Below are 144,179 nucleotides of genomic sequence, written 5' to 3'. Positions count from 1 at the left end.
AATAACCATCCTTTTCGGTTTTTTTTTCCCTTGTCAGGCAGCGTGGCGATTACTAAAACAGGCGTGAACTCGGTGGCGCGGGGCAAGGGGGAAAAAGAAAAACTATGTAACAAACAGCGGGACTTAATATCTCTATATTCTTAGCAATGGAGAACTATCAATTGCCTCCTTGGCAATAGGACTGCTTTTCTTTTTTTGGGGGAAACCCCAACAACGGTAGTGAGTTGTATGTTGAAACATGGAATGTAATCGAAATAAGGCATAAACGAAGTGAAACATATCATGTGCAAGGGTTGGGACTGGGGAGGTGGGAGGGGGCGGCAGGTATACTGGGGGGGTTGGTGATGGAAGATGGGCACTGGTGAAGTGAAGGGTATTTGAGAACTGTATAACCGACATAATCCTGAGAACTATGTAACCCTCCACATGGTGATTCAATAAAATTAAAAAAAAAAAAAAAAAAAAAAAAAAAAGAAAAGGAGAGAAAAGGTGGTTGTGTTCCTCTTGTTGAAATATTTTTTTCTTTGCAAAATAATTTTTCTTTGTGGGGAAGGTAGCGTGGCTCACACTTGGCAGTGCTCAGGAATTACGCAGCCTGGCTCTTTGTAATAATCACTTGTTGTATTGCTCAAGGGACCAGGTGATGGTAGGGAGCAAATTCAAACCTTTCTCATGCAAAGCATGTGCTCAATCTTTTGAACTATTGGCCTAGGTTTGAAAAATAATTTTTAAGATAGTTTAAATCAAACCCATCAAGAAAACCTCAAACGCCCAAAATTGGGTCTTAACAAGACTAGCTCAGGAGCCTGAGACATAGTTATTCAGGCTGGAGCATGGACTGTGCGTGAGGGAGACCTGGGTTTGATACCTGCCATTGCATGGCCTCCGGAGCACTGCCAGGAGCAACCTCAAACACCTCCAGGTGTAGCCCCCAAACAAACAAAAACCGTCTACCTTACTATGAAACGTGAGAAAACATTTAGTACTAATGCCATAGAATTCAGAAAACTAACACCCATCCCTAAATGAGGACTCTCTTGGAACCAACTCCATTCAAAGCTCTCTATTCAACTAGACCCTGGGAGGAAGCCCCTTCTCATGGAATGTATATTCTAGAAGTCTGAGATAATGAGAACTGAAATCCATGAGAAGAAGGACTGTGAAGAAAGTTAAATGGGTGCTAGTCACAATATTGCAAAAGAGTCTTGTTACATTCAGACGTTAAGGTCTTCAGTGGTCTCTCCAGGAGTGCTAGAAAGGCAGGCAGCCTTCTAGAAAGGGGCTTGCTAGTTTTTCTCTATAAATTAATGTTGAGCTCCATGCAAGAAAGGGGGATTTGCCCCAGGCCGGTGTAAAGGAGTGTATATGACTGTTCATTCAGTTTAAGGTCGGTCTCCCAGAATAAACTGTTTATGGCCCCAGAGCCCTCCTTCAGAAAATTTTGGGTCAGTAGTTCTATGCTATCCCCTCTCTAGGAGAGTGATAAATAATCAGAGATACTTAGACTTTATTTTTTTTCTTTTCTTTTTTTTTTAAGTCACAGTCAAATACTAATTAAACCCCCATCCCTTCTCCAGTGAACATGTTCCACCACCAAGAACCCCAATACACCCCCTCCCACCCCACCCCCACCTAACTAGCTAATGTTATTCCCTTTATTCTCTATATACTTTGAGTACATTCTATATTTCCATACATAACTCACTATTATTGTTTGGAAAATTTCCCCTACAATCAGGCCTGCAGAATAGGCATCATCTAATAATTTCTCTTCATTGCTGAAAGTGAAGACTCTGAGTCTTCACTCAAAACCGCACAGCTAACGCGGCCATGTAGTTTTGGGTTTCTAATATTTTAGCTCAGTTCACAGTCAAAATGCATGGCTGCAAGAATCCGCTCTGGTGCCAAAATGGGTTAGGAGACCTCAGGATCACAGTCTTTAGGCTCGGAGGGTCTGCTTCTCGTGCCGAGGCTCCAGATCATCTCTGGACTGAAGGCGTGCCGGTAATCCCCCCCCCCCCAGGACCACCTACAGGCTACGTCACTAAAAAAAGTCCTACCTCCAGGTTGAGGGGTCTTAGAGGGTGGCTCTCACCACGTGGGTGCTGCCGCTGCCACCATTTTCGCTCAGAAAAACAGGGCGGAGAGGGAAAATCCCTCCCCGGGCTGCATGAGGTTGTAGCTCAGTTCACAGTCAAAATGCATGGCTGCAAGAATCCGCTCTTCACAGCGGGTAAGGTGTTTGCCTTGCATTCGCCCGACCCGGGTTCGATCCCCGGCATCCCATATGGTCCCCCAAGCACCGCCAGGAGTAATTCCTGAGTGCAAAGCCAGGAGTAACCCCTGAGCATCGCTGGGTGTGACCCAAAAAGCGGAAAAAAAAAAAGAATCCGCTCTGGTGCCAAAATGGGTTAGGAAACCTCAGGATCACAGTCTTTAGGTGCGGAGGGTCTCAATACTTAGAGTTTAAAGGAAATGAGAACATTTGGGAACCCCCATCCACCCGAAGTAGTGCTCCTTTTGCAGGTCAGCTAGCTTTCTTGGAAAAGAAATGGCCTGGGGAGGAAGAATGTGTCTTGGATTTCAGTAGTGAGGAGGACACACCAAGACTGCCACAACTGGACTAGTACTGTTGAATTCGCCAGCGTGCCCACCCGGGGACACACTGTTCCTTCCCCTCCCCACCCCCCCATGTGGCTTGGCCCAGAGTAGTTGGCAGTCCCAGTCCTGTTTCCTGGCAGGGGTGCGGAGGGGAGGCTGGGAGTGGGCAGAGGGTGTGGGAAGAGGACCTGATTCTTATCCTGTATGAACGACTTTATGTGTTGTATATTTTAATGTGGCGACCAATGTGGCTGCTGGGAGCTCCAATCCTGAAGCAGATTCTGCACCCCGTCCCGCTGATCCCCGACCCCTCCATTTCCAAGCCCTGGATTTCACCTTCCAGTGCTCCTGCACCTGAATCACCTCATGCCCTTCAACCTCAGGCCAAGTCCATGTTTTTGGATCAACGGTTCACCTAGACTGTTCGCCGATATTGTTACCGCCGCAGAAGTTTTACAGTTTCATTAACATCCTGGATGAAGATTCAGGTAAATGGTTGCCCTCTGCGTCCCATTGATTTGTCCTTCTATACCAGGGTTTGAATGACAAACCGGAAACACATCAGAGGCTCCCATTTGATCCAGTGATATGATGGACTCAGGATCAGAGTCCACTTCTAGCTTTGTCTCCTAGAGGGACAAGTACAAGTCCATCTGTAGGTGATCTAGATCAACCTGAAGATCAGACATCTGAAATGCCTTCTCCAAAACTACTAAACTTCATTATTTCTGCTGAAAACCGGAGGGAGGGTCTAGTTGGCCGTCACCATGCTGCTAAAATTATTAGAACTCTCAGAAAATCTAAGAGACCTCATCGTCTGCCACAGAAGATGCAGGATGATGACTTAGATTCCAGTATGGATATGTCTTATTCCAACGGGAGTGAATCTTTGGATGTAGTGGGAGGTTCAGAGCAACATCCATATAAAGATGAGGGAAGGTTAAGGGTTAAAAATTACTAACTCACTTCTGCTAGCTGCTGAATTTGCCTTTGTAACTGCTTGGCTGCTTTGAAAGGTGTTTTCGCGCCCTACCGCTGGGCAGGAAATGGTCACCAAATGGGCCAACAAACTGCTCTAGGAACTGTAAGCAAACATTTGCACGGAAACAGTTAACAAATGTTGAGATTAGCAAATTAAGTGACCTATGTGTGAATTCCCTTTGTTCCGATATGTGTGATCCCCTTTGTTCCAATATGTGTGATTCCCTTTTTTTTCCAAAATGGTACAAAAACTGCCTGCTTTTTGATTTCGGGGCTCCCAGCCTCTACCTCCTTCTGGGTATGCTGTTGAGCCCCAGTATGTTGGCTTGAATAAACCCCGTGTGTTTGCAGAAAGAGTTGTCTTGGTCTCGTTCCTCCGAGCCTCCCCTGGGTAGTGGTCTGCTCGACCCTAACATTTGGAGGTCCCACCGAGATCTGACTCTGCCTGAGGGACGCCGGACAGGACAGTCCCGAGCTTCTCTTTGGGGTAAGTTCTGGCACCTATTTTTCTTTCGGTACCGTTACTTTATGTGCACAATTCTGTCTGTGGTATACCTTTCCTGGGATATCTGAAGTAGCTTTGTGTCTGACAGACGTGTCCAGGTGACACTGGCTGCAGCCCTCGGGGATGCCCCAAGGGTTGATGAGGAGGCCTAGGGACGCCTGGCTGCCTCCTATCTGGTAGATCCGGAGGATCTACGTCTGGTCTATCCCAGGAACTCTGGACATCGGCCACTTACATCGGCCGCTTTGCTATCTCTCTCTCCTTCTGAAGTCCCCTAGGTGACAAGTGCTTACGTTTGGTTTTGTTTTAGGTTGGATCACCTTCGGACTCCTTCTCCACAGAGATCTCCTGAGGATGGGACAGTCATCCTCCACCCTGCTGTCTCTGACTCTCTCTCACTGGCTGAAGTCCGCTCAAGGGCTCAGAATCTCTCTCTCATAGTTAAGAGAAGTAAATGGCAAACTCTTTGTTCTGCCGAATGGCCTTCTTTTAAGGTTAACTGGCCCCCTGAGGGGTCTTTTCACCTCCCCCTTATTTTGCAGGTGAAAGGAGTCATTTATAAACCTCGCCCAGAGGGGCATCCAGACCAGGAACCCTATATCCTGGTCTGGCAGGATCTCTGTGAAAACCCTCCTTCTTGGATTAAACCGTTCTTACCCCCCTCTGGCATATTGACTCCCATACCTGCTTCTGCTTCTACCCCGATTCTGACATTGACCGCTCCACAGCCTCCAGAGCAACCTCTGTATCCTCAACTAAAACCCCCTCTGCCGGAGTCTCAGGACCTCCTCCTCTTTGAGGAGCAGCCTCCATATCCTCCGGTACCTGGACCTCAATCTCTGCCCCCGCTGATTCCCATTCCAACAGACCCCCCTTTCTCTGCCTCTGCACCGCCTCCCAATTCTTCTGTTTCCCCATCAGGACCAACTTACGGGACCCGTGGGCGGGCCGCCCGACCCCCTGACAATCGAAATGAGGCAGAGGTTGTTCTTCTCCCCTTACGCCCTTTTGGCCCAGACATCCCCGATGGGGCAGGCGGGTGGATGCCAACTCTTCGATATTGGCCTTTTTCCTCCTCCAATCTTTATCCTTCATTCTCGGAGGATCTTTCCCGCCTTACTGATCTTATTACTCTTTCTCTCTCCTTCTGAAGTCCCCTAAGGGACAAGCGCTTGCGTCCTGCTTTCTTCTAGGTTTGGTGATCGCAAGTACCTTCCTGTACTTCAAGATGGGACAGAACACATCAACTCCCCTGTCCCTGACCCTAGCCCATTGGTCTGAGGTTCGGGCTAGGGGTCATAATCTCTCTCTCCCTATAAAGGAAGGCAGTCTATCCCCATGGTTGATAAGAAGAGACTAGCTCCCTGCCTCAAAAGTAGTCTTGACCTTAAAATTGTAACATCTGACAACCTTAGGTTTCAACAACTTTGTCATAATTTGTTTTGCCAGCGTGTATCAACAAAAATGCTTTCTTGACCTGTTTTTAACAAGCAGGAAACTGGCTGGTCAGGCAGAGAAACAGGGAGCAATGTTCCCAATCGGTCGACAGGGCTCACTTTGCCCTGGGGACTGTTCCTTCCTTTCTCCGTCTATCAGTTTTATCCCTGCCATTCTTGAAGGGTCAGATAGATCAATCAAGTATATATTTGTGCACATATATGTGTGATGTTTATTGTCTGTCTGTCTGTCTGTGGAACACTTGAGTGTTAGAGCTAGTTTGAAGTCAGTAATTCTTAGACCTGGGCAAACAAAATCAAGGGAGGTCAGAGTGATATGTAGCCCAGCAATTTAAAACATCTATGTATCTTTGGAACTTTTTAGATCAGGTTCAAACAAATATTTCTAATCAGCATGTGGCGCCTACAAAGAAATTGAAATTCTCAATCTAGGTTTCTTATTGGAAGAACATTAATGGTTATTAACAGTTGTAACTCTTCTGAAATTCATAATCTGTACTATCTAGGAAGAGCTTCGGAAGTAGTGCCTAAAACTAAAGTGAAATAACAGTTCAGAGGATGCAAGGCTTTATCTTCCAAGCCTCAGCCAATTTTAATGAGGAATTTAGCTGTTTTTAAAGCAGCAGAGGTACAGGAACCATCAAAATAAACAAAGTTTTTTTATGTCTCCACAAACATCCAAGTGTTTTTTTTCCTATGCTAATATCAAAGGTTGGTTAAAAAAGGGGGGCGGGGAGGCTCTTTCTGTATTTGAAAGCATGTCTGTATGGTGGAATTGTTTAAAGTTAGAAAACTCATGATTTGAACTAAGGTACGAGAACTACTGAACTTAAGCCAAAGAAGATTTTACCGTGTTTCACAAAAACTGGTGGTCCAAAGGTCTTATGCTATTATACCAATGTATATATTTGTATCTGCACTGGATTAGAATTATTTGACCTAGAGAATCTTGTGAGTTGAAACAATTGTGATCTATGAAAACAGGTTCAAAGAGTAATGCTTCAGTTTAAAATATTATTTTCTAGAGTTGCAAAATTGGTTGAAAAACTTACTGTACCCGTGTTTTATTTGATCTCCGAGACTTCTGGTAACAAAAATTTTTAAAGCTACTTAGCTCAGGGCTATAAGGAGTTAATCTCAGATGTCAGCTTGAGAGTTTTTAAAGAGTTTCCCTGGATCTACCCATCCTCCTGCATTCCCAGCTCAGCAAGCTCTGCCTCAGTCAGACTGGATATGCAGACCCTCCCTAACCTCAACCGTGTATTCTAATCACACTTTTGCCCAGCAGATAAGACCTGCTAATCTAGTTTCTTAACTCTTCCAGGTATCTGGTTCCTGCAACTTTGTAAATGAGAAAGGGCTTGGGAAACAATTGATTCTTATATTTGCATTAAAATCTGACAAACGCACAAAAAAGAAACAGTGTGAAACCTCCTTGTAGGAGGAAAAGTCTATGCTTATATTTTAACAGATAACACCTACTAATGTACTCTGGGTCCTGCTATGGCTCTCTGGAGTAAACTTCATCCTCCTGATACAGACCCCAAACCACCTGAGACTCCACAACCCTCCGAACATCAACCTCAAACAGATCTCAGCTGGAAGTCACAAGGAAATCTGAGGGAGAGTCAGTAACACAGGACTCCTATGGGGAAGGACAGGCTGAATTGGCTTGAGGACTTAGTTTGGGATTTACGGTACCAACCTTATCCTGAACCTCAGAGAACTTTGTACACAAGTGTAGTGTTTTAATCCTTATAAAGTGTTTTCGTAGAAATCAGAATTCTAAAGATGTCTCCAGGTTAATATATGTTGTAAGCACTTTACTTGTGAGCACCTTTAAAGCTTTTTGAATACCTATAGAACTGACCTAATGCTTTTGAAATGGCACTGCAAGTAGTTTTGTCATGTTAAATGAGATGATTGGAAATTTGTGTCCAAACTTGGAAGATTATGTTGTACTAAGTTCAGTAAAATAAGAGTTTAAACTTGTGGGATGACTATAAGGAATATAGATGTATGTCTTAAGTCAGAAAGATAATGGATGCAGATATCATCAGTCAGAAAAAGGAAGGGAATCCTGTTAAAGTGAAGTTGATTTTGAAATGGGTTGAAGGAAAGTTACAGGACAGAATGAATATAAAGGAATGTGTAGAAGGTTTGAAGTTGTGTTTGAAGGAAAGAATGTTGTTTTTAAGGAACTCTTTAAATCACATGCCGAATTGTTCTAGTACTTTTTTTTTTTTTTTTTTTTGCTTTTTGGGTCACACCTGGCGATGCACAGGGGTTACTCCTGGCTCTGCACTCAGGAATTACCCCTGGCCATGCTCAGGGGACCATATGGGATGCTGGGATTTGAACCCGGGTCGGCCGCATGCAAGGCAAACGCCCTACCCACTGTGCTATCTCTCCAGCCCCATCTAGTACGTTTTTTTGGTAGGATCTATGGAAAAGATATTGGATGGATTGTCTGGACTCCTGTTACAGTGCTCTTAGATAATGGAATTCTTCAAAAGTTGTGGAAAATCAAGGGTTTTTCTATTGGGATTAAATGAATTAGACATGTTTAACTGTACACTGGACTCCCAGTACAGTGCTCTCAATGGGAAGTCAAGGTTCTCAACATGGGATTGAATGGGTTAAATATGATGTTAAATTGTACACTTTTCCTCTACAGATATTAGCTTCTCTGACTAGGACCCACAACAAATGGGTGTGTTGCATCTCACTGTGAGTAAAGTGAAATGTTTGCTTTTCTCTTCTTTTGTACCTTTAGTATGTTTTTGATGCTTCATGGTTGTTGGTTTGTGTTGGTTTGCATAAATCCAGATAAAAGTCTTTCCTCTCTGTAATAGGGTCTACCTCTCATGCAGACAGGAAAATCAGTTATGGGACCCCAAAACCCTCTTCCAGGGAAACAGTGAAGGGATTGGTCTAAATGACAGGAGCATGTATTTAACAGGTACTGTTTCAAGTACCTAAAAACCTCAGGGAGACCCTAGAGGCAGGCCTGCTTAAGGAAAGAATGGAAATCATCACTGCTATGGAGAATGAGGAATCCGGAAATCTATGTGACTGACACAGCCTGGCCTACTCTTAGCATCAAGAAAAACCCTGGAAACCAGGATCTCTCCCAGCCCTGAAGAAGGGAGGGGATGGCCTCCTTTCTGCCAGGATGGCTCTATGGAAAATGAGGCCCAAGGCCACCTCCAGTTCAACCTGAAGGCTTGAGGCCATCCAGTTCATCGTGGGACACTTTTGGCCAGGCCTGGGTAACTCTGACGTGCCACATAAGATTAATGCCATTATCGGTATGCCTCCTGTCTTTAGCCAACCCCCAGGACTTCTCAGTAAACAATGGGGTATCCCAAATGGAGAGTTCTCCAATCTTGCTGTGTTTATGCAAAAGAACAAGTCAGATTTGTTAAGCCATCGGGCAAATTTTAAAATGAAGGTGGAGAGAAAACCATACTTCTGTAATTTGCCTCTTTTGTGAGAATCAGATTCTAGTTATACAAAGGTGATTAAATAATTGGGTAATTTAGTAAGTAAGCTGTCTAGTCTATGAAGATACTCAATGTTGTGCATGCTGTCACCAGCCTGGCCAGAAAAGCAGGGGCCAGGGCTTTACCAAAGTGGGGGAACTTCAGCTTAAAGTATCATTTGCTTCCCCCAACCTGTAAATTGATTAAAGAACTGAGGGTGGAGATCTAAACCGGTTCTAAGTATTCATTCTTAGTTAGTACATAACAGCTCTCAATTCTTGTTTTATCATGGGATTAATAGCCCATTACAGAATAGCTCCTCTAAGCCAGAACACCCTGCAGAAGAGGAAGAATAGGTATTGGAGTGAGGTTTCCAAAGGGACGCTGAAAATTACAGACCCCTAGACTAAGAAAGTAAAATATTGAAGGGATGAACAGGGCAGTAAGAAGTAAGTAACTCAGAACTGTGCCTCTGCTACGCCCACAGCTGTGACACCTGTGTAGCTGTAGCAAAATGCTGCTACGCTGGAGGTCTGCAGATGAGAGGTTGAGGTGGGAGCTCCCCGGAGCGGGGCCTCAGGCAGTTCCCCTACAATCTGTGGTCATCACGTGACCTGATGACACCAGAAACTGCTGGAGCTCAAGACAACCTTGGTTTTGCCTTAGCTTAACTATCTGTGCCTTTCTTCTGTGCATTTCTTATCTGTGCATTCGTATTGGAACAGTATGAGCGTTTCCTGGTCAGGATGTTGCCAACACCACAGGCCGGCCAGAATTAGATGACTTAATATCTAAAGCCCCCCTTTTTCCTTTTGTTCAAGCACCTGTCTCAGAAGCATAGTAGAATGCTGGAGACGCCTCATTGGGTTTTTTCTAAACAAGGTTGAGGATAAAAAGAGCTGTTCTTGGAAATTAAAGCAACAGACGAAATGAAAGTAAAAACAAAGTTGTTGTAGAAATCACAGCATAGTGAGACAAAAACATTTCCAGAAAGAAGAGTTGGCTAAGATTCACAACAATATTTTGTGGGAGAGCAATGGCGGACTTTGCCGCCACGTTGCTCCCCCCTGCAGTAAAAGATTACCTAGATCCACCCCCCTTTTTTACAGGAACTAACGACAACATTGGGAATAGATGGGTAAACTATGAAGGGAAACGACGGTTGTTTTCAGAGCTCCCATTTATGGCTAGATTAGCTAGATGAAGAAAACCCTGGTGTTTATTATTTAAACCTTTTGCAATATATTATAACAAATTTCTGACGGGAGAAAGGGCTTTAAACACTCAATGCTAAACTAACACGGATGTGATCATTGGCGAGAAACAGACATTTCAAAGAATCTTAGCTTTACCCTAGCTTTACAGGAAAATCACAAGAGGTCACAAAAGCGATATGCGGAATTAGCTCATACTGTATTGTACTTCGTTAATAATTTTTCTGCTGAATTATAATCATCAAAGTAGTGTTCTAATGGTGTATTGTAATCATCAAAGCAGTGGTCTAATGGTGTAACCTGATGTTGTAATCCCCTGCTTATTGCTATTTCCTTGGAGAAACAATATATAAGCACAGCTTTGCAGAATAAAGTTGCAGCAGTTCACCAGCTTATAGTGTGGCTGTCTGTCATTTCCCTGCCGATTCCTGACTTCTCCTGATTCCTTCAACCCTGGTTCCCAGTGGTCGGTGGTCTCCACTAGGTGGTCCGCGGCATGCCTTCTATGCCATTGATAATTGGTTCTTGTACTTAAACATTTGTCATTTGTTCTTCTGCCTCCAAGGTTTGGTCATATCAAAGTAGCATTCCTTAGCCTAACTGATGTGATTTTTCAAATTCATTGCCTGGGGTTCACTAAAAACTAAGGTAGTCTGAGATTTCACCCCTTGTGCAGGCAGGGTCAGCGTCCCTGTGTCAGCAGGAAGCAGCTCCAGAAGACGGAACTTCGACCATTTTCTCTTTAAGGATTAAAGGTAGTGGAATCTCTAGGGGAATACGAAGTAGGTAGCTAGATTAAGGAAGCCCCTCCCACCTTGAAAATCCCAACTGCCCTGATGTGAGTGTGAACCCCATTAATGGAGGAACTCTCTTCCCTTTTAAATTTTTTTGGGGGGGTCAACTGCCACTGTTCCACCTTAGTCTTGAAAAGGAAGTGTAGGCCAGAATGTATGATCTCTCTCTTTTCCAGTTATTACTAGCCTTTACAGGTATCAAGGCCCAGCTCCATGGGGGCTTGGAGCATACTGCCAGAGTGAACTCCTCATCCGTATGCATTGAGACATCTGGTTTGAATCAGGTGATAAAAACTGCCACCCGAGAACCTCAGTGGAGAGGTCTTCACACTGTGGTCCTGAACACACCAACTGCTGTGAAGGAGGATGAAATAAAAAAGCTGCCTCCCCTCTTAGAATCAGAATGACATCGACTAGTGGCATGTCCAGACAATGGGAGACGACCCCCTTCACAATCTCTAAGATTAGAGATATTCACAACAAGAAGTGGGGATTGAAGAGGAGGGCAGGTTAAGGGTTAAAAACTCGCTTCTGCTAAAGCTGAATTCGGCTTTGTAACTGCTTCACTGCTTTGAAAGAGACCTACCCTTTGTCACCAAATGGGCCAACAAACTGCTCTAGGAACTGTAAGCAAACATTTGAGTGGAAACAGTTAACAGTTAACAAATGTTGAGATTAGCAAATTAAGTGACATATGTGTGATTCCCTTTGATCCAATAGGTGTGATCCCCCCCCCTTTTTTTTCCAAATCGGTACAGAAACTTTCTGCTTTTTGAGTTCAGGACCCTCAGCCCTGCTGGCTCTCAGCACGCTGAAGGGTCCCAACATGTTGGCTTAAATAAACCCCGTGTGTTTGCAGAAAGAGTTGTCTCGGTCTCGTTCTTCCACGCCTCCCCGGGTAGAGGTCTGCTCGACCTAACAACATAAGCTAGGTTGCACCTCTAGGACTACTGAGGAACCTGACCAATCAATGGCTGCATTCCCCTGCTGAAGTTCTCCTGCCAGGAGTTGTGATGCTCCTGTTCCAGTGCTCCCCAACTGATTCCTGAAATTTATCAGATTCCTAATAGCTGCTCCCCTGAGACTCGTTGCTACAACCACTACTGATGCTGTTACAGGAAAAACTCTTCAATTTTGATCCAGACACTTCATTTCTTCAAAATGGGATTACATGACTTATCATTGGTGACTCTTATCACCCCTGGACAGTGCAGGACAATTGGACGCTTTACTACAAGCACTGCTCTGGGCACAGGGTTGAACTGAAATCTTAGTACAACTAATAAGACTGTATTGTGATTTGGAATTATGTTGTGATTTGGAATTGTTCCTTATTCAAATTTTTGTGTTTTTGTAAAAGAAAAAGGGGGATATGTAGGATAACATAGCCTCAGGTAGTTTAGGTTTTTTGGGTTACTCCCGTCACAGTGCTCCCATTCCTCTGTGTTTATTTGTAACTTCTTTCTTTGTGTTCTGTTGACTTGTAAATATTGTTTTTCTCTTCTTGAGTCCTTTGCATAATTTATTCAGAGCCATGTCCTTTTGTATGGACCCAGGAAGACTTAGCAAATGCTGTGCTTTTGTAACCTGGGAGTCATTTGACTCTACATGATATTTTCCTCCTGGGCATCTGTTCTCTCAACCTAAGCCTCAGCTGCCCTTACTTCCTAGCACCCCCAAAAGCAGGGTCGCTACGAGAGACAGGACGGATCCAGGGCAAGTGGTGAGTTGTGTGCTACCCTGGCATCAGGATGGGCCTGGCCAAAGTGCCTAATGCTTAACTATAAGTGAAGAGCTTGGTCATGGACAAATGCTGTCATGATCCAAACAGTGATAACTAGATTTGGACCCTGCTAGGGTTAGGAGTGATTAATCTGGCCTGAGTGCTGTAGTCTGAGTCTGTGGCAAAATGTTGCCAGGAGAGCTGCCTTGCAAGCCTCAATGTGTCTCTTGCTATGTCCATACAAAAATAACTAGTATTAAGACTGAATAAGTTCTTGGAGGAAGGAAAGGAGAAAAACACCTTAAGAGGTATTTTGCCTGCTGACAGTGGGGAAGGGCTTTGGAATGCCCTTAGGTAGTATTGGCTTTGAACCTGAGAGCCCTCAGGAAGGGCTTTCCTATGTTGACTTTGCTGCCTGGATGTGTGTAGCCTAGGGGCAAGGGGGGGAGAGAAAAAGAGGAGATGAGAGGCTGCAGTAGATCCAGAGAGAGGACAGAGCTAGGAGTGCAGGAGATGAGAAAGATGGAAGATTGAATAAACGGTAACGAATCAGCAACCAGCTTGGTCCTCCTTCTTCCTTCGCCTGTCCTTGGCCAACAGCCGTCCCGATCCAGCCCAAACACAGCGATTCCAGAGGACTGAATGCGGGCGGTGAGACAGAGCCGCCCTGAGAGCCCATGAGTGCACACGCACTTCAGCTTGTTTAGTTTTTTACACTTGAAAAAAGGATAATATAATCAGGGGTTAGAGCAATAGTACAGCAGGGAGAGTATTTATTTGCCATGCATGCAGCTGATCAGGTTCAATCCCTAGGCATCCCATATGGTCCCCTGAGGACAACCAGGAGTAATTCCTGAGTGCAGAGCAAGGAGAAACCCCTGAGCATTGTCAGGTTTGGCCCCTCCCAAAAAACATAAAGGGTAATATAACCAATGTTCTTCTTTTCTAAGACAAAAACTGATTGCATTAGTCAAGTGTGACTTCTCTACAATGCTAATAATTGTTTTATAAAGAAGAATTTTAAAAATAATTTATTCCCTTCAGTCTTAAAGTTGCTTTACAAATGGAAAATCTTTAATCATGGTCTTCATTTTATTCTTGTTTTTTTTCTGTTCTGGAAACCTACACGTCTGGAAACTACCACATCATCATTTCTCATTTTATATCTGCTGTAGTTAAAACTCAAAAGTAGGAACATGAGTGATTCAAGGCACACCCCAGTTTTATCAGGACTGATGGCTGCTACATGTAGGAAATGCCTCCATCTGTCCCTTTTCTGCAAATTGCCCTGTATTATCCTTAATCAGGTTTTATTCCATATTGGCACCTCTTAAAAAAATGAAATCCACAGTGGTAGGGTGCTTGCCTTGCATGTGACTGGCCTGGTTCATTCCCCGGCATCCCATATGGTCTGCTGAGCACTGGCAGGAGTGATTCCTGAGTGCACAGTCAAGAGCAACCCCTGAACATCGCCGGGTGTGGTGCAAAAACAAAAAAAAAATTAGATCCTGGGTAAGATACATAGGACAGAGGGTAAAGTGCTTGCCTCACATGTGACCAACCCAACTCTGATCGTGGAATAGTATGTAAAATACAAAGGAACATGTTGGGAGCCCCCAACCCTCATCTTTTTAGAAAGGATTATCCCTAATCATTAATGTTCCTGTTTTTGGCTGATGACTAGGAGTGTATCCCCAGCACTCCAAGGGGTCACTCCTGAGCAAGACATTCAGGAATAGCCCCAGACACTTGGGTGTGGTGCCAAATAGCCCTGCCCCAAACAAAACAGAGATATAGATTCCATCCAGCACTTTTTTGCTTTCTTTTGCTTTTTTTGTGTCACACCTGGTGATGCACAAGAATTACTCCTGGCTCATGCACTCAGGAATTAGTCCTGGCGGCACTCAGTGGACCATATGGGATGCTGGGAATCAAACCTTGGTCGGCCCCATGAAAGGCAAACACCCTATTTGCTGTGCTATTGCTCCAGCCCTGTCTAGGACTTTGTAAAGATGATCTGAATTCTAGTTCATTCTTCCAGAGCAGGCTGAAATCTTTGGCATTCAGACACACTTCCTCCACCCACGACTATTTTCCATGCCTCAATCAAAACCAGATCATTAAGCTGCACCCAAGCTTTCTCTCTCCATAAAAAACGATTGGCTTTGGTTATGTTACCTGGAGCCTGATATTGTTTTAAACCAGTAATTACAGAGTTCACTGCCCCTCCCAATACCCTGTGAAACTGTTCACACAGGTCTCCACTTCACGATGAACATTCGTGCGTGGACAAGTTTTATCTTCCTTTTAGTACCCTGAGCGATCCGATTGCCCTTGACACTCAAATTCGATCAGGAAAATGTGAACGCTTTCTTCGTACAAGGAATACTTTAATGAACCCCCAAATATAGACATTTCATTGGGGTCGCCTTGGTTTTATGAATGACAGTCAGGAGCTAGGGGCCCGGACTTGCATGGGAATGAGGAGACAGCCCTTGGAAACCCTGTAGTCCTTGGGCTCTGGCTCCATTTGGCTTGTGAAGGGGAAGGGAAAAAAGTGACAGAGAATGAAAGCAAAGGACAGAAGAAATGGAGAATCCCCAAGTGAGGAGCGAGAGTAGTTCTGGAAAACTCCACAGCAGGCCGGCTTCCCCCGCCTCATTCCAGGGGACACTCTGTCACCCAGGAAGAGAGTGGTCGGCCCTCACAGCACAGCTTCCACATCAGCCTGTAGAGACAAAACACTGGTTCTGGCTACATCCATCCTGACCCAGTGCTCTGTGAGCCCCCGTGGCCACTCCTTGGGTCTCCTTTGTGGATCTCTGCTCCGGCCTCTTGTGGCCCTTCTGATGGTTCCTGTCAATTGCCCTCATCTGTGGCCTTTGCTCTACCCCCATTAGGGGGCTTCCACATTTTAAACAGTTTTCTCCCATGACAGGAATGGGCCCTGTTTGCTTGGGCTGAGAGTTACTAAAGAAAAATGTTGCCCCCACCCTTGCCCCACAGACTCTCTCTCTCGAAAGAGTCAGTCATAAGTACCCCTGAGGTACCTGAGTTTGCCCAACACCGCACAGTCACCCGGAGAGGAAGCGGTTCTACAATTAATTTATCTGTTCACCGTGAAGGGCAGTGAAGTTCAGTAACCATGGGAACACCCGCCATGGCTGAGCTGACTGTTTGAGGGTATCTACCTCTCTGGGGAATGGGACATTTCTTTTTCCACTGAAAATGTTGCGGCTAGCTGCGACCTAGACACGATTGCTTGATGTAAATGCTCCCATGGCTCCAATGATGGAACCAAGAGTTGATCCAGCGGACTTTGCTTGACCAAAGCCATCCTCATGGCTGCTTAAGACTTTAGTGGTGGATTAATGTAGTCCCATTTGTTGATCTCTGTTTTTACTAGATTGCTTAGTTCTGTTTCACCTTTGAAGATACCTTTATCTTCAATATCGTGGAGGGTTTTGCTGACCTTGTCTTCATTGTACCTTATGGTTTGTGGTCAAATGTTGAGGTCTTTAATCCATTTTGATCTGACTTTTGTGCATGGTGTCAGGTCATGGTCTAAGCCCATTTTTTTGCATGTGTTTGTCCAGTTGTTCCAGCACCATTTGTTGAAGAGACTTTCCTTGTTCCACTTCACATCTCTTGCTCCCTTATCAAAGATTAGATGATCATACATTTGGGGTTGTGTGTAGGGATATTCCACCCTGTTCCATTGGTCTACGGCTCTGCCTTTGTTCCAGTACCATGCTGTTTTAATTGTTACTGCTTTGTAGTAGAGTTTGAGGTTGGGGAGGGTGATGCCTCCCATCATCTTTTTCCCAAGAATTGTTTTAGCTATCCGTGGGCGTTTGTTGTTCCATATAAATTTTAGGATTGCTTGATCCATTTCTTTGAAGAATGTCATGGGTATACTTATAGGGATCGCGTTGAATCTGTATAATGCTTTGGGGAGTATTGTCATTTTGACAATATTGATTCTCCCTATCCATGAGCAAGGTATATGTTTCCATTTTCTCATGTCTTCTTTTATTTCATGGAGTAGCGTTTTATAGTTTTCTTTGTAGAGGTCTTTTACATCCTTGGTTAAGCTGATTCCGAGGTACTTGATTTTCTGGGGCACGATTGTGAATGGGATTGCTTTTTTCGTGTCCCTTTCCTCTGCCTCATGGTTTGTATATAGGAAAGCCATGGATTTTTGCGTATTGATTTTGTAGCCTGCAACTTTACTGTATAAGTCTATTGTTTCTAAGAGTTTCTTAGTAGAGGCTTTGGGCTCCTCTAGATATAGTATCATATCATCTGCAAATAGTGAGAGTTTGATTTCTTCCTTTCCTATCTGGATGCCCTTGATCTCTTTTTCTTGTCTAACAGCTATCGCAAGTACTTCCAGTACTATATTGAAGAGAAGTGGTGAGAGTGGGCATCCTTGTCTTGTGCCTGATCTTAGAGGAAAGGCCCTTAGTTTTTCTCCATTGTGAATAATGCTTGCCGTAGGCTTGTGGTAGATGGCTTCGACTATCTTGAGGAAAGTTCCTCCAAAACCCATTTTGGTGAGAGTTTTCATCATGAACGGATGTTGAATCTTGTCGAATGCTTTCTCTGCATCTATGATATGATCATATGGTTTTTATCTTTACTTTTGTTGATATGATGGATTATGTTGATTGATTTCCGGATGTTAAACCATCCCTGCATCCCTGGGATGAATCACACTTGGTCATGGTGTAAAAGCTTCTGCACCACAAAAGATACAGTGACCAGAATCCAAAGACTATCCACAGAATGGGAAAGGATATTTACACAATACCCATCAGATAAGGGGTTGATATCAATGGTATATAAAGCATTGGTTGAACTCTGCAAGAAGAAAACATCCAACCCCATCAAAAAGTGGGGCAAAGAAATGAACAGAAACTTTACCAAGGAAGAAATACGAATGGCCAAAAGGCACATGAAAAAGTGCTCTACATCACTAATCATCAGAGAGATGCAGATCAAAACAACCACGAGATACCACCTCACACCACAGAGACTAGCACACATCCAAAAGAACAAAAGCAACCGCTGTTGGAGAGGATGTGGGGAGAAAGGGACCCTTCTACACTGCTGGTGGGAATGCCGACTGGTTCGGCCCTTCTGGAAAACAATATGGACGACTCTCAAAAAATTAGAGGTTGAGCTCCCATTTGACCCAGCAATACCACTGCTGGGAATATATCCCAGAGAGGCAAAAAAGTATAATCGAAACAACATCTGCACATGTATGTTCATCGCAGCACTATTTACAATAGCCAGAATCTGGAAAAAACCCGAATGCCCTAGAACGGATGACTGGTTGAGGAAACTTTGGTACATCTATACAATGGAATACTATGCAGCTGTCCCAAAAAAGGAGGTCATGAATTTTGTATTTAACTGGATGGGCATGAAAAGTTTCATGCTGAGTGAAATGAGTCAGAAAGAGAGAGACAGACATACAAAGATTGCACTCATCTAGGGTATATAGAATAACAGAGTGGGAGACTAACACCCAAGAATTGTAGAAATAAGTACTAGGAGGTTGACTCCATGGCTTGGAGGCTGGCCTCACATTCTGGGGAAAGGGCAACTCAGAGAAGGGATCACCAACTATAATGTAGTCGAAGGCCATGTGGGGGAAGGGAGTTGCGGGCTGAATGAGGGCTAGAGACTGAGCACAGTGGCCACTCAACACCTTTATTGCAAACCACAACAGCTAATTAGAGAGAGAGAACAGAAGGGAATGCCCTGCCACAGTGGCAGGGCGGGGTGGGGGGAGATGGGATCGGGGAGGGTGGGAGGGATGCTGGGTTTACTGGTGGTGGAGAATGGGCACTGGTGAAGGGATGGGTTCCCGAACTTTGTATGAGGGAAGCATAAGCACAAAAGTGTATAAATCTGTAAATGTGCCCTCATGGTGATTCACGAATTAAAAATAAATTAATTAATTAAAAAAAAAAGACTTTAGTGGTGGAACTTGAGGGGCCCATCAGGAGTGGATAAAGCTGGAGTGCAGGGGGCGCTGTGGAGCCAGGTTACCAGCAAAGCAGAGGCAACCTGACTCGGGTTTTTGGTCCCACCTGGCTGGCTCTGCACTCAGGAATTACTCCTGCCATCCTCAGGGGACCTTAAAGGATGCTAGGGGATCAAACCCGGGTCAGCTGCATGCTAAGGAAACTCCTTACACACGGTGGCTCTGGCCCCTCCTGCAAACACTTTGCAAGTTTGCAGATTTACTTCCAGTTATTTCCCTAGGTTCCCCTGAGCCCCTTGGCTGGGCTCTGCAAGACTGCTCATTTTCGGGGTCGGATAGATAGTACAACGGGTAGGGCATTTGCCTTGCATGTGACCGACCCAGGTTTGATCCTGAGCATCCGATACATTCCCCAGAGCACTGCCGGGAGTAATTCCTGAGTGCAGAGCCAGTAGTAACCCCTGAGCACTGCTGGGTGTGACGTACAAAAAAAATAAATGAATAAATTAAATACAATTTGGGTTTTTTTTTTTTTTTTTTTTTTTGCTTTTTGGGTCTCACCCGGCGATGCACAGGGGTTACTCCTGGCTTTGCGCTCAGGAGTTACTCCTGGCAATGCTTGGGGGACCATATGGGATGCTGGGGATCGAACCCGGGTCGGCCGCGTGCAAGGCAAACGCCCTACCGGCTGTGCTATCGCTCCAGCCCCAATTAAATACAATTTGTAAAAAAAGGCTCCTCGTGCTCTCCCTGCTCTAGCTTAAGTGAGTCTCTTACTGCAACCAACCCAGGGTTGCTCCACACTGTTTCCAAGAAAGAACCAGAAAATCCCAGGCCCTGTGGGTCAAAGCTCCCTAGGCACTGCCAGTTCCTGCCCACTGCTCCTTCCTCTGTCGCCACATCCTCAGATGCTGCCCATCTCCCCGAGTCCTAGTTCATCTTCCCTCCTCACCATTTCCTCATCCCTCCTGCTCTGGACAGACTCTTTTGGCACAGTTGACGGATGCTAGAAGATTGGCACGAGCAGGTCTGAAAGGAGAGAGAGAGAGAGAGAGAGAGAGAGAGAGAGAGAGAGAGAGAGAGAGAGAGAAGCTTATACACAGCAGTTCTGTGTGTGGGCACAGGAAAGGCCCCCAGGACTGAGACAGACACTCGCTAGTTCCACTCCAGCACCCGGGATCTGAGTGACTCTGCCAGGCCGGCCTCCCTCCCGCATACAGTCCGTCCAATGGTTGGGATCCTTTGGTAGCTCTGTGCGGGTCAGGCGGTTGGAGTGATGGCACACTGGGCCTGTTGATTACCACCTTCCTGAACAGAGCAAATGGAAGTTCCCCCAGACTCCAAATTTGGGGGTGTCTATCAGTAAAGGAAAAAGCCAATGCAAGTTACTGAGAATGCGGCTCCAAAACAAAATACAAACAACATAAAGAGACATGGAATCCACAATAACTGTGAGTATCTTTCTGAGGAACTCTGCACCCTTTCACATCCCTGTCAGCAGTGCACAGGGGCCGTTTTCCACACCTGCTTGTGTTCCTGTGGCTCAGCTGACACTGTGTCCCCAGGCCCACCAGTGACCAGTGGGAAACTCTATGCCACTAGGTCACTGTGATGGTGATGGTTGCGTCTGTACTGAGCTTGTATTTTTTCTTCCCAGCCACATGTGGATATGCTCAGGAGTTACTCAAAGATGTGGGGTGGTGGGGATCAAACCTGGTCGGGTGCTGAAAGGCAAACACCCACCCGCTATGCTATCGCTTGGCCCAACTGCTTATGTCTTGGGCTGTGTTTTTACTTTCCTGTTGGCACCTTAAGAACTGACAAAGTTTTTGTTTCGAGGATGTCCACTAGAACTAGCCTGTTTTTGGTCTCTATGCTCTTGTCCTAAGATACTGCTAAACTGCTTCTGGTCTTCTTTATGAACTTATAAAGCTTAATTTATTATGGTTCTAAGCCACAGTCAGTGGTGTTCAGGGCTTACTCCTGGCTATGAGCTCAGGGATCACTCCTGGTGGGATGCAGGGCATCATCTGTGGTGTTGGGGATTGAACCTGGGTCAGTTGGATACAAGGCAAGTGCCGTACCCACTATACCATTGCTCCAGTCCTGTCCACTCAGAGCTTAATCGTGCCACTTCACACCCTGAACACACTTGTGCGTGTGTTCTGAGGAAGGGGTCTGCCTCTGATCTTTGGCATGGGGGCCTCTAGTGCACCCAACATTGTTTGTTCAATGGGTCGTGGACATTTAGGCCCTGCATGTGGATGTGAGCTGCGGATGGCCAGACCCGGCCCCTTCCCTGCCATGACTGTCTCTCCTGTCACCAGTGACTCACTGGCTGGGGCACTGAGCTCGGGAGAATGGACTCCAGCCCCTTTTCTGGTTTCTTTTCTCACTTTTCCAAGCCCTCCCTGCCTTCTGGTGCCTGGCATGGGAGGGCAGAGGCCAGGAAGCTGGCTGGGCACCCGCAGTGGCTGACCAGGGAGGAAATGAGTCATGTGAGGGCTGGGCCCAGCACACACACCTCCCCCTGCTGCCGCAGTTTCCCACATGCCCATCAGGACTGCCACCTGCTGCTGCAGCCCAGCAGGGGCGCAGCTCCCGGGGGGCTCAGCTCCCTGGGCCCAGAGAGATGGGACCTGAGCCAGGCACTAGGGAGCCTCAGCACTAAGGCTCCTGGGCTTCCACCCTCAGACCCACTTGTGCTTCCTCGCTGGTGATGGGGACAGCATGTCACTGGGGCCCATTCACAGCACAGCCTTTGAACAAACCTGCCAGAGTCATTGGCACAACTCCCCGAGGAAAATGGGTGGGGGCATGGAGGGAGTGGCTCTAGGACCTTTCCCAACAGAGCCTGTGCTGGGCTTCCCCCATCCCAGTGCCTCCAGCTAGCTTCTGGACTGGCTACCGGCGGCACCCTCTCTCCAGCCCCATCTTCTTTTTGGTAAAGAAGCAAAGCCAGTGGCTCTCAGGTTTTAGACTTGGCCGGGTAGGGCTCAGTGGTGGAGCATAGGGCTGGCATGTGCGAGGCCGGGGTTCCATGGCCAACTTGTGTGCTCTCCCATGCACAGTCAGGAGGAGTTTCTATCTTTTCAAAAATCAGTAATGAGACTGAACCTTCTCCAGTGCCACAAGAGGCCCTGGATCAGCCTCCTGAACCATCTGAGCATTTCTGCATTCACAAAAAATGTTCCATCTCCAAGTCAGAATGAAGCTCTAAGCTTAAATTTGCCCTATGTCACTGCTGAACCTATGGGTTTGACTAGTACTGTAACTACAGAGGTCAGTAATTGTAGGATATCATTAGTTTGTCCTTTTTCCCTTGCCACAAAGAGTTTAGGTTTATCTGGCAATAATCTCTAAAAATTTTAAGACAACATTGGTATGTCCTGTTCCCCTTGCCACAAGGAGCTTAGGTTCATCGGGTCGCACCCATCAAAGTGCTCCTGAGTCACTCCCATTCCTTTGTCTATCTGTAACCACTCCTTTATGTTCCCTTCCCTAACCAGTTAATCAGCTTTCCCCCCCAACCAACTCTGTTAATTTGTAAGGTCAGATCTTTCTAGGACACTGAACTTGTATTGTAAGTGTTAGGACAGGACTGCCCTGGGTGGGGCCAAAGACAATAAAAACCGTGTATTTTCCACTCAGGCCTCTGCTATATGCTTGCTCCAAGAAGAATGCGGGCTCCTGAGCTATGATCATATAAGGGTATAATCCAGACAGATAGCCTCCTGGGCCAGGCTCAGCCCTCGGACCAATGCAGGCGCCTACGCAATTGTGACCTGTAAATCTATAGGCTGGACAAGCAGATGGGCCTAATGGGATTGGGGGGAGAGGCATGTTGAATTATGAACTTATTGGCTAGGGAATGCGTGGGCTTTCACGCTTTCGCCGAAACGGCCCACATGGGCCTATATAAGTAACTTCTGCACACTGGGTCGGGGACTTTTGCCAAACCTGCTGCACCTGCGTGTCCGCATAGGCGGCTGGAACCTGGCTAGCCAGTCTTACAATAAACCCTGCTTGCTGTTTGCAGTCTCTGGAGTCTCTTTGTTGTTATAGGGAGATCTCGATTCGCGCCCTAACATTAAGTTAATATTGCCTTTCTCCACTTCTTGTGTCTTTTGAATAGTTTACTTTAAAGCAATGTCCTTTTTGTATGGACAAAGAAAGACAGTTGTTAATATGCTTTTATAACTTGGAATTTAATTGTCTTTGAATATTATTTATTCCTGGGCATCTGCTTTCACGACTTAAGCCTCAGTTGCCCTTAGTTCCTAGCACCCCAAAGGCAGGGTCCTGACGAGGAACGGAACAAACCCGGGGCAAGCGGTGAGCCATGTGCTACCCTGACATTCAAATGGGCCAGACCAAAGTGCCTGATGCTTAACTATAAGTTAAGAGCTTGGTCATGGACAAATGCTGTCATGATCCAAAAGTAATGACGAGACTAGGACCCTGCTAAGGATAGGAAAGACTAATCTGGCCTGAGCACTGTAGTCTGAAATGGAGATGACCCCAGGAGAACAATTCTATAAGCTTAATGCATCTCTTCCTGTGTCCATACAAAATGATTGATATTATGAATGCTTATGTTAGTTGGACAAGGAGAGGAGAAACACACCCATGGGATTCCGCTCTTGGGAGGGTATCCTGCTGAAAGAGAATCTGTCCTAGAAGCAGCATCCCTTGAGGGAAAAAACTTTACCCCTATTGATTGTGACCACACCTATGTGTAAGCCCAAACCCCTCATGCTTGGGGATTTAACTAGGCTGTAAGAGTGGGCTGGGGGTCCCAGTTCCAGATCTGGAGATGCCAGATCCAGATCCAGATCCAGATCCAGAGAAGGAGAATGAAGTAGCATGGGGGAGGAAGAAGCAGGAGGAGAATGGAGATGGAATGGCATAAACTGAAACTGAGACCAACCAGCCTGGCCCTCGTTCCAGACATACTCAAACTCAGCTTTCACAAGGAACCTGCTGAGGAAACGGAAATTTCTTAGCTATGCAGGAGACCCTCACCCAGCTCTCGCAGCTACCAACTGATACTTTTTGCCTCAGGCTCCCAAGCAGTTGGAAGGAACAGTTTCACCGTCAACTCAGCATCCATCATCAGTCCGGGTCACGACTATCATGGCGGAACCAATAGAAGACCAAAGGTTCTATGACCCTGAAGAAGACTACCACTCCTACAGAGCACACTGTGACAAAGCCTGTCAGGGCATGTGCAGAATCATTCAATCTCCACGAAAGCTTCAGCTCTACCCAGTCTGGGGGTTCAAATCAATATTTGACTGTAACTGCAGAACACACCAGGAAGACTAAACCCTCAACAACCCTGACATGTACCAGTGCTACCGAAACTCAAATGAGACACCTATCACACCGTCTCTGAGTCCTCATTCAAACCTGAGTAAAGTCACATATCCACCTATCAACAAGGACATTACTGTCACTGAAGGCAGTTCAGTTACATCTCCTTTGGAGATGTAACTGAACTGCCTGAGACTCCAGGTCAGTCTGCAAAGGCCCCAAAGAAAGCTGAGGTAACAGTTTCTACAAGTACCACTCCAACAACCCCCTGGATTGCAATCAGAACAGCGTCAGGATCAGCATACAGATCTGGGTGAACACACGTCTGTATCTTTGGACAAATCTCTACAACCAGAAACATCAAGGACAGCTCATTCTTCCCCGACTCACTCTTCAGCCCTGCCTTCTTTAGGATCTACTTCAGAAAAGGCACATGTAGATTTCCCTGAGCACCTAGAACAGAATGTACCCATGATCTTCGACATATGTGAGCTCTGTACCTGTACAGTGAATACCCTCTCCTGAATGGGTCTCGGTCCAGAGAAGAGGCTCCGTTGTGCCAGGGCCCAACATCAACAGCACCTTCACTATACTCTAAGAATCACCTTTCCTCTTGGGGGCCGGAGCGATAGCACAGCGGGTAGGGCATTTGCCTTGCACGCAGCCGACCCGGGTTCGATCCCCGGCATCCCATATGGTCCCCCAAGCATTGCCAGGAGTAATTCCTGAGTGCACAACCAGGAGTAACCCCTGAGCATCGCTGGGTGTGACGCAAAAAAAAAAAAACAACAAAGAATCACCTTTCCTCTCATCTCTGCATTCTGCCTATTGACGTAGCAAGCCTTTGCTTTATGTCTTCCTGTATCTGCCTCACTCCCCCTGCCCATGTGAAATGATTCTCATTTCTCATTGAGCCCGATGCTCAAGGCTTGGCTACTCCCATACCCAAGCCTCGAAAGCAGCTCGAGGCGTTTCCAGTGCAAACACGTTCTCAGAGCAAATATCTCTCTGCCATGAGAGTTTTTTTCATGAGTTACGTTCCCTACTGATATTAAGCCAGAGAGACCACCACCTCTCTGGTGTGACTCCACTTCCAGTGAATCAGAGGAAAGTGAGGGGTATGATGAGCCAGCTACCAGTTGCTCAGATTCTGAGTCTGAGAGCGGCATGGTAGAGAAGGCTTCTCACAGGAGCCTCTGCCCTTCAACCAAGCGGCCTCCAGGTCACTCAGGACACAGGAGTCTACAGCTGAGACCTCTCGACTGTAAACGGTCAATCCCACCCAGGCCCCATGAGCTCCGTCTCTTTTTTCCCATCCAGGTGGAAGAAAATCAATCTCTTTCTTAGGAAGGGTTAAGAATGGACTCACTCAGTAATTTCATAAAGGCCTGTGTCTCATATGGACCTACACATCCATACTGTAAGGAGTATCTGACAGGCTGGATAAAAAGGCTCATTGGGTACCTCAAGCTTTTCATGTGGTTGCTAAGACTTGCTTAAGCCCTTCTCAGTATATGCAGTAGAGGATGTGGTTCAGTGATGTGGCCAAGGCAAAACTACAGAGCCTAGGCCATGCTGGACGAAAATTGTCAGGGATTAAATTGATTTATGAGGTGTTAATAGATGAAGGGAAATGGCAGGACCCTAAAAAGCAAGTCACCTTGCCCCGTGCTGTTTTTATTCACGTCAGTTATGCTGCCTTGTGGGCCTGGGAGAAGACTGATGCAGATGCTGAATTGAAGGGGAGCTATACTAAGATTATTCAGGGTGCCTCAGAACCCTATGCAGACTCCACAGGGAGGTTGATGGAAGCCATAGAAAAGCAGGTGAAGGGTAAGGAATCTCAGGAGCTTTTGTCCAAACAATTGGCCTTTGAAAATGCTAGTGAGGATTGCCAGGCCGTGCTGTGCCCCATTAAGGAGGAGGGGGACATTATGGGGTACTTGAAGGCATGTGGGAATGTTGGTTCTATCAAACACCAGGCACCTATGAATGCTGTTGAGGCCTATGCCATACAGAGGCAAGATCAGGGCAAATGTTTTTTTTTTTTTCTCTCTTTAATTTTTATTTTTTATTTATTTTTTTAATTTATTCTTTTATTGAATCACCATGTGGAAAGTTTCAAAGCTTTCAGATTTAAGTCTCAGTTATACAATACTCAAACACCCATCCTTTTACCAGTGCATATATTCCACCACCAAGAATCGAAGTATACCTCCCCCACTCCCCCCCGCCGCCCCCACTCCTCCCCACCTCCCCAGCCTCCCCCACCTCCCCAGCCCCCCCACCTCCCCAGCCTCCCTCACCTCCCCAGCCCCCCACCCCGCCTGTGTAGCTGGTAAATTTCACTTTACTTTCAGGGCAAATGTTTTAGTTGTGGGGGATCAGGCCACTTCCATAAGGACTGCAGGGCACCTCCAAACAGTGCCACTGTGAGAACACCACCTGGACCTCGTCCACGATGGACTAAGGGAACCACTGGGCCAGAGATTGTCCCTCCCATCTTGGCGTGGCTGGTGACCCCTATTCAGGAAACTTGCAGTGGGGCCATTCCCAGGCCCCGCAAAATCAGGGGACACTCCCAGCTGCAGCCCTTCTCCCCAACGTGGTAGTTTCAGAGCTCGAGTCAGTAGATTCACTGCAACCGGCCAAGGCAGGAAGCACTGCCTTGGATATTCCCTGCCCTGATAAGTTATCATTTCTCCCACCCAGAGTCCCCACAGTTTATAAATTCTGGTGTACAGGGACAAGATTTGAACCCTGGGGTGAAAAGGGAGCTTGTTCAAGAGAACCTTAGAAGCAGCACATCAGGTTTTCACGGTTGTCTGGAGAATTCCCTGACAGTGCAGTTAAAGGCGTCTCTGATCCCTGAATCCATTCCTCATGAAGCATCTAGAGGCTCACCGACAAGTGAGCTTTCAGGGAACAAGAAGCTATCCTGCATATGGGACATGCGGAGCTGAGCTCTGTACCTGATGGGCATCAGGTTTTGAGCCAGGTTTTGAGCCAGGACAAAGACTACATTTTCAACATATGAAAGCACTGACCTCATGGAGGGTGGGGAATCTTCAATCCTACAGGAAGTGCAGACTCAAGGACCAGACCACCCAGAGAAAAGCTTTTCTACTCTGGAGCAAGAATCGTCCCAGCCTTAAGAGAACCTTCATGATTACTTTCATAACCACTCAAGGGTATCTGCTCCACCCTCTATCTGGAACTGGGTCCCTGTCATCCAAGTTTTATTTATGGACACCTAAAATTTCAAAAAGTCATCAAGTGCTATCTCAGACTGCAAAGAGGTATCAGGCTCATCATAAGAAATCTGAAAGTAACAAGTCTGAAACCACTAAAACTTTTATCTTTTGCAACCCAGGAGGACTTCGTGCTTAAGATTCCTGAGCATCTTGAGGTAGTTATTTCTTCGACTCAGCCAGGCACCTCTCCTAAGGCTCCAGACTCTCCAGCTCAGACTCACGAAGCATACAAGTAAAAACTTGCATACAAGTAATAAATGACGTTTAAGCTAATGAAAGCATGGTAATCATAGGAATTTGATGCCAATTGGCAAGAGGGGAAAAGGCTATAATTTGTTCATATCTTAAAATATCTTTTTATTTTAGCCATCATGATTTACAGTTTTACAGTACTGTCCATGGTAGTGTTTCATGGTAGTTGCTCATGATTAGGTTTCAGTCGTACACTGTTTCAACACCCATCCCTCCACCAGTGTGCATTTCCCAACATTAGTGTTCCCAGGTTCCCTCCCATCACCCCCACCCCCCACACCATGCCTGCCTTAAGGCAGGCACTTTTCTTCTCTCTGTCTCTGTCTCTCTGTCTCTTTCTCTCTCCTTTTGGGCATTGTGGTTGCAATATTGATACTGAAAGGTTATCAAGAATATCCCCTTATCTACCTTCAACACTCAATTCTTGCCCAACGTGATCATTCCCAGCAATTACTGTCATACTGGCCTCTTCTCTTTCTTGCATACACTCTGCCCCACACACATCTGTGGTTGAGTTCAACCATTGACCCAGTCTTCCTAGCCCGTTTTCCCTGGTTGTTGGTGTACAACATCCCATAATCTCAGGCCTAGCTAGGCTTGGATGTAAATATCGTTTTTCTGTGCAGAACACAATTCTCTCCCTACTTTTTTTTTTTCTTTTTGGGTCACACCCGGCAATGTGCAGGGGTTACTCCTGGCTCATGTACTCAGGAATTACTCCTGGCGGTGCTCGGGAGACCAGATGGGATGCTGGGAATCAAAGCAGGTTCAGCCGTGTGCAAAGCAAATGCCCTACCCACTGTGCTATTGCTCCAGCCCCTCTCCTACTTTTATCCATAAATCTAAATTGAATTGTTCTATATTTTGGGCCTTAAATCAATGACAATACTTTTGTATCCTCTCAAGGAGGCATCTTGTTATCTGTTCTTTTAAAGGCAGACCAGCTGCTTTTGTTAGAGAGTTCAAAGTGTCAACATAGGCATCCTGTGGAGACGTTACAGAATTACCCATTGCCCTTTTTTCCTTTTCTACCTTTATTTATTCTTTATTTCTTTCTCCCTTTCTTCTTTTCCCTTTCTTTCTTCCTGCCTTTCTTTGTTCCCCTTCTTTCTCTTTTTCTTCTTCTACCTTTCTATCTATATTACTTTAATCCCTTTCTTTTTTTCTTCCTTTCTTTTTTCTCTATATTTCTTTATTTCCTTTCTCCTTTTCTTCTTTCTTTCTATCTTTTTTCTTCCTTTTTTTCTTTCTTTCTTTCTTTCTTTCTTTCTTTCTTTCTTTCTTTCTTTCTTTCTTTCTTTCTTTCTTTCTTTCTCCTTTCTCCCTTTCTTTTTCTTCTATCTTTATTCCCTTTCTTTATCTCTCCCCTTTCTCTATTTCTTCCCTACCGGGCCTTTATCTTCAGTTGGGCGCCATATGTTGCAATAACGTTGCTGTAAGGTTTGTTTAGACAGTCTGAGGCATTTAGATATGCACAGGAAAGAAATATACGTTTTCTGTGAGGATCACATAACAGTCAGTCTTCAGAGTTTTTTGTGTTGTGGCCTGCTGGAGAGCAGCCTGTTCAGCCCCATTTTATCAACTAGGTTGGTGTTTTAACCAATGATATTCAGCCACATAGGCAGCATATGCAAATTAGCTTAGTCAATGGAAACAGTATCAAAGTCAGTTATAGCCCTTAGTATAGTCCTTTAAAGTAACAGCAACAGAAAAACGATATTTACATCCAAGCCTAGCCAGGCCTGAGACTATGGGATGTTGTACACCAACATTTCCCCCTTTTTTTTTTAAGATGACCAGTAATAAATAATACAAACATTTTCACAAATCTTTCCAGTAATATCTCAAGAAAATCTTAAGAAAATTTAACCTTATTCTACAGAAATTGTTTTTCATTTTACAATACAGAGTTTACATATAGAGAGTTTACACACATTAAGCAATATTTCAGTTCCAGTCATGGTTCAGAGACATTTGTCAACAAAGACCAATTAGTCTAAACAAAAACAACAATTTCATGCCATTTTTGGACGAACTTCAAAAATGGCATGAAAGAAGAATCACTGGCATGCATAAGTCAAATTAGAAACTTCCTCTTCCTCAAACTTCATAGATGTCCCGATAAAATATGCATGGAATATCATCTGGTCTTATATAATAAACCTGTTTTCTCTTAAAACTTATGTTTTGAACTAAACCAATAAATTTTGAACCTATTTTTATGTAAAATTATTTCAATTCTCTTTTTAACAACTCAATATAATGCAGATACAAACAAAAATTATAATATAAACATTTAGAGAAAAAAATGTACTAATAAAAACTTGTATCATTTTTACAAAGCATGAGGAAAACATCTTTTTAATTAATTTTATTAGCTCTTATGCTTTAGATATTTCAAATCATGAATCTTTTACACCAGTCTTTAACAATTTTTACCTTGGTTTTGTGCTCTAATTTTACAACTCTTCATAAGCTCCAAAAAACACTCAAACTTTAAAAAATTTTTTGGAGTACTTATTACTTACCTTTAATTCTGATTTCAATCTGACTTCAATATTTAAACACTTAACACAGACAGACATACAGAAAGGCAACAAAATCATATGCATGTGCATTCATACATACCTGATCAATCGATCTGACCCTCCAAGAACCAGGGAAGAAAAACTGATGGATAGAGAAAGGAAGGGCAGTCCCCAGGGTAAAAATTTCCCCCTAAGATTGGTTACCTTCTACTTTAAACCCCATTAAATGTGGAGTGCTACTCTTGGAATATTAGCCTTGGTATGTCAAGTTTCTGCTTTCTAGTAAAGTAGTCTATAAGTGTCAAGTTTCAATTTGCCCATTTGCCCATTTGAAATATATCATCAGTGTGAGATCTGTGCCATGATCTTGACTAATTTCTCCCTTCCCATTGACCTATTCAGGAATGTCCAGAATAGATCAGACGGCAAAACTGTATGGTTAACAGCACTGACAGAATATACCTACCACAGAGCCTTTGAGACATAGCCTTGTATGGTGCCTTCCCTTTGTCACTAAAATCATGATTTAGTTCTCTTTTTAATTTTTTTAATTTTAATTCTTGTTTTTTTATATTTTGCTTTTTTGGGTCACACCTGGGTGTGGCCCCCAAACAAAACAAAGCACCAAAGGAACCCCCCCCCCAAATAACAAAGAAATGTTCATTAAAGTCAGGGGTGTGTGATAAGACGTCTTGGGACCTTTGCTTTATTGTTCTTTCGTGTTGGGGGGTGCACAGCCACTGGTTCTGGGCTCAAGGTTTACTCCTGGGGGATCATATGGGGTGCTGGGTCTGACCCAGTAAGCCATGTGCAAGGCAAATGCCCTTCCCTCTGTACTATTGCTCTGGCCTCAATCGTTCTTGGGTATTTGTCATGTGCATTTTGTGCTCATTTTACTTCCCAGAACAAAAAAAAATTTAATGGTGTTCAGTTTCGAAGGGTTTCCTTTACAGACTTAATTTTATTCTTCATGGGGTATCCAGAGTAATGTTTGGGAAGAGAGGAGGGAGTGGCAATCCTGTGGTTCTGGTGTCATCCAGAATTTAGATTTGACAGATTTTGTGACCTAGAGAATATGCTTTATATAGGTTACTTGGTGAGAAGAGTCAATAGCTGTGTTCGTGTGCATGATGGGTATATGGGAGGACAAAGCAAAGAGCCTAAACAAAGATCACTATCCCTAAGTTAAATAAGAATTGGGATCTTTAGATAGCACCATTATTATGTGTAAGACTTAGTCCTATGTAGTAAATGGTCATAATTATTTTGCATTTTGGTCCAGAAATAATTTTTCCATTTCTCAGAATCCTCAGTGACAATTCTTTGACTGAATTACATAAGGATTCATTTGAAGGCCTGCAATCCCTCGAGTATTTGTAAGTTAATCATTTATCTATGAGTTTTTAGCTCTGTTGTTTATAAAACAAAGAGTGTACAAGTTAATCTTTATCATTTCTTCCAGAAAAACTATTCTATAGTTTTGTGATTACAGCATTAAAACCTCTCATGTCATTTCTGGCACTAAATTACATTTGCATGTATATATACACACAAACACACACACACACACACACACACACACACACACACACACACACATATATATATATATATATATATATATATATATATAAAACTTTAGGCTTACTCTTCAAGCCCATGTTCTCCCTGAATCATGTACTTTTTTACTTGTCCCCATGACTCTTTGTTTGCTTATTTTGCTCTGGAGAAGCCCGTGTTATCTCATGAACACATTCTTTCTTTTTTCCCACCCTCCACATCTTTCTAAGAAAGTTTCTTTCAATATAAACTATCTTGCTTCACAAAAGTTTTTTTTTCAAACTTTACTAATAGATGAAAAGTATTTATATCTGCGCCACCCATATAAACCTAAAGTAAGTGCTAATTTACCATCTCCTCTATGTCCATGTAGAGTTCCTTTATGTCCCCTGAATCCAATCCAACGCATGGTCCTGTTTTACATAGCCCATTAGCTTAAGATTTGTTTTTGTCAGCTGGGGAGATTGCACAAATGGTGAGTGTGATGCTGAGCAAAAGAAGGCCCAAGATGGATTCCCAGCAGGACACGGTTCTGGGCTCCCCATTCCCTGACCCCCCAGTAATTTCCCTGAAGTAGCCCCTGAGCACTACTAAATAAAAACAAAGATCTATGCAAATATGTTCATGTTTTTATTTTTTAATTTTTACTTATTTATTTATTTATTTATTGCTTTTTGGATCACACTCAGCGATGCTCAGGGGTTCCTCCTGGCTCTGCACTCAGGAAACTCAGTAATTACTCCTGGCAGTGCTGGGGGGACCATATGAGATGCCTGGGATCAAACCCGGGTCAGCTGCATGCAAGGCAAATGCCCCACCCGCTGTACTATCACTCCGGCCCCATGTTCTTTTTTTTTTTTTAATTTTGTGTATGAAGCAAGACAGCTTTTATTAAAACTTATATAGAAAGATGTGAGGGAGAGAAATTAAGAAGTATGTGTTCAAGAGAGAACACAGGCTCTCCAGAGTGGAAATAAACCAGCAAAGAAACAGAGAAAGAAGCAAGCCCTGAGGACTTTCAGGAGGTGCTTTTATTCAATCCTTCCAAAAGGTTGTTCTCTCTCCTTTTGGGTGTTGTGGTTTGCTATAGGGGTATTGAGTGGCCATCTTGTTCTTTCCTGGAGTTTTGCATACTAAAATTTAGTCTGGGTGTTGTCACAGGAATGTCTTGCACTGTTGATGTTCTCTTTATAATCTCATGGATTCTTGTGTAATTTCTTTTCTGAGGGGACCAGCCTTTTCTGGGTGGGGCCTTGGATTTTTGCATCCTGGAGGTACCTCAGTTTCTCTCCCAAGAATTCAGGATTTGTATTTCAAATGATGTGATCATCAAGCCCTTGAGCTATTTTGGGGCTAGGGAATTTCTTCTTTAGTTTTATTATTCCCCCAAAGTACATCTGCCAGCCTGCACCAGCAGGAACGGGAAAGCAGTCCCAACCTCATCACAGGCATCCTGGGTCCACTGCCTGTCCCTTGCAGGAAAGAATTTCAAGAGGTGCAACAGTGAAGCAGGTTAGTTTTTATTGAATGAAATGTGCTTAGGAAGATGTGGGAGGAGAAAAAGGAGGGCGATGTTGGAGAGAGAGCAACGGATTTTCCAGAGTGCAAGTGAATAAGCCAAGGAACATAGACTCTAGCAAGCGAGACACACGGGAGAGCACAGCTTGAAGAGCAAGCTCAAACTATGTTTGTGTCTTTAAAGTCGATGTTTGTGGTTTTCTGTAAAAGAAAAAAAATCATAAAAATATGCTCTGCAAAATCTAAAATATTATTATTTTTAAATTTCTGGCCTTTATAAAAAGCTTTTTAAAGCTGGTTTAATAAAAAATTTATTTTAAAAATGAAAATAGGGGCTGGAGCGATAGCACAGTGGGTAGGGCATTTGCCTTGCACGCAGTCGACCCGGGTTCGATTCCCAGCATCCCATAAGATCCCCTGAGCACCACCAGGACTGATTCCTGAGTCCATGAGCCAGGAGTAACCCCTGTGCATCGCCAGGTGTGACCCAAAAAGCAAAAAAAAAAAAAAAAAAAAAAAAAGAAAAGAATCCTGAATTATAGAACAAGAAAATAAAGAACTTTAGTTGAATCCCGTTAGCCCAGAATTTTATAAAAAGTTTTAGTCTTCTCGTTATGATTTGCAATGCAACATTCTAACACCCTATGTCAGCATATTTCCAAATTATCTATAACTGAAATGAACATTTAAATATGAAATACTTGACTAAAACAGATTGATTCTATAGCAGTAGTATAAAGAACATGTGAGATTATCTCGAGAAGAGTTCTGGTGTTAAGAATTTTAGTGTAGGAATTGTTGGGCTATTGTCAGACAGACATCTTGGACAGAATCTTGTAAAAAGAGAGTAGGAGAAAGGTAAAACACAGGAAAAACACCACAATGCTCTCAGAATACCAAAAAAGAGGGTAGACACCTAGACCCAGGAGTTGTAAGCCAGGGCTAGCATGCAGAGCTCCCTAGTGCCCACCTGCGCTGGGTCACTCAGGCCTGCAGTAGATCACTTGGAGGGCCTGTTAACCCCCCACCACAGTTCCCGCTCCAGCTGATTTGGAGTAGGTTGATTGGAGAACAGGCATCTTCAATCAGCTCCCAAGTGAGACTGGTGTTTGAGAACTATTTGGAAAGTTAATACATGACGGTGTGCATTGTGGGTCAGAAAAGGAAAGCCTGGGACTGGAGTGATAGGACAGGGGTAAGGGGCTTGCTTCTGCACATGGGTGACCCAGGTTTGATCCCCAGCACCATGCAGGGTCCCCTGAGCCCCCCCAGAGTGATCTGAGTGCAGTCAGGAGTGAGCCCTGAGCACTGCTAAGGAAGGGAAGGAAGGCAAGAAGAGAGGCAAGAGAAAGAAGAGGAATGAGATTGAAGATAGTTATACCCATCTTGGTCATATGTGAAAGAACTTAAGTAGAATTCATAGATATAAAACAGTCAACTGTAATCAAATAAAAATTCAGCACTCTGATTTTGTTTGTTCCACCACTTTATAATGAAAGCAGTGAAATTCATGAAATATTCAGAAAATAAAAATTTAGAAAAGAAAATGAAATAATTTTATTTTATATAAATTATATAATTTTATTTTATATTTAATTTTTAAATATATTGTGTATTTGTATGTGTTGTTTATTATATTTTATTTATTATCATAAATTTTGATTAAAATTAAAATTGATATTCAGAAAATATTCAAAAATAATTCAGAAAGTAAAATAAAATTTGAATTTCTATTATGATATAAAAGTTTAATTCTAAATTAGTTCAAAGTTCTGTCTGGAAGAGTAACTTCATCTCATACTATATGAAAATGGATCAACTTTTTAGCCTAAAAAACAGTTAAATAGGAAGGTATATAAACATGATATTATTTATATGAATTTTTGAAAGAATAATATTAAATTTAGTAATTTGTATGAATTTTTCAAATAATTATATTAAATTTAGTAATTTTACATGAAGATAAAAAATTGAACTCCATCTATCATTGAGAACATAAAAATCACCTAATCAGTTCTCTGCTCTGAGAAAAGTTTAAGTCCAATATTAGAACCAAGTAGTCATACACTTTATTCCTGAAGATTTGTGGTTGAGAGAAATGAAAGCAAGGTTAGGAGTTCTGGAACATTCAAATCTACTCATTCAATATTATTTTGACTTTACTTCTTATTCCTAAAATTAGATATTTTGTAGTTAATTGGAGCAATATTTTCCTAGAGATTTATCCTTCAATAAAATGCAGTTTATTAAAGGCATATATTTGAAGCACTACCATATCTGCAGTATGTGTAAGTTAAAAATATGCTTCATTATTTTTGGAATTTTTAGAACACTTAAATGTCAGCCTCTGTTATTTATGTTAATATATTAGAACATTATAAATAGCTACGAAAACTGTACAGCAAATCCGTTTTGCCTGTAAGTAAGGATTACTATGAGAATTACTAGTCAGAGCAATGTGAACAATCGAACCGTGGCCCTCAACCAGGATGATTTTGTACCCACATGATCCTTGTTAGTGCTTTGAGGGTTTTTTTTTATTATTTTAATTGTCAGATCTATAATGATGCTGTTGGTACCTAGTGAGCAGAGGCCTCCAGATACACTGCTGAATAGCTACAATGCACTGGACAGCGCCCCCATGACTAGCCAGCCCCCATGTGGCAGTAGTGCTGAAGTCATGAATCCCTGTTTTAGAAAAATTAATTAAGTATTTGTTAAGCATTTGCTATTTTGTGTCTAATGCCCCCACAGCATCATAAACATCAAAGAATAAACCTTAAGCTTAGGTCTTCCACAGTGATGTTTAGTGCATAAAATGCTGTGTTTATGTGAATTGAAAGTAATGCCCGGTGTGACCCCAAAAGAATAAAAGAATATTTCTTCTTTTTCTTCTTCCTCTTCTTCCTCTTCAACTGCTTCTTCCTCTTCTTCCTCTTCCTCCTCTTCCTCTTCCCCCTCTTCCTTTTCCTCTTCTTTCTCCTCTTCTTTCTATTACTCTTCTTCTTCTTCCTCTTCTTCCTCTTTCTCCTCTTCCTCTTCTTCTTCTTCCTCTTCCTCTTCCTCCTCCTCTTCCTCTTCTTCTTCCTCCCCTTCCTCTTCCTCTTCTTCCTCCTCTTCTTCTTCCTCTTCTTCCTCCTCCTCTTCCTATTCCTCTTCTTCCTCTTCCTCCTCTGCCTCTTCCTCTTCCTCCTCTGCCTCTTCCTCTTCCTCATCTCCATCCTCTTCCTCGTCTCCTTACTCTTTCTCATCTCCTTCCTCCTTTTCCTCTTCTTTCTCTTCTTCATTTTCTTCCTCCTCTTCCTCCTCCTCTTCTTCCACCTCTTCCTCTTCCTCTTCTTCCTTCTTTATCTTCCTTCTTTCTCTTCCTCCTCCTCCTCCTTCTTTTTCATCTTCATCTTCTTCCTCTTCCTCTTCCTCCTCCTCTCTTTCTTCTTCCTCTTCCCTCTTCCTTTTCCTTCTTCCTCTTCTTTTTTGTTTTTGTCTTCATCTTCTTCCTTTTCCTCCTCCTCCTCCTCTTCTTCTTCCTTCTTCCTACTTCCACTTCCTTCTTATTCCTCCTTTTTCTTCTTCCTTCATCTGTCTTCTTTCTTCCTTCTTCTTCTTTCTTCTTTTTCTCCTTCCTTTTTCTTTTTTCTTCTTTCTTCTACTGCTGCTGCTTTGATTCATTTTTTATTTTTTTCTTTGATAGGAATCTTGGTTGCAAGTTGATCACTGAACTGATCTTTGGAACATTTCAGTCCTGGCATGGAATGCCTTTTTACAAAAGATGAAAGTGAAACAGCAGATAAATATATATATTGAAACTGTGCATAAAAACATCACACAGTTATTATTAAGTCACTGGTATAAGGCCAGTGTGAACTCTAACAAGTATGTCCTGAGATCCAATCCCTTTTTTTCAAATGAGGAAACTAAGGAACAAAGAGGCCAGGAGATCTGCATGGGGCATGGCAGGCTTTGCTTTCTCTATTATTGATTATTGGCGCGAGCACTAACAGAAAGGCACCTGTTAGCATTGTCACTGGTACGTGCTGAACTGTGAATGAGGCTTTAAATTCCCAGTTAAATCCCAACTTTGGTTCCTGTTCATGTGCAAAGTTCCAAACCACTTAAACGTATGCAACAAAGATAGGTCATTTTATTACCTATCTGACAAATGACTGGGTTGATTAGAGGCTGGGTTGATCATAATTTACTCCCTGCATTAAATATAGCTGAGGAAAGGTCAAGGTGAGAGCCACACAGAGAGCTCAGTGGGCTGAGGCATGCCAGGTGTAACCCAAACCTAAGCACCAACAAAACAAAAAGACCCATCTGAGGTGAATTGATAAGGAATTAAAGGAAGCTGAACTCCAAACCTTACTTGCCAGATCTCGGGGAAGATCCCAGCAATTTTTATATTCATAATTTTGCATTTCATTTATTTTGTTAAACAGGATTTTGATAAACTAGATGAAATTCAGGGCCCACAAAACCTTAATTCTTCCTGGGTTCCGGGTAATTATCACTCAGTCAGTTTCTTGAATGAAGCATCTATAATATTAATAGACATTGAGTGGTGAACATGTCAGTTAAATAAAAAACAGGTCACCTACAATATGCCATAATAATTTGCAACTGTAAATTAATAAATTTTCCATAAATTGTCAAAATATTAATAAGATGCCATTGTTTTTGAAAGGGTGATAATCACATCTCTTACAGATGAAATCAGGAATGAAGTATGTTATGGAAATCCTACAGTGTTTGCTAATCCTAAATGTTCAGTATCTCTTTTTTTCTTTTGTTTTTGTTTTGGGGCCACATCGCCATGCTCAGGCAGGGGTTGTTCCTGACTCTCTTCTCAGGAATTACTCCTGGTGGTGTCTGGGGAACCATATGTCATGCCAGGAATTAAACCCAGGTCAGCTGTGTGCAAGGCAAACGCCCTACCTGCTGTTCCTCCTGTACGATTGCTCCAGCCCCAAGAATTTTTTTTCCTTCTGACTTTCAAGTGTTTCTTCATTCACCTACACAGGTCTAGACTGATGACTTGTTTAAAAAATTCTTTTAGTCATTTCATCGGTACAAGTTCCATGATTGTAGCAACTGAAGACTTGACAAAGTAGAAAGGCGATGCCTTACTCAGACAGAGCAGTGGACACTCTGGCATGTTTGTGGAACATCAGTATTTTGCCAAGACATAAGTACTAAAAGAGAACAAAGGAAACCCAAGCCTTGTTCCTACTGATTGCTTGACCCCACTGTGGAGATTGTCAGTGAGGTGGGGAGCTGCACTGTGAAGGCAGACGGAGCTGTGGTCACAGTGAGGCCCTCACGCTTTCCCAGCCACATAGCATAATGGCCTGTCTTTAGATGAGTGTCCACACGAGAGCTTACTCTAAGGCATTGTTATCAATTTGGGGTATGTACTGAAATCCTGGCAGCAGCTTCTCATCGTTCAAAAGCTTCTACCTTAAAGATGAAGACCGCTCGGGACCTTGGAATGGTTTAGGGGTGACTGGATTCTTTGTATAGTTGGAAAGCTGAGGAGTTGATCACATTCAGCAACTGAAAGCGTCTGTTCTCCCAAGTGCGTTTTTCCCTTCCCATCCTTATAAGGAGATATCTTCTGTTTCAACTTACAGTGCTGCTGGAGCACTGTAGGGGTCACACCTGAGCACCACCCAGATGTGGTCCAGCTGCTCCCTTTAGGCTCCCTGCTGCCCCCACACCCCCAAACAGGTTCTACCTTCACTTCTCATCTTTATTGTTGAGAGATGTCTGAGGGTCATACACACCCCTGGCTGTGATGCTCAAATTCAGTTGCGGTGCTCACTGGAAATCCTACATCAGGGCCAGGCACTTGCCCCCTGGGCTGATGTTTGCTAAAGGCCTCCATGCTTTGGGGTGGGGGGGGAGGGTGGGAGGCTCACACACACACAAACACACACACATACACACACGACCAACAGGTGTCGCTCTTCTAATCCTCGTGTATTAGAGCACCTTCTATGAGCCATGCTCACACCTGTGCTTGTCAGAGGCACCACTTCTCGGCATGGTTCTTGTGCACCCTTTCTCTTTTATATCAAAGATCAGCAAAGACCTTTGTTGCCTGAATTTCAAGGTGGATTTATATGCTTCTTGGGGTCTTGCTATTCCGGAGACTGAACTCCACCCATGCCCACTGGCAGAGAGCCATCTGCTCAGCCACAGTGACCTAGGCAGGAAGCCACAACAGGGTCTGTGGTCTCTAGCAACAGAGGGCAGTGTCCCCAGATAAGATCTATTTTAAAAAGTCATTTAAAGTAATATTGGCTGGGGCCAGAGAGATGGTACAGTTGGGAGGGCACTTGCCTTGCACGTCACTGACCTATGTGTAATCCCCAAAACTGAATGTGCTCCCCAGAGCACCACCGGGGTTGATCCCTTATTGCACAGCCAGGAGTCAGCCCCGAGCACAGCTGGGTGTGGCCCAGTAACCAAAAGAAAGGTTTTTGGTTACTGAAAGAGATCAGTCTTTTTTACTGTTTTTGGACTATACCCTGCAGTGCGCATGGGGTGCTGGTCCCTGAGGGGGTGCTTGAGGGGGGCCAGGTAGTGCCATGAACCTGTCCACCCCACCCCCTTGGGCAAGGCATTTACCCCAGCTCTTTTTGGTTTGTTTGTTTAAACCCTCTTTTTGTTTATTTTTAAATAGGATTCTCCAATAACATCCAAAGGACCTAGGAACCAATTATGGTGGTACTCACGGATCTGATTATACCAGGAGTCAAACTCAGCCCCTCGCAAATGCCAGGCATCTGCTCTGCCACTTGGAGCAAACTCCCCAACTGAGTCATGCTCTCAGAGATTGATAAAAACTGTTGCTCCTTTATTTGCTGGGCTGGGGATAGAACCTCAGATTTCATACCTGCAAAACAAGTGTTTTACCTCTGAGCCTTATTTCTTAGTCGTTTTGCCACAGTTTACTCCATAAAGCAAAAAGATAAGGTCATGAATATAAAAGAGGCAATAAATGAGCTAGGCATGCGCATACATTTATTTTAAAATGCAGAAGAAGTCAGCCAGAGAAAGTACTGACATGCAAAGCACGTGCTCAGGTGCCCCTTCCATTTTTTGACTATGAATACTCACTTTTGTATAGACATGTTTCCATTTTTCTTGGGCACATACCCAGGTATTAAATTGCTGAGTCTTTGGTAACTATGGCTAACCTTTTTAAGGAACCATCAAGCTTTTTCTGCAGTGCCTCTTTTTATATTTTCACCAGCAGTGCATAAGGATTTCAATTTCTCCATCACCCTGGTTGCACTTATTGTCTCCTTTTAGCCATCTTACTGAGTATGAAGTAGTATCTGATGTGACTTGGATTTCTGTTCTGCTAATGGCAAGACATTAACTATCTTCTCAGGCTTATTATAGTCATTTTAAAATCCACTTTGGGAGCTGAGCGATAGATAGTACAGCAGGTAGGGCACTTGCCTTGCTGTGGACAATCTGTTTTTATCTCCGGTACCACAGATGGTCCTTTAGCACCTCCAGAAGAGACCCTTGAACACAGAACCTGGAATAAGTCCTGAATCCTGCTAGATGTATCCCAGACCTCCAAAAATAAATAAATAAATAAATAAATAAATAAATAAATAAATAAATAAATAAATAAGGCTGGGATTTGTACAAAGATGATACTAAAAACATAGCTCAGTTTGATGAATACTATCAGCAATAGGGTTCTGGTCAGGACCGTCTTTCTGTTTATTTCCATCTTTAATGTCTCCCAGGTATTTTTACATTTATGTTTGGGTTTTGGGTTTTGTTCGTTTGGGGAACACACCCAGCAACATGCTTTGCGGCCTCGCGATATCTTTGACCTACTTCTCCCTCTGGGAGAAACTGGCAATCCTCTGAGAGTTTCCTGCCCACATGGGACAGCTTGCAAGCTTCCCATGGTGTATTCATATGCAAAATCCAGTAACAAGCTGGATCTCATTCCCCTGACCCTGAAGAGCCCCCAGTGCAACATCATTAGGAGGGCCCAGTCGAGATAGGCTTCTAAGATATCAGGGAAAGGACGAAATGAGATGTTACTGAGCCCGCCCGAGAAATCGGTGATTAACGGGATATCGTGATCGTGATCGCTAATGTCTCCCAGGTATTTTTAAATTTACGTGTGGTTTTTGGGTTTTGTTCATTTGGGGACCACACCCAGCAGCTCCCAGGGTCATTCCTGGCTCTCTGTACTTAAGAGTGTCCCTTGGTGGGAACCATCTGGGTGTGGGGGATTCAACCCTGGGTCAGTGGATGCAAGACAAGCACCTTAACCCCTGTATGCTCTCTCCAGTCCCTTTATCCTTTAAAAAATTTTGTTTTGAATCCCTGTGAATTACAAAGTTACAAAGATATTTATGATTGAGGTGCAGGCACACATTGTTCTAACACTAATCTCTTTACTAGTGTCCACTATTCTCCACCCGTCCCCCCTGCTCCCACCCCGCCCCGCCCCCTCTGCCCCTGTAGCAGGCACTTTATCCAGTCATCTCATTGTCCTACTCTTCCCCTCACAAACTTTTCTCCCACCTCTGCCCCAGTGGCAAGTTCCTACTGAAGACCAGTTCAGCTCATTGTTTCCATTGCCATTGGACATTTGAGGTTCCCCTACAAAGTTTGAGATAGATGGTTCTGAGTCCTTTCCTCTCCCTCTGACTCATTTCACTCAACACGATACTCTTCAGATCCATCCACATTGCAGCAAATTGCATGACTGTATCTCCTATATGGCTGGGCAATATTCTATTGTGTATGTATACCATAGCTTCTTTATCCAGTCATCTGTTGGTGGGTATTTGGACTGTTGCCATGTTTTGGCTGTTGCATATAGTGCTGCAATGAACCTAGGAGTGCAGACATCTTTTATGCATTGTGCTTTTGGGCCCTTAGGATATATTCACAAGAGTCATCACTGTATCACTGTCATCCCGTTTTTCGTCGATTTACTCGAGCGGGAACCAGTAATGTCTCTATTCCTCTCAGCCCTAGGATTTTAGCAGTCTCTTCTTACTTGTCTTTCCCAACGATTGGAGGCTCTTTCAGGGTCAGGGGAATGAGACCTATCGTTACTGTTTTTGGCATATCGAATATGCCATGGGTAGCTTACCAGGCTCTGCCTGAGCGGATGGGATACTCTCAGTAGCTTGCCGGGCTTTCTGCGAGGTATGTATATACTGTCATCCTGTTGATCAATGATTTGCTCCAGCGGGCCCAGTAATGTCTCCATTCATCCTAACCATGAGATTTTAGCAGCCTCTCTTTACTTGTCCTTCCCAACGGTGCCTCATTAGAGGCTATTCAGGGTCAGGGGAATGAGACCCATCATTGTTACTCTATTTGGCATGTGAATATGCCTTGGGGAGCTTGCCAGGCTTTCCCGTGTGGGCAGTAAACTCTCGGTAACTTGCCAGGTTTTCCAAGAGGGATAACCAGGCTATCAGATGTTGTGTGATTGCATCCGCACGCTTCTGGGAGCTTGGTTTTATATTCTCTGGATGTTGGCCGTTGAAGGGATTACATGGTATGTGTGTGTGTGTGGGAGCTGGAGTGGGAGGTTTCTGGGTGTGACATTCTAGCTACAGGAAAAATGGGGAATCTGGGTAGAAGAGGCCCAGTCCCGATCTGAGCAGCCTTGGAGATCTAGGCCCCAGGTCCCACACACCTGGGTTCCTCTGCCAGTCATATGGAAGTTTAATTCTTAGTGTTTTGAGGAATGCCCATATTGTCTTCCCAAAAAGGCTGGATCAGTTAGCATTCTCACAGCAGTGAATGAGGGGCCCTGTTCCCCCAAATCCTCGTAAACACTAGTTATTGTTGTTCTCTTTGATGAGTACCAGTCTCTGTGGTATGAGATGATCTCTCACTGTTGCTCTGATCTTCATTTCTCTGATGATTAGTCATATAGAACATTTTTTCCATATGCATTTGGTCATTTGTATTTCTTTTGGGCTGGGAGTTGGGTCATATTTGGCGATATTCAGGGCTTACTCCCAGCTCTGCACTTAGTAATCATTCTTAATGCTGCTTGGGGAACCATATGGGATGCTGGGGATTGAACCCAGGTTTGCTGCATCCAAGCAAGCACCTTATCCACTATGCTATCTCTCAGTCCCTGACCATTTGTATTCTTTTTCGAGGAAGCTCCTGTTCATCTCTTCTCCTGTTTATCATTTTTATGTCATTATATATGAAACCTTTAAAATGTATTTTTTTAAAATTATTTTGCTTTTTGAGCCACACTGGGTGACTTCCTCCTGGCTCTGCACTCAAGGATCACTGCTGAAGTGTTGTGGGGGACGATATGGGATGCCAGGGGCCACACCCAGATCAGCTGCATGCAAGGCAAACACTGTACCCGCTGTACTATAGCTCTGGCCCCTATATGTGAAACTTGAAAAAATGTTCATCTTTAATTACTTCTAGCTAGTGTCTAGAAATATGACTAATTTTGGCATATTGCTCCTGTATCTTACAACCTCATGGAATTCATCTATTAATGATAGTAGTCTTTTTGGCTACAGTCACATAGACTTTGGGTCTCATGGTCTAGTTTCCCAGGAATTTGCCAGAGCATCTAAAAATTTTTTTTAAATTTTTAGTGGTGAATCACCGTGAGGTACAGTTACAAAATTATGAACTTTCATGTTTACATTTCATTTACATCCCTCTAAAATTTTTTATTAATGAATCACCATGAGGTACAGTTACAGACTAACAACTTTTCATGCTTATGTTTCAGTCATACAATGCTTGAGTACCCATCCGTCTACCAGTGCCCATTCTCCACCACCGATGATCCCAGTATACCTCCCACCCCCTCCCCACCCTAACCCCCCACCCACCCAGCCTCTGTGGTAGGGCATTCCCTTTTGTTCTCTCTCTCCTTTCAGGTGTTGTGGTTTGCAATAGAGGTATTGAGTAGCCATCGTGTTTGATCCATATTCCACTTTCAGTGTGTATCTCCCATCCCCAGTGGGTCCTTGAACCACCCTTTACCTGGTATTCCCTTCTCTATCTGAGCTGCCTTTTCCTCCAGCTTGTTTGGCCAGCTTCCAAGCCGTGGGCAGACCTCCTGGTACTTATCGCTACTACTCTTGGGTGCTAGTCTCCCATTCTCTTACTTTATATTCCACAGGTGAGTGCATCTTCCTATGTCTGTCTCTCTCTTTTTGACTCATTTCCCTTAGCATGATACTTTCTATGTTGATCCACTTATATGCAAGGGTCATGACTTCATTATTTTTCTAACAGCTGCATAGTTATCCATTGTGTAGATGTACCAAAGTTTCTTTAACCAGTCATCTGTTCTCGGGCACTCGTGCTTTTTTCCAGATTCTGGCTATTGTGAGCAGTGCTCCAATGAACATTCGAGTGCAGATGTCATTTCGAAGACACTTTTTTGTCTCTCTGGGATATATTCCCACGAGTGGTATTGCTGGGTCAAATGGGAACTCAATGTCTAATTTTTGAGAAGCATCCATACTGTTTTCCAAAAGGGCTGAACTAGTCGGCATTCCCACCAGCAGTGTAGGAGAGTCCCTTTCTCCCCACATCCACGCCAACAGCAGTTGCTTTTGTTCTTTCAGATGGGTGCCAATCTCTGTGGTGAGAGGTGGTATCTCATAGCTGTTTTGATCTGCATCTCTCTGATGATTCGTGATGAAGACCTTTTCTGTTTTTCCTTTTGCTCTTTGTGTCACACCCCGCAATACACAGGGGTTACTCTTGGATCTGCACTCAGGAATTATCCCTGGCGGTGCTCAGGGAACCATATGGGATGCTGGGAATCAAAGTCAGGTTGGCCGCATGCAACGCAAATGCCCTATCTGCTGTGCTATTGCTTCATTCCCTTGGAACAAAATTTTTTGTCAAAAATGAACTGCTTCTGGGACTGGAGTGAGAATATAGCAGGAAAGGAGCTTGCTTTGCAGGTGGCTGACCCAGGTTCATGCCTGGCATTCCCTATGGTCCCCTAAGCACCATCAGGAGTAATCCCTGAGCATTCCTGGGTGTGGACCACAAAACAAAGAATGTAGTGAGGAACTGAGGGAGGGAGGGAAGGAACTGGTTCATTTGACCAATATATCCATAATGTTATTTCTGAAGTATCTAGTAACTACCGGATATTGTCAGACCAGTGACAGTCAGGTGGCCCTGGCATTCAAGAAATTGTAAATTCAGGAGACTGACAGGTGAGTCAGTGATCACATACAGTGTGACAAAGGTCAGGGCACAAAAATCTCTGTGGGAATGACTGGTGAGAAGACAGCTCCCACCAGCTCCTCTAGTGACCTGTATTCTTTTATCAAAACCAAGGATTAATCCTACTTTTATCTTTAGCTGGGTGTGTTAAGCCATGAATTGGTTTGAATTTCTCAGGGTGTAAGAAAGATTTTGAATTGTAGTGGCATCCGTTAGAAATATCTGTGGGGGTATGATGTCACCAGCAGGTCCACCTGTACCTGGGGCAAGTGTATCAACAGCCTGATGGTGCCTTCAGATTTCCATTTACCCCAAAATTGCTGCAGTGCCTTTGGCAGACCCAAACAACTTGGGGCCAAGTATACCAAGAACTTAAATGGTCAAAAGTTAGGTATGTGGGAGTCACACCCACAGACCACATCCGGCTCAGCTTTATAAGCTCATTTATTGGCCTTATTTCAGAGGCCCATAAATCTCAAAAGAGATCAAAAGACACAGTTAGGGCCCATAGTGCAGAGGTAGGCGGGAACCCATGCCACGCTCAAGGCTGCTCCCTACACACTCTGGCCGAGCCTCACATGAGTGAAATCCTACAGGACCCAGGTAATGTAGAACTTTGTGACCTTGGACTCTAGATTCAATGGGACCAGGAGTGGAGATCTTCTGCTCACTTTCTCCAGTCTCCGGTGACCCAGGGGTCATGCCATAAGCCACCTCCTGCCGGTGCCAGATAATCTCATCATCAGCCACTGTCCAGATGACATGGCTGCTTCTCCCGAAAGGGAGCATAACATGAGTTCCCCATAACCATGCCACCGGACTCCGCACCAGGCTGTTTCACATAGTGCACCCCAGAGGGGTGTGGGTGAGAGCCCATCCCACCCCAAGGGACCCAGCTCTGGCAGCCAAAAACCTCCACAACCCAACAGCCGCCATACTCAAGGTCGTGCCCCATGCACTCGGGCTGTGCCTCACCTATGAGCAAACATATTCCTGGATTGTGCAGCAGCAAAAGTGGCCTCACAACACATCGTGCAACACTTCCTACCCATTCTCCATAATTACCACACCACATTTGATGGAGTTCAGATAGTAGGCAATAAATCATAGGGGGAAATGTATATATATATATGCATATATACATATTTTCAGAGATGTACACCAAAGTTCATGCCACACAAACTTCAACAACATGTTAGTGATATCCTCCAGAATGCCTTAATGGTTCCTGCCAAAATAGAACAATCTTCATGCTGTTTCCTATATGAATGCTTTTTTGTAAGCATGTTCAGCAGTTCTTCATAACAACACGAAATATATTACTTCGGTTGTGTTTTGTGACAGGGCTTGGGGCTTGGGATGGAAACATCCGGAATTTGGTGGACAGAAGGTATAATGGTGGTGGGATTGGTGTTTGAATGTTGAGTATAATCAAACATTGTGAACTAACTTATAAAATTAAAAATTTTTTAAACGTAATGTGGAGTTTATACCCAATTTAATCAGCTTAACCAATGGCTGAATAAATAGCAGTGCTCCTACATTATAAACATTTTTTTAAAAAGAAAATGAAATAATATTTGCTGCAGAGCAAGGACTTCCTGCAGATATCATCACTCCTCGGGTTTTCTTTCTTATTTGGGGGTGATGGGAAGACATAACCAGTGGTTCTCAGGGCTTGCTCCTGACTCTGTGCTCAGGGATCACTCCTGGGATGTTCTGGGGCCTATATAAGATTCCAGGAATGAAACATACAAGTCAACTGCATGCAAGGCAAGTGCCCCACTTGCTGTACTATGCTGTACTATTTGGCCCCTATCATAGGGTTTTCAACATGGAAAAATTTGTTAGCATATTTTTTTTTGCTGTACAATTGTTTTGTTTCCCCCCTCCCACACGCCCCCCCCACCCCCGTTTGCCCTTCACTTTATCATCTTGAGACTTGGGTGTTTCCCAAAGGGAGAATGCCTAGCGCTGGAGAAATAGCACAGCAGGTATGGCGGTTACCTGGCACACAGCTGACCCGGATTCAATTCCCAGTATCCCATATGGTCCCCCAAGCACCACCAGGAGTAATTCCTGAGTGTATGAGCCAGAAGTAACCCCTTGTGTATCACTGGTGTGACCCAAAAACAAACCCAAAAAAAGGGGGAGAATGCTTTATGGATTCTAAGTGTGATTATAGATAATCACAGAAAATAATGTTTTTCACCTTCAAGTTCCATGCCAGTAATATAAATCTAAACTTTAATGCTAGTTCTGATTATGCAGATAATTTTCATTTTATTGTACTTTTTTAGAATTCTCAGTCATAATCCTTGAACAACTATGGAAGATTCATATCTTTTTCAATTGCCAGCATTAAAATATCTGTAAGTATTGTAATAGTTTGTAGCTCATATGATTTTTGCTATGATTTGTGGTCTTTATTTTTCTCCATTTTTGTCAAAGATTCAGTGTCTTGCATTGAATTTAAAAGTTATCATTTGAATATTAACACTGGATTGTTGAAATGAGATTTATTGTCAAAGGAAAAGATTAAAAAAGAATGTACATGGGTAACAGCCAACAGAGGAAAAGAGCAATGTTGAGTACATATAGATAAGAAACATACAGATGCATGTAGAAGTATTATTTATTCCAGAAAGTAACAAATAATAATGTAAACATTATTTTTAAAAAGAAAATAAAGAAAAGAGGACCGGATAGGTCAGTGGTTGGAACCCATGCACTGCGTGTGAGAGGCCTGGATTCAATCTCTGGCACCATATGTGTTCCCAGGAGTCCTACTCAGAGCAACCCACAAGTACAGCACCCAACATATCTCCCAAGTATTGCCAGATGTGGCCAAAATACAAGGCCACCCCCAGCTCACATGAAAAAGAAACATTAAAAGAAGTAGATGCAATATAAAATGAGAAGTCTAAATTGACAAGAGAAGGAAGAGACAAGAGAAGGGAGGTAGGAAGGGAGGGAGGGAGTAAGGGAAGGAGGGAGGAAGGGAAGGAAGAAAGGAAGGAAGGGAGGAAGGAAGGAAGGAAAGAAGGAAGGAAGGAAGGGAGGGAGGGAGGGAGGGAGGGAGGAAGGAAGGAAGTAGGAAGGAATGGAGGGAGGGAGGAAGGAAGAGAGGGAGGAAGGGAGGGAGGGAGGGAGGGAGGGAGGAAGGAAGGAAGGAAGGAAGGAAGGAAGGAAGGAAGGAAGGAAGGAAGGAAGGAAGGAAGGAAGGAAGGAAGGAAGGAAGGAAATTTATTTAGTCTACCAAATTGTCATTAATTTGATGACAGAGATATCTCTTATCAGTAAGAGCTCTCTGGAATTATGGTCTAGAGTAAACAGTTGACCTGGCTTTAGAGCAAAGCCAGAATCAAAGATATGCTTCATTAATCTCATCTACTTAACTCTAAAGCTTCTGCATTTGGATTCACATCATGCTTGTGCTTTCTCCCTCAGAGACATGGGAGCAACACAAGTGTCGCTTGGACCAGTCCAAAACATCCTCATGATGACTCTTGAATTGGAAAAACTGTAAGTTGATTTTTCTGACATTTATTTTCACTTTGTTTTTTAAGGCTTTTTATTTTTGTTTCTCTTCTTTTTAATGTAAGAGTACTGCTGTTTATTCAGCCATTGATTGAGCTAATACAACTTGGCATGAACTCCACATTGCTATTTTTTATTCAGAATGTTAACTTAATTTAATTTATTAATTTTTTTGAACCACCGTGAAATACAGTCACAAAGCTTTCCTTGTTGAGTGTCAGTCATACAATGATAGGACACCGAACCATCCACCACTGCACATCTTCCACCACCAGTGTTCCCAGGATCCACCTTCTCGTCCCACCAGACAATCTTCCCCATACTCTCTTTTGTAATGCTTGTTATAAATAGTATAAGATGTCATATGGCCACAAGAGCGGCTGCATGCTCCTGGAATTCTAAAAGTTTAGACAATTAGGGTGTGGAGAAACCTCTGCAGAGAACTGCTCAGTTCAGAGATTATTTTGTGTGTCTCTGGATCATGGCCCTTGTTTTCATCTTTTCCAGAGAAATAACTATTGGCATATGCCCTGCAGAGTATGCCCGCTTGGCCGTAGGGCGCCTCACGACCAGCCCTAAGTGCAGCTTTTGATGTCTTTTGAGATTTATGGGTCTCTGAAATATGGCCAGTAAATGAGCTTGTATAACAGAGCAAGACCTGGTTTGTGGGTGTGGCTCCAACATACCAAACTTTTGGCTGTTTAGTTTCTTGGTAAACTTGCCCTAAGTTGTTGGGGTTTGGCCACAGGTACATCGGCAATTTTGGGTTATCAGGAAGCCAGAAGGGTCCCTCTGGCTGCTGCTGCACTCGCCTCACAGGTATAGATTGACCTTCTGGTGGCACCATATCCCTTCTTGTTTATTTTTCTTAAGCTATGTTTAATTGAGATGTAATTTTATTTTTTAAAAATATTTTTAAATTGAGATACTCAAGAATCATTTTTGGTGTCTCATGGATGCTGCGATCAAACCCAGGTCGACCGTGTTCAAAGCAAATGCCAGACCTGAGATACTATACTATTACTCTAGTCTTTGTTTTTTCATAGTCTGGAAAAGTGCTTTCAGATTTCCCCAGAGGATAACTGGAATTTTTATTGTTATCTGGGAGCTGGAGAGATAGAATAGTGAGTTACGTGTTTGCCTAGCATGTGGCTAACCCTTCTTCAGTCTTTGGCACAGTCTGTAGTTCTCTGAGGCCTACAAGGAATCATTCTTGAGCCGAGAGCCCAGAGCAACCCCTGAGCACCACCAGATATGACTCAAAAACAAAACTCAATTTTCTGAGGGCTGAAGTGATAGTAGAGGAGTTCAGGTACACACTTTGCATGCATCACCTCCCAGTTGGGTTCCCACCACCACCGAGTTCGAGCAGCGCCTCATCCATGGTTCTCAGGAACATTTTGAATAGCTGCACAGTGGCTTTGGCTGCCTCTTCTACCTATTTAAAGTAACCCCTTTACTCTGCACTTAATTCTCTGTGTTTCCATTCATAGGATATTACCTAGGCATCTCACCTGCTGCCTCTGCCAATTTAAGAATAAAATAGACTCTGTCTGCAAAGTAGTCAAACTACATTGTGAATGTACCAGCAGCACACACTGCGGTGAGTCTGAATTGCCTGCTGATAGCTTTTTAATTTGTTTCATTTTAACTTTAATCACTAATGGTCCATTTTAAACTGATTATGCAGTTGCATTATTTTTATTCAGAGTTCAACTCCCTATATTTCTAAGAATGATTTCCCTTGGTAAAGTCAGAATCTCAGTCACATCATTACCTTAGCAATATATGCATGGCCTGAAGATTTAATAAGAATAGAAGAGAAGGATGGAAGTGGGGAAGGGAGCTAACACTAATGGTCACAAATGAGGGCCACACTCCGGGCAAGGTGCTGGTCCTCCAGATGAGAGCTCAGCCACAGAATGCAGTTTGTAAACATATTTTATACACAACAGATCTCAAGTGCCCTTTTCTTCACAGGACAGGTGTAGGTATTTTATTGCATGTGTTTCTGTAATTTTATAGGCAAGTACAAGTCATATTGTCTTATGAAAGTTTTGCTTAGAGCCTGAGAATCTCTGGTTTTCTAAGCAGAGGTTGCCACTCAATCCTTCTAATGAAGGATGGGCTCATGGATTCTTAGACCATCCTCACCTCTGGGCCTACTTTGAATTTTAACCCTTCCATCTACAAAGCACTCAGGTGCTCTTAAGTATCTTTCCACATAGTAAGTTTACTGACCTTAGCTTGATAACTTCCAAAATGTGCTTTTAGGGGCCCAGGAAAATAGATCAATATGTTGTACCACATGCTTTTCATGTGGGAGGTGTGGGTTCAACCCCCCCACAAAACAGTTTCCCAAGAACTGCTGGGAGTATCCCCTGGGCACCGCTGAGTGTGGCACATTCACGAGTGCCCACGCACTCACGCGAGCACACACACACATACACACACACCCCACCCATAAAAGTGTTTTCACGCTGGGATATTATGAATCAGATTCACTATCAGCAATTGGGCACATCAAATCACTTTGCTTCTTACACAAAGATAGTGTTATTTTCAAAATCAACTTTTCACAATCTACCACTCTCTTCTCAGAGGTGGGTATAAGAATCATTTACGAATCACCTTTCATAAGATGAACATCAAACCTGGGGATTTGTTGGGGGTGGCAGGGAGAAGAGGGAGAAGAGTCAGACTGGAGGTGCTGTAAGGACCATGGTGTCTCGGCACTTCAGAGGTGGTCCAGGTGAAGTTTACTTTGTACGTGGAAACCAATAGCATTGGTACTATTAAAACCATGTTACTCCAACTGCAATAATTTTATTTAGAGAATAACTAAACCAAATAATCGAAATCAGAATAAGATACTAATAACATTTTTTAGGTGAGGAAAAGCAAAACTAAAAGTGTTAAATGTGCCTAATGCCTAGGTCTTGTGATCCCAGTCTTGGATTCTTTGCAAGTCCATGCTTCTTCCTCACTTCCCTTAACTCCCCCTCTAAACTTCACTCCACCAAAAGCACTTTGAATTCTTCAGTAAAGGCTGGTTGGAGAGATAGTCTAGTAGCTATGATGTTTGCCTTCCATACAGCAGACCTGGATTTGATCCCTAGCATTCCAGACGATCCTAATTACTAGCAGCAGTGATCCCTGAGCACAGAGAGAGAAGTAACCCCTGAACATTGCTGGGTTTGGCCCCACTGTTCCCCCAAGAGAAACCCAACTGCTCAATGTTATACTTGACCTTGACGCAGTCAGAAACTTTGTATGGTTCCCTAAGTAGAGATGAAAATAGTAGGAAGTAGGTGAAGGCAAAATACACATCTAATAAGAGTTGTTTTCCCCCAATTTTGGGAGCTCAAATATTATTTCAGGATCCAGAGAGTTAGTACAGTGGGTAGGGGACTTGCCTTGCACACAGAAGACCTGGGTTCCATTGCCGGCATCCTATACAGTTTCCCAAGCACCACCAGAAGTGATTTCCTGAGCACGGAACCTGGAGTAACCCCTGAGCATCACCGAGTGTCGCCCCCAAACAAAAAAAAAACCAAATCATTTTCTAGATTTTCTCAACATTGCACATTGACATACACTCTGGCAAATCCATTAACATATCCTCAGACATCTGCCCAGATTCAACAACATGAGACTAAAGGGCTAGTAAGCAAAGGAATTAGTGGGTAGTGGAGGAAGGGTGCATTCAGATGAGGACCTGATTTCTGGAGGAATTTCTTTGTTGGCTGTGATGGTAATAAGAATATTAGCACACCTGGGGCTGGAGAGATAGCACAGCGGGTAGGGCGTTTGCCTTGCACGCGGCCGACCCGGGTTCAAATCCCAGCATCCCATATGGTCCCCTGAGCACGGCCAGGGGTAATTCCTGAGTGCAGAGCCAGGAGTAACCCCTGTGCATCGCCAGGTGTGACCCAAAAAAGCAAAAAAAAAAAAGAATATTAGCACACGAAAGAGGTAAAGAGAAAGAGCCCTCTCTCCTCATGTGGGCAGGACAGGATAAAGGTATGGGAGTATAACAAGTCATAGTTGAGGGGCTAGAGAGATGGTATAATGGAGAAGGTGCTTGCATTTTTCTTTTTATGCTTTTTTGGGTCACACTTTGGCAATGCACATGGGTTACTCCTGGCTCTGGCTGTGTTCAGGGAACCATATGGGATGCTGGGAATCGAACCCAGATTGGCCACATGCAAGGCAAACAACCTACCTAGTGTTCCAGCCCCAGGGTGCTTTCTTTCATGCAGTCAACCCGAGTTTCATTCCCAGATTCCCATGTGGTCCCCCAGGCACCACTCAGAATAATTTCTGAGAGCAGCACTGTAGCACTGTCGTCCTTTGTTCATCGATTTGCTCGAGCGGGCACCAGTAATGTCTCCATTGTGAGACTTGTTGTTATTGTTTTAGGCATATCAAATACGCCACAGGGAGCTTGCCAGGCTCTGCCATGTGGGTGGGATACTCTTAGTAGCTTGTCAGGCTCTCCGAGAGGAATGGAGGAATCGAACCCGGGTCAGCCAGGTGCAAGGCAAACGCCCTAAATGCTGTTCTTATCGCTCCAGCCTGGTGGCCATAATTAGCAAAAAAAGATTTGTTGATTAATTTTTAATTTGCTTTTGGGAGCAACACGCATTAATGCTCAGGGCTTACTCCTGGCTCTGCACTCAGGAATTACTTCTGCTGGTGTTCAGGGAACACGTGGGATTCCAGGGATCAAATCTGGGTTGGACACATGCAAGGTGAATGCTCTACCTTCTGTACTCTCTCTCTAGCCCGGCATTTATCTACTTTCATAAGGTGGTTCTAGATTACTTAAAAAGTATGCTATCAACAATTATGCAAACAAGTATAAGTAATAGACACATGTAAAATTTAATTAAAGTAAAAATTTAGCCATTATAAAGATGTTTTCTCTTGGGCTGGAGATAGTAAAGCGGGTAAGGTGATTGCTTTGCATGTAACCAACCCGGATTCAATCCCCAGCATCTCAAATGGCCCCCCAAACACTATCATGAGTGATTTCTGAGTACAAAACCAGAAGTAACCCCTAGACATTGCTAGGTAGCCCCCCCAAAAAAAACCTCAATTATTTTTCAAGTGTAGTTTATCTTTTCAATGAATTCTGAGCACCAAGTATAAACTTTATCATATATCTTTTTACATATTTGATTAGTACACCTTGTTATGATCAAGAGCAGGATAGTTTCATTAAACTTTTGTTAGACACGTGATAATTGTGAGCCATAAGAAAACTAACTAAAAAATGATTATTTTTGTAGTCCATTAAACCGTTCAAAGTTCTTGAGCTTATTCCTATGCTACTCTAACTCAGTGTTGAATTATCTAAAAACTCCATTATTATATCTGTAAACTTTATTAAATAGTTTCTCTGATAAACCTGAAGAAGATCCAAATACGTGTGATTTGTTTGAAATACCAGGAACTAATCTCATTGCTCTCCCTGTGATACATTATGTAAAGTTTTCAAATGTTAATAGTGATTGATGGTATTAATATTTCTTCAGTTAGCTTATAAGTTATAAGATAGATTCTAACATGGACTTTAGTGTTAAATTGTGTTACTAAAAGAGTAAAACTATCAGCATAAAGAATAAATTATTAAATTAGTTCAATGTTTAACTATATAAACCAATAAGCATTGAGAGCAGGTAGATATTAAAAAAGGCATTTGTTTTTTAACAAAAAATGTATTTTTTAACAAAAAATGTAGACTTTAAAACAGAATTTGGAACTTGTTCAGTTTTAATCTTCAATTTTATCTATCTAAAACTCTTCCTTAATCATAAAGGAAGGTCATTTATCTCTAAGATGCATGTTATTTAAGTCATCTGTTCTTCAATTCTGTGTGCTGTGGCTGAATCACAGACCCAAAGTTAGTTAGTTTTTAATGATCTGAAATACTTTCAGATTCACAGTATACAGTTGGAAACAGATCATGTTGAATTCAAGAATTCTGAGAGCAGAACCAGGAACAACCCCTAAGCATGGCTGGGAATGGCCAAAAAATAAAACAGAAGTCAGTTGATCTGTAAAGAGTCTAACTGAACAGCAAATATTTGTCATGAATACTGGGTACTTGGTCCTTGGGGACCAGTGGAATAATCGTATTATTATTGTTTGAGGGGCATACTCAGAGGTGGTTAAAGTTTACTTCTGACTTTGTGTTCAGGAATCAGTCTTGGTAAGGCTTGAGGGACAGTATGGGTGCTGGGGATCATACTCAGGTTGGCTGCGTACAAGATAAATACTTTATCTGCTCTTCTGTCACTCTGCCCCCCAGTGGGATAATCCTAAATACATGCACTAAACTTCATGCCCTATTTATTCTGAATAAATAGCGATGATCACTTTGTTTCTCCTTCTGTTCTTGCCAATCATACGTGTAAACTTAGGGCTTCCCTGTGCCCCCCTCCCCCAATATCGCTCTTGTTTCCTGATTACTAATTTACTTGTCTGGAATTTATGTCTGTGCTCCCAAAATTATCCCCAGTTATCTTTCTTGATCAAAAGCAAGCTCTTTTTTTGATAGAGGAGGAAGAGTCCATAAGTACCACGAAAAGGGAGTTCATGAAGGTTTTACAGACTCGAAAGAAGAATACCAGCACCGAGCTGACCATTGAACCGGAGGAGGCCTCAGCATAGAGAAACAGCCTGTCCGTTCTCATGAATGAGCAGCTAGACTTAGGGAACATTGCCTGAGAGAGAAGGCTCAGGAGGCGGCCCCAAGAGAACCAAAAGAGCTTCCCTTGGCGGAACACCCAGGAAATGGGTGGAAAACTCCTTCAATGAGGAGTCCTCCTCCATCCAGGAGCACGGGGCGGTGGTGTCCACCACCTGGAGCAGTTCTCCATGGGCAGCCAGCCCGTCTGCCGCCACTTCTCCGAAAATCCCAGCCGAGGCGAAAAACAAACCCAAAGACTCGAAAAACACGCTCCTCGGTTTGGAAGACGCAGACGCTCGAGTTCGGAACATGAAGTTTCCCAGCCCCGTGTCACACACTGGAAAAAATTACCGTTTTCATAAGTCTTACTCTCGGCTTTGCCCAGAATGCCCAGAGCCAGAGTGAGTACAGAGACGAAGGAATCAGCACCCGAGAGGCCGGTGCGAGTCGCCAAGCGGCCTCCTTTCGCTGCGGTGAGAACCTCATCAAGTCCCCGCCAAGAGAGGAGTCTCTGTCTTGGAGAGGTCAGGACGGACCTTGGCTCCAGTCCTTTCAACCTTCACACTCACCTGCAGGAAAGAAGACCGCAGAAAGCACGCGTGCTGCAAATGGGGCCAACACCAGGGGCATCGCGCTGCCAGAGAAAACCGTCGGTAGCAAAGGCACCGCCCATGAGAAGGACGCCGGGATGCCCGGCAACCTCGTGCCGGCTGTCAAGCAGTCCAGCGAGACGCAGTGGGAATGTCACAACGTGGCCACCGACATCGTCTCTGCCACACAGAAACCACACCCCGGAGACCAACTGGACATGCAACTCATCCAGCAGCTGTGGTCCCTCATCCCCAACAGTGACGTGAGGAAGCTCATTGCTCACGGGATCCGGACTCTGAAATGGACCGCTCTGAGCCCCAGGTGAGGCTGGCGTGTGCCAAGCTCCTCTCCGGAACCGGCCTCCTGATGAAGCGTCTCAGTGAGCAGCAGGAAGTAAAGGTTCCCGAGGCAGAATGGGATACAGACCAGTGGAAGACTGAGAACTACATCAGTGAGAGAAGGAAGACCAGGGTGAGCAGAACAGCCAGAGGCAAGTGAAGTGAGAACAGATCTTTCTTTCTTTCTCTTTCTTTCTTTCTTTCTTTCTTTCTTTCTTTCTTTCTTTCTTTCTTTCTTTCTTTCTTTCTTTCTTTCTTTCTTTCTTTCTTTCTTTCTCTCTCTTTTTCTTTCTTTCTTTCTTTCTTTCTTTCTTTCTTTCTTTCTTTCTTTCCTTCTTTCTTTATTTCTTTCTCTCTCTCTTTCTTTCTTTCATGAAGAGGCTCATGCTGAGTGAACAGAACAGCCAGAGGCAAGTGAAATGAAAACAGATTTCTTTCTTTCCTTCTTTCTTCCTTTCTCTCTTTCTCTCTCTCCTTTTTTCTTTCTTTCTTTCTTTTGTTTTCTTTCTTTCTTTCTATTATTCTTTCTTCCTTTCTCTCTTTCTTTCACTTTCTTTCTTTCCTTCTTTCTTTCATTTCTTCCCTTCTTTCTTTCTTTCTTTCTTTCATTCTTCCTTCCTTCCTTCCTTTCTCTCTTTCTTTCTTTCTCTTTTTCTTTCCTTCTCTCTTCTTTCTTTCTTTCTTTCTTTCTTTGTTTCTTTCTTTCATTCTTTCTTTCTGTCTTTCTTCCTTTCTCTCTTTCTTCCTTTCTCTCTTTCTTCCTTTCATGGAGAGGCTCATGCTGAGTGAAATAAGTCAGAAGAAGGACAGACATAGAATGATTGCACTCATTTATGGGATGTAAAAAAAAAAGTAAAAACATAGTATGCGATTAACACCCAAGGACAGTTAGCAACAAGGGCCAGGATGAATGGTCTGTGGTTGGAAGCCTGCCTCAAGGGCTGGGAGAGAGGGCAGCTGGGATAGAGAAGGGATCACGATAACAATGATAGTTGGAAGGGATCACTCTGGATGGGAGATGTGTGCTGAAAGTGGGTAAAGGATGAAACATGATGACACTGGTGGAGGGATGGGTGTTCTAGCATTGTACGGCTGAAGCTGGATCACAATCAGGAAAGCTTTGTAACTCTATCTCACAGTGACCTGGCTCAGGGGTTTCCGGGCTCTCAGGCCATGCCATGAAAGAACATGAGCAGGAAGACCACAGTCTTATTCCTGACTCTCCCTCTCTTGCTTGCTCTCTTTTTTCATGGCCACACAACTTTTTTTAAAATTCAGAATGTTCACTGTCATCCCGTTGCTCATCGATTTGTTCAAGTGGGCACCAGTAACGTCTCTCATTGAGAGACTTATTGTTACTGTTTTTGGCATATCCAATACGCACGGGTAGCTTGCCAGGCTCTGCCCTGCTGGCTCCATACTCTAAGTAGCTTGCCGGACTCTCGGAGAGGGGCGGAGGAATCGAACACGAGTTGGCCTCGTGAAAGGCAAAAGCCCAACCACTGTGCTATCGCTCCAGCCCCAGAATGTTAGGTTACCATATTGTTTTATTATTACTTCCCTGCTTTTAATTGATTCACCGTGAGATAGTTACAAAGCTTTCATGTTTGACCTTCGGTCATATAATCATCAAACACCCATCTGTTCACTAATGCACATTTTCCACCATCAAAATCCCCAGTATTCCCCCCAAACCCCATTCCAACCCCTCCCCTGCCTGGTGGTAAACAATTTCCCCCATACTCTCTCTCTACTTTGGTTACATCCGATATTTAGACACCAGTCCCACCATGACTCAAACCTGCTAGAAAGACAATGCTAGAATTTCATGGCATTCCTATACACAAATAACGAGAGGAGAAAAAAGTGATATGAAAAAGGCAACCCCGGGGCTGGAGCGATAGCACAGCGGGTAGTTGCCTTGCATGGGGCTGACCCGGGTTCGATTCCCAGCATCCCATATTGTTGGATATCATTGGTTTGTCCTGCTCTCCTTGCAACTAGGAGCTTAGGTTTATCAGTCACACCCATCAAAGTGCTCCCGAGTCACTCCCATTCCTTTGTTTATCTGTAACCAGCTCTTCCCCTAATCTGACTCTGCTAATTTGTAAGGTCAGAACTTCCTAGGACACTGAATATTATAACATTGCCTTTCTCCCCTCTTTATGCCTTTTGAATAATTTACTTTAAAGCTATGTCTTTTTTGTATAGACACAAGAAGACAATATTATGTTTTTGTAACTTGGGACTTAATTGGCCTCGAATATTATTCCCTCCCGGGCATCTGCTTTCTCCACTTAAGCCTCAGTTGCCCTCAGTTCCTAGCACCCCAAAAGTAGGGTCCCGACGAGGGACAGGAAGGATCCAGGGCAAGCGGTGAGTTATGTGCTACCCTGGCATCGAGATGGGCCTGGCCAAAGTGCCTAATTCTTAACTATAAGTTAAGAGCTTGATCATAGACAAATGCTGTCATGATCCAAAAGTAATGATGAGACTAGGACCCTGCTAGGGATAGGAAAGACTGTTCTGGCCTGAGCACTGTAGTCTGAGATTGAGATGGCCCCAGGAGAGCAATTCTGTAAGCTTTAATGCATCTCTTATTGTGTCCATACAAAATAATTAATATTATGAATTCTTATATGTTTGCTGGCTGAGGAGAAGAGAAACACATTCATGGGACTCTGCCCTTGGTGGACCCTCCTGCTGAAAGAGAATTAAGTCCTAGGCGAAGCATCCCCTGAGGGAAAGGAACCTTACCCTATTGCTGACCACACCTATGTGTATGCCCCAACCCCCTTATGCTGTGGAGATTTAACTAGGCTGTAAGAGTGGGTTGGGGGCCAGATCCACAGATCGAGAGAGAGACCGAGAGCCGGGAGAGAAGCAGAGAGAGAGAATGAAATAAACCGATCGAGCAACCAGTTTCGCCTTCTTCCTTCCATCGCCTGCCCCTTGACCGATGGCACACACAGTGGTTCCGGGGTACCGAACGTGGGCGGTGAGACAGAGCCGCCCAGAGAGCCCGCAGGTGCGCGCGCCCCCTCGGGGAAATTTAGTTTTTTACACCATATGGTCCCCTGAGCACCGCCAGGAGTAATTCCTGAGTGCAGAGCCAGGAGTAACCCCTGTGCATTGCCAGGTGTGACCCAAAAAAGAAAAAAAAAAGAAAAGAAAACGGCAACCCCATTCACAATCAGGCCTCAGAAAATCAAGTACCTTGGAATCAGCTTAACTAAGGAGGTAAAGGAACTGTACAAAGAAAACTACAAAACACTACTTCAAAAATAAAAGAGAACACAAGGAAATGGAAACACATCTCCTTTTCATGGATTGGGAAAATTAACAATGTCAAAATGGCAGTACTCCCCAAAGTATTATACAGATTCAGTGCGATCCTTATATGGGTACCCATGACATTCTTCAAAGACATGGATCAAACACTCCTGAAATTCATATGAAACAACAAGCACCACAAATAGTTAAAGCAATTCTCCAGAAAAAGAAGATGGGAGAGGGCATCACCTTCCCAAACTTCAAACTGTACTTCAAAGCAGTAATAATTAAAACAGCATGGTATTGGGACAAAAGTAGACCCACAGACCAGTGGAATAGGATTGAACATCCTTACACAAACCCTCAAATATATGAGCATATAGTCTTTGATAAGAGCAAGAAATGAAAAGTGAAGAAAGGAAAGTCTCCTTAACAAATGGTGCTGGCAAAACTGGACAACCACATGCCAAACAATGGGTTCAGACCTCTACTTAACACCATGCACAAAAGTCACATCAAAATGGATTAAAGAACTCAACATCAGACCGGAATCCATGAGGTACATTGAGGAAAAGGTCAGCAAAACCCTCTACGACATTGAAGCCAAAGGTATGTTCAAGAATGAAATGCCATTGACCAAACAAGTGGAAACAGAGATGAACAAATGGGACTATCTTAAGCTACTAAGTTTCTGTAGCTCAAAGAAACCGTGACCAGAATACAAAGACAGTCTACAGAATGAGAATCCAGTTTAATTCCAGGTTTAACCTTTTTCATTTGTTTGTTTTAGTTAGGGGGCAAACACAGAGGTGCTCAGGGCCTACTCCCAGCTCAGTGCTCAGGGGTGGCTCCTGGAGCTGCTTGGAGTTGGAGACTAGGGGGTACCCTCTGCTGCCAGAGGTGGAATCTCATCTCCCAAGCATGTACCGTGTGCCGTAGACTGTTAAACTCTCCCTCTGGTCTCTCTGTTTAGTCTCTTGAATACTACCACATTGTTAAAAACTAAAAGGTACAGTATGTTTTTCCACCTCTTCACCACCAATTTTGATTGTCTGCCTCTTTCGTTGCTGCCAGCCTCCTGGTGAAAAGGGACAGCTCGACCTGGTTTGGTGTGTTTTTTCTTTTTGTTTTTAACTTAACTATTTTTTAAAATTTTATTTTCCCTTACCTTATATAGACACTGTGGCTTACAAAATTGTTCATGATGATTTGTTACAGACATTCAATTCCACCATCACTGCACCTTCCAACCACAATTATCTCCAGTTCTTCCAATGATCCCTTAAGCCTATCGACAAAGCAGGTACTCAGTAATTTATTTTATATTGCTTCTTATAATTTGCTAAAAGAATAATGAAAAAAAATTCCTCAGAAGAAAATTAGTGAAGATTGTGTATCTCACCCTGAAGCTATTTTTTTAGTTATTTTTAGTTTTGGGTGTTTTTTTGGTTTTTGTTTTTTGTTTTTGCCTTTTGGTTCACACTCGGTGATGGACAGGGGTTACTTCTGGCTCTACACTCAGGAATTTCTCCTGGCGGTGCTCAGGGGACCATATGGGATGCTGGGACTTGAACCTGGGTTGGTCGCGTACAAAGCAAATTCCCTATCTGCTGTGCTATCATTTCAGCCCCTTACCCTGTAGCTATTAAGCAATTGTACAAGACATTGCTAAGATGTTGTTATAGGGTATGCTTCTATGTTGGTACTTTCCTAATCAAGATTGGATGCCTTCTACTTTACATCCCACCCAGTCTGGTGTGCTACTCCTGGCTAATGAGTGTTGTATAGTTTGAGGTGTCACGTGGCTGCAATGCCCCTGTACATTCCAGTTAAATCCAAAGTTTTCAAGGGTGTGATAGAGGTGAAGTGAAATTCTTAACTGCTCATCTAGCCAAGGCATGCGATTCCGTGCCAGAGCGTAAGAATGTGGTCCTTTTGTGCCAGAGACCACCAGTGTGACAGTGATCCTCAAGGGTCTCCAGAGCTATACCTAGTGATGCTTAGAGTCAGATGGTGCCCGGCATCAAATCCAGGCCTGGTATGCACTACGGCCCCTAAACTTGGTCTTTATCATTTGCCACATAAATGTTTTCAGTTTATTTCAGTTTTGGGACCATACCCGGTGGCACTTAGGGCTTACTCCTGGCTCTGTGCTCAGGGGTCACTTCTGGCTGAACACCGGAGACCATATATGGTGATTGGGATCGAACCCAGGCTGTTCATATGCAAGGCAAATGGCTTACCCCTGTCCCAGAGCTCCATGAAAAGTTTTGAGTTTTGATGTAGTCCAGCGTCTATTTCCTTTTGTCACTTCGGGTTTGGGTGTTTGTAATTAAGATCCTAATTGCCAGGTGTAAGGTCATGAAAATTTATTTCTGTGCTTTTTCTTGGGAACGTGATTATTTGCTTTGGACTAGTTGTATAGGGAGACGACTCTTGGCTCTCTATTTGGGGGTCACACTGGCAATACTGAGGGGAACCTGCCATGCTGGGGATCAAATTGGGCCTCCCCTGTACAACTCATGCATTCAGTCTGCTGGGCAGCCCTCTGGCCCACCGCTTCATAGTTACGGAGTTAGCTCTTATTTTTAGATCCATGAGCCGCTTGAGCTCCCTTCTATGTCTGTTGTAAAAAGGCCCTGCGTCCGCTTACCCCTGCCCAGTCACTGAAGTCTGTTTTTCCTGCCTCTTCCTCGCCCCCTTAACATTTCTCTGTATTTACAGTTCCCTTATTTTTGTGTACACCTCAGTAATATTTACATATGGCATATACTCTGTAGCTACTTTATGTATCCAATTCTGGAACATTCGTAGCCCACGACAACAGTGGTTTCCCAACCCGGGGTCTGTGGGTAGGTGCCAGCCTGTCCTGCCAGAAGGTTTCTGCCACTTTGTGACAAGTGATGGCCACTTTCCATGTGGCAAACCAGAGGCACGATTTTCACTTTGCAATGTTAGACTTTAAAATGAATCCACAAAGTGACGTTATAAATGATGCCTTTTGTTCCTGCCTTGTTGGTCTGCAAAAGATCACTCCCCTTTTCGCTGGTTCCACAGAAAAGGGTTGAAAACCACTGGCCCCCTGCCTTGGTTGTAACTGCGGGCTTTGGACTATGTGCAGGACAGCTGTCGGCCCACCAATGTGACAACGTCGAAGAACGCTGCTCTCGAAGGTTCCCTCCCCCACACAGAAAACACACTCTGACTGATCCCTTTTCCCCGGATGGCAGCACACAGAGTGTACTGTTTATGCCTAACATCTTCGGCTGAGTGAAATGACCGGGATCCACCTGTAAATACAGCAGGAGGCTGCGCTTGTCAGTTTTCCCTCTGTGCAGTAGTATCCCCTAGGAATACTCTAGATTATTATTATTATTAATATCTCTGGATTATTTCCAGGGTTAGATTATTATGAAGAAAGCTTCAGAGGTGGACATTGGTTGTTGTTCGGTTGTTGTTCTGTTGACACAGCCAGGTGTGTGGTCAGGGACTGGGGATTGATTGGGTCCCCGCATCCAACATGCCAAGCATGCACTCCAGCCCTTTCGACTCTCTCCCCAGCCCAGCTTTTGTGTTTTGTCATGGGGGCCATCCACGTGGGACTGGGGCTGATGGTGCCTGAAGTCCCCGTGCATCGCTGCTCACCCTGGCTCTGCAGGCCTGATGCTCTGGCACCCAGAGGTGTGGTACTTGAGCCTGATGAGACTTAGGCCTGGAGGTGTTTGAGTCCGCCAGAACTCCTGACTGTGCATGGGAGAGCACACGAGTTGGCCATGGAACACCCGCCTTGCACATGCCAGCCCTATGCTCCACTGCTGAGCCCTACCCTGGCCAAGTCTAAAACCTGAGAGCCACTGGTTTTTGCTTCTTTACCAAAAAGAAGATGGCACTGGAGAGAGAGTGCAGCTGGTAGCCAGTCCAGAAACTAACTGGAGGCACTGGGATGGGGGAAGCCCAGCACAGGCCCTGTTGGGAAAGGTCCTAGAGCCACTCCCTCCCTGCCCCCATTCGTTTTCCTTGGGGAGTTGTGCCAGTGGCTCTGGCAGATTTGTTCAAAGGCTGTGCTGTGAATGGGCCCCAGTGGCCGCCCAGATTGACATGCTGTCCCCGTCACTAGCGAGGAAGCCCCTGTGGGTCTGAGGGTGGAAGCCCAGGAGGCTTAGTGCTGAGGCTCCCCAGTGCCTGACTGAGCAGGAGGGATGAGGAAGTGGTGAGGAGGGAAGATGAACTAAGACTCGGGGAGATGGGCAGCATACTGAAGATGTGGCAACAGAGGAAGGAGCAGTGGGCAGGAACTGTCAGTGCCTAGCGAGCTTCGACTCACAGGGCCTGGGATTTTCTGGTTCTTTCTTGGAAACAGTGTGGAGCAACCCTGGGTTGGTTGCAGTAAGAGACCCACTTAAGCTAGAAGAGGGAGAGCACGAGGAGTCTTTTTTTACAAATTGTATTTAATTTATTCATTTATTTTGTTTTTTACATCACACCCAGCAGTGCTCAAGGGTTACTACTGGCTCTGTACTCAGGAATTACTCCTGGCAGTGCTCTGGGGACTGTATGGGATGCTCGGGATCAAACCTGGGTCGGCCACATGCAAGGCAAATGCCTTACCTATTGTACTATCTCTCTGACCCAAAAAACAAGCAGTCTTGCAGAGCCCAGCCAAGGGGCTCAGGGGAACCTTGGGAAGCAAGTGGAAATAAATCTGCAAAGCTGCAAAGTGTTTGCAGGAGGATTCAGAGCCACCGTGTGTAAGGAGCTTCCTTAGCATGCAGCTGACCTGGGTTTGATCCCCAGCATCCTTTAAGGTCCCCTGAGGCTGGCAGAAGTAATTCCTGAGTGCAGAGCCAGCCAGGTGGGACCGAAAACCCGAGTCAGGTTGCCTCTGCTTTGCTGGTAACCTGGCTCCACAGCTCCCCCTGCACTCCAGCTTTCTCCACTCCTGATGGGCCCCTCAAGTTCCACCACTAAAGTCTTAAGTCTTAAAGTCTTAAGCAGCCATGAGGGTGGCTTTGGTCCAGCCTAAGTACCTGGGATGCAAAGTCCGATGGATCAGCTCCTGGTTCCAAAATTGGAGACACGGGAGCATTTGCACCAAACAATCGTGTCTGGTCGCAGCTAGCCACGCAACATTTTCAGTGGAAAAAGAAATGTCCCATTCAAGCAGTCAGCTCAGCCATGGCGGGTGTTCCCATGGTTACTGAACTTCACTGCCCTTCACGGTGAACAGATAAATTAATTGTAGAAGCACCTGTCCTCTCCAGGTGACTGTGCGGTGTTGGGCAAACTCAGGTACCTCAGGGGTACTTATGACTGACTCTTTCAAGAGAGAGAGTCTGTGGGGCAAGGGTGGGGGCAACATTTTTCTTTAGCAACTCTCAGCCCAAGCAAACAGGGCCCATTCCTGTCATGGGAGAAAACTGTTTAAAATGTGGAAGCCCCCGAATGGGGTAGAGCAAAGGCCACAGATGAGGGCAATTGACAGGAACCATCAGAAGGGCCACAGGAGGCCGGAGCAGAGATCCACCACAAAGGAGACCCAAGGAGTGGCCACGGGGCCTCACAGAGCACTGGGTCAGGATGGATGAAGCCAGAACCAGTGTTTTGTCTCTACAGGCTGATGTGGAAGCTGTGCTGTGAGGGCCGACCACTCTCTTCCTGGGTGACAGAGTGTCCCCTGGAATGAGGCGGGGGAAGCCGGCCTGCTGTGGAGTTTTCCCAGAACTACTCTCGCTCCTCACTTGGGGATTCTCCATTTCTTCTGTCCTTTGCTTTCATTCTCTGTCACTTTTTTCCCTTCCCCATCACAAGCCAAATGGAGCCAGAGCCCCAGGACTAATGGGTTTCCAAGGGCTGCCTCCTCATTCTCATGCAAGTCTGGGCCCCTAGCTCCTGACTGTCATTCATAAAACCAAGGGGACCCCAATGAAATGTCTATATTTGGGGGTTCATTAAAGTATTCCTTGTACGAAGAAAGCGTTCACATTTTCCTGATCGAATTTGAGTGTCAAGGGCAATCGGATCGCTCAGGGTAGTAAAAGGAAGATAAAATTATTGTCCTCGAATGTTCATTGTGAAGTGGAGACCTGTGTGAACAGTTTCACAGGGTATTGGGAGAGTCAGTGAACTCTGTAATTACTGGTTTGAAACAGTATCAGACTCCAGGTAACATAACTAAAGCCAATCGTTTTCTATGGAGAGAGAAATCTCGGGTACAGCTTTATGATCTCGTATTGATTGAGGCATGGAAAATAGTGGTGGGTGGAGGAAGTGTGTCAGAATGCCAAAGATTTCAGCCTGCTATGGAAGAATGAACTAGAATTCAGATCATCTTTACAAAGTCCTGGATAGGGCTACAGCAATAGTACAGCAAATGTTGTGTTTGCCTTGTACGCGGCCGACCCAGGTTTGATTCCCAGCATCCCATATGGTCCACTGAGCGTCGCCAGGACTAATTCCTGAGTGCATGAGCCAGGAGTAATTCCTGAGTGCATGAGCCAGGAGTAATTCCTGTGCATCTCCAGGTGTGACACAAAAAAAGAAAAAAAAAAAAGGAAAAAAGTGGTGGATGGAATCTATATCTCTGTTTTGTTTAGGGCAGGGCTATTTGGGACCACACCCAAGTGTCTGGGGCTATTCCTGAATGTCTTGCTCAGGAGTGACCCCTTGGAGTGCTGGGGATACACTCCCAGTCATCAACCAAAAACAGGAACATTAACGATTAGGGATGATCCTTTCTAAAAAGACGAGGGTGGGGGGCTCCCAACATGTTCCTTTATATTTTACATACTATTCCAAGGATCAGAGTTGGGTTGGCCACATGCTAGGCAAGCACTTTACCCTCTGTCCTATGTATCTTACACAGGATCTAATTTTTTGCTTTTGCACCACACCCGGTGATGTTCAGGGGTTATTCTTGACTATGCACTCAGGAATCACTCCTGGCAGTGCTCAGGAGACCATATGGGATGCTGGGGAACGAACCAGGCCACTCACATGCAAGGCAAGCACCCTACCACTGTTGATTTCATTTTCTTAGGAGGTGCCAATATGGAATGAAACCTGCTTAAGGACTTTTAGGGGTTAGCAGATCTCTGCCCCGGGGAGGCGCGGTGGAACAAAAGAACAAAAGAACAAAACCAAGACAACTCTTTCTGCAAAGGCACGGGGTTTATTCAAGCCAATATAGCTATATTGGGACCTTCAACTGTGCCTGAAAAGCAGCAAAGTCGAAGGCCTCGGAACTCAAAAAGAGAGCTGTTTTTAAACCCTTTTTGGGGAGAAAAGGGAAAATCACACATATTGGACCAAAGGAAATTACACCTATTAGATCAAAGGAAATCACATCTATGGATCAAAGGGGATCACACATATGTCACTTAATTTGCTTATCTCAACATTTGTTGACTTTTAACTGTTTCCCTGCAAATGCAAATGTTTGCTTACAGTTCCTAGGGCAGTTTGTTGGCCCATTTGGTGACAGTTTCCTGCCCAGCAGTCTGGAAAACCTCTTTCAAAGCAGCCAAGAAGTTACAAAGGCAAATTTAACCCTTAACCTGCCCTCCTCTTCAGACAATACAGGGCAATTTGCAGAAAAGGGACAGATGGAGGCATGTCCTACATGTAGCAGCCATCAGTACTGATAAAACTGGGGTGTGCCTTGAATCACTCATGTTCCTACTTTTGAGTTTTAACTACAGCAGATATAAAATGAGAAATGATGATGTGGTAGTTTCCAGACGTGTAGGTTTCCAGAACAGAAAAAAACAAGAATAAAATTAAGACTATGATTAAAGATTTTCCATTTGTAAAGCAACTTTAAGACTGAAGGGAATAAATTATTTTTAAAATTCTTCTTTATAAAACAATTATTAGCATTGTAGAGAAGTCACACTTAACTAATGCAATCAGTTTTTGTCTTAGAAAAGAAGAACATTGGTTATATTATCCTTTATGTTTTTTGGGAGGGGCCAAACCAGGCAATGCTCAGGGGTTTCTCCTAGCTCTGCACTCAGGAATTACTCCTGGTGGTCCTCAGGGGACCATATGGGATGTTAGGGATTGAACCTGATCAGCTGCATGCAAGGCAAATAAATACTCTCCCTGCTGTACTACTGCTCTGACCCCTGATTATATTATCCTTTTTTCAAGTGTAAAAATCTAAGCAAGCCGAAGTGCGTGTGCACTCGTGGGCTCTCAGGGCGGCTCTGTCTCACTGCCTGCATTCGGTCCTCTGGAACCGCTGTGTTTGGGCTGGATCGGGAAGGCTGTTGGCCAAAAACAGGCGAAGGAAGAAGGAGGACCAAGCTGGTTGCTGATTCGTTACCGTTTATTCAATCTTCCATCTTTCTCATCTCCCGCACTCCTAGCTCTGTCCTCTCTCTGGATCTACTGCAGCCTCTCATCTCCTCTTTTTCTCTCTCCCCCTTGCCCCTAGGCTACACACATCCAGGCAGCAAAGTCAACATAGGAAAGCCCTTCCTGAGGGCTCTCAGGTTCAAAGCCAATACTACCTAAGGGCATTCCAAAGCCCTTCCCCACTGTCAGCAGGCAAAATACCTCTTAAGGTGTTTTTCTCCTTTCCTTCCTCCAAGAACTTATTCAGTCTTAATACTAGTTATTTTTGTATGGACATAGCAAGAGACACATTGAGGCTTGCAAGGCAGCTCTCCTGGCAACATTTTGCCACAGACTCAGACTACAGCACTCAGGCCAGATTAATCACTCCTAACCCTAGCAGGGTCCAAATCTAGTTATCACTGTTTGGATCATGACAGCATTTGTCCATGACCAAGCTCTTCACTTATAGTTAAGCATTAGGCACTTTGGCCAGGCCCATCTCGATGCCAGGGTAGCACACAACTCACCGATTGCCCTGGGTCCGTCCCGTCCCTCGTAGGGACCCTGCTTTTGGGGGGTGCTAGGAAGTAAGGGCAGCTGAGGCTTAGGTCAGAGAACAGATGCCCAGGAGGAAAATATCATGTAGAGTCAAATGACTCCCAGGTTACAAAAGCATAGCATTTGCTAAGTCTTCCTGTGTCCATACAAAAGGACATGGCTCTGAATAAATTATACAAAGGACTCAAGAAGAGTAAAACAATATTTACAAGTCAACAGAACACAAAGAAAGAAGTTATAAATAAACTCAGAGGGATGGGATCACTGTGATGAGAGTAACCCAAAAAACCTAAACTACCTGAGGCTATGTTATCCTACATACCCCCCTTTTTCTTTTACAGAAACACAAAAATTTGAATAAGGAACAATTCCAAATCACAACATAATTCCAAATCACAATACAGTCTTATTAGTTGTACTAAGATTTCAGTCCAACCCTGGGCTCAGAGCAGTGCTTGTAGTAAAGCGTCCAATTGTCCTGCACTGTCCAGGGGTGATAAGAGTCACCAATGATAAGTCATGTAGTCCCATTTTGAAGAAATGAAGTGTCTGGATCAAAATTGAAGAGTTGTTCCTGTAACAGCATCAGTAGTGGTTGCAGCAATGAGTCTCAAGGGAGCAGCTATTAGGAGTCTGATAAATTTCAGGAATCAGTTGGGGAACACTGGAACAGGAGCATCACAACTCCTGGCAGGAGAACTTCAGCAGGGGAATGCAGCCATTCTTTGGTCAGGTTCCTCGGTAGTCCTAGAGGTGCAACCTAGCTTATGTCTGAGAAAAAACACTTTTTTAAAGTTATCAGAGACTTTGACAGTTGAGGTTTGGTCTCCATGCCTGTGAATAGAAAGAGTCAGAGGGAAGCTCCAATACAAAAGGATATCCTAGAGAGAAATGAAAAGGTGTTCCTGTTAAAAGCCATTCCTTTCTCCTTCAGGAAACTGTGAATTCCAAGGAAAGAGTAAAAGTAAAATACTGGTAATTCAGGATACTTGGTGTGGCATTGTCCAATCCACAACCTGTAAAAGAGGGGTATAAGAGATGCTCTTAATGTGATCTCATGTTATTTTAAAGGAGTTCAGAGGCCTTTTCTTCAGGTTCTCTGACGCTGGCTCATCTTCTTTCCTTGTGATTTCCAGCTTGGAGCTGGAATTTGAAGGGTTGTGAGTCTCTGGAGGTCTGAGATCCAAATCACATGGTTGAATTCTACTTCTTATGAGACATAATGGGATCCAAAGTTTCTCAGTGGGGTTATCATCTGTTGAAACAAAAGCATAGCCTTTTCCTCGAATGAGGAGTTTTCCTGCTACATTCAGTTGAGAAAATACCTCCTTTTTGTATTTGATTTAACATTCCATATGTCCACTGAAGATGCAGAGGTTGTGGGCTTATTGAAAAGGAGTTGTAGTAACTGTATCTGGGCAGGAAATATCCAAGGCCTTCCTGCCATCACTGGCTTCAGCGATTATACTGATTGGAGCTCTGAAGCTCCACACTGGGAAGAGAGGCTGAAACTGAGAACATCCCCAGATTTTGTGGGGCCTGACTCTGGCCCCCTTGCAGGTGTCCCGAGTTGGGGTCACCCACTGCATCAAAATTAAAGCGACAATCTCTGGCCCAATGATTTCCCCTCTTACACCGGGGACAGGGCCCAGGATGTGCTCTCACAGTAGAACAATCTTTACAAAAGTGGCCTGGTTTTCCACAATTAAAACATCTTTTCTGAGCTTGTCTCTGTAAGGCATAGACCTGCACCATATGTTTAACAGAACCAACATTCCAGCATGCTTTCAAGTACCCCATTATGTCTTCCTTCTCCTTAATAGGGCACAGAAAGGCCTGGCGGTTCTCATTAGCATTTTCAAAGGCCTATAGTTTAGTCAACAGCTCCTGAGTTTCCTTGTCCTTAACCTACATTTCAATGGCTTTCATCAACCTTCCTATGAAATCTGCATAAGGTTCTGAGGCTCTCTGGAAAATCTTTGTAAAACCTCCCTTAAATTCTGCATCTGGGGCTGGAGTGATAGCACAGAGGGCAGGGCGTTTGCCTTGCATGCGGCTGACCCGGGTTCGATTCCCAGCATCCCATATGGTCCCCTGAGCACGGCCAGGGGTAATTCCCGAGTGCAGAGCCAGGAATGACCCCTGAGCATTGCTGGATGGGACCCAAAAAGCAAAAAAAAAAAAATTTCTGCATCTACATCAACCTTCTCCCACGCATGCAGGGCTGCATCATGGACATGAAGAAAAACAGCACACAGCAAGGTGACTTGCCTTTCTGGGTCACGCCATTTCCTTTCACCAATTAACATCTCATAAATCAACTTAATTCCTGAAAAGTTTTGTCCAGCATGGCCTAGGCCTTGAAGCTTTGCCTTGGCCTCATCACTGAGACACATTCTCCACTCCAAGTACTGAGAAGAGCTTTAGCAAGTCTTAGCAACCACATGAAAATCTTGAGATACCCAGTAGGCCTTTTTTGCTGCAGCCTGTAAGATACTCCCTACAGTACGAAGATGTAGGCCCATATGAGACACAGGCCTTTTTGAAACGACTGAGAGAATCCATCCTTAACCTGCGATAAGATGGATGCTGCTTCTGCTCTGCCTGGACTGGGCGATTGGGAGCATGTCCCAAGCGGTCTGGAGTCCCTCTCGGACTCAGAATCTGAGTAAGTGGTGGCAGACTCATAACTCGCATCACTTTCATCTGATGCACTGGAAGTAGAGCTATATTCACCAGCCTCAGAAATATTTTTACTATGAAAACCCTTTTGAGACTTAGGTGTGGAAGGAACTGAGGTCGTGTTATTTATAATATTCTCCTCCACATCAATTGTACTTTTCAAAAACAGGAGAATAGAATTAACAATCTCCCATGTAATCCAGAATTCCACGGGGATCTTAGTCCCTTCCTTAGATGCCTTATAGGCATTATTCTTAACTTTTTTCCAAGTCTTGGTTTCTAGAGTTCCTTCATCTGGGAACCACGGGTTAACCTTATAAACTACTTTAAAGCAGGACCGGAGTTGGTCTCTGGAAATGCAGAGTTCTGGGTCTCCTGTTCTGCAGGAGAAAAATGGAATCAAATCCATAAATGGCCTGCCCTGTTCAGTCTGGCTCGAGAAAATATGAAAAATGTTGGGAAGGCCCAGAATCTGCCCCATCTTAGTGGGGGAATGCTGTTAGGATTCCAATCCCCAGCACACTAAAAATCCTGTTCTCCCACTCACTTTCTAGAGGGGGGGTGCACCGAACGCTATTCTTACCTTTGGACTGGGTTGCGCAGATGCAGTGAAGCTGAGGAGGGCTGAGGTGGTACCTTTCACGGTTCCCAGCGAGAGTGACAAAACCCTGTTGGTGTGGGAGCTGAGCCCTGACCCCAAGGTCAAAGCCTTGCATGTGAGCCAGGTCCGGAGGGCAGGACGGGGTGTTCCGGGAAAGGCGCCCCGAGCCCTGACTTCCCACCGTGGCCCCGCACCCTGTCCTGTGCCAAGGGAACCGTGGCTGTCAGCTCGCCGCGACACTTTCTCCTGCTGCACCCCGGGGCCCGTGCCCCTGCGACGCTGCTGCAGCCCGGGCTTGCAGAGTGCAGCGTGCTGGGGAAGTGGCTCCCCGCGCGGGGCCGGGGCGTGTGCGGGGAGGGTGGGCCTCGGCCGCGGACTGTGCGGTGGGTGACCGCGGCGGCCCCGCATCGTTCTCTGTCCGCAGCCTTCTCCCGCTTTGGCCTCCTGTATGCGGTGCGCGTCTTCGCCAACGCTGCGGCCGCCCCGCAGGGTTCCTACGCCATGGTCAAGTTTTATTCTGCGCGCGCCGCTCACTCAGCCCAAGGGGCCTGAGGCTGGCAGCCGCTCTTCTAGTCCTCTCCGCTGAAGGTGGGTCCGCACTCGGCGGGGGCCGGGCCCCGTGGGAAGCAGTGCTGGGCGGGGGCCCCTTACACTGGCAGCTAGCCGCCCCCACCCACCAGCCTCCCGCTGCCTTGCAGAGTGTCCCCCAGAATCCGGGTAGCAGGCAGCCTGTCCCCCAGGGCTGCTGCTGCAGAAAGGCCAGGGCTGGTTGCAGGAAGAGACTCGCTGACAGGGTCAGAGCCAGTTCCCAGCCTCCTCTGGGCTTTGATGGGGTCCACGTGTGCGCTTGGCAGTCCTTTTGGCTGGAGGGACTCCCGGCCAGCGTCATCCCTCTGTCTTAAGCCAGCCGTTCCCGATGCCCACCCCCAGTTTCCCACTGTAAACTTTCTTCCCTTTGAGTGCACCCCGCCCCACAGTCTCCAGCTCCCGAATTCCGTCTCGCTTGGGCCTCATTTTGGTCCCATTCTTTTGTCTGACCCATTTCCATTCTTCTGTGGTTCGTTTCGCTTTTGGTGGAATAGAGTTGGGTGTGGAGGGGATGGGGATAAGAACCTAGGGGTCCCCCTCTCTGCTGTTTTCCCGTGCACGCCCCCCACCACTTCCCATGCCTCTGAATATATGAATGAGGATTATTCTTTTACAAAACTTTCATTTGATAATTCTAAGCCTTCTCTGATTGGCTCCCTGAACTGGCTTCTCACCCCTCATCTTGCTGGTCATTCTCACTCCCCATCCTTTCCTCCTTGCCTGCTCCTCCATCGGACATGAGAACACCCCTCCGTGGTGACCATAGACTCTGCTGCTCCTCTGCAGGCTCAACGCCTGCTTCAGTCACTGCTCTATGCCCTATACATACCTATACCCAGGAGCACATATGATTGCCCCAACCACCACCTGGAATGATCCCAGAGCACAGAACTCCAAGTAACTGATTGTTGCTGAGTATGGGTCTGAAACAAGAGCAACCACCAAAGTTTGTACAATTTGCTCTTCACAGCCATCTTATGAAACTTGTATTGAGAAGTCTTGGGTCGGCTGAATTAGATCTCTGTGGCAATTCGTTCCAATCCTCAAGTATGTCTCTTATGTCTTTAGATTCGTCTCAGCAGACATAAAGCAGTTCAACATCGTGCCCTTGCCCTAAACAGCTCCCAATGCCAGGAACTGGCAAGCTACTATTTTGGTTTCAATGGATGGTCTGAAAGGATTGTCAGGGTAGGAAGTGGAGAGAGTTCAAGTGCAGAGCCTGTGCCCACCGTGTTCAAGGCCCTGGCTTTTGTCCTGAGTACTGCACGACTCCACAGCACTGTGGGTTGTGACCCCAGCAGGCCCTGTGGACCGACAGACCTGGCAGATGAGAGTTGTCTAAGTGAAAGTGTCTGAGCCTCGGTCACACCCCAGAATCAGTAAAGATCTCAGTGAATTGACGGTGTTGTCCATATTCTACAACACTTGTGTGCTCTGCATGTGCATGGTTGGTGTAGTTCATGAAAAGTTTTGCTTAATGTTGAAGTCACAGGTTACTTCAAGTGTTAGCCTGGATTGCTGGAGTTTCATTTTTATTTCTAATTAAACATTTTAAAGTCTACATTGAGATGTCCAGAAGGACCTTCAATCTAAAATCCAGCTTCAGGATCTTTCTGACCTCGAAGAAAGGGAAAATGAAGATATTGTGGCACCACTTCAGAAGCAAAGCATAAAGATCTTCTGTGCTTTAGAGGTGGTATTGTCACCCTTTGATTGCAAGAGCCCTGGAGTTGGCATAGCCAAGGAGATTTTGGATAAACTGGAAGGTCTCTGTGGGGACTGGAATGGGGGTGTGGGAAAGAATTCATTCTCTCTCTCTCTCTCTCTCTCTCTCTCATCATATTTTCAGACATCAGAAACACCCCTTTCCTTGCTAAGTTGCTAAAGCCTTGGGCAGATGTTTTTAACAATACTTGTTCAAATCTTAGGTAGTAACCACAGAACCATTGTTTTTTTTTGGGGAGGGGAGGTGCTAGGGACACCTGATGATACTCCTTGCTCAGCACTCGAAATCACTCCTGGAGGTGCTCAGAGGACTCTGTGGGATGCTGGAGATCAAGCCTGGGTTGGCAAGTGCCCTACCTGCTGTTCTGTCACTCTGACAGAACCTTGAACTTCACAATTTTAGAGCTGTCTTCCTACCAAGAAGCTTAGGGGTATGGAGATGGGAACAGTGTTTCTCCTATTTGGAGTAATAATCTTCTTTGTTCCAAAGTATCTTTCAAGTATAGATCATGTGTAATCTTCTGTTATCCCAGCAAATTCTTCATCTAGATAATGAAATAAACTAATATAAATGTTTTTTCCCCCAGAATCTGTGGCACGTAGGCTTAGGGTATTCAGTCAAAGGCAGGGCTGTTAGTGAAAGAACTGGAACAGCCTCTGGTAGGTGAATCTTAGGGAGAGACCAGCTCATCTATGCCACTACCAACCCTTTCTCAATCTCCTGTGGTTTTTTTTGTTTGTTTAATTTTATAGAGTAATTCACAATATTTGATTACATTTAATATTCAAACACCAATCCCACCACCATTACACCTTCCTACCACCATATTTTGGGTGTTTCCATCCCGATCTCGAACTCCAGCCCCAAAGCAGAAAGAAAGAATTTATTTTGTATTGTTTGCTCTGAATCAACTGTTGAATATGCTCCAAAAAAGTTTCCTTAGAGGAAAGTATGTGAAGATTGCTGTATTTCCCTCAGGGACCATTAAGCCCTACAATAAGAGATTATTGATATGTTGTTAAAGGTTGAGCCTTGTGTAAAATGTAAAATGTATTTCCCTCTGTAAAAATGTATTTCCCTCTGAGATTGGTTGCCTCCTACTTCAAACCCCATCAACTGTGGTGTACTGCTCTTGGAATATTAGTGATGCGAGGTATGTCAACTTCCTAGTTTATAGTAGTGTAATCTGTAGGTGTCTAGCTTTACTTTGCCTATTTGAAATACATAATCAGTGTGAGCTCTGTGCCATGATCTTGACTGATTTCTCCCATCTAGTTCACTTATTCAGGAATGTACAGAATACATCAGACAGCAAAAATGTATGGTAATAGCCCTGACAGAATATACCTACCACAGAGCCTTTGAGACATAGCCTTGTTGAGCGGTATGGGCCATGTAGCAGCAAAGGATAGGGTTAATGTTTTGCTAACTTGCTTGATTGCTTTCTGTAACTTGCTAAATTGCCTTCTGTAACTTGCTAACTTACTTGATCACTCTCTGTAAAATAATACCTTGCAGTATGACCTAAGCTACACAAAACAAGGACCTGTTTCAGGAAATGAAACTGCCCAGACGCCTGGTAATGTCCAGGAAAGGCACGGACATATGGCGAAATTTTCTCTAGCAAAGCAGAATGTCACTGATGACCCCCCTTGATCCCAAAAAATGAGGATGTTGATCTAAGCGACCTGGGAAAAATGAAGATGTTGATCAAAGTTACCTTGGAAAAATGGGAAAAATGAGAATAATGATCAAAGTAATCTTATTTACTAAGGTGTATAAAAAGAGTCTGAACTCTGTATACGGGGCTCTCTTTCTCTCTCTCTAACCCTCCTCTGCGTAGGAGTGAAAGCGGAGGGAGAGCCCCAGCGTGCTGGCCTGAATTAATCCCCTTGCTGTTGCAGAAAGAGCAGTTTCGGTTTTGTTCCTTCACGCCTCCCCCCTCCCCCTGGCAGAGATCTGCTCGACCCTAACATTGTGTGGTGCCTTCCCTTACTCACTAAGATCATGATGTAGTTCTCTTTTTCTTTCTTTCTTTCTTTCTTTCTTTCTTTCTTTCTTTCTTTCTTTCTTTCTTTCTTTCTTTATCTATCTATCTATTTACTTATTTATTCATTTATTCATTTATTTATTTATTTCCTGCACAGCAGAGCCTGGCAAGCTACCAGTGGTGTATTCAATATGCCAAAAACTGTAACAAGTCTCAAAATGGAGACATTACTGGTGCCCGCTGGAGCAAATCAATGAGCAAAGGGATGAGAGTGATACAGTGATACAGTGATTTATTTATTTTTAATTTTTAAAAACGTTTTGTGTCACACCCAGCAATGCTCAGGGGTTACTCCTGGCTCCAAACTCAGAAATTACTTTTGGCAGTCCTGGCTCTGCACTCAGAAATTACTTTTGGCAGTGCAGGGGAAACCAAATGTGATTTCGGGGATCGAACATGGATCCACTGCATACAAGGCAGAGTCCATACCTGCTATAGTATTGCTTCATCTCCAGTTCTCTTTTTAGACTTCATTGAAGTCAGTTAATACAGATTGGCATTGTAAATCTATTTGTTTGGGTTGGATTTAGGATCATAATTATGACTCAGAAGTTTGCTATTCAAAAGGCTGTGTCAGATGCATTTCAGAAACTGCTCATTGTGGTTTTAGGTAAGACTTTTCTCAGTTGTCCTTGAAGTACTGCAGTTTTCTTATTTGAAGAGCAAATAAATTGAATTTGAGAAGTCAATTTTATTGAAAATGCACTGTGGCACTGTCATCCCATTGTTCATCGATTTGCTGGAGCACGCACCAGTAACATCTCCATTTTGAGATTTGTTGTTACTGTTTTTGGCATATTGAATGTGCCATGGTTAGCTTGCCAGGCTCTGCCGTGTGGTTCAGATACTCTCGGTAGCTTGCCAGGCTCTCTGAGAGGGAAGGAATAATCGAACACGGGTTGGCCGTGTGCAAGGCAAATGCCCTACCTGCTTTGCTATTGCTCCAGCCCTATATTGAAAATAATGGAAATAGTAGTACTTCCTATTCTTTTATTCACTAGATGCTTTTCAGAAGTCTCAAATTTGTTCTTTGTGGAACCTGTGAAAAATAATTACAGTAAATATTACCCCCAATGTATAAATATAGAATAGTTTAGATTGTAGAGTGTTTGATCCAATTCTTCTTTCTCAATTGCTAGTCAATAAAACAGAATAGTATAGTGGTTATAAACTTCAGACTCCTGTTTAAGTACTAGCTCTGTTCATTTTTCTGCCTTTGGACTGGAGCAATAGCACAGCGGGTAGGGTGTTTCCCTTGCATGAGGCCGACCCAGGTTCGATTCCACTGTCCCTCTCGGAGAGCCCAGTGAGCTACTGAGAGTATCCTGCCCGCACAGCAGAGCCTGGCAAGCTACCCGTGGCATATTCGATATGCCAAAAACAGTAACAACAAATCTCACAATGGAGATGTTACTGGTGCCTGCTCAAGCAAATCGATGAACAACGGGATGACAGTACTCCAGTGCTCCTTACTTTTCTGGGTTTTGGGCCACACCTGCTGATGCTTAGGGCTGACTCCTGGCTCTGTGTTCAGGGACCACTGCTAGCAGGACTTGGGGAACCACATGGGATTCCGGGACTCATCCTGGGTTGGCTTCATGCAGGGCAAATGTACTATCCACTGTAATATTACTCTGGCCCCTCTGTCTCAGTTTTTAAATGTAACTGTAGGTCTTCTAAACAGATATGCGAAGGTATTTCTAAGCTACAGTTTTCTGAAAAAATATACTTTTAATTTAGCTGACCTTATGGGCAATATTGTAAAAGTAAATACTTAACGCTTACATTTGTGGAATATAAAGTAACAGTGGGAGACTAGCACCCAAGGATAGTAGAGAATGAGACCAGGAGGATTGCTCACAGCTTGGATGCTAGCCTCACATGCTGGTGCATGTGGGACAGCTCAGATAGAGAAGGGAACACCAAGTCAAGAATGCTTGGAGGGCCCATTTGGGATGGGAGATGTGTGCTGGAGACTACAGACCAAACATGATGGCCACTTAATGCCTATATTGCTAACCACAACACCCAAAGGAAGAGAGTAAAAGGGAATGTACCTACCACAGAGTGGGAGGAGGGGTGTCATGGAGAGATACTGGGAACATTGGCAGTGGAGGATGGGCACTGGTGGAGGAATGGGTACTCAGTCATTCTATGACTGAAATGTAAGCATGAAAGTTTGTTCGTCTGTAACTGTTGTACCTCACAGTGATTCATTAAAAACAAGAAAATAAAGACATCAAATAATAAAAATTAATAAATAATATTTAAAAAACTTACCTAGAATTTAGTAACAGACAAAATATTCTAATTATTGCTACTGTTTTCCTACTGAACAGGAAACTCAACTGGCATCAGTTCAGGGTTGGTTTTCAGCACTGACATATTGAGTGGTTGTGATTTTATACAACAAACAACTATGTACTGTGAATCTTCACTGTGATTCTGCTGGGGCCAGGAAACAGCTGAGAGACGTAGTGCACATGCTGTGCATGTGGAAGGCCAAGGTTGGATTCCTGGCAACACATGGGTATCCAGGAGCACCCCCAAGTACCCAGCTCGGGAGAAGACGCTAAACACTGCTGAGTGTGATCCCAAATAAAAACAAATAATGGTCATACTATTTAAGATTTTAAAATTTTTTCCTCTTATGAAATTTAATAGTGCTATGAATATTGCCGGCTGTGCCAGAAGGAAACTGAAGAATCAGTAGAGAATCCACAAACAGAATTGCTCTCCTTGCTCTATAGCCCTGCAGTCTTAGAGACAGAAATTTTAAGCTGTCAGAGACCTTATTTACTTACACGAGTAGACCCGGAGTTGACTTCAGCCTTCCAGTCTGGGTAATTCTTCTAGGAAAAGTGACTTCTTTGGTCAGTTGGTAGAATTTCTGTCAACTATAGGAACATTTAAGAACCAATGGGGGCTTAAGAAGATGATACTGGAGCCAAGGCACCTGCCTTGCACATCCCTGCCATGGCATATGGTCCCCTCTAGCACCACCAGGGAGCACAGAGCCAGCAATAGCCCCTGAGTACCAGAAGATATGATCCCCACACCCAAAATATAAAGAAACAAAAGAAGCAGTGGGTTGGACAGATAGCTCAGCAGACTGGGCACATTCTTGGCATGCAGGAAGCATAGTTTCAGTTCCAGCTCAGCATGGCATTACTAGGAGTGACTCCCAAGTACGAAGTGGGTATAATCCCTGAGCACCATCGAGTCTGACTTCAAAACAGAGAAACAAAAAGAACCAAACTTAATTTCTGCATTGAAAAGGAAAATGCTCTTATTTTATGCCTTAAAAATAAAATTATTGGATGTATAACGGGAGTACACACCAGTATCATTGTATACTGCCTTTATAGAAATAACATTTTAGACAGTAATTTTTCTTTTTTGCTTTTTGGGTCACACCTGGCGATGCACAGGGGTTACTCCTGGCTCTGCACTCAGGAATTACCCCTGGCGGTGTTCAGGGGACCATATGGGATGCTGGGGGCCGAACCCGGGTTGGCCTCGTGCGAGGCAAATGTCCTACCCAATTTAGACAGTAATTTTGAATTTATCCTTGTTAACTTTATTTCAGAAAGTGGTAAAATACCTGTGGAATATAGGCCTTTTGAGGAGCTGACTGATGCCAGAACTACATGATTTAATTCAAGTATGTGAAGAGAAAAACACAAGGATAACATACAGAATATGGCTATAATTCAAAATAATGAGCCGACCTTGGAAATTTTTAGCATATGCAGTCAATTCTACCATCCCCAGAAAAAAAATGAACTCTAAAACTTTATTTGAGGGAATTTCTGAAGTTTTCCTGAAGTCCTGGCCCTTGGTTCTAAACTCTTATTTGAAATTTGGAGAGTTTTCCCACCGCTGCCGAGATGTGACCCCGGGGGCCGCACGCGCGTGCGGCTCCTCCACAGCTGCACGAGCATGAATCCAGACCCAGCTTCACCAACTTCAACATGGGCTGCTCCTTGCAGACTGTCTCCAGCCAGAGAACTAAGCCTTGACCCCATGCCCGCCTAGGAGGGGAAAGGTATTTCTCTCGCGAGCCTGTCCCTTCCCGGGGATGAAGGACGTGGGGACCGCCATATTATGACGACCACTGATGGGGTTTACAAGCTTGCAATGATTCAATATCCGGAAGAAATCTTCCTGGACTTAGTTGTTAAAGTACAGAAATACAAAACCGCAGTAGCGGCCGCGCGACCTCATCTCTCTTCACAACAGGTCTGACTCTAGTGGGGTGCTCCTAATAATAATGGTGAGATTTGTGTTGAAATATTGAATGTAACCAAAGTAAATAGAAAGTTAAGTGAAATTTATCAGTTACAAGGCGGGGTGGGGTGCGGGGGTGGGTGGGATGGGAGGTGTACTGTGTTTTTTTTTTTTCTTTGGTGGTGGGATATGGGCACTGGTGAAGGGATGGCTGTTTCAGCATTTTATGACTAAGACTTAAGCCTGAAAGCATTGTAATTTTCCACATGGTGATTCAATAAAATAAAATTTAAAAAAAGAAGAAGAAAATAAATTAGGCTACATTTAAAAATAAAAGAAATTTGGAGAGTTTTAAGTGCCCTCTGAGTTCTGTCAGAGAAATACCTTTTTGAAATCCCCTTAAACAGGATCTAGGGATTTTGGCCTTAATTGTGATTATGTTGCAGCATTTGAAAAGTTACATTTTTTTCAAGTAAGATACAATACCTAGAGCTCATTATCTCATATATATCTTGTATGAAACATTTTATGAAAGAACATTTCTCTTAAACAAGTGCACCGTATTCCAAATTAGGAATTAATTTGCTAATTTCCAGGAGAAAATATAAATGCACTATTTAACTGTGTGTGTTCTAGTGATGGCGGAAGGAGGGGCTGGGTGCAGAGGGGTGGGAGTAGGCGGGAAAATGTGTTTCATACCATTGGGATTAAATTTGGAGTTGGACATATGTAATTAATGTGGCTCAAAATCAGAAAATGTATTTTCAAAGTTAGGAAAAGAAAGGGAGAGAAAAGGTGTTGTGTTCCTCTTTTTAAAAATATTATTTTGTTTGTAAAATAATTTTTATTTGTGGAGTAGGTAGCGTGGCTCACACTTGGCACTGATCAGAAATTACCCGGCCTGCCTCTTCCTTATAATCACTTGTCAAAGTGCTCAGAGGACCAGGTGATGGTAGGAAGCAAATCCAAACCTTTCTCCTGCAAAGCATGTGCTCAGTCTTTTGAACTCTTGATCTAGTTATGCAAAATAATTTTTCAAATAGTTTAAAACAAACACATCAAGAAAACTTCAAACACCTATACTTGGATCTTAACAAGACTAGCTCAGGAGCCTGAGACATAGTTATTCAGGCTGGAGCATGGACTGTGCGTGAGGGAGACCTGGGTTTGATACCTGCCACTGCATGGCCTCCGGAGCACTGCCAGGAGCAACCTCAAACAGCTCCAGGTGTGGCCCCCAAACAAACAAAAACGTCCACCTTATTATGAAATGTGAGAAGACATTTAGTACTAATGCCAAAGAATTCAGAAAACTAACACCCATCCCTAAATGAGGACTCTCTTGGAACCAACTCCATTCAAAGCTCTCTACTCAACTAGACACTGGGAGGAAGCCCCTTCACATGGAATGTATATTCTAGAAGTGTGAGATAATGAGAACTGAAATCCATGAGAAGGACTGTGAAGAAAGTTAAATGGGTGCTAGTCACAGTATTGCAAGGGAGCCTTGTTACATTCTGACATTAAGCTCTTCAGTGGTCTCTTCAAGAGTGCTAGAAAGGCAGGCAGCCCTCTAGAAAGGGGCTTGCTACTTTTTCTCTATGAATTAATGTTGAGCTCCATGCAAGAAAGGGGGTTTTGCCCCAGGCCAGTGTAAAGGAGTGTATATGACTGTTCATTTGTTTAAGGTCGGTCTCCCAGAATAAACTGTTTATGGCCCCAGAGCCCTCCTTCAGAAAATTTTGGGTCAGTGGTTCCATGCTATCCCCTCTCTAGGAGAGTATTAATCAGAGATACTGAGAGTTTAAAGGAAATGAGAACATTTGGGAACCCCCATCCATCCTAAGTAGTGCTCCTTTTGCAGGTCAGCTAGCTTTCTTGGAAGCAGGATGGCCCAGGGGAGGAAGAATGTGTCTCGGATTTCAGTAGTGAGGAGGACACACCAAGACCACCACAACTGGACTAGTACTGTTGAATTCGCCAGTGTGCCCAATGGGGGACACACTGTTCCTTCCCCTCCCCACCCCCACCACAGGGCTAGGCCCAGAGTCGTTGGCAGTCCCAGTCCTGTTTGGCTGGCAGGGGAGGCTGGGGGTGGGCGGAGAAGGTGGGAAGAGGACCTGATTGGACGTCTTTGGTGCCTTTCAAGTGCCTTTCTGGGTCCTGCTGGTTCCCCAATAAAGGCAGCATAAAGGGGCTGTGGGGGAGGGGCGCGGGGTTGCTAAGGGTGTGCCGTTGCTAAGGTCCTCAGTGCCTAAGGGTGCCACGGATCTCCTGGCTGCCACAATGGCTGGCCTCGGGTCCGGACGCCCGCGCCCTAGTGGCTCGGACCATGGCTCTCGAGTTAATCCGAGTGTCATGTCCTGGCAACAGCGATATGTCCTGTGTCTACTCTTGTGGCCACCAATGTGGCTGCTTGTGCAGGGAGCTCCGATCATGAAGCAGGTCCTGCACCCAGTCCCGCTGATCCCCGACCCCTCCACCCCCAAGCCCTGGATTTCACCTTCCCGTGCTCCTGCACCTGAATCGCTTCATGCCCTTCAACCACGGGTCAAGTCCGGGTTTTTTCAACGTTTCACCCCGACTGTTGGCCGGATGTTGTTACCGCCGCAGAAGTTTAAAGGTTTCATCCCCATCCTGCATGAATACTCAGGTAAAGGGTTGCCCTCTGCATCCCATCGATTTGCCCTTCCACACCAGGGTTTGAATGACAAGCCAGCAACACATCAGAGGCTCCCAGTTGATCCAATAATATGATGGACTCAGGATCAGAGTCCACTTCTAGCTTTGTCTCTTAGAGGGGCAAGTACAAGTCCAACTATAGTTCTAGGTCAACCTGAAGATCACACATCTGAAATGCCTGCTCCACCTCTAGGTGGACAGGTTCCAAAACTACTAAACTTCATTATTTCTCCTGAAAACAGGAGGGAGGGTCTAGTTGGCCATCACCATGCTGCTGAAATTGTTGTGTTGGGTCCAGAGCCGCAAGAAGCAGAGACGGGCCAGACTTGCAAGGAAAAAGTTTATTCAAACCAACATGCTGGGGCTGCACCTCAAGTGGATGCAGCGGTTTGTGCTAGTTAGGGTAGTCTTTTTATAGGGCTCAAGTCCTCTGGGCCAGTCACGTTAGTCACGTAGCCTCGTCCGGAACCACTATCTCGGAATTTGTGTGTCTGGAGACATTCTTTCATTCTTCTTGCCCTTCGTCAGGAGTTACTATCTGTAGAGCCCTGGGACCGGAGTCACTATCTGGGCTATGTGTCAGGGGCCGGAGTCACTATCTACTGGGCCGGATTCACTATCTGCTGGGCCGTGGGACCGGAGTCACTATCTGGGCTCCTTGTTCTCAGCAACTCCTTCTGTGAGCGGGTCCCTATCTTTTAGGCACATACGTGAATTCCAGCCCAACCGACAGTCAAATGTCAGGATGTATGTGACAGGACCCAGGCATAGTACATTATTATATACAGTTCAGGGTCATAAGCATGGTTACAGAAGCAGAACAAAGCGAGGTTACAAAGGTCAAGAGTGGGCTTTAACACAATATAATTTCTTTTAACTTAACAGTTGGAACTCCCAGAAAATCTAAGAAACCTCATCATCGACCACAACAGATGCAGGATGAGGACTTAGATTCCAGTATGGATATCTTTTATCCTGAGGGGAATGAACCCTTGGATGTACTGGGAGATTCAGAGCCACATCCACAGATCCCTCACAAGACTGAATCCTTTTCAACCCAGTCCCAGCATCCAGAACCCTCTGAAGAGCTAGAACAGCTTCCCTTTAAGGCCCTGGAAGCTGAAGTTTCAGCAAGCACACAACAGACCCCAGTTGCACTTCCAGGATTTCCCGAGGAATCGAAACCTTTAGTTCCAGACTCAGATTTGCTGTCCAGTACCCCTGAAGAGGGTGATACTGCTTCGGTCCAGCCAGAAATCCTAGTTCAGCCTACATTGGCTCCTGAAGAAAGGGGGTCTTCAGTACCTCAGGAGATGGAAGCTCAGTCTTCAGAGTCAGGTCTGAAAGTGCAGTCTTTACTTCATCATCAGCCAAATGAACTGTCTCCAGTCCAGAAAGAAGCCCATCTTTCAAATATTTCTACTGTCATCATCAAACCTGCCTATCTGCAGATTACTGGAACTCCAAGAGTCAACAAGAAGGATGAAATTTCAACCCAGCCAGAAACCCTAAGTCTAAGTCACACAGGAGAGAACCGTGAAGAGAATGAACACTCTCTAGCTCAAGAGGTGGCCCAGTCTCAGCCTCTAGAGAGCCCTGAGGGTGACTCTGCCATACAGCAGGAGGCAGTGGCTCAAGCTCCAGAGATCCTTGAGGTGACTGAATCTTCTATCCAGCAGGAATCCCTAGCTCAGCCTCCTGAATCTTCTATGGAGTTGGAAGCTCAACCATTTCTTCATCCTGCAGAAAATCTTCCAACTCCAAGTCAGAATGGAACTTCACACTTAAACTTGCCCCGTGTCACTGCTCAGCCTTTGAGTGTGACATTTTCCATTTTTTCAGAGGTTGGTGATGAGGTTGAATCTTCTCCAGTGCCACAGGAGGCCCTGGATCAACCGTCTGAGCCATCTGAGGAATCTGTCACTAATCCACCCCTGCATCCCGAAGAGTTTATTACATCTCCACGTCACAATGAATCCCCAAGCTTAAATTTGACATATGTCAGTGCTAAACCTATTGGTGTGACATTTTCCATATCTACAGAGATCAGTAATGAGGATGAACCTTCAGTCCAGCAGGAGATGCAGGCTCAATCTCCTGAGCCATCTGAGGAATCCGTCACTCACCCTTTCCCGCATTCTGAAGAAAATATTCCATCTCCAAGTCACAGTAAAGCTCCACACATCAACTTGCCCAGTGTCACTTCTAATCCTAAGGGTGTGACTATTTCTGAAAGTACAGAGGTCATAAATGAGGTCAAACCTTCAGTTCAGCAGGAGGCCCAGGCTCAACCTCCATCCCAGGAGGTCCAGGCTTCATTTCCAGGCCTCTCTGAGAACATGGAATTATCTGGCTGGCAGATTGTATCATCAACCATTTCTGAAACACAGATGTTCCAGAGTGAGATGGTAGCTCTACATTTGGGTCAGACTCTAACTCAGCTTTCGCCAGACAAGGAACCTGCTGAGAAAATGGAAATTTCTTCACCTGTGCAGGAGACCCTCACTCAGCTTTCAGAGTTACCAACAGATATCGTTTTGGCTCAGGCTTCAGAGCATTTGGAAGGACCACTTTCAGCATCAACTCAGCATCCATCATCAGTCCGGGTCACGACTCTCACGGCAGAACCAAGTAGGGAGAGCAAAGCTTCTATGACCCTGAAGAAGACTACCGCTCCCACAGAGCACACTGTGACAAAACCAACAGGGAATGTGCGGACTCATTCAATCGCCACTAAGATTTCAGCTCTACCCAGTCTGGGGGTTTTGAAGACAGTACCTTCTCCAACCACACAGAAGACCACAGGTCAGACTTCTAATCAAAATCAACCTTCTACACATCAATATATAACTGTACCTTCAGAACACACTGTGAAGACTAAACCCTCGACAACCCTGACAAGTACCAGTGCTACAGAGCACTCAGATGTGACACCTATTACACCATCTCTGAGTCCTCATTCAAACTTGAGTGAAGTCACATATCCACCTATAAACAAGGACGTTCCTGTCACTGAAGGCAGTTCAGTTACAGCTCCAACCATGCAAGAGACTGGAGTTCCGTTTTCAAAGGCCCCAAAGAAAGCTGAGGTAACTTTGGACGAAACGCCACAACCAGAAACATCAAGGACAGCTTCCCTGACTCACTCTTCAGCCCTATCTTCTGGACGATCTACTTCCGAAAAGGCACATGTAGATTTCCCTGAGCAACTGCAACAGAATGAACACATGACCTTCAACATATGTGAGCTCTGTACCTGCACAGAGGATACCCTCTCCTGCACCGGTCTCAGTCCAGAGAAGAGGCTCCGTAGAGTGCCTGTGCCAGGGCCCAACATCAACAGGACCTTCACTATACTGTAAGAATCACCTTTCCTCTCATCTCTGCATTCTGCCTATTGACGTAGCAAGCCTTTGCTTCAATGTCTTCCTGTATCTGCCTCATCCCCCATGTCCACGTTAAATGATTCTCTCTCTTTTTTCATATTTTGTTGGTGAAAAGATATCCTCATTCTTTGGGGCTGGAGCGATAGCACAGCGGGTAGGGCATTTGCCTTGCACTCGGCCGACCTGGGTTTGATCCCCGGCATCCCATATGGTCCCCCAAGCACTGCCAGGAGCAATTCCTGAGTGCAAAGCCAGGAGTAACCCCTGAGCATCACTGGGTGTGACCCAAAAAGCAAAAAAAAAAAAAGATATCCTCATTCTTCTTTAAATGTTGTTTCTTCTTCCCCAGTCTTTTTCTTATAATTGTCCATACTCTCTTTCCTTCCCTATTTTTGTCTCACCCTCAACCTATCCTTCATCCCCTCATTCCTTCATTTAATTCCCTAACCTTTGTTTTCTTTTTTGCCCTAGCTTTTTTTTTTTTAGACAATAGTATGTCTTCCTTATCTTTTTTTGCTAGTGCCACACCTTGTGCTTATGGACATGATTTCTGGAGCCAGACTGCCTGAGTTTGTCATTTGTTAGCTTTGTTACCTTGGACAAGTCATTTAGCTCTGTGACTCAGTTCCCTTTTCTTTAGGTGGGGAGTATGGTAAATTATCACTTCCTAGTATTGCTGTGATACTTGTTCATTTTGATACTTATGAAGTTAAGTACCAGGGGTAAGTCCTCAGCACCATCCCCCCGCACCCCTACCAATTTCATGCATCTATACATGTGTAAGTTCATAAACTTTGGTACAATAGGTCAGTAAAGTAAACAGGATAATGTGTGAAAATCCCACTTTCCCACTCTCCCAGCTGTATGACTACCGCACAGTAACTCCTGTTACCATCTTGGGTTTTCTTCTACTTTCTTTCCTGTGTATTTTTTCCCCCACTAAAGATAATTCTTTGTGATTTGTTCTTTTCCTGGTGAAGTACATTGAATATATCTCTCCTCACTAGTCCCATTCATTTTCTAATTTCCCTAGTCTGTCTAGAAATTTCTACTATCTCGAACTTCGAATAGAGAGTATAGATCTAAAACTTTGGTGTTCTCTGGCAATGTTTTTTAAATATTTATTTGCTGATAATTTTGTTCATTTCCCTGTATATTATACTTTTGAAATTAAAAGTTTCTCCATTGATTTGCAGTAGGAGTTACAATAGGTGTGAGTTTGGAAAAATGACTTACATGCTAATTAATTGGCATTATTTTAGCTACTCAAGGAATTAGGAAGTTTAGGTTGTCAGATATTTCATTGTTTGACTAGTCACCCCACATTATGTCTCTAGTGGGGCAAAATGGGAATCTGATAGCTGTGGAAATAAGCTGGTGTCTTCTGTGTTTTCTTTATTCTTTTACTTATTCTGTTTTGTTTTGTTTTGCTTTTTGGGTCACACCCTGCAATGCTCAGGGGTTATTCCTGGTTTTGCCCTCAGGAATTACTCCTGGCAGTGCTCGGAGGACCATATGTGAAGCTGGAAATCGAACCCGGATCAGCTGTGTGCAAGGCAAACGCCCTCTCTGCTGTGCTCTCGCTTCAGCTCCTCTTTTACTTATTCTGTTCATTCTTTTCCTACCTATTCAAGTCTCTGAACTGTGTTTCTTCATAGAAATTTCCAAGGAAACTCTATTTCTTCCATTGATGGAAATACATGGAAGGCATACCCTTGGGTTGAGAAACTGTGAGTATATTCTCTCCAAATATGAATATTAAAAAGTAATTGCACCATAAAATCCTCCTTAGTATACAATTTTAAGATCAATACCTCTGATAAAAGGAATTTCCCCCTCACATCCCATAACAACCTCCATTAGTTATAATAGTTTACTTCTTTAAAAATTTTTTGTTTACTGGGCTGGAGCGATAGCACAGCTGGTAGGGCGTTTGCCTTGTATGCGACCAACCCGGGTTTGAATCTCAGCATCCCATATGGTCCCCTGAGCACTGCCAAGGGTAATTCTTGATTGCAGATCCAGGAGTAACCCCTGTGCATTGCCGGGTGTGACCCAAAAAGCAAAAATAAATGAATAAATAAAAATTTTTAGTTTACCAAGCTCTTATTTAAAATGTCTCTTTGTTTTCCATTCTATAACTAATAGAGTTAATTTTATACACACGTTTACATATATGTATATATTTTGGTGATGCAGCTGGTTTTTATTGAAACTTACTTTAGAAAGATGTGAGAGGAGAAAAAGAGAAGTACATGTTTTAGAGACAGCCCACACAGATGAACAAACATGATATGTGTTCACATTCTTTTTTATTTTTTGCTTCTTGGGTCACACTTGGCAATGCACAGGGGTTAGTCCTGGCTCTGCACTCAGGAATTACCCTTGGGGGTGCTCGGGGGAGCATATGGGATGCTAGGATTCGAAATTGGATTGGCTGCGTGCAAGGCAAACGCCCTACCTGCTGTTCTATCACTCCAGCCCCATGACTACATTCTTAATTAAAATTTAAAAAATGATTCATAGTGCAAAATTTAATCTTCTGATTTGTTTTTTTCCCTGTAAATATAACATCTGCCACTTGATACTTTCACTTTATTTTGCTTTAGACTTCTTTCCTTTATGGTACATAAAGGTTTACCCCATCCATTTAAACTCCTGTTTAATAGTAATTGTATTGAAAGATGTTTTGATTTTTTTAAATTTGTTTTTGTTTTTGTTTTTTGGGTCACACCCGGCAATGCGCAGGGGTTACTCCTGGCTCTACACACAGGAATTACTCCTGGTGGTGCTCAGGACCATATGGGATGCTGGGAATTGAACCTGGGTCGGCCACGTGCAAGGCAAATGCCCTACCCACTGTGCTATTGCTCCAGCCCCCTTGATTTTTTTTTTCACATGAATTACTGCAGCTCATGGTCTTGTGAATATGGGCAAATAGGTCTGTTAAATAGATAAATAGATATAGATTTGCTGGGCTGAAGGATATGTAGTTATAAAAATTTAATTGACCTCAAAATAGTTGTGCTAATTTAACAGTTCATGAAAGCATTGATTCTCCATGCCCATCCACCTCTGAGCATTCTTCATTCGGGGGCTGGTCTGATGAATGAATAAAAGGGATCCCATCTGTATTTTAATTTTTCTGGTTATTTTTGAATTTAAATACTTTTACATGTTCACTGAACCTTTGCATTTTTTGAATGGATGGTCCTTTGCCCATTTTTCTGATGTTTATTGCTTTTTTAATTGTGTCAATTGAGACACAAGTGATGTATAGAAAAATATTGACATCCGAAGTAGTAGACTAATCTTTTATGAGTTTTGTATGTCATTAAACTTGAATATGAGTAATAAATGATGTTTAAATTAATGAAAGCATGATAGTCATAGGAATTTGATACTTACTGGCAAGAGCGGAAAAGGCTATAATTAATTCATTTTTAAAAATATCTTTTTATTTTAGCTATTTTGATTTACAGTTTTACAGTATTGTCCATAGTAGTGTTTCATGGTTGTTCATGGTTAGGTTTCAATCGTACACTGTTTCAACACCCATCCCTCCACCAGTGTACGTTTCCCAGCACCAGTATCCCTAGGTTCCTCCCATCACCCCCCACCCCCCACACCGTGCCTGCTTTGGACAGGCACTCTTCTTCTCTCTGTCTCTGTCTCTGTCTTTCTCCTTTTGGGTATTGGGGTTGCAATATTGATACTGAAAGGTTATCAGGAATATCCCCTTATCTACCTTAAACACTCAATTCTTGTCCAGCGTGATCACTGGCCTCAATCATTCTTGAGTATTTGTCATATGCACTTTGTGCACGTTTTATTTCCCAGAACAAAAAAAGTTAATGGTGTTAAGTTTCAAAGGGCTTCCTTTACAGATTTAATTTCATTCTTCATGGGGTATCCAGAGTAATGTTTGGAAGAGAGGAGGGAGTGGCAATCCTGAGGTTCTGGTGTCACCCAGAATTTGGATCTGACAGATTTTCTGACCTAGAGATATGCTTTGAATAAGTTACTTGGTGTGAAGAGTCAATAGCTGTGCTTGTGTGATGGATATCAGTATATGATGGATATAAGTGAGGACAAAACAAAGAGTTTAAACAGAGATCACTATCCCTAAGTTAAATAAGAATTGGGGTCTTTAGAAAGCACCATGATTATGTGTAAGAATTAGTCCTATGTAGTAAATAGTCATAGTTATTTTGCATTTTGGTCCAGAAATAATTTTTCCATTTCTCAGAATCCTCAGTGACAATTCTTTGACTGAATTACATAAGGATTCATTTGAAGGCCTGCTATCCCTCAAGTACTTGTAAGTTAGTTAATCATTCATTTATGAGATTTTAGCTCTGTTGTTTATAAAACAAAGGGTGTGCAAGTTAATCTTTATCATTTCTTCCAGTAATACAATTCTATAGTTTTGTGATTATAGCATTAAAAACCTCTCATGTTATTTCTGGCACTAAATTATATTTGCATTTATGTATATAAATATCTACATGTGCATATATAAAAAAACTTTAGGCTTACTCTTCAAGCCCATGTTCTCCCTGGATCGTGTACTTTGCTTACTTGTCCCCATGTCTCTTTGTTTGCTTTTTTTGGTCTGGAGAAACGGGTTATCTTGTGAACAAATTCTTTCTCTTTGCAACCCCCCCACATCTTTCTAAGAAAGTTTCATTCAATATAAACTGTCTTGCTTCACAAAAGTTTTTCTTTAAACTTTAATAATAAATGAAAAGTACTTATATTTGCATCACCCATGTAAACTTAACTTAGAGTGCTAATATACCATCTCCTCTGTGTTCGCATAGAGTTCCTTTATGTCCCCATGGATCAAAACCAATGCATGGTCCAGTTTTACATAGCCCATTAACTTAAGAATTGTTTTTGTCAGCTGGGGATATTGCACAAATGTTGAGTGTGATGCTTAGCAACAGGAGGCCCAGGTTGGTTTCCCAGCAGAACGAGGTTCTGGGCTCCCCATTCCCTGACCCCCCAGTAATGTTCCTGAAGCATCCTCTGAGCACTACTAAATAAAAACAAAGAGCTATGCAAATATGTTCCTGTTTTTATTTTTTATTTTTAAATTTTCATGTATGTATGTATGTGTGTATGTATTACTTTTGGATCACACTCAGGGATGCCCAGGGGTTACTCCTGGCTCTAAACTCAGGAATTACTCCTGGCAGTGCTGGGGGGACCATATGAGATGCTGGGGATCAAACCCGGGTCAGCTGCATGCCAGGCAAACACCCCACCCGCTGTACTATCACTCTGGCTTCATTATTTATTTATTTATTTATTTATTTATTAAAATTTTGTGCATGAAGAAAGATAGATTTTATTAAAACTTATTTAGAAAGTTGTGAGGGAGAGGAAGTAAGAAGTATGTGTCCAAGAGAGAACACAGGTGAGACAGAGTGGAAATAAACAAGCAAAGAAACAGAAAGAAGCAAGTGAGATAGTCAGGCCCTGAAGAGCAAGCCCTGAGGACTTTCAGAAGGTGTTTTTATTCAATCCTTCCAAAAAGGTTGTCCTTTCCTGGAGTTTTGCATACTAAAAATTAGTCTGGGTGTTGTCACAGGAATGTCTTGCACTGTTGATGTTCTCTTTATAATCTCATGGATTCTTGTGTAATTTCTTTTCTGAGGGGACCAGCCTTTTCTGGGTGGGGCCTTGGATTTTTGCATCCTGGTGGTACCTCAGTTTCTCCTCCAAGAGCTCAGGATTTGCATTTCAAATGATGTGACTCAAGCTCTTGAGCTACTTTGGGGCTAGGGAATGTCTTCTTTAGTTTTAGTATTCCCCCAAAGTACATCTGCCAGCCTGCACCAGTAGGAAAGGGAAAGCAGTCCCAACCTCATCACAGGCATCCTGGGTCCACCGCCTGTCCCTTGCAGGAAAGAATTTCAAGAGGTGCAACAGTGAAGCAGATTGAATGAAACGTGCTTAGGAAGATGTGGGAGGAGAGAAAGGAGGGCGATGTTGGAGAGAGAGCACCGGCTTTTCCAGAGTGCAAGTGAATAAGCCAAGGAACATAGACCCTAGCAAGCGAGACACACGGGAGAGCACAGCTTGAAGAGCAAGCTCAAACTATGCTTGTGTTTATAAAGTTGATGTTTGTGTTTTTCTGTAAAAGAAAAAATATTATAAAAATATGCTCTGCAAAATCTAGAATATTATTATTTTTAAATTTCTGGCCTTTATAGAAAACTTTTAAAAGTTGGCTTAATAAAAATTATTTAAAAAATAAAAATAAACTTGAATTATAGAACAAGAAAATAAAGAACTTTACTTGAATTCCATTAGCCCAGAATTTTAAAAAATATGTGTAGTTTCATCATTGTGATTTGCAATACATTCTTACACCCTATGTCAGCATATTTCTGAATTATCTATAACTTAAATGAAAATTTAAATATGAAATACTTGGCTAAAACAGAGTGATTCTATAGCAGTACTATTAAGAACATGTGAGATTATCACGAGGAGAGTTCTGTTGTAGGAATTGTTGGGCTATTGTCACACAGACATCTTGGACAGAATCTTGTAAAAAGAGAGTAGGAGAAAGGTAGAACACAGGAAAAACACCTCAATGCTCTCAGAATACCAAAAAAGAGAGTAGACACCTAGACCCAGGAGTTGTAAGCCAGGGCTAGCATGCAGAGCTCCCTCGTGCCCACCTGCGCTGGGTCACTCAGGCCTGCAGTAGATCACTTGGAGGGCCTGTTAACCCCCCAACACAGTTCCTGCTCCAGCTGATTTGGAGTAGGTTGATTGGAGAACAGGCATCTTCAATCAGCTCCCAAGTGAGACTGGTGTTTGAGAACTATTTGGAAAGTTAATACATGACGGTGTGCATTGTGGGTCAGAAAAGGAAAGCCTGGGACTGGAATGATAGGACAGGGGTAAGGGGCTTGCTTCTGCACATGGGTGACCCAGGTTTGATCCCCAGCACCATGCAGGGTCCCCTGAGCCCCCCAGAGTGATGTGTGTGCAGTCAGGAGTGATCCCTGAGCAGTGCCAAGGAAGGGAACGAAAGAAAGAACAGAGGCAAGAAGAAGAGGGATGAGCTAGGAGATAGTTATACCCATCTTGGTCATATGTGAAAGAACTTAAAGAGAATTAATAGATATAAAACAGTCAACTGTAATAAAAAAAAATTCAGCACTCTGAGGATTTTGTTTGTTCCACCCCTGTACAATGAAAGCAGTGAATTAATGGAATATTCAGAAAATATAGAACCAAAAATTGATTTTCTATTATGATAAAAAAGTTTAATTCTAAATTAGTTCAAAGTTCTGTCTGAAAGGAGTAATTTCATTTCACATTATATGAAAAAGGATCATTTTATTAGCCTAGCTAAACAGGAAGGTATATAAACATGAGACTGTTCATTTGAATATTTGAAATGATTATATTAAATATAGTAATTTCACATGGAGGTAAAAAAAATTGAACTCCAAGTAGAATTGAGAACATAAAAATCACCCAATCAATTCTCTGCTCCAAGAAAAGTTTAACTCCAATATTAGAACCAAGTAGTCATACAATTAATTCATGAAGATTTGTGGTTGAGAGAAATGAAAGAAGGTTAGGGGTTCTGGAACATTCAAATCTACTCATTCAATATTATTTTGACTTCTACTAGTTATTTCTAATATTATATATTTGGTAGTTAATTGAAACAATATTTTCCTCTTCCTTTTCCTAGAGATTTATCTTGCAATAAGATACAGTTCATTGAAAGGTGTACATTTGAAGCATTACCATTTTTGCAGCATGTGTAAGTTAAAAATCACTGTCACTGTCACTGTCATCCTGTTCATCATTGATTTGTTCCAGCAGGCCCAGTAACGTCTCCATTATCCTAGCCCTGAGATTTTAGCAGCCTCTCTTTACTTGTCCTTCCTAGTGGCATTGCATTAGAGGCTCTTCAGGATCAGGGGTTTGAGACCCATCATTATTACTGTATTTGGCATATGAATACACCACAGGGAGCTTGCCAGGCTCTCCCCCCATGTGGGCAGTAAACTCTCAGTAGCTTGCCAGGTTCTCCAAGTTACGTGAGTTATGATAACCATGTATAAACTAGCTAAGAGAAAACTACAGCAATTTGTTCTCAACACAATAGTTAGAAAAGTAAACTAGTTTTCAGGAAGTACTGGAAATGTCTAAAGTCTTCTATTCTGTAGATTCTCAAATGTAGGATGAGGCAATATCCCCAATTTCTCCTGAAAAGAGGAATATCCAGGTATGTTTAAAGACTTCATATTCTAGAGCATTCCCTAATTACTTTATTTAAAGAATTAAGTGAAGCTTGGGTGAAGACTCATTAGCCTATGGTGACCTCAGTCGATCCTTATTTGGGATGCTTTGAAAGGTCACTTGACAGGATCAGCTACAGAAGAGCACAGAGATTTAATATAGACTGAGTTACTGTTCCTTGAATGAGGCCTAACAATGCAAATCTTTAATATCACTGTAAACAAGTATTTGAAAAATAATCAGCTAAGCAAGTCTAGTGCACATTTCTTTTACATTTACTTTATTTCTGGGTTCAAATTCAATGCTATTGTAATACAAATTTCTTTTTTATTATTTTCAGAAGACACACTCTCCTTCTACCACAGTAATTATGACTGAGACAGCATTTTAAAGCTTACATACACTCCCCCAAATGTCACCACATTTGATTACACTCGTACAGTGAAAGAATGAACAGGGACAGAACTGAAGAAAATTGGACAATATCTATTTTAATATGTGTGCACAAGAAAGCAACGCTTTGTTTGCTAGCAACTTCTTAAGATCTGTTTTATTAGGGGAAATATTTTTATAATTATTTCTAACAAAACTGTTAATAGCAGGGTCAGGAAATCAATTAGCAATAGAGTCCCACTTCCAAAAATAACATGTTTTTTATAAGCACCATAAAGATGATTCCATTCCCTTGTACAACGTTTTTTACTCTTTTCCGAGGCTAAGAAACACTGTTTAATATCACATACAGAAAGGGTTTCATTAGCATCATTGCACAGGCCTCATTGCATCCCTCCCTGCTCCCAACTTCACACACAATGCTAGACTCTAGCTTGGGAGACACATTTTAGCCCAGAGAGAGGCCAGTTGTGCAATGAAATCCAAAATAAAACCTTATGTTTGAGTTACTAAACAGTTCCCCTAACATTGTCAACACAGCGAATTTTAAAAGCTGCAAAGATCTTCACTTAACTAAGTTTGAAAGATTTTTTTCCTTCTTACTCCTAGTAGCTTCAGCTACTAAAACTACAGCAAATCCTTTTTTGCCTGTAAGTAAGTATTAGTATGAGAATTACTAGTCAGAGCAATGTGAACAATAGAACCATGGCCCTCAACCTGGATGATTTTGTGCCCACATGACCCTTGATAGTGCCATGAGGTAGTTTTTATTGTTTTAATTGTCAGATCTATAATGATGCTGTTGGTGCCTAGTGAGCAGAGACCTCCAGATACACTGCTGAATAGCTACAATGCACTGGACAGCCCCCCCATAAGTATCCAGTCCCCATGTGGCAGTAGTGCTGAAGTCATGAATCCCTGTTCTAGAGAACTTCATTAGTGAAGTATTTGTTAAGCATTTGCTATTTTGTGTCATAAACATCAAAGAATAAATCTTAAAGGTCTTTCACAGTGATGTTTAGTGCATGAAATGTGGTTATGTGAATTAGAAGTAATGCCTCCTTCTTCTCCTTCTCCTTCTCCTTCTTCTCCTTCTCCTTCTCCTTCTCCTTCTCCTTCTCCTTCTTCTCCTTCTCCTTCTCCTTCTTCTCCTTCTCCTTCTCCTTCTTCTCCTTCTCCTTCTCCTTCTCCTTCTCCTCCTTCTCCATCTCCTCCTCCTCCTCCTTCTCCTTCTGCATCTCCTTCTTCTCTTTCTCCTCCTCCTTCTGCTCCTCCTCCTTTTTCCTCCATCTCTCCCTCCTCCTCCTCTTCCTCTTTCTTCTTCCTTCTTTCTCTTGTTCTCCTCCTCCTTCTCCATCTTCTCCTCCTCGTCTTCCTCCTCCTTCTCCTTTTGCATCTTCTCCTTCTCCTGCATCTCCTTCTTCTCCTTCTCTTCCCTTTTCTTCTGCTCCTCCTCCTTTTTCCTCTTTCTCTTCTTCCTCCTCCTCCTCTTCCTCTTTCTTCTTCCTTCTTTCTTCTTGTTCCTCCTCCTCCTCCTTCTTCTCCTTCTCCCTCTTCTCCTCCTCCTCCTTCTCTTTCTGCATCTCCTCCTCCTCCTCCTCCTCCTCCTCCTCCTCCTCCTCCTCCTCCTCCTCCTCCTCCTCCGGCTCCTCCTTTATTTCCTCTTCCCCTTCCTCCTCCTCTTCCTCTTTCTTTTTCCTTATTTCTTCTTCTTCTTCCTCTTTCTCTTCCTTCTTCCTTCTTCATCTTCTTCCTTCTTTCACCTTCCTTCTTTCTTCTTTCTTCCTTCTTCGTCCTTCTTCTTCTTCTTCCTTCTTCTTCTTTCTTCTTCTGCTGCTGCTTTTGTCTTCTTTTTTTTCCTGTGTTTTTTCTTTGGTAGGAATCTTGGTTGCAATTTAATCACTGAACTGAGCTTTGGAACGTTTCAGTCCTGGCATGGAATGCAGTTTTTACACAAGATGTAAGTAAAAAAGCAGATAAATATACATAATAACACTGCATCAAAACATCATACAGTTATTATTAACTAACTGGTGCAAGGCCAGTGTGAACTCTATGTCTTGAGATCCAATTCTTTTTGTTCAAACGAAGAAACTAAGGAACAAAGAGGCCAAGAGATTTGCATGATGCCTGGCATGCTTTGCTTTCTCTATTATTGATTATTGGCTCGAGCACTAACAGAAAGGTATCCATTAGCATTGTCTTGTGATTCCCACTGGTATGGCCCTGAACTGTGAATGAGGCTTTGAATTCCCAGTTTAATTCCAACTTTGGTTCCTGTTCATACGCAAAGTTTCTAACCACTTAAATGTATGCAACAAAGAGCCGGGAAGAACTAGGTATAACAGTTTTTACTGGGAGTTGGCTGAGAAGGAGAATTATGGATTCATTCCTAGCTGGTAGCTTCTTTTACATGGGGAAGGAGAAGAGTTCCTGAACATCTGTCTTAGCATATTTCCCTCCCTCATAATCTAGACCATTATTTTGAAGAAAAAATACATATGTATATATATAGACATATATATACATATATATACATATAGATACACACCTCTAAAGTGAATTCACTGTGGTCAGTATAAAGATTTGAGCTGTGGTAAAAGTTGGTAAAAAGCTATGATAAAAACATACCATAGGCTTCACACCTGGCAGTGCTGGGGAGGGATCCAGGATCACTCCTGGCAAAACTGGCATCACACTGGCCAGCTGAGCTAGAAGGCGGCCATGGGAGGCACCTGGAGTTCTGTGGTGTGGTGGGATCAAACTCTGGGCTTATACATGGCAGACATGTGCTCCATCTCTGAAACTATCTCTGTGACCCCAAAAGTGTTTGTGTTACATCAGAGTGAGTGAAAAACATTCATCAAACATACATTGTTCTTGCCTAATTTCATTGTACTTACTTTTCTGATTATTCATGTGTAAGAAGCGTGTGGTTTTATACCACTTGGGTGAAAAGTTCCCTCTGATTTCTCTCTGATTTGATGTGACACAAGCAGATCAAAATTCAGAGGCTTAAAGGAAATTCTGTACTCAAGCGGAAGGTCCTCCTTTCAGTCTGACTTTGAAAAGAGTCTTCACCTGCTTGTGTTTCAGAAATCCAGTTTTATACCATTCCTGCAGATTAGATGAAGGAAGGGCAGGAAGGCAGCTCGGTGATTCTGCATGGGTATAAACCTGAGTCGATCCTCCGGCAGACAGATTAGATGGGGCGGGTAAGGGTTGGAGTGTGTCTGGGCCGGGGTCACAGTTCCTGCAGGTGCCCACCTGTAGCAGCTCCCCTTCACCTCCTTAATTTACTGACAATGGCAAAAAGAACCCTGAAGACCAGTTTAGTAAGGAGCAGGCTTAGAGATTATTGTCACCTCAGTGCCTCTAATGCCACATTTTTACTAAGCATTATATTATACCAAGCACCGTAAGAACCTCAGTTTTGGTATAGTTTTGTAGGAGACAGCGGGGGCGGGGTGGAATGGCATCATACTTTATAAAAATTAAGACATTCAAGAACATTCACAGAGTGCCATTTCTTCTGAGTGTCAAGCCTAACTATATGGAAGAATAGAGCAGGGTGTTTGTCACCAAGAACCTTGAGTACTGGAAGAAAGAAGACAGATGCTGGTGGGAAAACATGAGAGCCCTACTGCTAGTGCAGACAGCAGGGTAACAAGATAGTGGGGCGACACTGGAGATAATGGTGGGTGGTGTACTGAGAAGGACTCATCATGAATGAGGTTGAGGAGACAGCTCAGAGAGCTGGAGCCTGAGCTTTGCATTGCCAGCAGTCACTCCCATTCACACCTCCAAATGTGGTCCCCAAACAATGAGAAGAAAACCCAACAAATTTATAATGGAGAAGGTGACGATTTATTTGAATTGCATATATTGAAATTTTACTCTCAAATGAGAGAAAAAGGTAATGAAAGAATCATAGATACCTGGAAAGAAATGATCATCCCTGTCATGTGATTTAAATAGAACTAGCTCCTAAGAGTAATTCAGTCACCTCAACAGATTGTCATGGAGTCTGGGGAGATAGCGCACTCTGTAGGTGCTGGAGCCCCAGGGTTAAGCCTCTGCACGACATGGTTCCCCAGCACTCATGGAGTGCCCAAGTATGGCACTACCCACCCCAGCAACGAAAGTGTGGGAGCCCAAATGTGCTGGGGGATGGGCTCCTTTCTTTGGGGCCCAATCTTTCTAAATGACCTAGCTCATTCAGGTACAAGTTGCCTGCGTGATCAAAACTCTGTGTCTGGAGCACAAGTACAGTGGGTGCATGACTTGCCTTGCACATGGCTGATCTGGGTTCAAGTCTCAGCACCCACATGCTCTCCCTGAGCACAACCAGGAGTAATCCCTGAGCACCCTGCTATGTGTGGCTGAAAAACAAGGGAAAATAATGTTACATCTTTTTCCAAAGGCAAGGGATTCACTTAGCTCATTTTATTACCTATCTGACAAATGACTGGGTTGATTAGAGGCTGGGTTGATCATAATTTACTCCCTGCATTAAATATATCTGGGGAAAGGTCGAGGTGAGAGCCAGAAGAGTTCAGTCAGCTGAGGGCATGCCAGGTGTAACCCAAACCTAAGCACAAACAAAACAAAATGGCCCAGCTGAGGTGAATTGATAAGGAATTAAAGGAAGCTGAACTCCAAACCTCACTTGCAGGATCTCGGGGAAGATCCCAGCGATTTTTATATTCATAACTTTGCATTTCATTTATTTTGTTAAACAGGATTTTAATAAACTAGATGAAATTTAGGGTCCACAAAAGCTTGATTCTTCCTGGGTTCCAGGTAATTATCACTCAGTGAGTTTTTTGAATGAAGCATCTATAATATTAATAAACACTGAATGGTGAACACATTATCAGTTGAATGAGTAACAGGTCACCTACAATATGCCATAATTATTTGCAAATGTAAATTAATAAATTTTCCATAAATTGCCAAAATATTAGTAAGATGCCATTGTTTTTGAAAGGGAGCTAATCACATCTCTTACAGATGAAATCAGGAATGACATATGTTATGGAAATCCAACAGCATTTGCTAATCCTAAACGTTCAGTATCTTTTTGTTTCCTTTTTGTTTTGGGGCCACACCGCCATGCTCAGGGGTTGTTCCTGGCTCTCCTCTCAGGAATTACATATGGGATGGGGGATCAAACACGGGTCAGCCGTGTGTAAGGCAAACACCCTACCTGCTGTACGATTGCTCCAGCCCCAAGCATCTTTTTTTTCCCTTCTGACTTTCAAGTGTTTCTTTGTTCATCTACACAGGTCTACACTGATGGCTTGTTTAAAAAATTCTTTTAGTCTTCTCATCAGTTCTAAGGTTACAAGTTCCATGATTGTAGCAACTGCAGACTTGACAAAGTAGAAAGGCGATGCCTTACTCAGACAGAGCAGTGGACACTCTGGCTTGTTTGTGGAACATCAGTGTTTTGCCAAGACATAAGTACTAAGAGAGAACAAAGGAAACCCAAACCTTGTTCCTACTGACCGCTTGACCCCACTGTGGAGATTGTCAGTGAGGTGGGGAGCTGCACTGTGAAGGCAGACGGAGCTGTGGTCACAGCGAAGCCCTCACGCTCTCCCAGCCACATAGCATAATGGCCTGTCTTTAGATGAGTGTCCACACGAGAGCTTACTCTAAGGCATTGTTATCAATTTGGGGTGTGTACTGAAATCCTGGCAGCAGCTTCTTATCGTTCAAAAGCTTCTACCTTAAAGAGGAAGACTGCTGAGGACCTTGGAATGGTTTAGGGGTGACTGGATTCTTTGTAATAATTTGGGAAGTTGAGGAGTTGGTCACATTCAGCAACTACTCTGGTCTCCCAAGTGCGTCTTTTCCTTCCCATCTTTATAAGGGGATATTCTCTGTTTCAACTTAGTAGTGCTGCCAGAGCACTGTAGGGGTCACACCTGAGCACCACCCAGATTTGGTTCAGCTCCCCGCTGCCCCCATACCTCCAATTGGGTTTTACCTTTCTTCCTCATCTTTTTTGTTGCGAGATATCTGAGGGTGATACACACCCCTGGCTGTGATGCTCCCATATTCAGTTGCGGTGCTCACCAGAAATCCTACATCAGAGCCAGGCGCTTGCCCCCTGAGCTGATGGTTGCTGCAGGCCTCCATCCTTTCGGGAAGGGTGTGTGTGTGTATGGGGGGATCTCACACACGACCACCAGGGGTTGCTCTTCTACTCGTGTTACTCATGTATAAGAATCTTCTAAGAGCTGTGCTCACACCTGTGCTTGTCAGAGGCGCCACTTCTCAGCGTGATTCTTGCTCATCGTTTCTCTTTTATATCAGAGAGCAGCAAAGACCTTCCTTGCCTGAATTTCGAGGTGGATTCATGTGTCTCTTGGGGTCTTGCTTTTCCTGAGACTGAACTCCACCCGTGCCCACTGGCAGAGAGCCATCTGCTCAGCCACAGTGGCCTGGGCTGGAAGCCACTACAGGGTCTGTGGTCCCTAGCAAGAGGACAGTGTGGCTCTGTCACAAACTAAGTATCCATGTTCGTTCAGATAACCTGGGGGATTGGGAGACAGACATGAAGTCCACTGTGTGCACATCTCTTAAAAAAAATACTTAAAGAACATGATTTACAAAGTTATTGAGAGTTGGGTTTTTTTTAATTGAATCACTGTGAGCTACAGTTACAGAGCTTTCATATTTGAGTTTCAGTTACACAATGATCAAACATCCATCCCGCCACCAGTGCACATTTTTCACCATCAATATCCCCAGTATCTCCCCCATACAAATCCCAACCCTCCTCATACCTCTATGGCAGACAATTTTCTCTATACTCTCTCTCTACTTTAGGACATTATGATTTGCAATATAGATACTGAGAGACCATCACATTTGATTTTTTATCTACTTTCCGTACACATCGCCCATCCCGAATGATCTCTCCAACCATCATTGACGTAGTGATCCCTTCTCTATTCCAGCTGCCTCCTCCCCAGCTCATGTGGCAGGCTTCCAACTATGGAGCAATATTCCTGGCCCTTGTCTCTGCTGTCCTTGGGTGTCAGTCTCATATTATGTTATTTTATATTCCACAAATGAGTGCAGCATTCTATGTCTGTCCCCTTCTTTCTGTTTCTGACTCATTTCATTTAGCATGATACTCTCCATGACCATCCACTTACAAGCAAAAAAAAATTTTTTTTTTTTGCTTTTTGGGTCGCAACCGGCGATGCTTAGGGGTCACTCCTGGTTCTGCACTTAGGAATTTCCCCTGGTGGTGCTCAGGGGACCATATGGGATGCTGGAAATTGAACCCAGCTTGCGGCATGCAAGGCCAAAGGCATGCAAGGCAAACGCCCTACCCGCTGTGTATAGCTCCAGCCCTAAAAAGCAAATTTGATGACGTCTTCTTTCCTAACAGCTACATAGTATTCCATTGTGTAGGTGTACCAAGGTTTTCTTAACCAGTCGTCTGTTCTTGGGCACTTCGGTAGTTTCCAGATTCTTGCTATTGTGGATAATGCTGCAATGAACATACAGGTGCAGATGTAATTTCTACTGTGCTTTTTTGTACTCTTGGAATATATTCCCAGAAGCGGTATTGTGGGGTCATATGGAAGCTCTATTTCTAGTTTTTTAAGGAATGCCCATATTGTTTTCCAAAAAGGGTGGATAAGTTGGCATTTCCAACATGTTGTTGGGTTTTAGGTATACAATATTTTGACCCCAACCCCACCATCAGTGTTCCTACACCCAATCTGCAATCTTGACAGGCACATTTCAAGGTCAGTGGTTGTAGGGTTTTTTGCGGGGGTGGGGGATCGGGGAAGCACACACAATGGTGCTCAGGGATTACTCCTGGCTCTGCACTCCAGAATCACTCCTCACAGGCTCAGGAGACCATATGGGTTGCTGGAGACTGAACCCAGGTCAGCCGTGTGCAGGGCAAGCACCTTACCTGTTGGGCTGTTGCTCTGTCCCAGTGGTGGTTGTTTAAGTCTCATATTTTAAGTGTTGAGCCTGTGCTTTGAGTAGAGAGCTATACCACTTTCCCATATCATTGGTAAAATAAAGCCCTGGCCCTTGTCCCGCCCTTTATTTTCTACCGCCTGTTGATTTCTTTGCTTCTCTGTCATTCTCCTTCCTGTACTCTGGGCTCAAGACTGATGTAGGCATCCCCTTCTACTGCATTGCATTTCCTCATCCAATTATTCTATCTACCACAGAGAAGTGAGATCAACCTGTATGTGTCCTCATCTGACTTCACTCAATATGATATCCTCCAGTTCCAACCAGGTTGCAGCAAATTACATGATTTCATCATTTCTTGCAGCTGCATAGTATTTCATTGCATATCTATTCCACATCTTCACAAAACAGTCACCTGTCGTTGGACACCTACGTTGATTCCGTATCTTAGCTATTGCACTGAGTGCTGCGATGAATGTGTGTTCATGTGTCCTTTTGAATGTTTTTCTAACCTGGGGTAACATACTCAACAGTGTTTCCACAACCTTTTACTGGTGTTGCTTGCCAGGGATTGGGCCTCTTTTCTTGTGATGTTAACGTCCTCCTGACTGACTGCAGTGCAACTGGAAATCAGTTGCCGGGGATGAGGAATGGCAGAGCTGCAAGACAGACCCCAGAGCTGCCAGGAATCTCATTCAGCCAATGTGGTGACACGGGGGATCGAATTCGAGACTGCATGCTTGCAGTGAGGGGGTCAAGCCGGAGTCCCCAGATAAGATCTATTTCAAAAGGTCATTGAAAGTAATATTGCCTGGGGTCAGAGAGATGGTACAGTTGGCAGGGCACTTGCCTTGCATATCACTGACCCATGTGTAATCCCCAGCACTGAATGTTCTCCCTATAGAGCACCACCAGGGCTGACCCCTCTGTGCACAGCCAGGAGTCAGCCCTAAGCACAGCTGGGTGTGGCCGATTAACCAAAAGAAAGGGAAGGGAAAGAGATCAGTCTTTTTTATTGTTTTTGGATTATACCCTGCAGTGCTCATGGGGTGCTGGTCCTTGAGGGGGTGCTTGAGGGGGGCCATGTAGTGCCTTGAACCTGCCCCACCCCTCCCCCTCGGCAAGGCATTTACCCCAGCCCTTCTTTGTTTGCTTGTTTGAACCCTATTTTTGTTGTTATTTATTTATCTATCTATTTATTTATTTATTTATTTACTTTCTGGGTCATACCCAGCAGTGCTCAGGGGTTCCTCCAGGCTCTGCACTCAGGAATCACTCCTGGCAGTGCTGAGGAACCATATGGGATGCTGAGAATCGAACCTGGATTGGCTGCATGCAAGGCAAACCTGCTGTGCTGTTGTTCCAGCCCCTTCGTTTATTTTAAAATAGGATTCTCCAATAATGTCCAAAGGACCTAGGCACCGATTATGGTGGTGCTCACGGATCTGATGATACCAGGAGTCAAACTCAGCACCTCAGAAATGCCAGGCATCTGCTTTGCCACTTTGAGCAAACTCCTCAACTCAGTCATGGTCTCTAAGACTGATAGAAACTGTTGCTCCTTTATTTATGGGGCTGGGGATAGACCCTCAGACTTTATATCTGCAAGACAAGTGTTTTACTTCTGAGCCTTACTTCTTAGTCCTTTTGCCATAGTTGATTCCATAAAGCATAGAAATAAGTTCATGAATGTATAAGAGGCAATGGATGAACTAGGCATGCACATACATTTATCTATAAAATGCAGAATGAAGTCAGCCAGAGAAAGAACTGACATGCAGAGCAGGTGTTCAGGTGCCCTTTCCAATTTTTGACTGAATACTCACTTCTTTTGTATAGACATGTTTTCATTTTTTGTGGGCACATACCCAGGTATTAAATTGCTGAGTCTTTGGTAACTATGGCTAACTTTTTTGAGGAACCATCAAGCTTTCCTGCAGTGCCTCTTTTTATATTTTTACCAGCAGTGCATAAGGATTTCAATTTCTCCATCACCCTGGTTGCACTTACTATCTGTTTTTAGCCATCTTACTGAGTATAAAGTAGTATCTAATTGTGACTTGGATATGTGTTTTGATAATGGCAAGATATTAACTATCTTCTATTTAAAAAAATTTTTAATGACTCACCGTGGGATATAGTTACAGACTTACAAACTTTCGTGCTTACGTTTCGGTCATACAATGATCGAGTAACCATCGCTTCACCAATGCCTATTCTCCACCACCGATGATCTCAGTATCTCTCCCACCACTCCCAACCCATCCCCACTACACCCCCCTGTCTCTGTGACAGGGCATTCCCTTTTGCTCTCTCTCTCCTTATGAGTGTTGTGGACTCTCAATAGAGGTATTGAAGTGCTATCATTTGGTTTGAAGTCTACTTTTAGCATGCATCTCCTATCCCGAGCGGGCCCTCCAAGCACCCCATAGTTGGTGTTCCCTTTTCTATCTGAGCTGCCTTTCCCCACTACATGTGAGGCCAGCTTCCAAGCCATGGAACAGTCCTCATGGTATTCATCTCTACTATTCTTGGGTGTAAGTCTCCCATTCTGTTTCTATATATTTCACAAATGAGTGCAATCTTTCTGTGTCTGTTCCTTTCTTTCTGACTCATTTCACTTAGCATGATGCTCTCCATGTAGATCCACATACATGCAAATTGTATGACTTTATCCTTTCTAACAGCTGCATACTATTCCATTGTGTAGATGTACAAAATTTTGTTAACCAGTCATCTGTTCTTGGGCACTTGGTTTTTTTCCAAATTCTGGCTATTGTAAACAGTGCTGCAATGAACATACAAGTGTAGATGTCATTTCTTCTATGCTTTTTGTATCTCCGTGATATATTCCCAGAAGTGGTATTGTTGGATCAAATGGGAGCTCAATTTCTACTTTTTGAGGATCATCCTTAGTGTTTTCCAAAAGGGTTGGGCCAGTCGGCATTCTCACCAGCAGTGAAGGAGAGTCCCATTCTTGCCATACCCGCGCCAACACCAGTTGCTTTTGTTCTTTTGGACGTGGGCAAGTCTCTGTGGTGTGAGATGATATCTCATTGTTGTTTTAATCTGCATCTCCCTGATGATTAATAATAAAGAGCATTTTTTCATGTGCCCTTTGGCCCTTCGGATTTCTTCTTTGAGAAAGTTTCTGTTCATTTCTTCACCCCATTTTCTTATGGGGGTTGGGTGTTTTCTTCTTGTAGAGTCCAACAAGTACCTTGAATATCCTTGATATCAATTCCTTATCAGATGGGCATTGGGTGAATATCCTTTCTCACTCTGTAGATTGTCTTTGTATTCTGGTCACTGTATGTTTTGAGGTGTAGAATCTTCTTAGTTTAAGACAGTTCCATTTGTTTATTTCCATTTCCACTTGCTTGGTCAGTGGGGTGTCATCTTTGAAGATACCTTTAGCTACAATGTCATGGAGGGCTTTGCCAACCTTGTCTTCAATGTACCTAATGAATTCTGGTCTGATGTTGAGGTCTTTAATCCATTTTGATCTGACTTTTGTGGCTGGTGTTAGGTAGAGGTCTGAGCCCAATGTTTTGCACATTGCTGTCCAGTTTTGCCAGCATTATTTGTTAAAGAGGCTTTCCTTGCTCCACTTCACATTTCTTGTTCCCTTATTAAAGATTAAATGATCGTATATTTGAGGGTGTGCATCAGGATATTTGACCCTATTCCATTGATCTGCAGCTCTGCCTTTGTTCCAGTACCATGCTGTTTTAGTTATAACTGCATTGTAGTAGAGTTTGAGGTTGGGGAAGCTGATGCCTCCCATCTTCTTTTTCCTAAGAATTCCTGTAGCTATTTTAGGGGATTTATTGTTCCATATGAATTTCAGGAGTGTGTGTGATCCATTTCTTTGAAGAATTTCATAGGTATTCTTATGAGGATCTCATTGAATGTGTACAGGGCTTTGGGCGAGTATTCCCATTTTGACAATGTTAATTCTCCCAATCCATGAGCAGGGGATATGTGTCCATTTACTCGTGTCTTCTTTCATTTCATGAAGTAGCGTTTTGTAATTTTCTTTGTACAGGTCCCTTACCTCCTTAGTTAAGCTGATTCTGAGGTACTTGATTTTCTGAGGTATGACTGTAAACGGGATTGCTTTTTTTATGCCACTTTCCTCTCTCTCATTGTTCGCATAGCCTGCAACTTTACTATACAAGTCAATAGTTTCTAGGAGTTTCTTGGTAGAGGCTTTAGGTTTCTCTAAATATAGTATCATATCATCTGCAAATAGTGAGAGCTTGATTTCTTCCTTTCCTATCTGGATGCCCTTAATATCTTTTTCTTGCCTAATCGCTATTGCAAGTACTTTCAGTACTATATTGAACAGAAGTGTTGAGAGTGGGCATCCTTGTCTTGTCCCTGACCTTAGGGGGAAGGCTCTTAGCTTTTCCCCATTGAGGATAATGCTTGCCATTGGCTTGTGGTAGATAGCTTTGACTATATTGAAGAAAGTTTTTTTAAAACCCATTTTGGTGAGAGTTTTCATCATAAACGAGTGCTGGATCTTGTCATATGCTTTCTCTGCATCTATTGATATGCTCATATGGTTTTATCTTTTCTTTTGTTAATACGATGAATTATGTTGATTGATTTTTGTGTGAAACAACCCTTGCATCACCAGGATGAATCCCACTTGGTCGTGGCCTATGATCTTTTTTGATAATTTGTTGGATTCTATTTGCTAATATTTTGTTGAGGAAGACATAGAAGAGAGAGGGCTAACAGATCTATACAAGGCATTCCATCCCCAAAAGAAAGGATACCCATTCTTTTCCAGTGCACAGGGAACATTCTCCAAAATAGACCACGTGCTGGGCCACAAAACGTACCTCAATAGAATCAGGAAGGTAAAAATTGTATCAAATATCTTTTCAGACCATGATGCACTGAACATAGAAGTCAATCACTCACAGATGCGGAGAACTAAATCAAACACCTGGAAATTAAATAATTCAGTGTTGAACAACAAGTGGGTCAGGAAGGAAATCAAAGAAGAAATCAAAAGATAACTGGAAACAAATGATAATGAAGACAAGAGTTACCAGAACCTATGGGATGCAGCGAAAGCCATATTAAGGGGAAAATTTATAGCGCTATATGCATTTCTCAGGAAAGAAGAAAAGGCCTACATAAATAATTGACTTCACACCTCAAGATCTTAGAAAAGGACCAATAAAAAGATCCCAAAACAGGCAGAAGGAAAATATAGCAAAACTTAGAGCAGAGGGGCTGGAGCGATAGCACAGCGGGTAGGGTGTTTGCCTTGCACGCGGCCGACCCAGGTCCTATTCCCAGCATCCCATATGGTCCCCTGAGCACCGCCAGGGGTGATTCCTGAGTGCAGAGCCAGGAGTAACCCCTGTGCATTGCCAGGTGTGACCCAAAAAGCGAAAAAAAAAGTTAGAGCAGAAATTAACAACATGGAAACCCAAAAAACAATTCAAAAGATAATGAAACCAAGAGCTGGTTCTTTGAGAAAATAAAGAACATTGACAAACCACTAGCAAGACTCACAAAGAGAGAGAGAGAGAGAGAGAGAGAGAGAGAGAGAGACCCAAATAAACCGAATCAGAAATGAAAACGAGGATATCAAAACAGAAACCAAAGAAATTCAAGAGATCATCAGAGACTACTTTGAAAGGCTATATGCCATGAAACATGAGAACTTTGAAAAAATGAACAAATTCCTGGATTCCTGTATTCTCCCAAGACTGAACCAAGAAGATGTGGAATACCTGAATAGACCTATCACTATCAAGAAAATTGAAACTGTAATCAAAAGTCTTCCCCCAAACAAAAGTTCAGGTCCAGATGGATTCACTAGCAAATTATTTCAAACCTTTAAAGAGGACCTACTGTCAGTTCTTTTCAAGATTTCCCAGGAAATTGGAGAAACAGACATTCTCCCAAACAGTTTCTATGAGACCCATATTTCCCTAATACCAAAAGCAAAGACACCACAAAAAAAGAAAACTACAGGCCAATATCCCTGGTGAATATGGAGATACATTAACTATCTCCTCATGCTTATTATAGATATTTTAAAATCCTCTTTGGGAGCTGAGTGATAGTACAACGGGTAGGGCGCTTGCCTTGCATGTGGACAATCTTTTTGTCCTCAGTACCACAGATGGTCCTTTAGCACCTCCAGGAGAGACCCTTGAACAGAGCCTGGAATAAGCCCTAAACACTGCTGGATGTATCCATGAGCTCCAAAATAATAATAATAATAATGATGATGATGATGATGATGATGATGATAATGATGATGATGATGATATTAAAGCTGGGATTTGTACAAAGATGATACTAAAAACACAGCTCAGTTTGATGAATGCTATCAGTAATAGGGTTCTGGTCAGGACGCGTCTTTCCATTTATTTCCATCTTTAATGTCTCCCAGGTATTTTTAAATTTACGTGTGGTTTTGGGGGCTTGGGGACCACACCCAGCAGCATGCAGGGCCATTCCTGGCTCTCTGTACTCAGGAGTGTCCCTTGGTGGGAACCATCTGGGTGTGGTTCCCTGGGTCAGTGGATGCAAGACAAGCACCTTAACCCCTGTATGATCTCTCCAGTCCTTTATCCTTTAAAAAAATTATTTTTAATCCCTGTGAATTACAAAGTTACAAAGATATTTGTGATTGAGGTGCAGGCATACATTGTTCTAACACTAACCCCTTCACCAGAGTCCACTACTTTCCACCCGTCTCCCCCTCCTCTCCCCCCGCTCCCCCCCCAGGTCCCCTTTGACCCTGTAGCAGGCACTTTGTCCAGCCATCTCATTGTCCTACTGTTCTCCCTAACTTATCTCCCACCCCCATCTCTGCCCCAGTGGCAAGTTTCCTACTGAAGACCAGTTCAGCTGTTTGTTTCTGTTGCCGTTGGGCATTTGAGGTTCCCCTACAAAGTTTGAGAGAGATGGTTCTGAGTCCGTTCCTCTCCCTCTGACTGATTTCACTCAACACAATACTCTCCAGATCTATCCACATTGCAGCAAATTGCATGACTCTATCTCCTCTTATAGCTGGGTAATATTCCATTGTGTGTATATCTACCATAGTTTCTTTATCTAGTCATCTGTTTGTGGGAATTTGGGCTGTTGCCATATTTTGGCTGTTGTATATATTGCTGCAATGAACCTAGGAGTGCAGATGCCTTTTATGCACTGTGCTTTTGGGCCCTTAGGATATATTCACAAGAGTGGAATTTCTGGATCATATGGAAGTTTAATTCCTAGTTTTTTTGAAGAATGTCCATATTGTCTTCCAAAAAGGTTGGATCAGTTAGCATTCTCACCAGCAGTGAATGAGAGGCCCTGTTCCCCCAAATCCTTGTCAACACTAGTTCTTGTTGTTCTTTTTGATGAGTACCAGTCTCTGTTGCATGCGGCCGACCCAGCTTTGATTTCTCCACCTCTCTCGGAGAGCCCGGCAAGCTACCGAGAATATCTCACCCGCACGGCAGAGCCTGGCAAGCTATCCGTAACATATTCGATATGCCAAAAACAGTAACAAGTCTCACAATGGAGACATTACTGGTGCCTGCTTGAGCAAATCGATGAGCAAGGGGATGACAGTGATACAGTGATACCAGTCTCTGTGGTATTAGATGATAACTCACTGTTGCTTTGATCTTCATTTCTCTGATGATTAGTGATATAGAACAGTTTTTTCCACATGCATTTTGGTCATTTGTATCTCCTTTGGGCTGGGAGTTGGGCCATATTAGGCGATGTTTGGGCTTATTCCCAGTTCTGCACTTAGTAATCACTCTTGATGCTGCTCAGGGACCATATGGGATGCTGGGGATTGAACCCAGGTTTGCTGCATCCAAGCAAGCACCTTACCCACTATGCTGTCTCTCGGTCCTTGGCCATTTGTATTCTTCTTTGAAAAAGTTCCTGTTCATCTCTTCTCCTGTTTCTCATTTTTTGTGTCATTATATATGCAACCTTTTAAATGTATTTTTTAATTATTTTGTTTATTGGACCACACTTGGTGATACTCAGGACTTCCTCCTGGCTTTGCATTCAAGTGTTGAAGTGTTGGGGAGACCATATGGGATACCAGGGATCACACCCAGATCAGCTGTGTGCAAGGCAAACACCATACCCGCTGTACTATATCTCTGGGCCGTATATCTGAAACTTTAAAAAATTTAATCTTTAATTACTTCTAGCTAGTGTCTAGAAATATGACCAATTTAGGCATATTGCTCCTGTATCTTAAAACCTGGTGGAATTTGTTTATTAATGATAGTAGTCTTTTTTTCTATAGTCACATAGTCTTTGTGTCTCATGGTCCAGTTCCCCAGCAATTTGCCAGAGCATTTTGAAGTCTCTCTGGATCTCTCATTCCTCAGCTTCACCTTTGAAGTCTTTTGGTTGGGCTGACTTTTGTGCCCTAGCTTTTATCCATTGCCTCTTAAAGAGCAGCCATGTTGAAATACTTACCTATGACTGTTTTCCAAAAATTCCCTGTAGGGAGAGGCTTTTAGCTATGTATAGCTTCTCCATCAGGAGGTGCTCAAGGCTTGCTCCTGGATCCTCACACAAGACTCACACTGGCAGTGCTCACAGGACCAGCTATGGGATGGAATCTTTTTAAAAATAGGCAAATGGAAAAATAGGGATGGAATCTGGCTTGGTTGTGTACAAGGCAAGTGCCTCAACACCTTGTAAAATAGTGCCTCAGTCCAAAGACAAGCCTTTCTCATGGAAATTCACCAGAGAAGTAAAATTCTGACAGTTCTTTGAGAATGCAGCTTTGAAGGGACCCCAGCTGCATTCTGCTCCCACTGATCCTGGGGGAAGTGGATGCTTTTTAAGCTCCCCTCAGAATGGAGAGTAAATGTCTGAAAAGTTAAAGCAATATCCATCTTACTATTCTTACAGGAATTTGTCTTTTTTCTCAACTGAATGTTCCTGGGTTTTTGGTATAAACCCACTTACTAAAATTCAAGAATTCTGAAAATACGATTCTATCAAATATTCCAGTTGTTAATTTTGTGAAAGAGGAAATGAAGTTTTAGATTCTATCCTTTTCACTGATTCACCAATAGCCCGGTTACAATTCTCTAAAGTCTTGATGACTATAGCTAATTAAATATTTACTCATGGAAGATCTTTAGAAGAAGGAAATAGAGAGTTTTTGTTTGGGAGTGCTACACCAGGTCATGCTTTGGGGGATACACCTCCCGTGCTCAGGGGTTGCCAATAGGTGGGGATCTGCAGCTCATGTAGTTCTGAGGATGGTACCTGGGCAAAACCTGCATGCAGTCATATAAGCTGTCTCTTCAGTCTCCAAATGTAATTGTTATATTCTCTCCAAGATGGGAAGATAAAGCATGTAAAGGTTTTTGCTCTGTGCTCTGGGATCACTCCTGGCAGGGCTCAAGGGACCATATGGGGTGCTGGGAATAAAAATCTCCAGACGTGACTCCAGTCGCCAGCTAAAGTTTTTGGCATGGGCAGCTCCTCGCAGAATGTCTGCAGCCTAAGAACTAAGCCACGGCCCCATGCCCGCCCAGGAGGGGAAAGGTATTTCTCTCGCCTCTTCCTTGCCGGGGGTGAAGGGCACAGTGACCAACATATTATGACGACCACAGATGGGGTTTACAAGCTTGCAATGATCCAATATCTGGAAGAAACCTCCCTGGACTTAGTTGCTAAAGTACAGAAATCCAAAACCACGCTGCCGCAGACCTCATATCTCTTCAAAACAGGTCTGTCTCTAGTGGGGTACTCCTAACAATAATAGTGAGGTTTGTGTTGAAATATTGAATGTAACCAAAGTAAATAGAAAGTAAAGTGAAATTTATATCAGTTTCAAGGTGGGGCTGTGAGGGGGGGCAGGATGGGAGGTGTACTGTGTTTTTTTTTTTTTTGTGGTGAGATATGGGCACTGGTGAAGGGATGGTTGTTTCGGCATTGTATAACTGAGACTTAAGCCTGAAAGCATTGTAATTTTCCACATGGTGATTCAATAAAATAAAATTCTTAAAGAAAAAAAAATTCCAGAGCAAACACTGCCCATTGTACAGTCACGTGGACTCCCAGGAAGGTAGTTTGAAAGGGTATTTCTGCATTGAGTGCCCTGAGAAAATTAAGCTTACACAATCTTTTAAACCCCTTCTCATCATTCAACAGGTTAAACAGACTTTTGAGTCTGAACTGAATTTAAATCCCAGCTCTGCTTTTTACCAGTTTGATGGCTAGGACAAGTTATATATAACTGCTCTGTGGCTCAGTTCCCTCATTTGTAAAGCAGACTAACAATATCTATCAGTAAAGTTATTGTGACGATTAAATGTGAAGTGCTGATCACAGATACCAGGCATCTGGCAATAGATATTAGCTTTGTCTTTATATATATATATGTGTATATATATACACATATATTCTAATATACATGTGTATATATATTAGGGTATGCTAATGTGTATATATATTAGGGTATGCCAATGCTAATGTTTCTTGAATAGAGTTTACTGAAAATTTCTTTGTTTTTTTCCCCTCCTGTGTATTTGTCTGCTTGTTTTAAAAAGTTTGCCTATTTTTAAAAAGAAAATTCATTCTAGCATCTTGGAACAAAATTTTTTGTCAAAAATGAACTGCTTCTGGGACTGAAGTGATAATATAGCAGGAAAGGTGCTTGCTTTGCAGGCGGCTGACCCAGGTTCATGCTTGGCATTCCATATGGTCCCCTAAGCACCATCAGGAGTAATCCCTGAGCATTCCTGGGTGTGGCCCACAAACCAAAGAAAGAAAAGGGAGAGGAACTGAGGGAGGGAGGGAAGGAACTGGTTCATTTTACCAATATATCCATAATGTTCGCACAGCAGAGCCTGGCAAGCTCCCCGTGACTTATTCAATATGCCAAAAACAGTAAAAACAAGTCTCACAATGGAGACGTTACTGGTGCCTGCTCGAGCACATCAGTGAACAATGGGACGACAGTGCTACAGTGCTATCCATAATGTTATTTCTGAAGTATCTAGTAACTACCCAATATTGTCAGACCAGTGACAGTCAAGGTGACCCTGGCATTCAAGAAGCTGAAAGTCCAGGAGACTGACAGGTGACCCAGTGATCACATACAGTGTGACAAAGGTCAGGGCACAAAGATCTCTGTGAGAATGACTGGCAAAAAGACTGCTTCCACCAGATCCTCTTAGAAAACCTCCCTAACCCAAGCGCCGCAATGCTCAAGGCTGCTCCCTACGTGCTCAGGCCGAACCTCACATACGAGCAAAAATATTCCTGGACTGTGCAGCGGCAAAAGTGGCAGCACAACACGTCATAAAACACTCCCTACCCATTCTCCATAATTACCACACCACATTTGATGGGGTTCAGTTTGTAGGCAATAAATCATAGAGGGAAATATATGTATATATGCATACATATATATTTTCAGGGGTGTAATGATAGCACAGTGGGTAGGGCATTTGCCTTGCATGCGGTCAACCCAGGTTCAATTCCTCCACCTCTCTAGAAGAGCCTGGCAAGCTACCGAGAGTATCTCACCCGCATGGCAAAGGCTGGCAAGCTACCCGTGGCGTATTTGATATGTCAAAAACCAGTAACAATAAGTCTCACAATGGAGGCGTTACTGGTGCCCGCTCGAGCAAATTGATGAGCAACAAGATGACAGTGATACAGTTATACATATTTTCAGATATGTATACCAAAGCTCACACCACCCAAACTTCAACAACTTGTTAGTGATATCCTATAGAATGTCTTTTTTTTTTTAATTTTTTATTGTGGAAAGTTACAAAGTTACAAAGTTTTCAGGTTTAAATCTCAGTTATACAATGCTCGAATACCCATCCCTTCACCAGTGCTCATATTCCACCACCAAGAATCCCAGTATACCTCCACCCCGCCCCCTCACACCCCAAACCCCCCCACGCCCCTAGCCTCCCCACCCTAAGCCCCCCCCACCTGTGTAACTAATAAATTTCACTTTACTTTCAATATAGAATGTCTTAATGGTTCCTGCCAAAATAGAACAATCTTCACACTCTTTCTTATGTGAACACTTTTTTTGTAAGCCTGTTCAGCAGTTCTTCATAACAGACAATATGAAATATATTACTTCGTTTGTGTTTTGTGACATGGATTGGGGTTGGGATGGAAACATCCCGAATTTGGTGGAGGGAAGGTGTAATGGTGGTGGGATTGGTGTTTGAATATTCAGTGTAATCAAACATTGTGGACTAACTTGTAAAGTTAAAAAAAATTTGAAAAAGTAATATGGAGTTTATGCCCTATATAAAATTTTAAAAAAGAAGAAAAATAATATTTGCTGCAGAGCAAGGACTTCCTGCAGACATCATCACTCTCTGGGTTTTCTTTCATCTTTGGGGGTGGTAGGGAGACACACCCAGTGGTGCCCAGGGCTTACTCCTGACTCTGTGCTCAGGGATCACTCCTGGCTTATTGTGGGGCCTATATAAGGTGGCAGGAATGGAACACAAGTGGGCTGCATGCAAGGCAAGTACCCCACATGCTGTATTATTTGGCCTCTCTTCCTAGGGTTTTCAACTTGGAAAAATTTGTCAGCATATTTTTAATTTGTTCTACATTTGTGTTTCTCTCCACCCTCCCACCCTCTTCCCTCTTCACTTTATCATCTAGAGACTTGAGTGTTCCCCAAAGGGAGAATGTTTGGGGCTGGAGCAATAGCACAGCGGGTAGGGCATTTGCCTTGCACGCAGCCAACCTGGATTCAATTCCCAGTATCCCATATGGTCCCCAAGCACCACCAGGAGTAATTCCTGAGTGCATGAGCCAGGGATAACCCCATGCATTGCCGGGTGTGACCCAAAAAGCAAAAAAAAAAATGCTTTATGGATTCTAAGCATGATTATAGATAATGACAGAAAATAATGTTTTTTCACCTTCTAGTTCCATGCTAATAAAATAAATATAAACTTTAATGCTAGTTGCTGATTATGTCTATAATTTTAATTTTATTGTATATTTTTTAGAATTCTCAGTCATAATCCTCTAACAACTATTGAAGATTCATATCTTTTTAAATTGCCAGCATTAAAATATCTGTAAGTATTATAATAGTTTTGTAGCTCATATGGTTTCTGCTATAATTTGCGGTCTTTATTTTTCTCCATTTTTGCCAAAGATTGTGTTTTGCATTGAATTTAAAAGTTATAATTTGAATTTTAACACTGGATTGTTGAATTGAGATTCATTGTCAAAGGAAAAGATTAAGAAAGAATGTACATGGGTAACAGCCAACAGAGGAAAAGAGCAATGTTGAGTACATATAGATAAGAAATATACATGTAGAAGTATTATTTATTCCAGAAAGTAATGAGTAATAATGTAAACATTACTTAAAAAAAGAAAGTAAAGAGGACCAGATAGGTGAGTGGTTGGAGCCCATGCACTGCATGCTAGAGGCCTGGATTCGACCTCTGGCGCCATGCGTGTTTCTCAGAGCTCTATTCAGAGCAACCCACAAGTACAGCACCTAGCATATCTCCCAAGTACTGCCAGGAAGGAAGGAAGGAAGGAAGGAAGGAAGGAAGGAAGGAAGGAAGGAAGGAAGGAAGGAAGGAAGGAAGGAAGGAAGGAAGGAAGGAAGGAAGGAAGGAAGGAAGGAAGGAAGGAAGGAAGGAAGGAAATTTATTTAGTCTACCAAATTGTCATTAATTTGATGATAGAGAAATCTCTTATTTCTGTAAGAGCTCTCTGGAATTATGGTCTAGAGTAAACAGTTGACCTGGCTTTACAGCGAAGCCAGAATCAAATATATGCTTCATTAATCTCATCTACTTAACTCTAAAGCTTCTGCATTTGGATTCACATCATGCTTGTGTTTTCTCCCTCAGAGACATGGGAGCAACATCAGTGTTGCTTGGACCAGTCCAAAACATCCTCATGATGACTCTTGAATTAGAAAAACTGTAAGTTGATTTTTCTGACATTTATTTTCACTTAGGTTTTTAAGGCTTTTTATTTTTGTTTCTCAATCTTGGAGAGCCTGGCAAGCAACTGAGTGTATCCTGCCCACAAGGCAGAGCCTGGCGTATTCGATATGCCAAAAACAGTAACATGTCTCACAATGGACACGTAACTAGTTCCCGCTCGAGCAAATCAATGAACAGCGGGATGACAGTGCTACAGTGCCACAGATTTCTTTAAATGTTGGAGTACTGCTACTTATTCATCCATTGATTAGGCTAATTGAATTTGACATGCACTCCACAATACATTTTTTTATTCAGAATGTTAATTTAATTTAATTAAAAAATTTTAAATTGAATCATTGTGAGATACAGTTACAAAGCTTTCATGTTTGAGTTTCAGTCATACAATTATAGGACACCCAACCCTCCACCAGTGCCCACCATCCACTACCAATGTCCCCAGGATCCACCCCCTCGTCCCACCCCTACCCCTGCCTCTATGGCAGACAATCTCCCCCATACTGTCTTTTGTTGGACTGGAGTGCTAGCACAGCGGGTAGGGCATTTGCCTTGCACACAGCCAACTGGGGTTCTATTCCTCCGTCCCTCTCAGAGAGCCTGGCAAGCTACTGAGAGTATCCCACCCGCACAGCAGTCTGGCAAGCTACCCGTGGCATATTCGATATGCCAAAAACAGTAACTAGTCTCACCATGCAGACATTACTGGTACCCGCTTGAGCAAATCGATGAGCAACATGATGACAGTGCTACAGTGCTACTCTCTCTTGTGTTGCTTGTTATGAATAGTATAAGATGTCATGAGACCAGAGGAGTGGCTGTGTGCTCCTCAAATTTTAAAAGTTTAGATAATTAAGGTGTGGAGAAATCTCTGCAGAGAGCTGCTCAGTTCAGAGTTTCTTTGTGTATCTGGATTTTGACCATTAAGGAGCTTAAGTGGCAGCCGAGGGCAGTTTGTGGGCATGACCTCCAGCTTCCCTCGGGGAGAGGGAGGCCAATGAGAGGGACCGGCCCATCCCCTATCCCTTGAGGCCTGGAGTTTGCTGTCACTGAACCTGTGTGCCTGCACTTTTCATTGTGTTCTGGAAGTTGGTGCCTGTCGGGGTTTTTAAGGGGCAGGTGGAGGGATGATGCCTGCCCCTGTCTGAGGCTCCCCAGTGAAGTTGGCCTGGCTTAAAGTCCGGAGGCATCTCGCAGAGAGCTGCTCGGTTCAGAGATTCTTTTGTGTGTCTCTGGATGGTGGCCCTTGTTTCCATCTTCTCAGAGAAATAAACTATTGGCATATGCCCTGCAGGATATGCCCGCTTGGCCGTAGGGCACCTCACCACCAGCCCTAACTGTGGCTTTTATCTCTTTCGAGATTTATGGGGCTCTGAAATATGGTTGGTAACTGAGCTTGTATAACTGAGCCAGACGTAGTTTGTGGGTTGGCTCCCACATACCAAACTTTTGGCTGTTTAGTTTCTTGGTAAACTTGCCCTAAGTTGTTGGGGTTCAGTCACAGGTACATCAGCAATTTTGGGTTATCAGGAAGCCAGAAGGCTCCATCTGGCTGCTGATGCTCTTGCCCCGCAGGTACAGGTTGACCTGCTGGTGGCACCATACCCCAGCTTGTTTATTTTTCTTAAGCTATGTTTAATTGAGTTTAAATTTATATATATATATATATATATATATATTTTTGTTTTAAGTTGAGATACTCAAGAATCCCTTTTGGTGTCTCATGGACACTGGGGATCAAACCCAGGTCAACTGTGTTCAAAGCAAATGCCAGAGCTGCTATACTATAATATTACTCTAGTCCCTATTTTCTCATAGTCTGAAAAAGTGCTTTCAGATTTCCCCAGGTTATAACTGGTATTTTTATCATTCTCTGGGAGCTGGAGAGATAGGATAGTGAGTTAGATATTTGCCTTGCATGTGGTTAACTCTTGTTCAGTCTGGCACTGTCTATGGTTCCCCAAGGCCTGCAAGGAATGATTCCTGAGTCGAGAGCCCAGAGTAATCCCTGAGCACCACCAGATATGACTCAAAAACAAAACTCAATTTTCTGAGGGCTGAAGTGATAGTTAGAGGGGTTAAGGTACACGCTTTGCACGCATCACCTCCCAGTTGGGTTCCCACCACCACTGAGTTCGAGCAGCGCCTCATCCATGGTTCTCAGGAACATTTTGAATAGCTGCACAGTGGCTTTGGCTGCCTCTTCTACCTACTTAAAGTAACCCCTTTACTCTGCACTTAATTCTCTGTGTTTCCATTCATAGGATATTACCTAGGCATCTCACCTGCTGCCTCTGTCAATTTAAAGTTATTATTGAAATCATGTGCAAGACAGTCAAACTACATTGTACCACTCAATGTTCTACCAGTACCACACACTGTGGTGAGTCTGAATTGCCTGCTAATAGATTTTTAATTTATGTTTTATTTTAATTTTAATCACTGATGGCCCATTTTAAACTGATTATGTAGTTGCATTATTTCTATTAAGAGTTCAACTCCCTATATTTCTAAGAACTATTTCCCGTGGTAAAAGTCAGAATCTCAGTTACGTCTTTACCTTAGCAGTCTATGCATGACCTGAGACATCAGAGGAATGGAAGAAAGGGATGGAAGTGGGGAAGGGAGCTAACACTAATGGTCACAAATGAGGGCCACACTGTGGGCAAGGTACTGGTCCTCCAGATGAGAGCTCAGCCACAGAATGCAGTTTGTAAACAGATTTTATATACAGCAGATCTCAAGCGCCCTTTTCTTCATAGGACAGGTGTCGCTACTTTATTGCATGTGTTTTTGTAATTCAGTAGGCAAGTACAAGTCATACTGTCTTATGAAAATTTTGCTTAGAGCCTGAGAATTTCTGGTTTTCTAAGCAGAGGTTGCCATTCAATCCTTCTAAGGATGGATGGCCTTGTGGATTCTTAGACCATCCCCACCTCTGAGCCTATTTAGAACTTTAACCCTTCCATCTACAAAGCACTCAGGCGCCCTTAAGTATTTTTCCACATAGTAAGTTTACTGACCTTAGCTTGATAACTTCCAAAATGTGTTTTTAAGGGCCCAGGAAAATAGAACAATAGGTTAAAACACATAGTTTTCATGTGGGAGGTGTGAGTGCACCCCCCACAAAACAGTTTCTGAAGCACTGCTGGGAGTATTCCTTGGGTATTACTGAATATGGGGATGCATGCATGCGCACACGCGCGCGCGCGCACACACACACACACACACACACACACACACACACACACACACACACATGAAACACCCAAAAAAGTGTTTTCATGCCGGGATAGTATGACTCTGATTTGCTAACAGAAATTGGGCACATCGATCACTTTGCTTCTTACACAAAGATAGTGTTATTGTTAAAATCAACTTTTAGCAAGTCTATCACTCCCTTCACAAAGGTGGGCATAACAATCATTTTCAAATCACCTTTCATAAGATGAACATCAATCCTGGGGAATTTGGGGGGTGTGGCGGGGAGAAGAATCAGACTAAAAGGGATGTACAAACTGTGGTGTCTCGACACTTCGGTGGTGGTCCAGGTGAGGTTCACTTTGTACATGGAAACCAATAGCGTTGGTACTATTGTAACCATGTTACTCCAACTGCAATAATGTTATTTAGAGAATAACTAAACCAAATAATCGAAATCACAATAAGATACTAATAACATTTTTTATTTTATGTGAGGAGAAGCAAAACTAAAAGTGTTAAATGTGTCTAATGCCTAGATTGCGTGTTCCCAGTCTGGGACTCTTTGCAAGTCCATGCTTCTTCCTCACTTCCCTTAACTCCCTCTCTAAACTTCACCACCACCAAAAGCACTTTGAATTCTTCAGTAGAGTTTGGTTGGAGAGATCATCTAGCAGCTACAACACTTGCCTTCCATACGGCAGACTTGAGTTGGATACCTAGCATCCCAGATGGTCCCAATTACTAGCTGCAGTGATCCCTGAGCACAGAGAGAGAAGTAACCCCTGAACATTGCTGGGTTTGGCCCCACCTCCCCCCAAAAGAAACCCAACTACACAATGTTATACTTGACCTTCTCACAGTCAGAAATTTTGTATGGTTCCCTAACTAGAGCTGGAAATAGTAGGAAGTAAGTGAAGACAAAATACACATCTTATAAGAGCTGTATTCCCCAATTTTGGTAGCTCTGATATTATTTCAGGAGCCAGAGAGATAGTACAGTGAGTAGGGGACTTGCCTTCCACACAGATGACCTGGGTTCCATTGCTGGCATCCTATATAGTTTCCCAAGCACCACCAGCAGTGATTACCTGAGCACGGAATCAGGAGTAACCCCTGAGCATCACCAATTGTGGCCCACAAACAAAACAAAAAAGATTATTTTCTAGATTTTATCAACATTGCACATTGACATATACTCTGGCAAATCCATTAACCTATCCTTAGACATCTGCCCAGATTCAACAACATCACACTAAAGGCTAATAAGCGAAAGAATTAGTGGGTAGGTGGAGGAAGGGTGCATTCAGATGAGGATCTGATTTCTGGAAGAATTTCTTCTTCGTCTATGATGGTAATAAGAATATTATCACCCAAAAGAGGTAAAGAGAAAAGTCCTCTCTATATGGGCAGGACAGGATAAAGGTATGGGAGTATAACAAGTCATAGTTGAGGGACTGGAGAGATGGTCTAATGGAAAGAGTGCTTGCCTTTTTTTTTCTTTATTGGGTCACAACCGGTGATACACAAGGGTTACTCCTGGCTCTGGCAGTGCTCAGGGGACCATACGGGATGCTGGGATTCGAATCCGGACTGACCACATGCAAAGCAAATGACCTACCTGCTGTGCTATCGCTCCAGTCCCTGGGTGCTTCCCTTTCATGCAGTCAACCTGGGTTCGATTCCCAGGATCCCATGTGGTCCTCCAGGCACCACCCAGAATAGTTTCTGAGAGCAGCACTGTAGCACTGTAGCACTGTTGTCTCGTTGTTCATTGAGTTGCTGAGAGGGCATCACTAACGTCTCCATTGTGAGACTTGTTGTTACTGTTTTTGGCATATCGAATAAGCCACGGGAGCTTACCAGGCTCTGCCGTGCAGGTGGGATACTCTCAGTAGCTTGCCAGCTCTCCTGAGGGACGGAGGAATCGAACCCGGGTTGGCTGCATTCAAGGCAAATGCCCTACCCACTGTTCTATCGATAACTCCAGCCTGATGGACATAATTACCTTAAAAAAAGATTTTTTAATTAATTTTTAATTTGCTTTTGGGGGCCACACCCATTAATGCTCAGGGCTTACTCCTGGCTCTGCACTCAGGAATTACTTCTGCTAGTGTTCAGGGAACACGTGGGATTCCAGGGATCAAATCTGGGTTGGACACATGCAAGGTGAATGCTCTACCTTCTGTACTCTCTCTCTAGCCCTGCATTTATCTACTTTTATAAGGCGGTTCTATATTATTTAAAAAGTATGCTATCAACAATTATGCAAACAAGTATAAGTAATAGGCACATGTAAAATTTAATTAAAGTAAATATTTAGCCATGATAAAGATTTTTTTTTTGGCTGGAGATAGTAAAGCAGGTAAAGTGATTGCCTTGCGTGTAACCAACCCGGATTCAATTCCTGGCATCTCATATGGTTCCCCAAACGCTATCATGAGTGATTTCTGAGTGCAGAACCAGAAGTACCCCCTAAGCATTGCCATGTAGTCCCCTCCCCCACAAAAAATCCAACTATTTTTCAAATGTAGTTTATCTTTTTGATGCATTCAGAGCACCAAGTCTAAACTTTATCATATATCATTTTACATATTTGCTTAGTACACCTTATTATGATCAACAGCAGGCTTGTTTTGTTAAACTTTTGTCAAACGTGATAATTGTGAGCCATAAAAATAACTAACTAAAAAATTAAAAAATATTATTTTTGTAGTACATTAAACCATTCAAATTTCTTGGACTTATTCTTTTTTTTTAAATGTGTATTCTCGTTTATTCTTCCTTAAAGATTCTTCAAGACACATTTAAGAATACCCATCAGAATTCGACTAAAAAGGCCATATTTTTCCACATTTTTGGACTTCTCTTAGGAATCGTGGTTTCCCAGAGCCATCCGTAACCTCTTGGTCCTGATTGCACAGCCACCTTTCTTATCTAGGATTATAGATTTTGAGCATTTCTGGGTCATCCCTGCTTATCAAATAATATCCTTGCCTCGGCATGCACCTGCCTTTCTTGTTAAACAATCTTTTCAGTACCTTCTCTTAGGTTAGCTTTACATGCCCCCAATTTTGAACACATTCATACCTTGCATGTTAATGTCTCACTAACTTAACTCATACTTTCAATGAGGATTCTGTGAAAGTCTCTTTATCCTGAACAAAAAGGCTTAGAAATTACGGAGAAAATTTTATATTATATCTGTATCAATTGCTGCGATGACGCATTTTTTCACCTGATCTATCTGATATCATTCTCTCAACCACCCTGGAAGAGATGAGCTGTTCTATTAGCAAACAGGACAACTTGTCTCTTCTTGGATATCGCCAAACTGAACTAGATTTCCACTAATTAAATTGTCCTCCATCTACTGGAGAACCACGGGTTGAATTGGAGGCTTCCTTCTAAACTTCTTCTTTTTTTAATATGTTTATTTTTTTAATTTGTGAGTCACTGTGAGGGTATAGTTACAAATTTACCCATTTTCGTGCTTGTGTTTCCCTCATACAATGTTTGAGAACCCATCCCTTCACCAGTGTCCATTCTCCACCACCAATGAACCCAGTATCCCTCCAACTCTCCAATCCCGTCCTCCCCACCCCATCCCGCCTCTGTGGCAGGGTATTCCATTTTGTCCTCTCTCTCCTTTTGGGTGTTGTGGTTTGTGATAGGGGTATTGAGTGGCCATCGTGTTCAGTCTCTAGTCTACTTTCTGCACGCATCTCCCTTCCCGTGCAGGATGTCCAACCACATTTTACTTGGTCTTCCCTTCTCTATCCGGGCTGCCTTTCCCCCAGCATGTGAGGCCAGCTTCCAAGCCATGGAGCAAACCTTAGTATTATATACTACTATTCTTGGGTGTTAGTCTCCTACTCTGTTATTTTATATTCCACAGATGAGTGCAGTCTTACTATGTCTGTCCCTCTCTTTCTGACTCATTTCACTTAGCATGATACTTTCCATGTTGATCCACTTATATGCAAAGTTCATGACTTCACCTTTTCTAACAGCTGCATAATATTTCATTGTATAGATGTACCAAAGTTTCTTTAACCAGTCATCTGTTCTAGGGCACTCAGGTTTTTTCCAGATTCTTGCTATTGTAAGCAGTGCTGCAATGAACATATAAGTGCAGATGTCATTTCGAGTATATTTTTTTTGTTTCTCCAGGATATATTCCCAGAAGTGGTATTGCTGGATCAAATGGAAGCTCAATTTCTAGTTGTTTGAGAAGCGTCCATTTTGCTTTCCAAAGGGGCTGAACCAGTCGGCATTCCCACTAGAAGTGTAGAAGGGTCCCTTTCTCCCCACATCCTCTCCAGCAGTGGTTGCTTTTGTTCTTTTGGATGTGTGCCATTCTCTATGGTGTGAGGTGGTATCTCGTGGTTGTTTTGATCTGCATCTCCCTGATGATTAGTGATGTAGAGCACTTTTTCATGTGCCTTTTGGCCATTCGTATCTCTTCCTTGGGAAAGTTTCTGTTCATTTCTTCGTCCCATTTTCTGATGGGGTTGGATGTTTTCTTCTTGTAGAGTTCAACCAGTGCTTTATATACCATTGATATCAACCCCTTATCGGATGGGTATTGGGTGAATATCCTTTCCCATTCTGTAGATTGTCTTTGTATTTTGGTCATGGTATCTTTTGCGGTGCAGAAGCTTCTTAGTTTAATATAGTCCCATTTGTTTATCTCTGTTTCCACTTGGTTGGTTAGATGCATGTCATCTTTGAAGATACCTTTAGCTTCAATATCGTGGAGGGTTTTGCCGACCTTGTCTTCGATGTACCTTATGGACTGTGGTCTGATGTTGAGATCTTTAATCCATTTTGATCTGATTTTTGTGCCTGGTGTCAGGTCGAGGTCTAAGCCCATTTTTTTGCATGTGGTTGCCCAGGTATGCCAGCACCATTTGTTAAAGAGGCTTTCCTTGCTCCACTTCACATTTCTTGCTCCCTTATCAAAGATTAGATGATCATACATTTGAGGTTGTTCTTGGGCTTATTCTTACGCTTCTCTAACTCAGGGTTAAATTATCTAATAGCTGCATTATTTTTTTTAATTAATTTTATTGAATCACCATGTGGAGGGTTACATAGTTCTCAGGATTATGTCGGTTATACAATTCTCAAACACCCTTCACTTCACCAGTGCCCATCTTCCATCACCAACCCCCCCAGTATACCTGCCGCCCCCTCCCACCTCCCCAGTCCCAACCCTTGCACATGATATGTTTCACTTCGTTTACGCCTTATTTCGATTACATTCCATGTTTCAACACACAACTCACTACCGTTGTTGGGGTTTCCCCCAAAAAAGAAAAGCAGTCCTATTGCCAAGGAGGCATTTGATAATTCTCCACTGCTAAGAATATAGAGATATTAAGTCCCGCTGTTTGTTACATAGTTTTTCTTTTTCCCCCTTGCACCGCGCCACCGAGTTCACGCCTGTTTTAGTAATCGCCACGCTGCCTGACAAGGGAAAAAAAAATGAAAAGGATGGTTATTTCCCGTCATCAGCAGGCGTGGGGCTCTGGCTTAGTTGATAGACTAGTAGAGTGTAAGCAGTCTCTGGAACCGAAGGTCTTGCGCTGGTATCGGCTCCGGCTCGAGATTCCACCAGCGTCCCGCTGTTCCTTGTACATAATTTTTCCCCTTATATCCCATTCCCGCGCCACCAGGTCTGTTTGCTTAATGGACATCACACTGTAGTTGATGACACACCGCGTTTCTTTCCGAGAAAGAAGAAAATTTCTTCTCAGCCGGCGTGGGGATATAGCTTAGTTCAGTCTAGTGAGATGGCTACCACTTTGATTGCCTTCAATATTTCAGCAACAGACTTACTATTAGGATCTCCCACAAAAGTCCGCCCCATTAGAAAGGAACCATTACATATTGCTCATACTAAGATGACATTAGGTCGGATGCGCGGTTTTGGGTTTCTGTATAAAGTCCAGGGAAAGTACAACCAGAAATAACATCACTAAACTTTTACCCTTTTATGGTGCTCATAAGATGGAGAAACCTAGAGAGAGGCTCGGCGTCTCCATTTTGCGCTCAGGAAAACCGCGGCCCCTGCGCTGTGCTCAGGAGGGAGGAGTTGAGAGAGAGACAAGTTAAAAGAATTGGGGGATGCCCGGGTCCCACTGCTTCAGCACGCCGTGGGGTCTCTGGTCCCATGCCGGAATTAGTTCAGTGGGCTGCTTGGAGTCCGAGGGCGCTCCCTCGGGCCCCTCCATCATGCTCGCTCCACAGCCGGGTCCAAAAGCTCTAATAGCTGCATTATTATGTCTGCAAACTTTATTAAATAGTTTTTCTGATAAACATAAAGAAGATCCAAATACATGTGATTTGTTTGACATACCAGGAACTAATCTCATAGCCATCCCAATGATACATTATGAAAAGTTTTCAAATGTTAATAGTGATTGATGGCATTAATATTTTTCAATTAGCTTATAACAGTTATAAGATAGATTCTAACATGGACCTTAGTGTTAAATTGTGTTATTAAAAGAGTAAAACTATCAGCACAAAGAATAAATTATTAAATTAGTTCAGTGTTTATATAAACCAATAAGCATGAAGAGCAGGTAGACATTAAGAAAGGTATATTTTACTCAAAAAGTGTAGACTTTAAATCAGAATTTGGAACTTGCTCAATTTTAATCTTAATTTTCTCTATCTAAAACACTCCTCCTTAATCATAGAGGAAGGTCACTTATCTCTAAGATGCATGTTATTTAAGTCAGCTGTGCATCAATCCTGTCCTGTGGCTGAATCACAGACCCAAGGTTAGTTAGTTTTTAATGATCTGAAATATTTTCAGATTCACAGAATACAGTTGGAACCAGATTATGTTGAATTCATAACTCAACATACTTCAATTCTGAATTCCTAGAAATCAGAATTGCTAGAATTCTGAAGCAGAACCAGGAGTAACCCCTGAGCATGGCTGGAAATGGCCAAAAAATAAAACAGAAGTCATTGTTGATCTGTAAAGAGTCTAACTGGGCAGCAAATATTTGTCTTGAATACTAGGCACTTGGTCCTTGGGGACCAGTGGAATAATCATATTATTATTGTTTGTGTGTTTGCTTGTTTGGGGGCATACTCAGAGGTGCTCAAAGTTTACTTCTGACTTTGTGTTCAGGGGTCAGGCCTGGTAAGGCTTGAGGGACCCTATGGGGTGCTGGGGATCAGACCCAGGTTGGCTGCGTAGAAGACAAGTACTTTATCTACTCTACTGTCACTCTGCCTGCCAGTGGAATAATCCTAAATACATGTACTGAGTGAATTTATCTATATCTATTAAATTAGTATATATATGTATATATGTATGTGTATATATATATATACACACACATAACATACATGTAGAGCGGCCAGAGCTATAGCACAGTGGTTGGTCATTCACCTTTCACGCAGCCGACCCAAATTCGATTCCTCCGCCCCTCTCAGAGAGCCTGGCAAGCTACTGAGAGTATCAAGCCTTCGCGGCAGAGCCTGGCAAGCTACCCATGCGTATTGGATATGCCAAAAACAGTAACAATAAGTCTCTCAATGAGAGACGTTACTGGTGCCCGCTTGAGCAAATCGATGAGCAACGGGATGACAGTGACAGTGACATATAGAGTAATATATATATACATATATGTATATACATATATATATATACACACACACACACATATACATATACCTCTCTGAGAGCCCGGCAAACTACTGAGACAATCCCACTCACATGGGCAGAGCCTGGCAAGCTACCTGTGGTGTATTCAATATGCCAAAAGCAGTAATGATAGGTTTCATTCTCCTGACCCTGAAAGAGTTTCTAGTATTGGGAAAGATGAGTAAGGAGAGGCTGCAAAATCTCTGGGCTTCGAGGAATGGAGACCTTACTGGTGCCTGTTCGAGTAAATAGATGAACAATGGGATGACAGTGATAGTGACATGTACTGAGCTTCATGCCTTATTTATTCTGAATAAATAGCGATGACCACTTCATTACTCCTTTTGTCAATCACTGTCACTGTCATCCCGTTGCTCATCTATTTGTTCGAGCGGGCACCAGTAACGTCTCTCATTGAGAGACTTATTGTTACTGTTTTTGGCATATCCAATACGCACGGGTAGCTTGCCAGGCTCTGCCGCGAGGGCTCGATACTCTCAGTAGCTTGCTGGGCTCTCTGAGAGAGGCGAAGGAATCGAACTCGGGTCATCCGCGTGAAAGGCGAATGCCCAACTGCAGTGCTATCGCTCCAGCCAGCCTTTTGTCAATCATAGGTGTAAATTTAGGGTTTCCCTGTTCCCCGTCCCACCATACGGCATTCATTTACTGATTACTTATTTGCTTGCCTGGGATTTCTGTCTGTCGATGCTCCCAAAATTATCCCCAGTCATCTTTCATGATGACAAGCAAGCTCTTTCTTTTTGACAGATGAGGAAGAGTCCATAAGCAACACCAAAGGGGACTTCATGAAGGTTTTACAGGCCCGAAAGACGACAACCAGCACCGAGCTAACCATTGAATCGGAGAACACCTCGCCAGAGAGGAACAGCATGTCCCTTTTAGTGAACGAGCAGCTAGACGTGAATGATGAGAGTAATATCAGTACTGGGCTAAATTACATAGTGCCTTTTCTCCTGGATGGGAACATAGGAGATTTTGAATCAACATTGTTACCCTTCGTTAAGCTCCTTTTTTCAGATATGCAAGATGGAGCAAATCCTCTGGAACATTTGAAGAATAGCACAATTCCGATGTCTCTACAGCTCGAATCCAACAATACAACATACAATAAGTCGAAAAGTCTCCATTTTCTGGAAAGCTTGATAAATGCAGGAACTCAAGCAAAAGTTCACAAAGCTAGAAAGAGAGAGAAAACTGCCACGCTGGTCAGTTCCATACTTTTCGGGCCCAAACTGAAACATCAAATCTTTCCGAAGAAATTGAAAACTGTCTGCCCAAAGAGAAAGCACTTAGAAAAGGTGGAGGAGGGGGAGAGGAAACCACTGCAGATGAGCAGCACGTTCAAGAACCCCGGGGGCCTCCAGAAGAGGCGCTTCAAAGAAGGGGGCAATCAGCACAGCCTAAGGAAAGGGGAGGCTCTGCCCACGACGGGGAACATTGCCCAAAAAAGAAGGCTCAGGCAGCCGGCCCCAAGAGAACCGAAAGAGCTTCCCTTGGCAGGGAGGCCCACGAAATGGGTGGAAAACTCCTTCAATGAAGAGACCTCCTCCATCCAGGAGCACAAGGTGGTGTTCTCCATGCCCCTGAAAGAGTTCTCCATGGGCAACCCATCTGCCGCCACTCCTAAAGTCCCACCCAAGAACCCCAAAGACCTAAGGGACATTCTCCGTGTTTTATAAGACGCAGATGCCAGGGTTTGGAACATGAAGTTTCCCAGGCCCGTGCCACACAATGGAACAAATTATAATTTTCAGAAATCTTACTCTCAGCTAGGACACAGAAGGGCCAAACCCAGAGTGAATACAGAGACGAAGGAATCAGCACCGGAGAGGCCAGTGCGAGTCGCCAAGCGGCCTCCTTTCGCTGCAGTAAAGAGCCTCATCAAGTCCCCGCCAAGAGAGGAGTCTCTGTCTTGGAGAGATCAGGACAAACCTTTGCTCCAGTCCTTTCAACCTTCACACTCATCTGCAGGAAAAAGGACTGCAGAAAGCACGAATGCTGCAAATGGGACAAACACCAGAGGCATCACGGTGCCAGAGAAAACTGTTGGTAGCAAAGGCACCTCCCATGAGATGGAAGCCCCGATGGTGGACAACCTCACGCCGGCTGTCAAGCAGTCCAGCGAGATGCAGTGGGAATATCACAACGTGGCCACGGACATCGTCTCTGCCACACAAAGACCAGACCCAAGAGAACAACTGGAGATGGAATACATCCAGCAGCTGCGGTCCCTTATCCCCAACAATAACGTGAGGAAGCTCATTGCTCACATGATGCGGACTATAAAAATGGACTGCTCTGAGCCTCAGTTGAAGCTGGCATGTGCCAAGCTCCTCTCTGAAACCGGCCTCCTGATGAAGCGTCTCAGTGAGCAGGAGGAAGGAAAGGTTCCCAAGCCAGAATGGGATACGGACCAGTGGAAGACTGAGAACTTCATCAGTGACAATACTGAAGGCCAGGATGAACAGAAACAGCCAGAGGAAAGTGAGGTGAGGACAGATTTTTTTTTCATAGAGTCTCATAAGTGAAATAAGTCAGAAGAAGGACAAACAGAATGATTGCACTCATTTATGGGATGTTAAAAAATAAATTAAATCTTAGTATGAGATTAACAGCCAAGGACATTTAGAAACAACGACCAGGATGAATGGTCCACAGTTGAAAGCCTGCCTCAAGGGCTGGGAGAGAGGGCAGCTGGGATAGAGAAGGGATCACGATAACAATGATAGTTGGAAGGGATCGCCTGGATGGGAGACGTGTGCTGAAAGTGGGTAAAGGATCAAACATGATGATCTCTTAGCTCTGAGAACCCTGGGTATGGGCTGAAAACAAAAACAAAACAACCCCAAAACATATCAAACAAAAGCCTATAATCCACTGATTTGAGAAAATGGGATTTTAGACTGTATAAGAATAGTTAGCCATTCTAATGTGCTTAAAAATCCTTCCCATTTTTTTGTCTAATTGTTCTTGGGTGCTGGGGCGATAGTACAGTGGGTTAGGCACTTGTCTTGCATGCCACCACCCCAAATTCTCTCCCCAGCATCCCTATTGGTCTTCCAGGAGTGATTTCCAAGTGCAGAGCCAGGAGTAACCCCTGATCATCACTGGGTGTGGCCCTCCAAAAATAATGCATAAAAGTAATTGTTCTTTTCCTTTCAGCTCACAAAAGAAGTTCCAGGATATGGCTATAATAACAAATTATTCTTGGCAATATCTGTGACTGTACTCATGATGATATTGATTATAATTTTCTGTCTCATTGAGGTAAAAACAGTTCATTCAGACTTCCAGGATTTAATCTGTCTTATAATAGATTCAGGGGCTACAAATGGAAAATAGAAGCCCCTTTTCCTCCTATGACACTTGATTTTCCTCTTCAGTCTTGAGTAATGAGGTGTGCTTGCTTCTCATATTGCAAAGATGATCCCAGGGCTTGTGAAGAAACCTGACTCCCGGGAGGTCCTTGTGGAAGTGAAACCAAAATAACAAGCTCTTAGATAACTTTGAAGATAAGAAGGATAGAGATGAAACAAAAAGATGAACCCCCTGTGTGCTGTTTGGGGACTACTCCCTGCAATGTTCAGGTCCTGCCCCCCAGCTCAGTTCGGGGGACGGGGTGGGGGAGTGTCACTTCTGGTGGTGCTCAGGGCACCTTGCAGAGCTAGGGATCCAGCCTGGACCTTCTGCATGCAAAGCATGCACTCTGACCATTCAGCTCTCTCACTCTCTCTCTGGTCCCAATATAAACTTTTTTTCCTCTTTTAAATTCAAAAGAATGTCAGTGGTTTGATGTGCTCACCACTCACTGACATTCTTCTACTGGTTACTTTCCTTGTTGACTGGAAGGATCAAAATGGAGAGTCACCACCCTCCTGGGACTGAAAGATAAAGGTGTTGTCCTGCTGATCAGTGCAGTAGCCCTCTTTAGGTTTAAGGTCCGTCCTGGTAGATGAAGTTAAAACACTGCAACTAAGACGGGGGTGATTTCCATACTTTGCATGACGGAGACCTGGATTCTATCCTCAGCACTACATGGTCCCGCAGACCCACCAGGGCCATCAGGAACTCCTCCCAAAGAGCAAATCAAGTTGTTCCTGCATATGCTGTGTGGGTCCCAAACCAAACATACCCGCACTGCAGCCTGAGCCCGCATTGGGCTACTCTGATCATGGCAGGCGTGCAGTAGTTACTCCAAGGAGCTCAGCTACATCTGTCTACTGTTCAATTACACACCACTGACTTTTCCCAGCAGGCACATTAAATAAGTGATTTAAGGGCCAGGGAGATAACTCAAAGGACTAAAACTTCACCTCACTTTGCACATGGGAACCCAGGTGCTAGCCATAGTGCTACCTGGCCCCTGAGCACCACTCCAGAAGTAGCTCGCACAAGTACCAACTGCCAGGTGGAGCCTTAAAAAAAAAAAAAAAAAAAAAAACAGCAAAATGTGATTGAATGGTTTGGGATCTAGGTTAGTGGTGTTGCACCTGTCTTGCACATGTGAGGCCCTGGGTTCAATCCCTGGCACCACCATAACCACCAACAAAGAATTAGAATAAATTAGAAGTGACGGTGCTGAGGAAGAGCTCTCTGAGCCTTTGATATGTGTAAGCTGCTCGTTTGTGACATCACCAGCAAACACAGCACTGATTTATGCCAACCACAGTACAAGTCGTTTCCTATATGTTGTCTGGTTTAATCCTCGCAGTCCTCTAAGGGCAGCATTAGCATCCCTCCATTCCTGCTGTTCTTGTCATGCTGGGTACCAAACTCCTGTCTCGTGCATGCAAGGCAGGCATTCTCCCACTAAGCTACCTCCCCAACCCCATCATCCCACTTTGAAACATGAGGGTCACATGCAAAGCAGCCCGTGCTCCTTATTCCACTGTTCCATTTTATCTCCTTAAGGACAAAAACATGGAAATGTTTAAAGTATTGAAATTTCAGTCAAAGTCGCTCAAAGAGTTGACATATTTATTTATTTATTTATTTATTTATTTATTTATTTATTTATTGGGGGCTATCTGTGCTCAGGGCTTATTCCTGGCTCTGCTCTCAGGGTTCACTCCCAATGGGGTTCAGGGAACCATCTAGGGTCCTGGGATCGAATCTGGGTCAACCACATTCAAGGCAAGTGCCCCATCCACTGTATGATATTTATAGCTCCAGGAATCGACATATCTCATAGAAGCTTTATTGGATTTGGTTTGTTTGGGGAGGAATCATTGCAATTGCAACCAAGTTTTGTCTCCTGTAAGACTCGACTCTGCTCGTTGCATTGAGGAGGACTCCTCACTGGGGATGAATAGTGGCGATGGGAAAGGCATCAGACTGGTCCTTGACACTGTTTAGAAAACATTGTTAAAAAGAATGTTTCTGTGTTTGTGTATTGGCAGATACTTTGTTTCCTACCTCAGTTTTTTTTAATTTTAAATCTGGATTAATGTGCTGAATTTCTCTAAAACAGTCACTAAGCTGTATTCCTAACTGTGCCCCTTAAGTCATGTGCTGTAGGAGAGTCCCGGGACTATTAATCAGGAGAGAATTCCTGTTCTGAAAAAGTGACATCAGTGAGTAGGTACAGCAAAATCAATGGAATTAATAAGGTTGTATAGAGATTGGTCACCACGATAATCATGATTGTATTTTTTTAAAAAACAGATTCATTCTCATAGACCAGAGGAGTGTAAAGATGGAAGATCCAGGTAAATATTAGTCTGTCAATCTTTCATTTACCTTGGAGTGTCCTTCCCCGCCGTGCTTAGGGACCCTGGAGCCCTTCCGTGTGCTACTTGGCTCTGTGACCTGGCCTGAGTTCAGCATTAGTGTCTTAGGGCCCCGTAAGGCCAGGCTGCTCAGTCCCCCATGTGGGGTGGCTCTGCTCTCAGGGATCACAGCCCACCTGTGCTCAGGGAAGCCATATGGTGCCAGAGACCAAAGTTGGAGGCTCACGCCCAAAAGGCCCCTTTAACTCTCTTTCCAGTAGCTTGGGGCTACTCCATCCTCAGCGCTCAGTGTGGTGCCAGAAATTGAACCCAAGGCCTCACACATGCAAGCCAAGTACTTTACCATTGAGGCACATCCCCCAACCTCTGTCTCTAACTCTTATAAGAAGGAACCGAGGGAAAATGGAAACTACCTTGCCCTTGGGGGTGCACTGCTGGTGAGTGGGAAAGAGCATGGTCCCTGTCCCTTGGGGCCTCTCCATTGATGACCAGAGTCCTTGAACTGGGAGCTGCATTTCTTGCCTCCACTCAGCGCCCACTTGCTCTGTACACACACACTGCCTGTAAAGCATGAGACTGCTCTCTCCTCTGTTCACACTCAAAACCCATCGCCGTGCCTCAGTGTGGTTCCTGCCTTTGATGCTGATACCTGTGGCTTCTTTGCTCACTGGCGATTGTCTGCAGGATGAAAGCTAGTGGGCTAAAGGATTTGGCTAATTGCACACAGGCATTTACTCTAGTTCAGCATCTGGGATAAAGCAGCTAGGACGATAGAATCACCTCCCCCAACCAAAACTTCCGGTAAAGGGTGCCTGAGAGACTAAATCCAGAGGCGACAAGTGGAAAGGCTTCTGGACAGACTCTAGTGCTTTCTCTCAGTGTGGTGGGCAGTTTGTTCTTTGCACATAGCATCTGCTGGGGCCACGGTGGTGAGCACAACTACATATCATTCATGTTTTCCTAGCCAGGGTACATGTAATGGTCTCTTGAGAGACTGCTGTCCCTTTGGATGGACCCAGCAAATGTCTAAAAACTGCCACAGGTATGCATGGAAACTTTGTCAAGGTGTCAGGTCATAGTGGTTTGACTCATCATGGCTCCAGACCAAGGTACCCATGTAGTTATCCTAACAAGACCAGAGACCTCCATCTTAGGAAGCATGGGAAATGGGCGAATGATGAATGATGTGTATCCGTGTTTTCCTCCAAGGTTCTTCTTTGGATTATTGCTTCATAGGAGAAGTTCAGTGGAACATGAGCCTCAGGTAAGCAAGGGGAGGGAGGGGCACTGAGGCAGGACAGGAGTGGGCCAGGGTGCAGGATCACGAGCTCCCCTTGCCTTTTCCAGGACTTTTTCTGGCGAAGGCAGCCCCTGTGGTTGAGGGACATGTATCAGCCACTCAATGCCACACGTCAGAAAAACATGGCACGGAAGCTACACAACAAGGATTCCTCAGACGAGGACGAGACTTTCAACAGAAACCAAGGGTAAATGATGGGACAGGTCCAATACCAAATTGAAGTCAGGAAGAGGTGCAGAGGGGGGACGTACATTGTGAGAGCTGACTGTGTTCTTCTTGTTCCATGGAGTTCAGTGAGGTCGGAGTAGTGAAAACAGCAGAACTGACTCCTGAGGAGAAAGCAGCCAAGGAGACCAAGGCAGCCATGAAGACCCAGGGAGCACGGGAGACTCAGGCACCTCAGCGCCCCCCGCCACCACTTGTCTCCCTGGCACGACAGACCAGCAAATCTCTACATGGCACCCCGACACCACAGACTCCCCCCCCAGTCACGACAGTCCATCAGGTCTTCACAGCCCCTCTCAGCACGACAGTCCATCAAGGCTCCACAGGTCCCCCATGCACGAGAGTCCTTCAGATCCCAGGAGATCCTGTCATCACTGGAGATCTCAACTCAGATTGATGAGGAGCAATAGGAACCATCACCGGAGGACATGGTGTTAGAGGCCCCACAGTGAACGCAAAAGTTTTAAAATGTGCTACCAGTATAAAATGCGTTACCAGTATATCCTGGCCATTACCAGTCTTACAGAATTGTGGAATACCAAATTGAAAAAATTGACTAAAACAATGACATGATACATCATTAAAGGCCTCGTCAGTTTGTCAAGTTTCAAAGATCAGACCTAAAAACGTGTCCTCAGAAACATGAATAAATTTCAATTTTGCAAATTAAGGATCATGAGTAACATCCATTTGCCATAATTCATTAGGAAGGAGTGCTCTCGGATTAACCCCATCAGAAACTATTCTGGAATGACGTGCACAGGCAGGGTAATTTTTAACAATCATGCTGCCTTTCTAGTAAATCCAAATTGATATTGAAAGGCTTTTGCATTTTGAGGATGTAATTTATTTGATTGTTCAGGTGTAGCGATAGCCTGGGCTGGAGCAATAGCCTAGCAGCTAGAGCGTTTGCCTAGCACGCGGCCGACATGGGTTCAATTCCTCTGCCCCTCTTGGAGAGCCTGGCAAGCTACCCATGGCGGTATTCAATATGCCAAAAACAGTAACAAGTCTCACAATGGAGACATTACTGGTGCCCGCTCGAGCAAATCGATGACAACAGAATGACAGTGACAGTTCAGGTGTAAGAATAGTATGATATCTAAGAGCAAGGTCTGCTTGCTCATTGCCTTCAGATAAAGGACCTGGTAACTCTGAATGGGCTCTGATATGTCCTATATAGACCCCAGACATCTCTGATATGTCCTATATAGACCCTAGAGATCCAGGCTTGCAAGCATTGCTGAATATTAATAAACAAAGTAACAATAGGAGAGGTACTCATTTGAGACAAAATGCCTGTTTCTACTGCTGGCAAATTTTTTGCTATATAGTAGCTATGCATAAAAATATTCAAAGTGTCTTTCCATAATTGCAAAGTTTTCCAAATAGCATATAATTCACTGCTGTGCAGATGCAGTAGAAATAGAAAACAACTCCCTTTGGACCCTGCTGTGGAGCGAGCATGATGGAAGAGCCCAAGGAAGCGCCCTTGGACTCCAAGCAGCCCACTGAACTAATTCCGGCATGGGACCAGAGACCCCACGGCGGGCTGAAACAGTGGGAACCGGGCATCCCCCAATTCTTTTAACCTCTCCCTCTCAACTCCTTCCTCCTGAGCACAGCGCAGGTTCCGCGGTTTTCCTGAGCGCAAAATGGAGACGCCGAGCCTCTCTCTAGGTTTCTCCATCTTATGAGCACCATAAAAGGGTAAAAGTTTGTAGTGATGTTATTTCTGGTTGTACTTTCCCTGGACTTTATACAGAAACCCAAAACCGCGCATCCGACCTAATGTCATCTTAGCATCAGCATTATGTAATGGTTCCTTTTTAATGGGTCGGGCTTTTGTGGGAGATCCTAACAAGAATAGTAAGTCTGTTGCTGAAATATTGAAGGCAATCAAAGTGGTAGCCATCTCTCTAGACTGAACTAAGCTATATCCCCACGCCGGCTGAGAAGAAATTTTCTTCTTTCTCGGGAAGAAACGCGGCGTGTCGTCAACTACAGTGTGATGTCCATTAAGCAAACAGACCTGGTGGCGTGGGAATGGGATATAAGGGGAAAAATTATGTACATGGAACAGTGGGACGCTGGTGGAATCTCGAGCCGGAGCCGATACCAGCGCAAGACCTTCGGTTCCAGAAACTGCTTGCAGACACTCTACTAGTCTATCAACTAAGCCAGAGCCCCACGCCTGCTGATGAGGGGAAATAACCATCCTTTTCGGTTTTTTTTCCCTTGTCAGGCAGCGTGGCGATTACTAAACAGGCGTGAACTCGGTGGCGCGGGGCAAGGGGGAAAAAGAAAAGTTATGTAACAAACAGCGGGACTTAATATCTCTATATTCTTAGCAGTGGAGAACTATCAAATGCCTCCTTGGCAATAGGACTGCTTTTCTTTTTTGGGGGAAACCCCAACAACGGTAGTGAGTTGTGTGTTGAAACATGGAATGTAATCGAGATAAGGCGTAAACGAAGTGAAACTTATCAAGTACAAGGGTGGGGACTGGGGAGGTTGGAGGGGGCGGCAGGTATACTGGGGGGGTTGGTGATGGACGATGGGCACTGGTGAAGGGAAGGGTGTTTGAGAATTGTATAACCGACATAATCCTGAGAACTATGTAACCCTCCACATGGTGATTCAATAAAATTAAAAAAAAAAGAAATAGAAAACAACTAAAGTGTATCTTTCACAACTATACTAGCAAATCCCTTAGAGTTGCCCTCAGTAAATACAGTTAAGGCACCTGCAATAGAAGTATTTAACAACATGGGGAAAGATAAAAGATGTCTTTTTTTTTTAATTTTATTTATTTTTAATTAGAGAATCACCGTGAGGGTACAGTTACAGATTTATACACTTTTGTGCTTATACTTCCCTCATACAAAGTTCGGGAACCCATCCCTTCACCAGTGCCCATTCTCCACCACCCGTAAACCCAGCGTCCCTCCCACCCTCCCCAATCCCATCTCCCCCCCACCCCACCCTGCCACTGTGGCAAGGCATTCCCTTCTGTTCTCTCTCTCTAATTAGCTGTTGTGGTTTGCAATAAAGGTGTTGAGTGGCCGCTGTGCTCAGTCTCTAGCCCTCATTCAGCCCGCAACTCCCTTCCCCCACATGGCCTTCGACTACAATGTAGTTGGTGATCGCTTCTCTGAGTTGACCTTTCCCCGGAACGTGAGGCCAGCCTCGAAGCCATGGAGTCAACCTCCTGGTACTTATTTCTACAGTTCTTGGGTGATAGTCTCCCACTCTGTTATTCTATATACCATAGATGAGTGCAATCTTTCTATGTCTGTCTCTCTCTTCCTGACTCATTTCACTCAGCATGAAACTTTTCATGCCCATCCACTTAACTACAAAATTCTTGACCTCCTTTTTTCTAACAGCTGCATAGTATTCCATTGTATAGATGTACCAAAGTTTCCTCAACCAGTCATCCGTTCTGGGGCATTCGGGTTTTTTCCAGATTCTGGCTACTGTAAACAGTGCTGCGATAAACATACATGTGCAGATGTTGTTTCGATTGTACTTTTTTGCCTCTCTGGGATATATTCCCAGCAGTGGTATTGCTGGGTCAAATGGGAATTCAATATCTAATTTTTTGAGAATCGTCCAAATTGTTTTCCAGAAGGGCTGAACCAGTCGGCATTCCCACCAGCAGTGAAGAAGGGTCCCTTTCTCCCCATATCCTCTCCAACAGCGGTTGCTTTTGTTCTTTTGGATGTGTGCTAGTCTCTGTGGTGTGAGGTGGTATCTCAAAGTTGTTTTGATCTGCATCTCTCTGATGATTAGTGATGCAGAGCACTTTTTCATGTGCCTTTTGGCCATTCGTATTTCTACCTTGGTAAAGTTTCTGTTCATTTCTTCGCCCCATTTTTTGATGGGGTTGGATGTTTTCTTCTTGTAGAGTTCAACCAGTGCTTTATATACCATTGATATCAACCCCTTATCTGATGGGTATTGTGTAAATATCCTTTCCCATTCTGTGGATAGTCTTTGGATTCTGGTCAATGTATCTCTTGCGGTGCAGAAGCTTTTTAGTTTAATGTAGTCCCATTTGTTGATCTCTGTTTTTACTAGATTGCTTAGTTCCGTGCCACCTTTGAAGATACCTTTATCTTCAATATCGTGGAGGGTTTCGCCGACCTTGTCTTCAATGTACCTTATGGTTTGTGGTCTAATGTTGAGGTCTTTAATCCATTTTGATCTGACTTTTGTGCATGGTGTCAGGTCAAGGACTAAACCCATTTTTTTGCATGTGGTTGTCCAGTTGTGCCAGCACCATTTGTTAAAGAGGCTTTCCTTGCTCCACTTCACATCTCTTGCTCCCTTATCAAAGATTAGATGGTCATACATTTGGGGTTGTGTGTAGGGATATTCCACCCTGTTCCATTGGTCTACGGCTCTGCCTTTGTTCCAGTACCATGCTGTTTTAATTGTTACTGCTTTGTAGTAAAGTTTGAGGTTGGGGATGGTGATGCCTCCCATCATCTTTTTCCCAAGAATTGTTTTAGCTATCCTTGGACGTTTGTTATTCCATATGAATTTTAGGATTTCTTGATCCATTTCTTTGAAGAGTGTCATGGGTATATTTATAGGGATCGCATTGAATCTGTATAATGCTTTAGGGAGTATTGCCATTTTGACAACATTGATTCTCCCTATCCACGAGCAGGGTATATGTTTCCATTTCCTCATGTCCTCTTTGATTTCATGGAGTAGCGTTATGTAGTTTTCTTTGTAAAGGTCTTTTACTTCCTTGGTTAAGCTGATTCCGAGGTACTTGATTTTCTGGGGCACGATTGTGAATGGGATTGCTTTTTTCATGTCCCTTTCCTCTGCCTCATTGTTTGCATATATGAAGGCCATGGATTTTTGGGTATTGATTTTGTAGCCTGCAACTTTACTGTATAAGTCTATTGTTTCTAAGAGTTTCTTAGTAGAGGTTTTAGGCTTCTCTAGATATAGTATCATGTCGTCTGCAAATAGTGAGAGTTTGATTTCTTCCCTTCCTATCTGGATGCCCTTAATCTCTTTTTCTTGTCTAATAGCTATCGCAAGTACTTCCAGTACTATATTGAAGAGGAGTGGTGAGAGTGGGCATCCTTGTCTTGTGCCTGATCTCAGAGGAAAGGCCCTTAGTTTTTCCCCGTTGAGGATAATGCTTGCCGTAGGCTTGTGATAGATGGCTTCGACTATTTTGAGGAAAGTTCCTCCAAACCCCATTTTGGCGAGGGTTTTCATCATGAAAGGATGTTGGATCTTGTCAAATGCTTTCTCTGCATCTATTGATATGATCATATGGTTTTTATCTTTACTTTTGTTGATATGCTGGATTATGTTGATTGATTTCCGAATGTTAAACCATCCTTGCATCCCTGGGATGAATCCCACTTGGTCGTGATGTATAATCTTATATAAAAGATGTCTTTAAGGCAAATTGTAACAATCTATCACCAGGATAATAATGATTATAATTCAAGTATTTTTGCTGAGCCCCTTGAAGTTTCTCCTCTACTGCTTCTAATGCTAAGGAAGCTTCTGGAGTTAACTCCCTGGGGGATAAAGGATCAGCATCTTCTTTTAACATATCAAAAAGAGGTTTTAATTTCCCAGTGGTTAATTTTAAATCAGGTAGAATCCAATTAATATCTCCAAGTGATTTTTAATAATTATTTAAAGTTTTCAAACAATCTCTCTAAATTTGCATGTTTTGTGGCACAATTCGGTTTTGTAATAACCTATAGCCAAAATATTCATAGGGGGCTTTCCATTGGATTTTATCTGATGCTATTACAAGTCCCCATTTCTTAAGATTATCTTGTAATGCCACATATGCTTCTTTTATTAAATCTTCAATTTTGGCAGCCATAAGAATAACATTCAGGATGCAATCAAAGTAAAGTGAAAGTAAATTGAAATTTACCAGTTACACATGTGGGGTGGGGGGCTGGGGAGGTGGGGAGAAGGGGGAAGGTATACCGTGATTCTTGGTGGTGGAATATGTGCACTGGTGAAGAGATGGGTGTTTGAGCATTGTATAACTGATACTTAAATCTGAAACTTTTGTAACTTTCCACAAGGTGAGTCAATAAAAAAATAAAATTTAAAATAAATAAATAAATAAACAATTAAATAAAAAAAAAAAGAATAACATTCAGGGAGCTAGAGTGACAGCACAGCGGGTAGGGTGTTTGCCTTGCACACAGCCGACCCGGGTTCGATTCCCAGCATCCCATAGGATCTCCCAAGCACCATCAGGAATAATTTCTGAGTGCATGAGCCAGGAGTAACCCCTGTGCATCATCAGGTTTGACCCAGAAAGAATGTATATATATATATACATATATATACAAATATATATATATAACTCATATCATGTATTATAATGACCCGCTCAAATAATTTTCTTACAGGCTGAATAGCTTTAGCTACAAACTTTTGACACAAAGTGGGGCTGTTTTTCATTCTTTGGGGTAAAACAACCCAATGATAAGGTTCATAAGGTTTTGTAAATTAATGGTAGGAACACTAAAGGCAAAGCAACAATAATATTTTTCTTGCCAAGGTGTAGTAAAAAGCAATCTTTTAAATCCAAAACAACTGTGTAATACAGGCCAGGAATAGCAACAGGACTTGGCAGGCCGGCTGCAGAGCTCCCATAGTCTGCATATGTCATCAGCTGCTCTAAGATCTCGTCGCCTCCTCCACTTACCAGATTTCTTTTTTATTACAAAAATTGGTGAGTTCCAGGGAGAATTAGAAGGCACGATATGTCCCAAATATAATTGTCCTTGAACTATTCTGCAGCAGCAAGATTTTCTTTATTAAGTGGCCACTGCTCAATTCAGACAGGTGTATCAGAAAGCCAAACTACTGGGTCTGCTCACTCGACAGTGACCGTGGGGGAAAATCCAGGGAGGGTGAGACCCAAACCACACCCATTTAAATTCCCATATGGTCCCCCAAGCACTACCAGAAGTAATTCCTGGGTGTGAGCCAGAAGTATCCCCTGTGCATCACCGGGTGTGACCCAAAAAGAAAAGTAATCATCTTGATATATCACCCGTGCACTTGTAAGCCAGGAAAAGTTAAATACATGAGTGAGGAAAATGAGCAGTGAGCCAGATTTGATCACGTACCTAAAGGAGCACAACATCAATGCTGACACTTTGGACATATGAAATGAGTGTGTTGCAAGGAGCCTGGGGCCAGCACATTCTGCGGGTCAGTGTGCTGAGTGAATTGCCCGTCACTTCCTTGTCAGGGCTCTCAGTTTGTGGATGCGGAATAAGAGATAGCTGTTCTCTAGACAGCCAGTGCTCAAGTGCTCAAGCTCACACATCCAAGTCCATGAGCTGGGGTTGAACTTCAAAGCCTCCCAACTCTCACCATGCCCTGCAGGGAAGGATAAGTTGGGGCTGCCATCAAAGGTCACACAGGCTGCAGAGATTGCCTTCACTGGCTGAGCACAGAGTTTGCATGCTGGAGGCCAGGGTTCGAGCCACAACACTTCATGGTCCCAGAAGCACTGCCAGGAGTGACCATTTCCCAACCACAGACCTGAGAGTGATCTCTACATCCCACCCGGAAAAAGAAGGAGCCAAAGTACTGATGTTTTATTCGTAATTCGTTTATATGTCAGGGAGGTTATTGTGGGTCTCTTCTCCTGACTAATTTCATCTGTTCTGATAATCTCCAGATCTATCCACATAGCAGCAGATTACATGCTATCATCTTTTCTTAGAGCTGAGTAGTATTCCATTCTAGATGTACCTTTAAAGATAGAGACAGCTTCTTTAACCAGTCCTCTATTCTTGGACATTTGGGTCGGCTCTAGATTTTGGCCATTGTGAATAGTGCTGCAAAGACCAGAAGGGTGCAAATGTCTTGGGTCTTTGGGACAGATGCCAAACAGTTGACTATAAAACATCGCGGTGGGCTTTCAGGGCGGCTCCTGTTATAAGGAGTAGGGAAAACACGTTTTCCTGAGAGCCCCCTGGGCAGGAAGGTGCTTGAGCTCTGTTGGTCCCCAGCGCCAACGGCCTGGGAAAGCAAAGACGGGCGGCTTCACAAGTGGGCAAGCTTCACTCACAGAAGCCCAGACGGACGATCCTTACACAGAAGGTGGCCGGCAAGGGAAGGTAGCCAGTAGGATCTAGTGCCTAAGACACCTGCGACAGTGGCAAGCCCCACTAGGGGGAAGGTCTTCAGGCTCCTCCGGGATCTGGGGCGAAGCCCCTAATGACTGGCCCCGCCCTCAACCTCCTCGGGGCCCCGCGATTGGGCCGTCGCGTGGGGGCGTGGCCCGACGTCCAGACGACGTGCTTGCGTCATCGCCGCGGGCGCTGCTTCCAGTTGTCTGAGGCTGCGAGGTGGCCACCGCGTCTGGAGCGAAGCTGAGGGGCTGCCCCGGCCCTGAGCGCCCGTCACCGCCTCCCGGCTCCCTGTGGAGAGTGACGGCTGAGGGGGCGAGCAGAGGGGAAGCGTCGCGGCGGCGGGGAACCCCCGCGGAGCCCCCCGGGCGCCCGCCCCGAGCCCGGCGTCTGCCAGCCCCTTCCCCACCCGAGCCCGCGAGCCCGCGAGCCCGACCCCGGCCCGCCGCCGCCCCGCGACCCCGGGGGCCGCCCTCGCCGCTCTGCCCCTCGCGGGCTCGGCTCCCTTAGCCCAGTTTCCCTCAGCTCCCTGCAGTGCACCCCGAGGCCCGCCCGG

General features: G+C 43.8%; 2 protein-coding genes and 1 pseudogene across 2 annotated transcripts; all 3 read left to right on the top strand.

Annotated features, from left to right (window-relative positions):
* Positions 1–48,651: 48,651 nt before the first annotated feature.
* On the top strand, positions 48,652–56,750 carry LOC129406501 (leucine-rich repeat-containing protein 37B-like). Its single transcript, XM_055144494.1, has 3 exons — positions 48,652–48,948; positions 50,457–50,566; positions 55,529–56,750. Exons 1-3 carry the CDS (start codon positions 48,878–48,880, stop codon positions 55,639–55,641), a joined length of 294 nt encoding a protein of 97 aa, XP_055000469.1. The 5' UTR covers positions 48,652–48,877; the 3' UTR covers positions 55,642–56,750.
* On the top strand, positions 56,618–80,058 carry LOC129406559 (RAD52 motif-containing protein 1-like; annotated as a pseudogene).
* Positions 80,059–86,438: 6,380 nt separating this feature from the next.
* Positions 86,439–135,430, top strand: LOC129406558 (leucine-rich repeat-containing protein 37A3-like). The gene is made up of 13 exons (XM_055144722.1): positions 86,439–86,674; positions 88,361–88,432; positions 90,952–91,023; positions 94,429–94,500; positions 97,255–97,335; positions 116,357–116,428; positions 117,221–117,295; positions 119,581–119,699; positions 128,958–129,880; positions 129,980–130,699; positions 131,373–131,514; positions 135,149–135,203; positions 135,304–135,430. The coding sequence occupies exons 1-13, from the start codon at positions 86,544–86,546 to the stop codon at positions 135,428–135,430; spliced, it is 2,661 nt and encodes an 886-aa protein (XP_055000697.1). The 5' UTR covers positions 86,439–86,543.
* The last annotated feature ends 8,749 nt before the right edge of the window (positions 135,431–144,179 follow it).

Source organism: Sorex araneus, chromosome 7 (assembly GCF_027595985.1).
Source record: "Sorex araneus isolate mSorAra2 chromosome 7, mSorAra2.pri, whole genome shotgun sequence".
Classification (NCBI taxonomy): Eukaryota; Metazoa; Chordata; class Mammalia; order Eulipotyphla; family Soricidae; genus Sorex; species Sorex araneus.
Note: the sequence above shows the minus strand (reverse complement) of the source record. Positions and strands in the feature narration are given on the sequence as shown.

Excerpts from the sequence above, each read along its gene's own strand:
- LOC129406558 (XM_055144722.1), top strand. The coding sequence starts at position 86,544 with ATGACCTTCAACATATGTGAGCTCTGTACCTGCACAGAGGATACCCTC. Across the intron at positions 94,501-97,254 it reads TTACCATTTTTGCAGCATGT|GAATCTTGGTTGCAATTTAA; the intron begins GTAAGTTAAAAA and ends TTTCTTTGGTAG. Across the intron at positions 130,700-131,372 it reads AACAGCCAGAGGAAAGTGAG|CTCACAAAAGAAGTTCCAGG; the intron begins GTGAGGACAGAT and ends TTTTCCTTTCAG.
- LOC129406501 (XM_055144494.1), top strand. The coding sequence starts at position 48,878 with ATGGGAGCAACACAAGTGTCGCTTGGACCAGTCCAAAACATCCTCATG. Across the intron at positions 48,949-50,456 it reads ACTCTTGAATTGGAAAAACT|GATATTACCTAGGCATCTCA; the intron begins GTAAGTTGATTT and ends TTCCATTCATAG. Across the intron at positions 50,567-55,528 it reads TACCAGCAGCACACACTGCG|AGGAGGAAGAGTCCATAAGT; the intron begins GTGAGTCTGAAT and ends TTTTTTTGATAG.